The 144,179-nt window shown below is 38.4% G+C and overlaps 1 protein-coding gene across 3 annotated transcripts; it reads left to right on the top strand.

The window, feature by feature from the left end:
• The first annotated feature begins 42,422 nt into the window (after nt 1-42,422).
• Nucleotides 42,423-90,392, top strand: DNAJC10 (DnaJ heat shock protein family (Hsp40) member C10). 3 transcript variants are annotated; one of them, XM_055572009.1, is made up of 24 exons: nt 42,423-42,868; nt 43,548-43,603; nt 44,557-44,906; nt 46,494-46,656; nt 48,164-48,214; nt 54,032-54,114; nt 54,346-54,477; nt 55,028-55,121; nt 56,401-56,478; nt 61,590-61,633; nt 62,277-62,414; nt 66,581-66,670; nt 67,338-67,451; nt 68,904-69,018; nt 74,805-74,932; nt 75,244-75,360; nt 79,209-79,310; nt 80,531-80,686; nt 82,124-82,257; nt 83,242-83,295; nt 83,578-83,725; nt 87,116-87,235; nt 88,959-89,063; nt 90,169-90,392. In XM_055572009.1, the coding sequence occupies exons 3-24, from the start codon at nt 44,703-44,705 to the stop codon at nt 90,178-90,180; spliced, it is 2,382 nt and encodes a 793-aa protein (XP_055427984.1). In that variant the 5' UTR covers nt 42,423-42,868; nt 43,548-43,603; nt 44,557-44,702; the 3' UTR covers nt 90,181-90,392. The 3 variants fall into 3 exon arrangements, with proteins under 3 accessions (XP_055427984.1, XP_055427985.1, XP_055427983.1); XM_055572008.1 differs by having other exon boundaries at nt 42,446-42,976; XM_055572010.1 differs by lacking the exon at nt 56,401-56,478 and having other exon boundaries at nt 42,445-42,976.
• Nucleotides 90,393-144,179: the final 53,787 nt, after the last annotated feature.

Here is a 144,179-nt window from a genome sequence, read left to right as displayed (position 1 = left end):
TTGTGGGAATATACCTTGCTGCTGCTGCTAAGTCGCTTCAGTCGTGTCCGACTCTGTGCAACCCCAGAGACGGCAGCCCACCCGTCCCTAGGATTCTCCAGGCAAGAACACTGGAGTGGGTTGCCATTTCCTTCTCCAATGCATGAAAGTGAAAAGTGAAAGTGAAGTCGCTCAGTCGTGTCTGACTCTTAGCGACCCCATGGACTGCAGCCTACCAGGCTCCTCCGTCTATGGGATTTTCCAGGCAGGAGTACTGGAGTGGGGTGCCAGTAGACCCTAAATATACTTTTGAATTCTAAAATTCAACTCTTGAGATTCTAAGGGTACGAAATAGAAAATGGAAAAGGTTTCATCCAGAATGATACTTATATCAGCATTGTTTATATTAGCAAAGGGAAATTTGGAAGCAGCTTTAAAAACTGGAAATAACCATGGGGTGACTGTTTAAATAAATTATGCTAAATCCATTCAGTGAAATATTATAAACTACAGTATCATTAAATACATTTATAAAGATCATGTTGTAATATTGAAAATATTTGTTATGAATTTGAATAGAAAGAACAGAATAAATACTTTAACAGATCTGTAAAAACAGAACGAGACATAAAAAGTGCTAATAGTACAATAGTACTTTTATTTGAGTGGTGGAAGATGAGCATCATCTTCTTTTTCTACTTCTTTTCATGCCTATTCTTATTATAAATAAATAAATATATATATATATGTATGTATGTTTCTTTTTAAAGCCCAGAGACATTAGATACAGTGAGTACCTAACATATCCTATCACCAAGGCAAAGGGATAAAACAACATGGCTATGAATTCATTTCCTCTTTAAGGCTGTTCTTAATGTTCATTTCAATCTGATTTCATCTCTAAATATACTCATGTGGGAGAACCTGAGAACACAGTGTATTTGGCCCTGAGACATCTGGTTCCCAAGAAATGTCTACAGACAGTTGGCAGCATTTGTCAACTAACAGGTGGATCAGGCAATAATGTATTTCAGTTATTCTTGAGTTTTAAAGACTGCATGACTTCCCCTGACATAGCCCTTATCAGTAATAATGTTGATGTTTTGATTTGTGTTTGACTCAAATCTCGGTGATTATTCTCTTTTGATCGTAACTCAAGGAGAAGGGATAAGTGGTAATACTAAGGCCTCAGTCCACACCCCGAATCTTCACAAAGGAAATCAGGCTAGAAATTACACTCACCAACATAACTCATGCTTCTAGACAAAGCTCTGTATGAAATAGCTGACTATCCACTCTCAGGAGGCAATTTACTTAATTTATTCCCAGTAAAGAAATGAACATGACCTGCTGATTATTTCAGGTTCACAGGTGTTGCATTTGGGTTAATATACCAAATTTCAGGATCAAATTTTTCTTAATTTTCAGTTTCTAAAAACTGATATTATCACTTCACTGAGGAGATAATAAAGCACCATAATTTTGATATACATAATATATTTTACAAGAAACATTTAAAGTCAAGAATGCAGATATATGATTTTATACTGTAAGATAATTATCTCACTTAATTCATTTTCAAAAATATAGGAGGTTACTTAGAGTATATGGAATTTTAGATGACAGTTACAAGCTTTTAAGAAATATTTCCAGTAAGCTTAAACAGCCTGATGAAATACTATTTTCTGCTGTAAGGCTATTCCTGTAGAAAGAACAAGTTTGTTTGCTTTTTCCTTGTACATTACCATTTGTGAATGCTTATCACATACCAGGCTTTTTAAAGACATGGTCTATTATAATTCTCAAAACAATCTTGTGAGATCATCATTATGACTACTTTACAGAAAAGGATAAAAGAGGTTAACTGATTTGTCCAAGGCTGAAACAGCATAGCTGGGATTCAAACCCAGGTCTTTCTCATCATCCTGTGATCTTTGCTCTTGATCATAGTCCTGAGGCTGCTGTCAGTGCTACTAGTCATCAAGCCCTGTTTCTCTCCCAAAGAAAACTGACCAAGACCTTATTCCCCAGGGAAAGGTACACTAGGTTGTATGGGATGCTCATCATAAAGTATGTGCACTGAATTTTCAGATGGAGTCAGAGAAAATAGAGACTCATCATATTTTTCGTAATTATAAAAGCTATAAAAATCATTTCTGAATAAGGAAATTTATGTCATTAATATTAAATGAGAGCAATACTTTAAAAACTATTTTCTTAATTATTTAGGTTACTCTATTTATCAGAGGCCACATTAAATATTTTTGCTTTCCGTTAATCTAAACTTACTAGCAAAGTAACTGGTGGCGCACCCTCACCACGCTATGGACGTGACTAGTGTAAATTCTAGTCTTTTCCTGTTAGAAACAAAATGAGTAAATAGGTGGCAATCAATGGATTTTTGTGGACTTTTCGTTTAGTTCCTTGTGATCTTTCAGACAGGTAAATCACACAAAGTACTTTCTAAAAGTAGCCATTACTTTTTAAGATTTCAAGTCATAACAACAGTGATGAAAGTTAATGATATGAAAGTGTATTTTCAGTTGATTGTTAAAGAGGCACTGCTGCTGCTGCTGCTAAGTCACATCAGTCGTGTCTGATTCTGTGCGACCCCATAGACGGCAGACTCCCCCGTCCCTAGGATTCTCCAGGCAAGAACACTGGAGTGGGTTGCCATTTCCTTCTCCAATGCATGAAAGTGAAAACTGAAAGTAAAGTCGCTCAGTCGTGTCCAACTCTTTGCGACCCCATGGACTGCAGCCTACAGGCTCCTCTGTCCATGGGATTTTCCAGGCAAAAGTACAGGAGTGCTTGCCAGTGCCTTCTCCAGTTGATTGTTAAAGTGTCACAGAACCAACCAAATTGTTCAAAAGACTAATAAAAGCTAGATAAAATTTCTTTTCCGTAGGCAGTATGGGAAAGCATTTCAATATACATATATTTCATGTTATATAAAAAATCCTACCTGGGATTTGATTTTACTTCTAATAACCCTTCAGTCCCCAGTGGCAATTTATTTTTCAGTTTCTCTTAGACTAACTCTAATTTACATTCTGGAAGAAACAGGCCTATCTTCCACTCATTAATTTTCACAGCCCTTGAAAAGTTAGTGACTTCCCCTGCTAAAAGGTCTCTGGTTAAAATGCTTTTCTGAGCAGAGGAAACAGTTGGAAGTTCTGATTCTGACCAGGGGGCTGGAATGATCTGAAAGAAACCAGAAAGAATTTTAACAAGGTTAAGCAGGACTCATCTCTTCAGTTGGGTCAAATGTATGCCTCCATTCTGCAAAAATTGTTTTATTAAATATCTATATGGTCCAGACCTCCCACAATATAATACCTAAAGAAGAAGAAAGACTATACAATAAATTGAAAGACACCTCTCGCACACGTGGCCTGGGAGGCTAACCAGGCCAGGCTGGGAATTCCAACTCTACCAATTAACTGTGTTGTCTTGAACAAATCATTTCACTTTCCTGAATTAGGTCTCCTCATCCATGAAATGAGTCAATTATGAATACCTCTAAAGAAACCTGAGGACCAAAAATAATGAAAGACATTAAGTAGCTAGTAGAATGCCATATTACAAACTATTTATAAGTATCTAGCTCTGGTCCAGTACTCTTGCCCGGAAAATCCCATGGATGGAGGAGCCTGGAAAGTTGCAGTCCATGGGGTCGCTGAGGGTCGGACACGACTGAGCAACTTCACTTTCACTTTTCACTTTCATGCATTGGAGAAGGTAATGGCAACCCACTCCAGTGTTTTTGTCTGGAGAATCCCAGGGACGGGGGAGCCTGGGGGGTTGCCGTCTATGGGGTTGCACAGAGTCAGACACAATTGGAGTGACTTAGCAGCAGCAGCTGTGGTCAAGTTTCATTACCTTGGTTACATGAATGTAGGAATTATAGGAGAAATATTAGTACCACCACTCATAAAACTTCAGTTCTTTGATGCTCACCATTCCTACTCTTACATCTTCATACCTCTCCAATCAATTTTACCTTTCAGTCATCAAGTTGCTTCAAGTATTCAGACTTCTATAAAATTTAAGAATTTTACACTGGGGACTGAAGAGTTATTAGAAGTAAAATCAAATCCCAGGTAGGATTTTGTATATAACATGAAATATATATATATATATTGAACCACTTTCCCATACTGCCTCCTGAAAAGAAATTTCATCTTCCTTTTATTAGTCTTTTGAACAATTTGGTTAGTTCTGTGCCACTTTAACAATCAACTGAAAATACGCTTTCAAACTTTCATCACTCTTGTTATGACTTGAAATCTTACAAAGTAATGGCTACTTTTAGAAAGTACTTTGTGTGATTTACCTGTCTGAAAGATCACACGGTAATTGATCTAGCAGTAAATCTAGAGATGGAGCGAGAGGTGGGAGAACATAAGATACATGAACTAAAAACAGAGTTCAGGTCATTCAGATGAATAAGGTTGTTAGGTAAATATTTAAAGGTAAATATTCAAGTACACAATTCTCAACATAAAGTGGGAAAATTAGGAAGTCTTCTTGGCACTCAGGTTATCAGTGATTTGCAAACTCTTGCCTCAGGATCCTTTCACACGTTAAGAATTGAGAACTTCAAAGGGCTTTTGTTTGTCTGTTGTGTGTATTGATATTTACCATATTAGAAGTTAAACTGAGGAATTTAAAATCTTTTGTTAATTCAGTTTAAAAATAGCAAATCTTTACATATTAAAATACATGTTTATGAAAAATCCCCCCCAAATTAATGATGATGACAGTATGTTAAGTTTCTATAAATCTCTTTAATGTCTAGCTTTACAAAAGAGGACTAGATTTTCATGTATGTCTCAGTATTCAATCTACTGCAATATGACATATCATATAGACTGTAGAAAATTTCACTCTATACTTGTGACAGAATGAGAATGAGCAAAACACAGTTAATATCTCATTATTATGAAAATGACTTTGACCTCATGAATAGCTGGAAAGATGCTGGAGTCTGGAATCGCCAAGAGTCCCTAGATCATACTTCCTGTCCTAATGATTGATTGAAGCATTCAAAGATTTTTTTTTCCCCATATATGTCCAGGAGAATGTGGCAAACCATAGCCTGTGGCTTTCTTTCTTTTTTTTTTTTTTTTTTTTTGCAGCTGACAAATTGATCAAGTAGAGACAAAATCAAATAAAACTTTTAGTGTTTACCTTTAAGAATATAGAAAACCTCCAGGTATCCTGAAGGACCAGATATCATGTACAATAATTTCTCTAGCAAAAATTCTATATAAAGGGAAGTTTTGCTGAATAGAAAGACACTTTCTTCCCCAATATACTTTGGCAGTTCATCTTACCTAATTAATAGTGAGTGGCACTTGGCTGCCTTGGTGGTGTTTTTATGAATTGAACAAAAACAATAGTAATGGAGATAGGAGATAGCATATGACAATATGTTTGCTGCCATCAACTTGGTGACCATCTGCCCCTTAGTTTTGTAAAGTAAAAAATTATTCAGCTAATTAACATTGCTAATGAATAAAGGAAAAGCCACTGAAGAGCACATTTTTACAAGAAGTAGATTAGATCTTTGGGATATAAATTGACCTTGATAAAGACTAACTCTTCAAATGAAAAATTTATGACAACAGAATTAAACAATACTATTTAACTGCAGAATATTGTTCATTTCACTATAATGCTCTAAAATTTTCTTATAAATGGAATAACTGCATTAAAGTATCCACTGCTATTGAGAGGAAATTTAACAGATTTTCATGGTCAGCTTTGCTAAACAAGTTGTTCTAACACTAAAGTTCTGTTGAAAAGTGTGACTATTGTAGAAACTAAAACCTTTCCACGGGGAACAGGATAGAAGCCTGTTTCAATATGTGAGAGGCCGCTGTTATGTGATATTGCTGTTATGCACCATGTGAAAGGTAGAGTCCAAAAGGTGTCATCAACCAGGTCAGGCCCTTGTATCTAGACAGATAGGAACAGTGGTTCAGTGTTTAAAAATTTCAGAGCCTTTCACTGTCTACTCCCTTCCCTGAAATCCTATTCCCTCATTTAGAGATAGAGAATGCTTGTCCTTTTTATTTAGCAACTCCACTCAACAGCAAGGAGGAGTCTCTCTGTATTAGTATGCAACTGAAATGTTAACAGTTTTATTTAATCTCAGTTCTGAGTATATTAATTTGGGGGAAAGGCACACTCAGTTTTATCTGATGTTTTAAAATGTTAAGGAAGGGAACATGAATAACCCCTGGAAACAACATTCAGTAAAGAAATTCCTTTAGAAATAAATTTACCAAGAAGCAAAGAGTCATATAACTTGAAGCTGGTTACAATGAGTAATATATTCCAACACTGCCAAAGTAAACTTTTCTGATTGAAAAAGGCTATCAAAGAAGTAACAAGGTTTCTTTTTAAAACACCACACCCATATTCTTTTGTTTGTTTTCTTGCTCTGACCTCAAAATTTTAAAGGGCACATGGCTGCTAAAGCAAGCAGAAGTTGCACAAAACAAATAATGGTTTTCTCTTACCCGCAAAACATCTGGTTAATTAGAGATCAACTATATGTTAGCAATGTAAGAAAGACTGGGCCCTCAAAGCATTTTGATTTTGCACTGGTAGCAACAAATGAGTATCTAAAGGTCAGGTTGGTTTAATTCTCTTCCTCCTTTGTTGTCTCTGCAACAAAAGTTTGAAACATTGGACAACAGACAAGTTACAGCTCAGTTCAGCTCAAGCAGGTAGATCTACAGCAGACACTTTCAAGACATGGGAGCAGGCTGACCCTAAAGGAGTTGTCCTCCTCATCCCTCTTGGCTCTCCCCTTTTTAAACTTCCTGTCTCCTCCTTTTGGTTGTCCCCTGTGCAAAATAGGGCTTGTACCCACCACCAATCAATGAAAAGGAATGCAAATGTTCTCAAAGCCAATTGCAATTGCAAGTTATATAACAGAAGGCTCTGTTGTGTATGTCTTCCCATAATTCAATCTGTTATTATCAGATATATATGTGTATACAATATTTATGAACCCTTAATGGGCTTCTGGCTGCCTAAAGTTACTTGGAGAAGCCCCTGTGGTTAGTCTGTATCCACTGTGTGCCTAGGGTACATGTGCAACGTTGGAAAAGTGCCTGTGGTTATTTTTGTAGCATATCTGTGGGTTCTCCTCATATGTCTGGGATAGGGTTTAGAGATCAGCTTGCATCCTTTTCAGCTAGGCCACCCCTCATTGCTCATCCCTGACTTCCTACCTAACATAAATAATCCAAGGGCCAAATAAGAATTATAAGGGAAATTAAAAATATTTTTAACTGAAGAATAAAACACACATGCCCCTAAATTGGTACTTAGAATTTGATAGCAGAGGAGGGACCACAATGGGGACACAGGAGTCTCCTGAACTTCCCTCCTTCCACAGATGCACCGAATGATAGCTGGAATTCACAGACTCTTTCCTCGCTCCCAGAATGAATCAGCTCCCAAATACAGTCCTTCAACTGAGATAGATGCCTGCAACAGGACAACAGAAATACACTGTGATTTTTCCCCTTGGGCCTTCCCCAGGGGATTCAGAGCCCTTTTCCCAGACTGACACTGCCCTTGTGAAAGGGAAGTAGCCATATATTCTGAGAGTTTTCAGATACTAGTTCTGAGTTTTTGCTGATTCCTGGAAACTCAACATATCACCATGACCTGCGGAGCAACGTACAACGCATGGAGTTTTGAGCTGAGTCTAATAGTAAGCCCAAGAGAATGTGAACCCATTCTGTGGTTATTTTCCCAGTCCCTGAACGTATAGTATAAACTGATATGCTCAGTAACTGGCACAATCCCAAGAACTGGTTCCTTGAGGGGAGGTGGGGATTTTACAATAGAAAGGGCCAAATGGAAGCATCTGAGCTGTTGCACACAGGCACACAGTAAGCAAGCCAAAAGCAGGATCACATCTCTGGGTGAATTTCAAACATTAACATCACCATTAAAGGCCTGAGACAGGCCGGGTTAGTAGTTCCTAATATATCCTCGTTTAACTTGCCTTTTTAACTGGGTCAAAAGTCATTGACTCTTGGAGAATAAAATGGTGATGCCAAAGGAAGTTACATTTGCAAATATGTTTTCTTAGCTGAAAAAACCTAGCAGTCTTTGGCACATGGTGTGTAGCTGTTTAACTGCTTTTTTTTTTTCACTTGGATAAGAGAAAGCAGAAGCAATTTGCGTGTACCTGGCACCAGCAACAATATCAGTTCAGTTCAGGTCAATTCAGTCTCTCAGTCATGTTCGACTCTTTCCAATCCCATGAATTGCAGCACCCCAGGCCTCCCTGTCCATCACCAGCTCCCGGAGCTTGCTCAAACTCATGTCCATCAAGTTCTTGATGCCATCCAACCATCTCATCCTCTGTCATCCCCTTCTCCTCCTGCCTTCAATCTTTCCCAGCATCAAGATCTTTTCCAATGAGTCAGTTCTTCACATTAGGTGGCCAAAGTATTGGAGTTCCAGCTTCAGCATCAGTATAGTTTCAGTTTCAGCAACAATATAGTTTTACCTTATTTCAGAACTATGGCAAACCTCTTATTGTCATATTGTGGTTTGGAGGGTCCTTAATCATCCTGATATCCTAATGTCTATCATATTGACCCACTTTATTAATGTGAAACAGAGAAGTAGAATGTACCAAGCCTTACTAAGTCATAAATATGCCAGAGAATAGGAGATAGATTTCAGGCTCTGCTACACTTGTAAAATTTCTAGAGGTCCAGTGGGCTAGGACATGGTGAAATATTTCTTTTAAAGTAGTATAACAGTATGAATTGATATAAATTATAATGGCATAAGTGGTATAATGATGTGAGTTGCTGCACCTATTGTGAAAAAAGAAGTTAAATGTTTGGTGGCTTCTTGAATTTTGAAGGAAACGTTAATAACATTTGGATGTGTTACTCCAACTCATTTACCAATTAATTTATGAGACTGGACAATTTCAGACGGACCTGGATTAAGAAAGGATCTCAAATATTGGATTGGCCAAAAGCTTTGTTCAGGTTTTTCTATAGGATGTAATGAATATTTTGGCCAACCCGACAGATCTAAACTGTGATGCAAATGGTCCTGTCACTTAGAACTTATGACCAGCAGATTAACAAAATTGAAAGTACCTTTGGCAGACAGAGATACTATAAAGTTTTGATATGTCCCAATAGAAGACTCACAGCCTAGGCCTTTAGAGTTTTGTTATATGGCAATGATATCCTCTTGTAATAAATATTATCAATGTGAAGTTAGCTCTCAGTTTTCTCCTAGACCCTAGTACCAAATGCCTGACCCTAGCCTATCAAGTAAACTGAATCATAAACTGAGTGTTATCTGATCTGTCAAAACATAAATCAATTTCTCCGAGATCTAGAACTTCCCCTGTTGCCACCACACTCTCCCACCTTTTATACAGCTAAGAATGAGTGCATGTGTAACAAGAACGATAAGTGTAGCATCCTCACAGCAGTGTCTCTGCCCAGAAGTGCAGTGTTATAAGGGTCAATGTAAAGGATGATCATGGCGCTGGGTGAGTGGCTACAGCAGCGGGCCAGGAGAAGGCAGTGCCTCCAGGTTGGTGTTCATCCACCCACTGGCACAGGATGCAGTCTACGATTCCTAATTGATTGATCAAGTCAGGGAGGAGGGAAAGGAGAGATTGTGGGAAGTCATATCCAAGCTTGGGTCTTGCCTTGTATTTGTTCTACTCCAGAGGCTTCCATGCCCCCTTCTGGATCACTAGACGATAACTGAAAAACGCAAGTGTTGGTTGCTCAGTCATGTCCGACGCTTTACAACCCCATGGACTATAACACCCTCCAGGCTCCTCTGTCCACGGAATTCTCCAGGCGGGAATACTGGAGTGGGTAGCCATTCCCTTCTCCAGAGGATCTTCCCAACCCAGGGATTGAACCTGGGTCTCCTGCATTGCAGGCAGATTCTTTACCATCTGAGCCACCAGGGAAGCCCAGAAGATAGCTAAAAACAGATAAACTCTTGGAGAGATGAACCTAAAGGAGATACAGCATTAGGCATGTGACCCATCCAGTCTATCAGTGGGATTATGAACAGCAGACTGATGAAATTTGTCCTTTTCAGAGACCTGTTCCAGCATTTCACTTCCGCACAGTCTGCAGGTGATATATGCATGGAATAGCCTATGCTCGGATGCCCAACTTAATATTTTCTGGGCCATGAAGTATAATCTAGCATCTGATTGGAGGGTCTCTGGACAGCTCAAGAGTCGACAGCATCAATGTTCCAACCATGTGTATGAGCATCTGCAACTGGACAGCCAGTGCTTCTGTTTTACTCTGGGGTCATGATGGGTTAGCAACTACCTAGAGGATACATACCTTATCAGAAAAACTATTGTATTATTTAAATGTCATGTGAAGTGAAAGTTGCTTAATCACATCTGACTCTTTGCAACCCCATATACAGTCCATGGAATTCTCCAGGCCGGAATACTGGAGTGGGTAGCCGTTCCCTTCTCCAGAGGATCTTGCCAACCCATGGATCGAACCCAGGTCTCCCGCATTGCGCGCAGATTCTTTACCAGCTGAGCCATGAGAGAAGCCCAAATGTCATATGATGGGATATAATTTTTGGTTCCTCCTTGTTCTCATCTTCTGGATGGTATGGGCCCTCCCCTGATATTCCTTGTCTCACATACTAAGCATTCAGTCTGGTTTTAATAAGAGAGGGTCCCTAAACCCTAATTTCTCTCATAGAAATAGTTGGGGACACGTTCTGTGTTATTCTATTTGGACCCTTTATTTAGATGCCATAACTACCTAGCCCTCCAAGAGGCACCCTCAGAGTGGAGGTCCACCCAGCAGTTCTGCCAGTTCATGTGGTCAGGTTTAAAGTTATCTCTTCCATGGAAGCAGGCGGTGTGGATGGCCATAAGGGTCACACACTTTATACACCGCCCCCCTTTTCTAGCTCCACATACTGCCCTAACAGCATTCTCTGTCTCATACGACCTAATCTTAACAGAACACATGGCCCCTAATCTTGACTTGGTTTCATGACAACCTACATTGCTTTAATTACAGGAAGTGGATTAGGGAAATAATTCATTTATTTCTTCTTACATTATCTGAAATTCTTTGCCCGTTCCACCCATCGGAATATTCAGCTAGTGGTTTCACCTCCAGTCCCAGTCCACCCTTCCTCTTCTGTGTCACCTCCTGTATAACTCCTGCTCAGGCCTTAATAACAGCCATGGAATATGAAAATATCTGTTTCTGTATCTCCCCAGGTCTTGACATTCTTAGCAAATTTAATTGTTTAAGAAACTTGGGACTTCAAAGGACTATTTCCTGCAATGAGTTGGTAATTACACATCACAGCCCTTGAAGCAAGTCATGCTGCCCTGTTTGGGGTTTTCCCACTTCCAGAGTAAGGTCTTTGATCTGTGGTGCCTCAGTATGTTGGGCAGATGCCCTACTTTTGGGGCCAATTGTTAGTTACCAAACAACATCAAACACTCCAGGCCTGTATAAAATTCCTACGAAAGCAGCAGTAGGTGGGCAGCTCCTTCACTGCCTAGCTCATCCTGGGCTGGGACCCCAGGCATCTGGAAGGGCAGACTCTAGACTCAAGAGCATCCTGGCCTGGGTGCTGTGGGGATTTGACTGGGAAAACACTAGCCCCTCTCTGTCACAATCAGGGTTCTGGATTTAAACCTTGTAGTTACAGATGTTGGACCAGTTGCTTCATCTATCACCAGAGAATTCTACCAGCACTGAGATCCTTAAACATTCAGCTATGACTTATTCCTGTGGAAATCATGGAAAAGCAAAAAGTTAAATCTTTTCTGAGAAGACAGTCTGCAAGAAATAAGTCTCAAACAAATTTATTCTAACTTTTCATCCTGCTTTATTCTTTTGTGTATTTTCAACCTGCATAAAGCCTTTTTTGTAATGCTTAGATTTCCCATTTCCTCTGTGTAAGATCTTCTACCTTTTTTTAATCTAACTGGCTCTTTCATAGAAAAAAGTATCGGACTGCAACAAAATGTATAAGGTTACTTCTGTCACAGCAGGGTAAGTATATCATATTATGATGCAGAACAGTGTTGGTTCCTTTCATTTACCATATCACCACCTTTTATTTTAAATTATGATTTTTAGAAGAAGAAACAAACCCGCTTCTCATATGTCTCTTGTGGCTGATGTCTTTACTATACAAGCACCAGGTTTACAATTCTTGATCAGAGCTCATCTTTCTTGGAAGTTTTCTCCCTCGTTTGCCCCTTCTTCTAGTACTATTTCAAATCTGTATGTGCCCCAGAACCTGCTCTCCATTGGTAGATCAGTGTCTCCCAGGGCTCCTGTCCTATATGGGTGGTACAATTCTGAGTCCTACTCCAGAAATGTGGCATCTTTCCCTTCTCAGTCTTATCCACTTAGCTCTGCTGACATTGCCACCAGAAATTAGGAAGCTTATTAATCACTGTATATCCGAGGAAGGAATGCAAATCCATTTGTTCCTGAGCAGGTAATGCAGTCCCATCTCTTGGTTTTGTGATGAGAGGTTCAGCAACAGAAAATCTCAGTAATTGCTGGTGGAAATGCATATTGGTACAGCCACTTTGAAAAACTGTTTGCTAGTTTCTTTAAAAAATAAACATACATTTACCATACAACCCAGCAATCACATTCCTGGGAATTTATTCTAGAGAAATTAAATTTTATATTCATGCATACACACAAAAACTACACACAAATATTCATGGCAGCTAGAAACAACCAAAATGTTCTACAATAGATGGATGATTAAGCATATCATAGAATACCATTCAGAAATAAAATCAGTGGAACAAACTATTAACACAACAACTTGAATAAATGTCAAGGGTTTAAGGCTAAGAGTAAATCAAATCTCAAAATGTCACACGCTGGTTTCTGTCGCATTCTCAAAATGGCAAAATCATAAAGATGGAAATATGTTGTTAGGGGTTAGAGGTGATGGGATGTTGGGGGGGGCGTGCAGTGCTGGTAATCTTGTGGCTAAATGGGTAGCATAAAGGAGACCTCTGTGAGATGGAATAGTTCTATGTCTTGAGTGATAACAATGGTACAGAACTATGCAAATGTTATATCAATGTCAACTTACTTGTTTTGATATTGTACTAAAATTACATAAAATATAACCATTGAAGAAAATTGAAAGAAGGCTTCACAGGACATCTTTGTATTTTGTTTTTTAATTTCTTGTTAATCTATCATGAGTTTAAAATAAAAAGTTAAACAAAAAATAACTAAATAAACTTAAGAGCTCTATATCTATTTTTTAATTGAGTTAAAAGTTAAATACCTTTCCACAGATAAAATGGACTTCCCCAGTGGTTCAGATAATAGAGAATCTGCCTGTAATATGAGAGACCCAGGTTCAATCCCTGGGTTGGGAAGATCCCCTGGACAAGGGAATGGCAATCTACTCCAGTATTCTTGCCTGGAGAATTCCATGGACAGAGGAGGCTGGCAGGCTACAGTTCACGGGATCACAAAGAGTTGGTCACGACTGAGCTATGTTCACTCACTCAAATAAAGTCCTAGACTCAGATGGCTTCTTTGGTAAATTATACCAAATATTTAAGGAAGAAATACCAATTGTACACAAACTCTTCCAGAAAATTGAAAAGGAGTGAATACATATGTCCTAGTGCATTCTATCAGCCCAACATTATACTGATGCCAAAACCAAACTAAGACGTTACAAGAACAGAAAACTGCAAACTAATATTTCTCATAGAAAGAGAAGCAAAAATCCTAAGCAAATTTCAGAAAATCAAGCCCAATATTATATTAAGAGGAACTGTATTATGACCAAGTGTATTTATCCAAGGAATGCAAGGACAGTTTAGCATTCAAAAATCGGTCAGCTTAATTCACTATGCTAACAAACTGAAGAGAAAGAAAAAGTGATCCTCTTAATAAATATAAACAATTCATTTGAGAAAATACAACTTCCATTCCTAATAAAGGGTAAGTGAAAGTCGTTCAATCGTGTCCAACTCTTTGCAACCCGGTGGACTACAGAGTCCATGGAATTTTCCAGGCCAGAATACTGGAGTGGGTAGCCTTTCCCTTCTCCAGGGGCTCTTCCCAACCCAGGGATCGAACACAGGTCTCCCACATCTCACGCGGATTCTCTACCAGCTGAACCACCAGAGAAGCCCATTTCTAATAAAGCCTCTCATCAAATTAGGAAGAAAAAGTAATTTTCTCAACTTGGTAAAAGTCATCTACCAAAAAAACTACAGCTAACATCATGCCTAACTGTGAAACACTGAATGCTTTCCCCCTAAGGTTAAAAAAATCTGTTCAACACTTCTACTCAGCTTGTACTGAAGTTCTAGTCAGTACAATAAAGCAAAAAAATGCATAAAAAGCATTTGTTGGAAAGAATAAATAAAATTGTCTTAATGCATAAGCAACATATTTTTTAAAGAAAATTCAATAACCTACAAAAAAAAGCTACCAAATTTCATCAATTTAGTGATGGTGTAGAATTCAAGTAAAAATAATTGTGTTACTGTATACTCACAATGAACAAAATATACTGACAATGTAAATTATAAAATTTATAATAGCATCAAAAAATAAAGCTCAGCATCATTTTCCCTTAGAATTTTGAGAAAATGTCTTCTTGTATTTAGTTTGCCTTTAATCTGAAAATCATGTGTGCTTTTCTTCTTTGGAAGCATTTAACACTTTATTCCTTCCATTGAGGCTCTGGTTTTATCACAAAATATGTTTTTCATTCATCCTGTTCAGTTCAGTGTGTCCTATTAATCTGAAAAGTTGAGACTCCCACTGTAGGAAACATGTCTTTGAAACTTCTTAAACTGCATTTGTGCTCTCACCTCTTCTTGAAAGTGGAACTTGCTCAATCATGTCCAACTCTGAATTCTTCAGGCCAGAATATTGGAGTGGGTAGCTTTTCCCTTTTCCAGGGGATCTTCCCAACCCAGGGATTAAACCCAGGTCTCCCACATTGCAGGTGGATTCTTTACCAGCTGAGCCACAAGGGAAGCCCAAGAATACTGGAGTGGGTAGCCTATCCTTTCTCCAGTGGATCTTCCCTACCCAGGAATTGAACTGGAGTCTCCTGCATTGCAGGCAGATTCTTTACCAACTAAGCTATCAGGGAAGCCCTTCTTGGAATCTCTATTGAGTTCCCAGCTTCTCAAACCAATGGATCCATCTTTGTGTCCTACAGTCCTAGAGAATTCCCCATCTGATCTTCTAGCTTGCTGGTTTTGTGTGACCATCACTCTACTCAGTCCATTTTTGAGATTTTTATTTTAATAATTATACTTTTCATTTGTATTTGCAATGAATTCACTTCTTTTTATAACAACCTGTCCTGGTCTCCAGTTTTTTTCTTTTTTTTTAAGGGGCAGGGCAGACAAGGATGAGGGTTGTACTTTTATCAGTATGCTGCTGCTAAGTCGCTTCAGTCGTGTCCGACTCTGTGCAACCCCATAGACGGCAGCCCACCAGGCTCCCCCATCCCTGGGATTCTCCAGGCAAGAACACTGGAGTGGGTTGCCATTTTCTTCTCCATGTGCATGAAAGTGAAAAGTGAAAGTGAAGTCGCTTAGTCGTATCTGACTCTTAGCAACCCCATGGACTGCAGCCTACCAGGCTCCTTCATCCATGGGATTTTCCAGGCAAGAGTACTGGAGCGGGTTGCCATTGCCTTCTCTGAGTTTATCAGTATATTTCTTTATAAATGCTACAATATTGCTGCTCTTAGTTCACATATTAAATTTATCCATCTATCCCTTCAACAAATACTAAAATCTACTCTTTAACAGACACCTCTTAAATATATAGGGAATGCAGACAATATTCCTTGACTCTGCTTAGCTGACATTTTAGTAATATAAGTCAAGTTGAAATTTTTATAATTATTTTTTAAAAATAAAGAGTTAAAAAGTTTCCTCCCTACCCCCAAAAGATTACCTGTGTGTCTCCTAGGGTACATGTAGCTCTCTCTATGCACTATTAACTCTTGCTGGTTCTATTTTTATTTGTTTTGTTTTTTTGTTTCTTAGTTTCGTGCCCTTTTTTGTTGAGTTGATCCTCAACTTTTGGTGATTCCTAGGTATGCTATCTTTGTTTTTGCAACTCTTTTGGATATATATATATATATATATATATATATATATATATATATATGCTGTTCTTCTGCACAACAGGATCTCCTCTGTGTTCATAAAGAAAGAGAAAATGTGCTAAGATGAGCGTGCCATTTGTTCATTTTCTGAGTAGGTCATCTTTCCCCCTCCTAGCAAAGCCAGGACCTTTCCTTGACACCTTGAAAAATATCACATCCTCGCTGTACCTGTCTGACAGCAGATGCCTCCACAGTGTGCCGCGGGACTGGTTGGAGGAGAATAATTAGAGGACACTGTGCAAAAAATAGTTAACATAGCAAACCTGAAACCGCTATCCTTGGAAATTCTTGCTGGGAAGCTGGTCTTTGTCTGAGGTCTGGAAACTTGGCAGGTAAGCAATTTCCTGATACAAAACTTTCCTTAAATGACAGAATTACTCACTGTACCTAAACTGTAAAACAAAGTGGGTTGTGCTGAACATTTATTTTCCTTCTGAGTGCTAATTTGCTTCAGTCGTGTCTGACTGTTTGCGACCCTATGGACTGAAGTCTGCCAGGCTCCTCTGTCCACGTGATTCTCTAGGCAAGAATATTGGAGTGGGTTGCCATGCCTTTCTCCAAAGGATCTTCCCAAGCCAGGAATCAAACCCACGTCTCTTATGTCTCCTGCATTGACAGGCAAGTTCTTTACCACTAGCACCACCTGGGAAGCCCAGTGCCACCTGGTTGTGCACCAGCCCGCTGCCATTCCCTTCTGCAGGGGATCTTCCTGACCCAGGGACTGAACCCCGGTCTCCTGTATTCTAGGCAGATTCTTTACCATCTGAGCCACCAGGGAAGCCCAATTTTCCTTCTGCTGCTGCTGCTATTGCTGCTGCTGCTGCTGCTGCGTCGCTTCAGTCCTATCTGACTCTGTGCGACCCCATAGACGGCAGTCCACCAGGCTCCCCCGTCCCTGGGATTCTCCAGGCAAGAACACTGGAGTGGGTTGCCATTTCCTTCTCCAATGCATGAAAGTGAAAAGTGAAAGTGAAGTAGCTCAGTCAAGTCCTACTCTTAGCGACCCCATGGACTGCAGCCCACCAGGCTCCTCTGTCCATGGGATTTTCCAGGCAAGAGTACTGGAGTGGGGTGCCATTGCCTTCTCCGCATTTTCCTTCTAGGGGTGTACAATTGTGGCACCTACTAAGCAGAGGATGGCTACATGCCTGGTTGCCAATAAAAACCTTAGCCAGTCTCTAATGAACTTCCTGGAAAAGGTCAGTTTTCATTCCAATCCCACAGAGAGGCAATGCCAAAGAACGCTCAAACCACTGCACAATTGCACTCATCTCACACGCTAGTAGAGTAATGCTCAAAATTCTTCAAGCCAGGCTTCAGCACTACATGAACCATGAACTTCCAGATGTTCAACCTGGTTTTAGAAAAGGCAGAGGAACCAGAGATCAAATTGCCAACATCTGCTGGATCATCGAAAAAGCAAGAGAGTTCCAAAAAAACATCTATTTCTGCTTTATTGACTATGCCAAAGCCTTTGACTGTGTGGATCACAACAAACTGTGGAAAATTCTTCAAGAGATGGGAATACCAGACCACCTGACCTGACTCTTGAGAAACCTATATGCAGGTCAGGAAGCAACAGTTAGAACTGGACATGGAACAACAGACTGGTTCCAAATAGGAAAAGGAGTACATCAAGGCTGTATATTGTCACCCTGCTTATTTAACTTACATGCAGAGTACATCATGAGAAACGCTGGGCTGGAAGAAGCACAAGCTGGAATCAAGATTGCCAGGAGAAATATCAATAACCTCAGATATGCAGATGACCCCACCCTTATGGCAGAAAGTGAAGAGGAACTCAAAAGCCTCTTGATGAAAGTGAAAGTGGAGAGTGAAAAAGTAGGCTTAAAGCTCAACATTCAGAAAACTACAATCATGAAATCTGGTCCCATCACTTCATGGCAAATAGATGGGGAAACAGTGGAAACAGTGTCAGACTTTATTTTTTTGGGCTCCAAAATCACTGCAGATGGTGACTGCAGCCATGAAATTAAAAGACGCTTACTCCTTGGAAGGAAAGTTATGACCAACCTAGATAGCATATTAAAAAGCAGAGACATTACTTTGCCAGCAAAGGTCCATCTAGTCAAGGCTATGATTTTTTTCAGTGGTCATGTATGGATGTGAGAGTTGGACTGTGTAGAAAGCTGAGTACAGAAGAATTGATGCTTTTGAACTGTGGTGTTGGAGAAGACTCTTGAGAGTCCCTTGGACTGCAAGGAGATCCAACCAGTCCATTCTAAAGGAGATCAGTCCTGGGTGTTCATTGGAAGGACTGATGCTGAAGCTGAAACTCCAATACTCTGGCCACCTCATGCGAAGAGTTGACTCATTGGAAAAGACTCTGATGCTGGGAGGAATTGGGGGCAGGAGGAGAAGGGGACGAAAGAGGATGAGATGGCTGGATGGCATCACTGACTCGATGGACGTAAGTCTAGGTGAACTCCGGGAGTTGGTGATGGACAGGGAAGCCTGGCGTGCTGCGATTCATGGGATCTCAAAGAGTCGGACACGACTGAACAACTGAACTGCACGCACACAGCCCTTTGCACATGTTATCACAACTCATTGCTGAAGCTGTGCAGACTGTGTGACTACTGGGAGAGAATTCTTGGAAGCTTCCACTGGTTTCCTCCAAACTCTACTCATGCATTTTTCCCCTTCACTATTTCTGCTTTGTAATTTTTCCCTGTAGTAAATCTTGGCCATGAGTGCAATTATATTCTTAGTCAGATGGGTCATTCTAATGAATCATCAAACTTGGGGATTGTCTTGAAGATGCCCAATACAGGGGCCCGCCTACACAGCCACCCTAAATTCAATGCCTCAACCAACTAATATCTCCAAATTCCTTCATTCTAACATGGTTCTCTTCTTAATAACATCCAGAGCCATTCTCAGATTTTGTAACATTCTTCTCCTTTGTGCTTTGCTCAGTGATTTCTTCTGTCAATTCAGCACCTCAAAATTTCTGGTCCAGAGAACAAGATGGCAGAGGAGTAGGTGGGCGTGGAGTGCATCTCTCTCCATGGATACATCAGGAATACACCTTCAGACACAGGGGTGCAGGCAGAGCACCAGCTGAGAGCAGACAGGAGTACCTGACCAGCAAAAAAGAAGACATAGAACCACTCAAAACTCAGTAGGACAAAGGAACTAGGGGAAAACAGGAGTGTTACTAGGACTGAATCTGCCCTTGGCAGGTGGGGGAAGCAGGGGTCCAATCCCCACGTCCGGGCAACTGCCTGAGTCAGAGGAGAAACATTTAAGGCTGAGAGTGAAACAGCTGATTTATGGCAGCCTAAATGGAATGAGCATCAGATAGTCCTTGCTGCAGCCATACATACCCCCAGACAGGGAGGCAGGTCCCCTAGAAGGTGCAGTGGGTGGGAACTGGAGCTTAGGAATCATGGAGCAATCCCAGGGTAAGGGCTTCTATTGACTGTGAAGAGACAGACCAAGGGGATGTGAGGGAGGAGATTGTGGTGGGATATTCCTGTGGAGGAAAGCCAGGCAGCTACAGAAGCAAGGTGATACTAGCGAGTCACAGCTGGTGGGTGGAGCCATCACCATACCTCTCTCCCCACACAACAGCAGCAGCAGCTGAATAATACAGAGGCTGGTCCATCAAGTGACTGACTCACCGAACTACAGAGCAGGACCCCAGGGTGCTCCTTTAAGTGACTGCTACACCGATCTACAGAGCAGGACCCCAGGCAGGAGGGCCCCTCTAGGTGCCTGACACACCGAACAACAGAGGACCCCAGGCAAGGGAGCACCCTAAGTGCCCAAATGGCAGAGCTATAGAGAAAGACCAGCCAAAGAGACTTCCGATCGCCAGCTACCAGAGGCTTGAAAAAAGGCTCTTATAGGGCCATAACTCCTGCGGCCGAGGCACTCTTGGTACTGCCAGGGTCCCCTCAACCCAAGCAACTGTGCCACCTTCAAGCTCAACCCTCACTGGGGCAGAGCTGCCACAGGCGAAAAAAAAAGTCTTGCATCTATGCACATGGAGTAGCCTCAGTTGTGTCCAACTCTTTGCAACCCTGTGGACTGTGGCCTGCCAGGCTTCTCTGTCAGAGGGGTTCTCCATGCAAGAATACTGGAATGTATTGGCCAATACTGGTTGTCATACCCTTCTGGAGCACAATATTTCCTGCTGCCCTGGCCACCAACTCCCCTGAGTACCTGGTGCTGCTAAAACGCCTTCAGCCCAAGCAGCTGCACCACCTCCACACCTGCCCTCACTGGGGCAGACCCAAGTCCTCCAGAGCAGCCCCAGCAGCAAACCCCAGTGGACGACCCACACGCAGAGGTGGAAATAAAACCACAATTGAAACCCAGGGGCAGTGTTGCCAAGGAAGAAGACCCAAAACCTTCCCACCAGCTATACAAGCTGCAGATTAAATCCACACAATCAACTAAGCAGGCTCTGTGTCTACAAAATATATAAAAGACATTGACAGCTCCCACAAATGAAAACGCACTAGTTCTGATAGCTGTGGACATTGGAGGCAAGAACACACAAGAGTAGGAGCAGATTAGAATCTGAGCTGCCCCCACAGCAGATCCAGAGACAAACACAGTGTTAGAGGGCATCCTAGGGAGGTGAGGTGGACTGTGACTCCCAGCGAGGGAAAGGACCCAGACCACAGTGACTCAAGAAAAATATTTATTATTCTTATGTTTTGACTTGTTTTGTAGTTTCTTTTGGATTTTTTTCTTTCTTTTTTTCTTTTTTTCATTGTTCCCCCCTCTGTTGTAGTTGTTGATTTTATTGGCACTATGAAATCTAATTAAGCTTTGGAGTTTTTTTTAATCACACTTTTTATTGTTGTTATAAACCTCTGATTCTGTGGAGTTCTCCTTTTTTTCTTTCTTTTTCTCTACACTCTTCCTTTTATTTTTTTCTCTTTTCTCTTCTTTTTAATTTTTTAAAACCTATTATTATTTTTTCTATGTTTATTCCTTTGTTTGCTTTCCTTACTGTTCTTTTCCCCTTGCAGTTAATCTTTAATGTATATAAAACTTCTTTATCTACCCCTATTTGACTTTGCATATCTATTCTTTCTTTTCACTCTTTTTTTCCCTCTCAACATATGTGTTAGTTTAGTTTTCATTGCTTTATTCCCCACTTGGCAGCTTGCTGGAGTTTTGTTTTCCAGTTTGTGCTTTAGTTAGTTTTGTTCTTAACTGGTAGATAAAATTTTTGGTTTCCTTTGTTCACCGGATCAATATACTGTATATTATTTTTGTTGGACTGTTTTGATTTTGATTATGGATGTATATGTATATATGCCATTATTTTAATTATTATTTGCCTGATTTTTTGACTGCCATTTGTCTGGTGTTCACCTTTGGTTTCTCGATTTTGGATATGTGTTTTAATCTCACTTAACACCAAAACAAACCACCTGTGGAGCCTTTGTTCTTAACAAGAGATCAAGCCCTGAGCCTTTGGAGTGGGCGCACTGACTCCAAGACCCTAGACTACCAGAGAGTTAACCCTAAGGAGTATCAAACAGTGAGAACTCCCATGAAGGAAATCACTTGAATACAAGACCAGGCATCACCCAACCACCAGTAGCACCATTTGCAGGACACCTCATCCAAACAACAAACAACAAAAATACAAACCCAGTCATCAACAGACAGGACTACCACCTCACTCAGCCTTGCCCATCAGAGGAAAAACAAACAAAAAAAACTCAGCATAAATCTCACAAACCACTGCACCAGCCTTGGGGGACAGAAATGAAAAGAAAGAAAGAATTCAGCCTTGGAGTCTTGGAAAAGGAGACCTCAAACACAATAAGTTTAAAAACAAATAATGAAAAGGCAGAGAAACACTGCATAAATGAAGGAACAAACTAGAAACACAGAAGTCCAAATAAATGAAGAGGAAATAAGTAAACTACCTGTAAAAGAATTCAGAATAATGATAGTAAAGATGATCAAAAATCTTGGGGAAAAAATGGAGAAAATGCAAGATTCAATTAACAAAGACCTAGAAGAATTAAAGAATAAACATACAGAGACAAACAACACAATTACTGAAATTAAAAATACTCTAGAAGGACTCAATAGTAGAATCTCTGAAGAAGAAGAATGAATCAGTGAGCTGGAAGATAAAATGGTGGAAATAAATTCAGAAGAGCAGAATAAGGTAAAAAGAAAGAAAATAACTAAGGATAGTCTCAGAGACCTCTGGGAAAATATCAAATGCACCAACATTTGAATTATAGGAGTCCCTAGATTCATGGGGTCGCAAAGAGTCAGACACGACTGAGCAACTGATCTGATCTGATCTCTGATAATTCAAAGAAGAAGAGAAAAAGAAAGGGTATGAGAAAATTTTTGAATAGATTATAGTTGAAAATTTCCCCAACATGGAAAAGGAAATAAGTCAATCAAGTCCAAGAGGCAGAAAGAGTCCCACACCAGATAAACCCAAAGAGAAACACACCAAGACACATACTAATCAAACTAACAAAGATTAAATACAAAGAAAGAATATACAAAGCAGCAAGGGAAAAGCAATAAGTGACATACCAGGGAAAGCCCATATGTTTAACAACTAATCTTTCAGCAGAAACTCTGCAGGCCAGAAGGGAGTAGCAGCATATAAAGATCTGAAAGGGAAAAATCTACAACCAATATCGCTCTACCCAGCAAGGGTTTCATTCAGAATTGATGGAGAAATCAAAAGCTTTTCAAGACAAGCAAAAGTTAAGAGAATTCAGTACCACCAAACCAGCTTTACACAAAAGTTAAAGGGAATTACATAGGCAAGAAATACAAGAGAAGAAAAAGATCTACAAAGTCAACCCCAAACAATTAAGAAAATGGCAATAGAAACATAAATATCAATAATTACTCTAAATGTAAGTGCATTAAATGCTCCAACCAAAAGACACAGATTGGTTTAATGGATACAAAAAACAAGACCCATATATAAGCTGTCTACAAGAAACTCACTTCAGACCTAAAGACACATATAGACTGAAGGCAAGAAAATGGAAAAATATATTCCATGCAAATGGAAAGCAAAAGGAAGCTGGAGTAGCAATCCTCATATCAGACAAAATAGACCTAAAAGAATGTTACAAGAGATAAGGAAGGACACTACATAGTGATCAAGGGATCAAAACAAGAGGAAGACATAACAATAACAATCTTTGCATCCAACATAGGAGCACCTCAATACATAAGATAAACACTAACAAACATAAAAGGAGAAATTGACAGTAACACAATAATAGTAGGGGACTTTAACACCTCACTCACACCAATGGACAGATCATCACAACAGAAAATTAATAAGGAAACACAAGTGTTAAATGATACATTAGATGAAGTGGATCTCATTGATATCTTCAGGACATTCCATCCAAATGCAGAAGAATACACCTTGTCAAGTGCACATGGAACATTCTCCAGGATAGACCCCATCTGGGATCACAAATCAAACCACAGTAAAGTTAAGAAAATTTAAATAATATCAAGTATCTTTCCTGACCATAATGCTATGAGACTAGATATCAATTACAAGAAAAAAACCTGTAAAAAACACAAACACATGGAGATTAAACAGTACATTTCTAAATAACAAACAGGTGACTGAAGAAATCAAAAGGGAAATATAAAAATTTCTAGAAACAAATGATAATGAAAAAAATAACAACTCAAAACCTATGGGATAAAGCAAAAGCAGTTCTAAGAAGGAAGTTTATAGCAATACAATCCTACCTCTAGAAATAAGAAAAATATCAAATGGACAACCTAACTTTACACCTAAAACAACTGGAAAAAAAAAGAACAAAAAAAATAGCAGAATAAAAGAAATCATAAAGATCTGAGCAGAAATAAATGAAAAAGAAATGAAAGAAACAATAGTGAAGATTAGTAAAACTAAAATCTGGTTCTTTGAGAAGATAAACAAAATTGACAAGCCTTTAGCCAGACTCATCAAGAAAAAAAGAGAAAAGAATCAAATCAAAAAAATTAGAAATGAAAAAGGAGAGGTACAACAGACAATGCAGAAATACAAAGGATTATAAGAGACTATTATGAACAACTACATGGCAATAAAATGGATAGTCTGGAAGAAATGGACAGATTCTTAGAAAAGTTCAATCTTCCAAGACTGAACCAGGAAGAATTAGAAATTATGAACAACACAATTACAAATATTGAAATTGAAGCTGTGATCAAAAATCGCCAAAAAACAAAAGCCCAGGACCAGATGCTTCACAGAAGAATCCTATCAAACATTTAGAGAAGAGCTAATCCTTATCTTCTAAAACTCCTTCAAAAAATTGCAGAGGAAGGGACACTTCAAAACTCATTCTATGAGGCCGCCATCACCCTGATACCAAAACTGGACAAAGACAACACAAAAAAAGAAAACTACAGGCCAATATCACTGATAAACATAAATGCAAAAATCTTCAACAAAATTTTAGCAAACAAAATTGAACAACACATTAAAAAGCTCATACACCATCATCAAGTTGGGTTTATTCCAGGGATACAAGGATTCTTTAATATATGCAAATAAATCAATGTGATACATCATATTAACAAATTGAAAGATAAAAACCATGTGATAATCTCAATAAATGCAGAAAAAGTCTGTGACAAAATTCAGCAGCCATTTATGATTAAAACTCTTCAAAAAATGGGCATAGAAGGAACCTATCTCAACATAGTAAAGGCCATATATGATAAGCCTACAGCAAACATTATTCTTGATGGTGAAAAACTGAAAGTTTTCCCTCTAAGATCAGGAACAAGACAAAGGTGCCCACTTTCACTATTATTCAACATAGTTCTGGAAGTCCTAGCTACAGCAGTTGCAGTAGGAAAAGAAATAAAAGGAATCCAGATTGGAAAAGAAGTAAAGCTCTCACTGTTTGCAGATGACATGATCCTGTACATAGAAATCCCTAAAGATACTATCAGAAAATTACTAGAGCTAATCCATGAATTTAGCAAAGTTACAGGATCCAAAATCAATAAACAGAAATCATTTACATTTCTATATACAATGAATGCCTTTCTATAACAATGAAAAATCAGAAAGAGAAATTAAAGAAGTAATTGCTTTCAACATTCCAACAAAAAGAATAAAATATCTATGAATAAACTTTCCAAAGGAGAAAAAAGAACTGTACAGAGAAAATTATAAGACACTGATGAAAGAAATCAAAGATGACATAAACAGATGGAGAGATATTCCATGTTCCTAGGTAGGAAGAGTCAATATTGTGAAAATGACTATACTACCAAATGCAATCTACAGATTCAATGCGATCCCTATCAAATTACCAATGGCATATTTCACAGAGCTAGAACAAAAAATTTCACAATTCATATGGAAACACAAAAGACCTCAAATAGCCAAAACAGTCTTGAGAAAGAAGATGGAGCTTGAGGAATCAAGCTCCTGACCTCAGATTATACTACAAAGTTACATTCATCAAGACAGTATGGTACAGGCACAAAAACAGAAATATAGACCAAAGGAACAAGACAGAAAACCCAGAAATAAACCCATGTACTTATGGGTACCTTATTTTTGACAAAGGAGGCAAGAATATACAATAGGGCAAAGACAGCCTCTTCAGTAAATGGTGCTGGGAAAACTGACAGCTATGTGTAAAAGAATGAAATTAGAACCCTTTATAACACCATACACAAAGATAAACTCAAAATGGATTAAAGATCTAAATATAAGACCAGAAACTATAAAACTCTTAGAAGAAAACATAGGCAGAACACTCAATGACATAAATCAAAGCAAGATCCTCTATGACCCATCTCCTAGAGTAACGGAAATAAAAACAAAAGTAAACAAGTGGGACCTGATTAAACTTAAAAGCTTTTGCACAGCAAAGGAAACTATAAGCTAGGTGAAAAGACAATCCTCAGAATGGGAGAAAATAATAGCAAATGAAACAACTGACAAAGGATTAATTCCAAAATATACAAGCAGCTCATACAGCTCAATACCAGAAAAACAAACAACCCAATCAAAAAGTGGGGGAAAGACCTAAACAGACATTTCCCCAAAGAAGACATACAGATGGCTAACAAGCACATGAAAAGATGCTCAACATCACTCATTATCAGAGAAATGCAAATCAAAACTACAATGAGATATCACCTCACGCTGGTCAGAATGGCCATCATCAAGAAGTCTACAAACAATAAATGCTGGAGAGGATGTGGAGAAAAGGGAACGCTCTTGCACTGTTGGTGGGAATGTAAATTGATACAGCCACTATGGAAGATGGTATGGAGATTCCTTAAAAATCTAGGAATATAATCACCATATGACCCAGCAATCCCACTCCTAGTCGTGTACCCCAAGGAAACCAAAATTGAAAAAGACACATGTATCCCATTGTTCAAAACAGCACTATTTACAACAGCTAGAACATGGAAGCAACCTAGATGTCCATCAACAGATGAATGGATAAAGAAGTTGTGGTATATATACACCATGGAATATTACTCAGCCATAAAAAGGAATGCATTCAAGTCAGTTCTGATGAGGTGGATGAACCTAGAGCCTATTATACAGAGTGAAGTAAGTCAAAAAGAGAAAGATAAGTATCGAATTCTAATGCATATATACAGAATCTAGAAAAATGGTACAGAAGAATTTATTTACAGGGCATCAGCGGAGAAACAGACATAGAGAACAGACTTATGGACATGGGGAGAGGGGAGGAGAGGGGTGAGATGTATGGAGAGAGTAACATAGAAACTTACATTGCCATATGTAAAATTGATAGCCAACTGGCATTTGCTGCATGGCTCAGGAAACTCAAACACAGGCTCCATATTAATCTAGAGTGTGGGATGGGGCAGGAGATGGGAGGGAGTTTCAAAAGTGGGGGATATATGTATACCTATGGCTGATTCATGCTGAGGTTTGACAGAAAACAACAAAATTCTCTAAAGCAAGTATCCTTCAATTAAAAAATAAATAAATTTTAAAATAAAGACAGAAAAAAATCAATTATCAAAAAAAAGTTAAGAAAAATAAAAAATTTCTAAGTGTAAAACAGAAAAAAAAAAGGAAAAACCTTCTGGTCCAAAGAGAGCACTTGTTGTTTTGCAACAATGATTTGGATTTAAAAAAAAAAAATTCTCTATCATCTCTAAATATTTGGGATGTGCTTCAATTCATCTTAGCAATTATGTATATAGGAATTAGTGCCAAGAAATATTAATACAAAAAATATATATACAGTAATTGTATATACACACATGTATATTTATGTATTATACATTTTATGTATGTTTTATTGTGACTTTTTTATTTCATTACCACATAACTTTTTAAACACTAGTGTTAGTCACTCAGTCATGTTTGACTCTTTCTGACCCATGGCCCATGGACTGTAACCCACCAGGCTTCGCTGTCAATAGAATTCTCCAGAAGAGAATACTGGAGTGAGTAACTACTCCTTTCTCCAGGGGATCTTCCAAAACCAGGGATCAAACCTGCATCTCCTGCATTACAGGTAGAATCTTTACCACTAAAAACTGTAAAAAAAAAAAAAATGGGATATAGGAAAATAAGTATTAAAAAAAGATCAGTTATAGCTAAAAGTACACCTGTTTATTGGAGATTAAATGTGAAATTATAATTACTATAGAAATATAAGCAGCTGCAAATTCAAATGAATTCAACACATATAATGAACTGCCTCTTGAGAAGCCTGTATGCAGGTAAGGAAGCAACAGTTGGAACTGGACATGGAACAACAGACTGGTTCCAAATAGGAAAAGGAGTACGTCAAGGCTGTGTATTGTCACCCTGCTTATTTAACTTATAGGCAGAGTACATCATGAGAAACGCTGGACTGGAGGAAGCACAAGCTGGAATCAAGATTGCCAGGAGAAATATCAATAACCTCAGATATGCAAATGACACCACCCTTATGGCAGAAAGTGAAGAAGAACTAAAGAGCATCTTGATGAAAGTGAAAAAGGAGAGTGAAAAAGTTGGCTTAAAGCTCAACATTCAGAAAACTAAGATCATGGCATCCAGTCCCATCACTTCATGGCAAATAGATATGGAAACAGTGACTGACTTTATTTTTTGAAGCTCCAAAATCACGGCAGATGGTGATTGCAGCAATGAAATTAAAAGACGCTTACTTCTTGGAAGGAAAGTTATGACCAACCTAGACAGCATATTAAAAAGCAGAGATATTACTTTGCCAACAAAGGTCCATCTAGTCAAGGCTATGGTTTTTCCTGTGGTCATGTATGGATGCAAGAGTTGGCTATAAAGAAAGCTGAGCGCCAAAGAATTGATGCTTTTGAACTGTGGTGTTGGAGAAGACTCTCGAGAGTCCCTTGGACTGCAAGGAGATCCAACCAGTCCATCCTAAAGGAGATCAGTCCTGGATGTTCATTGGAGGGACTGATGTTGAAGCTGAAACTCCAATACTTTGGCCACCTGATGCGAAGAACTGACTCATTTGAAAAGGCCCTGATGCTGGGAAAGATTGAGGGCAGGAGGTGAAGAGGATGACAGAGGATGAGATGGTTGGATGGCATCACCAACTCGATGGACATGGGTTTGGGTGAACTCCGGGAGTTGGTGATGGACAGGGAGGCCTGGCGTGCTGTGGTTCATGGGCTCACAATGAGTCGGACACAACTGAGTGACTGAAATGAACTGAACTGAACTGAATGAATGTCAATTCTATCAGTAGGTTCTATAAGTGATTTTAAGATGTCAACCAATTGGCCTTTACAAATTAAATCTGATCTAATAGAGTATTACAATACCCCAAAAGTCAACCACTTATGATAGGTTATTATGGAAAGAAATGAGAGAAAATAACACCTTATTAAATAAATGCTATCAAAAATATTTCAATTAATTAACTGATTATGGACTCCAAATCAAGTCTGCCCAAGTTGGAATCCAACATCTATCACTCACTGGACAACACTGGGCAGGGTTTCAGCACTCTGTGCAACACTGGGCAAGCAGCTTAACCTCTTTTAGCCTCAGTGTGCTTATCTATAAAACTGACATAATGATTGCATTTACCTCTGAGAGTTATTAGGACAATTAAATGTGTTACTGTAAGTAAAGTGCTTGATATAGTGCCTGGGACATAAGATGCATATTAAGTTTCAGTTATTATGATTATCATTTCATACTGGCTAGGAAATCAGGAAACACAGATTATAGTCCTATTTCATTCATTCATGCTTGAATAATGGGTCTTTTGACTCATTTGAGTTTTTATACAAGTCACTCATCAACTTTCCTGGGCCTCTGTTTCCTCCCCTATGAATTTGAGGAATAAACTTCACAACTTCAAAGATTCTACCTGGTTCTAAAATTCCAAATTTATTAAAGAATTTTTCTTTTTAATTTGGAAACACCCATACTGTCCCCTCATTCTACTCTGTACATGTATGTGTGTTCTAAGTCACTTCAGTCGTGTTGGATTCTTTGTGACCCTGCAGACTGTATCCCTCCAGGCTCCTCTGTCCATGGGGTTCTCCAGGTAAGAATACTGGAGTGGGTTGCCATGTCCTCCTCCAGGGGATCTTCCCGACTGAGGGATTGAACTTGAGTCTTTTATGTCCCCTGCATTGGCAGGCAGGTTCTTTACCACTAGCGCCACCTGGGAAGCCTGGGAATGTCCTCTTATTCTACTCTGTTCACTTCAGCCCCAGCCTGAGTTCCTATGGAATACATTGTTTATATCAGTCGTCCAACCTTTACTATATTTCTACAAGTGAGTGTTTGTTCTTCATACTGTCCTCCCAGGACAGACAATAATGACTAGAGACAAAGGGCCATTCTTTCCTCTTTGCACATGATAAATATTGATTCTTCATTCCATCGTAATGCATGTATTGAGTAAGTGCCAAGAACTGTTTCAGCTAGACATTGAGGAAAAAAGTAAATATTATCTGATTCTTGATCTCAAAGAATTCATTATGGTAGACCAACCAATGAAATGTAACTACAATATGGTGTAATAAATGGAATAGAGGATGGAGTGATCAAATATGCTCAAATGGCTCACAGAAAATTAATGTCTAAAAGACACATGAACTGTATCTTAAAAGATGAATAGCAGTTCCTTAGATGGAACTTAAAATTAAATAAAACAGTCCCTTCATTATAATATATCTCATGCATATATGATAGAGCTATTGTATCAAATTTTGATGTAGTATTATACTGAAGCTGACAAAGCTTTGGTTTCCCTGAAGCAAGTGGGCATCAATTATCTGAAGTAGAGATCTGTCTTCAGATATCTTTTTCTTTCCCATCATGACCAATTCATCAGAAGCATGTATCATGATTAGCACTAAGATCTTGCTATCTGATTACCACTCTCCTAAAGAATCAGGACTTTGTAGAAATGACTGGTATCAGGGCTGAGGCAGGAAAAGTACTGGATAAGTCTAGAATGTCTTACTGTGCACTAAAATAAGCAAACTCAAAAATAATGGGGATTAATAAAGAAACATGAAAGTCAGCTTGAAAGAATTCCAAATAGTCAAATCCAGAACAACTTAAGCATCTAAATAATTTATCAGGCATTAAAATCCATAGTAATATATTTTAACCCTTTAAACAAAATATGAATCCATAACATAAATTAATGAATAAACTGAAAGTTTGATGAGGAATAGGGGCATTGAACCATAAAGAAAGCTGAACGCCAAAGAATTGATGCTTTCAAATTTTGGTGCTGGAGAAGACTCTTGAGAGCCCCTTGGACTGCAGGGAGATCAAACCAGTCAATCCTAAAGGAAATCAACCCTGAATATTCACTGGAAGGACTGATGCTGAAGCTGAAGCTCCAGTACTTTGGCCACCTGATGTGAAGAGCCAACTCATGGGAGAAGACCCTGATGCTGGGAAAGATTGAGAGCAGGAGGAGATGGATGAGATGGTGGGTGGCATCGCCAACTCAATGGGCATGAGTTTGAGCAAACTCTAGGAGATAGTGAAGGACAGGAAAGCCTGGCATGCTGCAGTCCATGGGGGTCACAGAGTCAGACATGACTTAGTGACTGAAAAAAAAAAAAAGGGTATTCAGAGAGTGGCACAACTTAATTACAAAAAGGAAAAATGTAACTTTACAGTGGAAAGGAAAGTCTTCACAGACACCTCTTTTATCAAATGGTCCAGTTTAACCTACAAGCAATGGAACAAATTAAGTTTGGGGACCAAATGATAGCATGCAATGAAAACACCATAATGTTACTTCTATTGTATTCCCAACAAAGATGTATAACCTAAAGCTAGTCATGAGGAAACATCAGAGAAGCCAAAAAAGGGAACATCTATAAAATAACTGGCTTGTATTCTTCACATGTATCAAAGTATTGAAAGTCAAGGAAAAAACTGAAGAACTATTCCCAACCGAAGGAGTCTAAAGAATTATGACAACTCAGTTAAACAAGCGGTTCTGTGCTGGATCCTGCAAAGTCACTATTGGAACAACTGGCAAAGCCTACAAGGCTATGAGGATTAGGCAGCAGATTAGATGGGGATAACCAGTGCCAATGTTAGTTCTCCAACTTTGATGACTGTATTGTGGGTAATATAGGACATTGCCCTTGTGTGTAAAAAATACATACCACAGTTTTGGGAAATAACGGGAAAACATCAGCAACTTACTCTCAAATGGTTGAAGAAAACAAAACTATTTGCTTTATATTTTTACTTCCCTGGTGGCTCAGATCGTAAAGCGTCTGCTTACAATGCAGGAGACCGGGGTTCAATCCCTGGGTTGGGAAGATCTCCTGGAGAAGGAAATGGCAACCTGCTCCAGTATTCTTGCCTGGAAAATCCCATAGACGGAGGAGACTGGTAGGCTGCAGTCCATGCGGTCGCAAAGAGTTGGACACGACTGAGCGACTTCACTTTCACTTTGAATTGTTTTGGAAATTTGAGCTTGTTCAAAAATTTAAACAATTCCATTCACCATTGCAATGGAAAGAATAAAATACTTAGGAATATATCTACCTAAAGAAACTAAAGACCTATATATAGAAAACTATAAAACACTGGTGAAAGAAATCAAAGAGGACACTAACAGATGGAGAAATATACCATGTTCATGGATTGGAAGAATCAATATAGTGAAAATGAGTTTACTACCCAAAGCAATTTATAGATTCAATGCAATCCCTATCAAACTACCAACGGTATTCTTCACAGAGCTAGAACAAATAATTTCACAATTTGTATGGAAATACAAAAAACCTCGAATAGCCAAAGCTATCTTGAGAAAGAAGAATGGAACTGGAGGAATCAACCGACCTGACTTCAGGCTCTACTACAAAGCCACAGTCATCAAGACAGTATGGTACTGGCACAAAGACAGAAATATAGATCAATGGGACAAAATAGAAAGCCCAGAGATAAATCCACGCACATATGGACACCTTATCTTTGGCAAAGGAGGCAAGAATATACAATGGATTAAAGACAATCTCTTTAACAAGTGGTGCTGGGAAAACTGGTCAACCATTTGTAAAAGAATGAAACTAGAGCACTTTCTAACACCATACACAAAAATAAACTCAAAATGGATTAAAGATCTAAACGTAAGACCAGAAACTATAAAACTCCTACAGGAGAACATAGGCAAAACACTCTTCGACATACATCACAGCAGGATCCTCTATGACCCACCTCCCAGAATATTGGAAATAAAAGCAAAAATAAACAAATGGGACCTAATTAACCTTAAAAGCTTCTGCACAACAAAAGAAACTATAAGCAAGGTGAAAAGACAGCCTTCAGAATGGGAGAAAATAATAGCAAATGAAGCAACTGACAAACAACTAATATCAAAAATATACAACCAACTCCTACAGCTCAATTCCAGAAAAATAAATGACCCAATCAAAAAATGGGCCAAAGAACTAAACAGACATTTCTCCAAAGAAGACATACAGATGGCTAACAAACACATGAAAAGATGCTCAACATCACTCATTATCAGAGAAATGCAAATCAAAACCACTATGAGGTACCATTTCACACCAGTCAGAATGGCTGCTATCCAAAAGTCTACAAGCAATAAATGCTGGAGAGGGTGTGGAGAAAAGGGAACCCTCTTACACTGTTGGTGGGAATGCAAACTAGTACAGCCACTATGGAGAACAGTGTGGAAATACCTGAAAAAACTGGAAATAGAACTGCCTTATGATCCAGCAATCCCACTGCTGGGCATACACACTGAGGAAACCAGAAGGGAAAGAGACACGTGTACCCCAGTGTTCATTGCAGCACTATTTATAATAGCCAGGACATGGAAGCAACCTAGATGTCCATCAGCAGACGAATGGATAAGAAAGCTGGGGTACATAGACACAATGGAGTATTACTCAGCCATTAAAAAGAATCCATTTGAATCAGTTCTCATGAGGTGGATGAAACTGGAGCCTATTATACAGAGTGAAGTAAGCCAGAAAGGAAAACACCAATACAGTACACTAATGCATATATATGTGTTGGGGGCCGGCATGAGGCACTCCGCCCATGGCAAAGGTCATGAGGAAGGAGGCTTGACATACGCAAAGGCGGGATCGAGCCTCAGGAGTCCCCCTGGAAATCCTCGAGCATCTACCCCCATAACCAGAGCCTGCCTACTTTACTACTTTGTGCTCTCACCTACACCTCTGGCTTTATGGGGGGCTGTCCCCCACCACCTCTTTCAGAGAAGGAGTTAACTTAGAGCTCCAGTTAATAATAATTCCTGGGCATGATAGGAGTGTTTTAACCTACAAACTCCTCTGAAGGTTCTCTAGCCTGCCTGACAGGCTTGTCCGGCCACATGTGATTGCTCACAGCCTCCCAACTGTGAGAGGCACGAGATGCTTTAAACCTTCTAAAAACAGGTTCTTTAGAAAAGTTAGAAAATTATTAGTATAAGTATAATGGGCTGATTAGAAATTGTATTGGTGAAGGGTTTTTTCATTTGTTGAGCCAATGTTTGTTGCTAAGTCTCCATATCCCCTGCCCTTACACACATTAATGAATATATAGAAGAAATAAGTATTAACCTTTGATATAAATCACGTTAGACCTTAGGCTAAGTAAATTCTTTCCTTAACTAAAACCCACTACACCCTCACCCTATAGGAATGTAACTTTATTTGGGTGGCGTCTGTTTTAAGAATAATCACCCCTGGAGAAATAAGTGTCCTGGTTGACTGACCGCTGTCACAAGGAGAGGGTCGTAAATTGTCAGCAGGCCCCCTGGCCAGAAGATGATGTAACACCCCTAAGACCTCTGTATACATTTGTATGAAGCACCTGACTTTGATAAAAGTCAGGACTGCTGACCCCGCGTGACTTTTGCATAACACCTCAGTGTATAAAAGTAGACCATGGAAAATAAAGAATTGGGATCAGTTTCTCAAAATACTGGTCTCCCCATGTCTCTCTCTCTCTCTCACTCTGGTTGAGTCTCCATCTGGAGTGCGGAACCCACCAAGCTTACTAATTTTGCCTGGGCTTCTAAGATCCGACCGGGGAGGCCTCAGTGTCTCCTCTCCTCCGGGAGAACGGAAGGACGCCTGCGGCCTACGTAAGTGGTGCAAGCTTCTTGTCTTGAAGTTTTATTGGTCCCCCGCGTAAACCAAGCTACTCAGCCTCTTTTCTCCACTGAATTTTCCTACTGAGCTATCCTCATCTTATTATTCTTTATATCCTTAATTAACATTTAATTAAGCAGTTGTTCCCTGACCCTCGCCTACGCCGTCTCTCCTTCGAATACCCTGGATCAGCTGGGGCTGGACCCCGGCATATATGGAATTTAGAAAGATGGTAACAATAACCCTGTATACGAGACAGCAAAAGAGACACTGATGTATAGAACAGTCTTTTGGACTCTGTGGGAGAGGGAGAGGGTGAGATGATTTGGGAGAATGGCATTGAAATACGTATAATATCATATATGAAATGAGTCGCCAGTCCAGGTTCGATGCATGATGCTGGTTGCTTGGGGCTGGTGCACTGGGACGACCCAGAGGGATGGAATGGGGAGGGAGGAGGGAGGAGGGTTCAGGATGGGGAACACATGTATACCTGTGGCAGATTCATTTCAATATTTGGCAAAATCAATACAATATTGTAAAGTTTAAAAATAAAATAAAATTTAAAAAAAAAAGCAAAACAATAACAATGATGATGATTCTGGTATTCTACAGTCTAAAACTTATCTGACTTTTTATTGCTTATCTGACTTTTAGGAAAAAAGATAAGAATCCTTAAAGTGAACGATAAGACTTTGCATGATCATCCTGTCGCCTGTTGACTCTTCATTAGGCTCACTGCATTATCTTCTTCCTGTTCCTCAAACAAACCATAGACTTTTGAGGTACAAGTTCATGCTCTTGTCTTCCCTCTGCCTAAAACATTCTCTAATTCATTGCCCATATACATTAAATTTCTTTTTTATCGTCTTTATTTTGGTAATACCCTTACAAAACTTTTGCCTCTCCAAGGTCAGTTTTCCATTATTTATTCTCACACAGTGCTGTGTATTTTCCCTTCATAATTACAGATTTCCTTGAATAAAAGATTAATGTGTCCTCCATTATCCTACCTCTCTGGGGTAGAGTTATACCTTTGCTCATCATGTTATCCCAAGGACCTAGCCCAGAGGACAATAAACAATACTAGTGAATAAATGAACTGTTTAAGATCGATCTATTCATTTGGGCCCTTGAATCTCTCCTATGTCTCCTTCTCTTTTCTCTCTTTTCTGGCTTCCTCTCTTTTTTGGCTCCTAACCAGATTTAAACATGTTCAAGTCTTTTCAAACCTACAGCATTTTCTCTCTTGAATCCACATCCTCCTTGAATTGCAGTAAGTCTACCTGTTTCTCTCATCACTCAAACTTTCAGAAGATTTCTGTAGATTTACAATTTCCATTTCTTCAGCTCCCATCCAATCTCCAGCCCACTGCAACCTGAATTCCACCCTATCACCCACTAAAATTGTGCTTTCTGTAGTGGCTATACGGAGAAGGGGATGGCACCCCACTCCAGTACTCTTGCCTGGAAAATCCCATGGATGGAGGAGCTTGGTGGGCTGCAGTCCATGGGATCGCGAAGAGTCAGACACAACTGAGCGACTTCACTTTCACTTTTCACTTTCATGCATTGGAGAAGGAAATGGCAACCCACTCCAGTGTTCTTGCCTGGAGAATCCCAGGGACGGGGGAGCCTGGTGGGCTGCCATCTTTGGGGTCGCACAGAGTCAGACACGACTGAAGTGACTTAGCAGCAGCAGCAGCAGCAGCAGCGGTGGCTATAACCTCCAAACTACTAGACCCAATTAACAAGTTTTAGTCACTATCTTACCTTAATTTTTCTCACTAACTTCCTTGATGTTTAGTTCATTTTGAATACCTCTATCTCATTTTTGACTCTTTAATGAGCTCTTCTTTTTCAGATTACTCCACAAATTAATTTGTTTATTCAAAAATATATTTATTTAGTACCTACCATAGGCCAGGAACAACTGGAGATACAATAGTAATTAAACAAAAATCCCTTTCTTTGTGGAACTACATTCTTCTATTTTTTTAATTAAGGTAAAATTCACTTGCAGTATTATATTAGTTTCAGGTGTACAACATAGGGACTTCCCAGATGTCACAGTGGTAAAAAAAAAAAACCCACCTGCTCATGCAGGAGACACAGGAGATGTGGGTTCGTTCCCTGGGTCAAGGATATCTCCTGGAGGAGAAAATGGCAACCCGCTCCAGTATTCTTGCAGAAAAATCCCATGGACAGAGGAGCCTGGCGGGCTACAGACCATGGGGTTACAAAGCATCAGGAGCAGCTGAGCACACACACCTGGGCAACATAACATTTGATATTTGTAAATACTGTGAAATTATCACCATAATAAGAATTTCATAAAATTTGACCCTTGTGATAAGAGCTTTAGCAACTTTCAAATATGCAAAACAGTGTTACTCACTATAGCCACCCTGCTGTACTTCACATCCCTAGAACTTATTTCATAACTGGAGGTTTGTAACCTTTTGCCCCTTTCCCCCATTTCACCCTCCTCCCCTCAGCCTCAGCCAACCACAAATTTATTCTCTTTATCTATGAGCTTGGTCTTTTGTTTTGCGGTTTTTTTAGAATGCACATATAAGTGAAATCACACTCTGCAAGCTCATTACTCTTAACATAATACCCTCAAAGATCATTCATTTGTCTCAAGTGGCAATATCTCATTCTTTTTATGGCTGAATAATACTCCACTGCATATATATATATATATTCTTATCTATTCACCCTTCAGGGAACATTTAGGCTGTCTCCACATCTTTGCTATGGTAAATAATGTTCCAGTGAACATATTGATGCATATTTTATTTATAATTAGTGTTTTCATCTTCTTCTGATAAATACCCAGAGGTAGACTTGCTAGATTTGTGATAGTTCTATTTTTAGCTTTTTGAGGCACCTCCATACTGATTTCCACAGTGGCTACACCAATCTAGATTCTCACCAACAGTGCACAAGGGCTCCCTTTTCTCCACGTCCACTCCAGCATTTATCTCTATAACAAAAGCCATTCTAACAGGTGTGAAGTGGTATTTCATTGTGGTTTTGATTTGCATTTCCCTGATGATTATGACCTAAATCAAATCCCTTATGATTATACAGTGGAAGTGAGAAATAGATTTAAGGGCCTAGATCTGATAGATAGAGTGCCTGATGAACTATGGAATAAGCTTCGAGACATTGTACAGGAGACAGGGATCAAGACCATCCCCGTGGAAAAGAAATGCAAAAACGCAAAATGGCTGTCTGAGGAGGCCTTACAAATAGCTGTGAAAAGAAGAGAAATGAAAAGCAAAGGAGAAAAGGAAAGATAAAAGCATCTGAATGCAGAGTTTCAAAGAATAGCAAGAAGAGATAAGAAAGCGTTCTTCAGCGATCAATGCCAAGAAATAGAGGAAAACAACAGAATGGGAAAGACTAGAGATCTCTTCAAGAAAATTGGAGATACCAAGGGAACATTTCATGCAAAGATGGGCTCAATAAAGGACGGAAATGGTATGGACCTAACAGAAGCAGAAGATATTAAGAAGAGATGGCAAGAATACACAGAAGAACTGTACAAAAAAGATCTTCACGACCCAGATAATCATGATGGTGTTATCACTCACCTAGAGCCAGACATCCTGGAATGTGAAGTCAAGTGTGCCTTAGGAAGCATCATATGAACAAAGCTAGTGGAGGTGATGGAATTCCAATTGAGCTATTCCAAATCCTGAAAGATGATGCTGTGAAAGTGCTGCACTCAATATGCCAGCAAATTTGGAAAACTCAGCAGTGGCCACAGGACTGGAAAAGGTCGGTTTTCATTCCAATCCCAAAGAAAGGCAATGCCAAAGAATGCTCAAACTACCACACAATTGCACTCATCTCACATGCTAGTAAAGTAATGCTCAAAATTCTCCAAGCCAGGCTTCAGCAATATGTGAACCATGAACTTCCTGATGTTCAAGCTGGTTTTAGAAAAGGCAGAGGAACCAGAGATCAAATTGCCAACATCCACTGGATCATGGAAAAAGCAAGAGAGTTTCATAAAAACATCTATTTCTGTTTTATTGACTATGCCAAAGCCTTTGACTATGTGGATCACAATAAACTGTGGAAAATTCTGAAAGAGATGGGAATACCAGACCACCTGATCTGCCTATTGAGAAATTTGTATGCAGGTCAGGAAGCAACAGTTAGAACTGGACATGGAACAACAGACTGGTTCCAAATAGGAAAAGGAGTATATCAAGGCTGTGTATTGTCACCCTGCTTATTTAACTTACATGCAGAGTACATCATGAGAAACACTGGACTGGAAGAAACACAAGCTGGAATCAAGATTGCCGGGAGAAATATCAATAACCTCAGATATGCAGATGACACTACCCTTATGGCAGAAAGTGAAGAGGAACTAAAAAGCCTCTTGATGAAAGTGAAAGTGGAGAGTGAAAAAATTGGCTTAAAGCTCAACATTCAGAAAACGAAGATCATGGCATCCGGTCCCATCACTTCATGGGAAATAGATGGGGAAACAGTGGAAACAGTGTCAGACTTTATTTTGAGGGCTCCAAAATCACTGCAGATGGTGACTGCAGCCATGAAATTAAAAGACGCTTACTCCTTGGAAGGAAAGTTATGATCAACCTAGATAGCTTATTCAAAAGCAGAGACATTACTTTGCCAACAAAGGTTCGTCTAGTCAAGGCTATGGTTTTTCCTGTGGTCATGTATGGATGTGAGAGTTGGACTGTGATGAAGGCTGAGCGCCGAAGAATTGATGCTTTTGAACTGTGGTGTTGGAGAAGACTCTTGCGAGTCCCTTGGACTGCAAGGAGATCCAGCCGGTCCATTCTGAAGGAGATCAGCCCTGGGATTTCTTTGGAAGGAATGATGTTAAAGCTGAAACTCCAGTACTTAAGCCATCTCATGGGAAGAGTTGACTCATTGGAAAAGACTCTGATGCTGGGAGGAATTGGGGGCAGGAGGAGAAGGGGACGACAGAGGATGAGATGGCTGGATGGCATCACTGACTCGATGGACGTGAGTCTGAGTGAACTCCAGGAGTTGGTGATGGACAGGGAGGCCTGGTGTGCTGTGATTCATAGGGTTGCAAAGCGTCGGACACGACTGAGCGACTGAACTGAACTGAACTGATGATTATGTAATAGGGAAGAAACTTTGTATTCTATTACAAGTTAATCACTAAAGGGATGGTGCCTATAAACTTAAATTATTCATAATATCCATCTCTGGGAACCCTGCCTCCCAAGTAATGAGCATTAAGCTACAATTCCTTTGTATAGCTCACAGGAAACATCCTGACCAGGCCCACCTGTGAATGTCTACAGGCAGGACAAGATTAACACAACCCCTCTGGAGGTTGACCTGAACCAGGAAACATTTGACTTTACTCCTTCCGCTTTTAGTATAAAAGAAGTTAAATTCTAACTCAGGTAAAATGGATTTTTAGGACACAAATCTGCCACCTTCTCAGTCTGATGGTTTTCTGAATAAAGTTGCTAAAAAGCTGGTCTCTAAATTTATTGGCATGCTGTGCAGGAAGCAGTAAGTATGACCCTGGACTCAATGACAATTAATGAGTCTGAGCATCTTTTCATGTACCTATTGGACATCTGTACTTAGGAAAAAATGTCTATTCAGATCCTCTGCCCATCTTTTAATTGGATATTTTTAAAATTTGTTTTGTGAGTTTTTTTTTATTATTCAGTTGTATAAGTGTTTCATATATTTTTGAATATAAATGTTTTATCAAATACATGATTTTCAAACATTTTCTCTCATTCCATGGATTGCCTTATAATTTTGTTGATGTTTCATTGACTGTAAGACATTCTTGATGTTAGAGTTTCCCAAGATTTTATCCTTGGTCCACAACTTTGTTTATTCTGCATACTTTTTCTGAGTAATCTTATTCATGCTCATGGGTCCAACTACCACAGATTAGTTGATAATCTCCTGTTTTCTTCTCTAGTCTAGACACTTTACATGAATTTTATACTCTGTGTCTTTATTTGGACATGATCTAGGAAACGTGAAATAGATATATCCAAATCAGAAACCTTTATCTTTTCCCTAAATAGATCTTCATTCAGTGAGTGGTACTCATCCACCTAAAGCAGAAGTTAACCTTAGATCCTTTTTTTATCTCCCACATCCAACTATTACCATTCTTGCCAAATTTACTTTTCTGTTTTCCATTTCTCCAGTCATGGCCCCTTTGTATTCACTCTCCAGTAGCTACCAGAACGATCTAAAATACAGTTCCTTACTTAAAAGCTTTAAGTAGCTTTTTTATTACCTGAAAGGTAGTCTATGTCTTCATCATAGCATAAAACCCACTGTAATGTAGTCCCTGCTTGATTCTCCAGGTTTCCTTTTTGCTTTTCAATTTACTCTAAAGATTTTGGTGGCTCACAGTGTGGCATAATGATTAACATTACCGTCTCTGGAGCAAGGCTGCTCAGGTATGAACCCCTGCTCTATCAGATATTTACCTTGTTTTCCTCAACTGTGAACTGGATATAATAATAGTCCCTATCATATCAGAGAACTTGGAGGACTGAATTCCATGTGTTCTTAGACCAGTTCACGGCACTCATTAGCTACTATTGCATGAGGCTACTTCTAATATTTCTGCCTTTGCTCTGGCTACTTTCTCTTCTTTCCGGTCAGGTATTAGTTTAGCTATGGATCCTACATGCTCATCATTTTTTAGCAAGCTGACATTTGATTTACTACACATGAAATTATTACCACTCATATTAAGGTTGCTGTCATAAGTAGGCATTCTTTTCATTAGGATGTTTTTTCTTTTGATGGTTGCAAATGCATCTACTTCAACTGTTCTTGTTATATTGTGTGTGCGCTCAGTGTTCTCAGTTCAGTTCAGTTCAGTTCAGTCGCTCAGTCGTGTCCGACTCTTTGCGACCCCATGAATCGCAGCACGCCCGGCCTCCCTGTCCATCACCAACTCCGGGAGTTCACCCAGACTCACGTCCGTCCATCGAGTCAGTGATGCCATCCAGCCATACTTCAACTGTTCTAGTTATATTGTGTGTGCTCTCAGTGTTCTCAGTCATGTCCAATTCTTTGTGACCCCATGGACTGTAGCTCGCCAGGCTCCCCCGTCCATGGTATTCACCACTCAAGAATACTGGAGTGGGCCGCCATTTTTACTCCATGGGATCTTCCCCATCCAGGGATTGAACGTGTGTCTGTTACCTCTTCTGCACTAGCAGGCTGATTTACCACTCCGGGAAGCCTAGTTATAATGCTGTAGATCAAAATGCAGTTTATACACCATATCATTTAGATGTAAATGTGGGAGAGAGGAGTATGCACAACTCCCCAGTTTCCAGCTTGAAGGACCAGGAAGTCGGACAAAACAGTAGAACACTCACGTTTGTCGCCTACACACACACTCATAACTATTTTTATTGCTTCCAAATTTCCTACTGCCTTTTCACTCTAGACTGACACTGCTATCAATGTCACTTCAGTTTAGTTTCCCTTTTCCTTCAAAATTTCCCCTTTCTGGCCCACTCACCCACCAAACAGAAAAGTACTGTAATGGGTCTGCCTTTCCCTTTAAGAACAGGGTCAGCAAGAAACCGCACGCGTAAACCAGCCCTCCGAATAGTTGCCGTAACCACAGCAACGGGAGCAGGAAGGGGCGGGCTACGTCGTCCTGCGTCCGGCCCGCGGCGCGCGCCCGCTGCAATGGTGCGGGTGCGCGGGCTTCGTGGTTACAGCGTGTTCTTCAGCTCCGGGTTGAAGCCGGAGCCGGAGCCGGATTCCGCGCCGAGAGCCACGTCAACCTAAACCTACACCGCCCTCCCCACCCTGTTCGGCCCGCAGGTCCTTAGGCGAATCCTCCCAAGCAGCGGCCTCCACGCCTTTCCCACAATGCACCGCGCCAGTCCCCGCCCCGCCTCGCCTAGGAGACCGCCGCGCGACGAGCAGACCGGAGCCGGCCGCGCTGGTAGCTGCCGGTGTGGCTGGTCCAACCCCATCACAGGCGCGGCGGCCCAGCGGTCAGAGAGTACGTGCTTCCCTCCGGAACGCATAGGTTGTGTTTGGCGGTGTGGGGTCCAACCCCGGGGATTGAGGATGGGGAAGTAGCTGCAGGAGACGACCCCGCAACACCGAGGTGGGCTTGGATCCGGGGCCGGGGCTTTGCTGGAGCTGGTGGCGGCCTGGGCTCTCCGGGAGAGGCGAAATGGCCTGTACGCTGGAATTATGCCCGCCCCCCCCCCGCTCTTCGCTCTTGTGCCTGGATTTTTGTGTTCTCTCTCCCAGTCGTCTTTCCCCCTGCTAGCTACACCATCCTTTCTTCAGCGGTTCCTGCTCAGCGGTTGCCGGCTTTTTGCTCCAGTTTCTCCCTTTAGCCTCAGTTATCCAGGTTTCTGTCTCACTAACCCTGTCTGAGGTCTCACACACCAGCAACCCTTGACTCCCAATGACTCCCATCTTTTCCCACTCGCCGCAACCCATTCTGGAGTGGTGGCAGCAAGGAGTCCGTGTTGAATTTACCTGCAGCTTCCACCTGTCCGCGCACCTCGCGCGTAGCAAGTCAGGCACGCCCACGCCTACTTTGAGCACCACCGCTGGGCAGGGAACAAATAGCGCTTGTCAAGTGGTGTTTGCTAATATGATCTCTTTTATTCTAAATGCTTTCTAGTCTGGATGTTTATTAATCTACATCGCTCTATTTTACAAAGGTTTTTTTGGTGACGTGAGAAGGAAGGATTAGAAATGAATCGAAAACCGTTCACAGGTGAGAAAAAAGTTAAAATAGGCATTTAGGATTAAATGACGAAAAGGAGGAACTGAGAATGCTTAGAAAAGTTAGGTTTTTCGAAACATTATGAGATCTTTGGAACTAAAGTATATACAAATTTGCATGTGATTTGATTTTATTTTTATCCTGCCCAGGTTAGCGTGTCTGAATGACTGATTGCTTCTCTTCTTTTTTTTCTATTTTTATTTATGCCAAATGTAAACTTTGTAGTGAAATTACACATAACTTGCAGTTATTATTCTGATGGCTATATAAAATAGTAACTGCTTAGATAGAAGAAAAGCACCTTCTGAGAAAATTCAGAAGAAAAAACGGGCGACTTTCTACGTTGTCTGTTACAGTAATAGAAATTCACTGCCGTTTTTGCTTCGGTTTTATGAAAAATAACAGACTCTTTGGAAGGATCTGGTGCTTCTTTCTTGTACCCCCAAAGGATATTTCCTACAAGTGAAATTTGATTGAAATGAAAACTGGATAGGCTGATTGAAATGAAAACTGGATAGGCGTAAATGGGTGGAGAAATAACCAAAAAGGAAGCAGATCAAAAGGGCCAGTCTTAAACTGGGTAGAAGAAGGAAGGAAGTAGCTCCTCACCTCCTGTTCACCACCCCCCTCCCCTGTTGTGATGCTGAGAATTGCTGCATTTGTTTGTAAAACGTTCTAGACAGCTGCAGCCACACTAGCTCCCTTTTTTTTTTTTAACCTTTACCTAGTGCTGTCTTGACACGAATGATCGCATAAATCTGGCTACCTAGATAATGGAAGGAAGGAAGCGGGCCCCCAAAGAACAGAGCCTGAGGCACTCACCCTGATTTGCCATTTACTGGAGATTATATTACTGGTCATGTTATTTAGTAAATAGTGCTGTTGATGGGTTGGGGGGTTTTTTGTTTGTTTTTAATGTAATTTACCTGATTTTTTCTCTTTAGATTAAAATTTGGGGAGACAATTTATGATGCCTGTTTCACTTTTGGAGTAATGTGGACAGAAGTTCTCAAATTCGCATATTACATCAACTGGAACCAGTGGCATTATCTTAATGTTTATTTAAATCAGAACTTGTACAAGAAAAACAATGGGAGTCTGGTTAAATAAAGATGACTATGTCAGAGACTTGAAAAGGGTCATGCTGTTTTTTCTAATAATGTATATGGCCATTTTAGTGGGTACAGATCAGGATTTTTACAGTTTACTTGGAGTATCCAAAACTGCAAGCAGTAGAGAAATAAGACAAGCTTTCAAGAAATTGGCATTGAAGCTACATCCTGATAAAAACCCGGTAGGTAAAAATTTCTTTTTAACCATCTGATTAATGTGTTTTAAATTAGTGCTCAGAATTCTTAAGAGCAACCACTACTAGTCAAAAATCATAATTCAAATCTGTACTAAAAACAGAGGAAGCTAAATATTCTAAGTTTAGAGGAGTTAAAGGAATGTCAGTATCAAAATGCAGTTCTCTCGATTTGAAAACTAATTTCCAGCAGTTCTATTACAGATGTTAATCATAAAGCAGAAGTAGTTTTCTTTGTAAAGCAGGTTAAAATCAAGTATTTTAGAACAGTAAGAAAAAGTATTTACTTAGAGCATATAGATGGTATGTCTTGCTAAAAACAGCAGCAATAGCTATTAATAGCATGCTTCCACTTTTTTCTCCTATGTACTTTAAATCTAACACCAGAGTCAGAAAGTATTACAAAGTAAAACTTGGCAGCCAAGTCCAGTTAATGCCAATCATAAATATTTGGTTATGTATTCCATAATGTAATCTTTCAAAACTTTTAATTCTTAAGATATTTTTATAATTTATCTCATTTTGTTTTTTTTCTTAATGAGATTTGATAATCATCAAGAAGAAAGATTTAATTATAATTTTCTAGATAAAGTTTTTATTGTTAACTTCAGTAACTATTTTTAAAATTATTTTTACTTATTTTTGGCCACACCACTCTGCTTGCAGGATCTTCCCTGACCAGGGATTGAACCCAGGCCACCACAATGAAAGGAATCCTAACCGCTAGGCCACCGGGGAAGTCCCTAGATAGAATTTAAGTAGGATTATTTTATTTCCATCACATAAAGCCAAGCAATAGAATTGGTATTGCTCTAAAACTTTTGTTATTTCCTGAGATCAACATTCTGTTGTGTATAGGATTTTCATTTTTTCAAATTTTTCTTTAGATTTTCAAATGTCATTACCTGGAAATTTAAAGTGGAGCTGGTGTAATAATAATAGAAGTAAATACACAATAAATGCAATGTGCATAAGTCATAGCGAAACCGCACCCCATGCCCCACCCCTTCTGTGGAAAAATTATCTTCCTTGGGAAGGGTCCCTGGTGCCAGAATGGTTGGGGCTTGCTGATTTAAATGAAAGCATTCTTCGAAAAGCAGTTCTATGAGAAACACTGACAAATGAAACATATCGGTCCAGTTTTGAGTTATTACTCTGGTATTAGTTCTTATGTCATTATATGATAGATTGGGTTACATACTTTTTTTAGATTTTGCCTCAAACAGGTAACCTAAAATTTTCTTTGTGATTGTTTTAGAGGTCACACATGATATTTACAATATTGTTTCCAAGGATTCATTAGTCTGTTTTTTCTGTTGCATCTTTTAGAGGTCATAATTCTATGACCACCTCTGTCAACCTCTTAAGGCATTAATTCTCATTTCTCGGTTACTTTTCTTAATTTTTAAGATTGTAGTTTTTTAAAAATACTTTTTTTACTTTTTTATTTCAATGTGTGATGCCCATTTCATATTAAACTACTCCTCATCTTGGTATCTACTCTCAAAGAATTCTCAGAATTAAATCAGTTGATTGTGTATCTGAAACAAATATTATATCTAATATTTTTAATAGAATAACCCAAATGCACATAGTGATTTTTTGAAAATAAATAGAGCATATGAAGTACTCAAAGATGAAGATCTGCGGAAAAAATACGACAAATATGGAGAAAAGGGACTTGCAGATAATCAAGGAGGCCAGTATGAAAGCTGGAATTACTACCGTTATGATTTTGGTAAGATAATAGATATTCCTTATGAAGTTATTGTTTATTCAAGTAAATTAGAAATTAATTTTGTTTCACCAGTTAGCTTATTTATGTAATTAATGTGCATCCCCTAGACCCTCTTTTTAATGGAACATGGGAGTGGAATTCAAGAGGAAAGTCAAGTAGTATGTAGATACCTGAGTAAATATGGAGGTGTTTTGGTCATAATATTTTTAAATACTTAGTGATTGTATTTAATTTTTTAAAATATTTGTATTAGAAGTTAACTATTGAAGCCACCTTCTAGTATTTTTAGAGCATAATATTTTCCAGAAAAGATTGAAGTTTCCTTTAATAGTGGTCACGTCAGTAGAAATACCATCCTTCTTGGTGATGAATCCTAATTGGTGATGAATAATGGCTTGAGATGTGACAGGAATGAGAGGGCAAGAGCAGGGAGAGTGAACAAGTAAAAGGGATGGAGGGCGGGGAAAGTAAACACAGGTGTCAAGCGAAGAGGGAGCCTTCTGATACCTGGTGGTCATTTACTGGCCTCAAATGCAGGCTGAGAACTGAAGTATGCTTTTATCTTAGACTCAATAAAATATTTCAGTTTACATCTGGAGTATTTATTTCTCGAGACTGACTTTTTAATATAGTATTTTCAGGTATATTCACTATCGTTTGATAGTTTATAACAAGTGTCAGTAGTCCATATTTCACAGGCTAAGTCTGGCCTGCCACCTGGTTTTGTAAAGTTTTATTGGAATGCAGTTTTGCTCATCTGTGTACATATTATTTTTCAGGGCAGAGTTGCAGAGTTGTGACAAATCATATGTCTCAGAAAATCAAATACTAACCTCTGTATATATCCATCACTTAATATTTATTCATTGATATGTTATATAGTAATGAGAAACTTACATTGGTGTTATTATAATAAATAAATTTTATATTTAAGTTTGCTTCTACCTCTGCAAATACTCTAATTATATAAGACAGTGATACAAAACATTTTTAAATAGTAGCACATTAAAAAGAAAAACATGCAGTCTGTAAGTGAATGAGATCTGAAAGTAATGTACTATTGCCAATTTCCTGGTTTGGATATTGTACTAAAATTACATGGTATGTCACCATTAGGGGAAGCTGGGTAAATGGGAGTCTGAACTATTTTTACAACTTAATAAAAGTCTATAATTATTTTCAAATAAAAGCTTTTTCAAAAAAACATAATAAAAATTTTCTGTGGAGATGAACTTGTGTGACTATTAGGAGCCACACCCCCAGCACAGGCACCTGTGACAGTACATATCAGGAAATGTCTTTTGCTCACTCTTTAATAAATGTATCACCGCTGTTACTATTTATTCTTTGCTTTACTCCTAGAAAAATAGATTCTTAGTGTTGCATATTCTTCAACTTGAGATTTAGAATAATCTTGATTTTTGATGATTAAAAGAAAATGACTTTTAATGTGCTTATTTTTATGATGAAGTTTTAATTTTATCATTTTATTTACTTCTAAAATTAGGTATTTATGATGATGATCCTGAAATCATAACATTGGATAGAAGAGAATTTGGTAAGTTTGTGCATTTATGATTTTCCCAAACTAGTTTAAGACCAGTCTCTTTAACTAAAATTCCCTCAAAGACAAATGTATTTAGAATTTAGAAGTTTTTCTAATTTTAGCAAGGTAAATGGTATATGCTGCTGCTAAGTCGCGTCAGTCGTGTCCGACTCTGTGTGACCCCATAGACGGCAGCCCACCAGGCTCCCCCGTCCCTGGGATTCTCCAGGCAAGAACACTGGAGTGGGTTGCCATTTCCTTCTCCAGTGCATGAAAGTGAAAAGTGAAAGTGAAGTCGCTCAGTCGTGTCAGATTCTTCACGACCCCCATGGACTGTAGCCTACCAGGCTCCTCCATCCATGGGATTTTCCAGGCAAGAGTACTGGAGTGGGTTGCCATTGCCTTCTCCAAAATGGTATATATTGTATTTTAAATAATGTTTTATATTCATCATCGAGATTTTAACATAGTTTCTTTTATTGTAGATTTTAGCATATCATCAACTTTCCTTCTATTGTGTTAATGAATGTTTCTAACATTCCTGTGTATTAGCTACTATTATTCCTCTTATTTGGCAGTTGAAACCATAGAAATGCTAGCAACATCCTCAACATTCTATACTTGTGTTTGTGTATAATTGACGTATTTGAGATAATGAACCAGTATCTATTCTATTTTTCTATATTTTTTCACATTATTAAAAAAAACTTGCAGAAATACTTCTGGTTTTGTGTTTCAGAGTTTTAAATAAGTATGTGGCCAATTTTTGCAAGTAGATTTACTTTGATCTGTGATTTGTATGAAAATGGATATAAAAATATACTTCTGTACTTTGCAGTGTACTTTAGAAAATGTTCAGTATTCTTAATACTTTCAAACTAGTACACTTTTAATAAAATATTCTACTTTAAAACTATATTTTACCTTAAATCATATTTCAGTTTTATTTTGCTTTGTTACAGTTTCATTTAATTAACTAAAATGACTTACTAGGTGCAAAATGTATATATAATTTCTCTTTTTAATAATGTGTTAAAACCAGTGAGTTTTGTACAGTTCCTTCTAAGCAAAAGTTGCATCATATTCGTATTTTCTACAACATAGTGAGTTCAGGTCTACGAGGTAGCTATTCAGTACATTATTTTGTTTAAAGTCTTGTAGTGAATACCTGAATAAGTTCTAAGGAACATTAATTAATATCTTCTCTATAAAAAAAAAGGAAGAAAATTTTATTTGTTTGTATTATTGGTAGACAGAATTGATACTCATATCACAGGCTGGCAGAATCATAACTTACTGGCAGGTAGTTGTATGAACCTATTGCTTTTTATGTCGTTATTGTCTCATCTGCTAGTCTATCAGTAAGTATTTTGTGGTCCTATGGGACAGAAAATTTGGAATTAGAGATAGAGGAACTGAACAAAACCTGCAAGCTGATTAACCCATGAATTTACCCAGAATGAAAGACTTTCCTGATGGCTGTATCGTACATGGGTTCAGACTTTTTCAGATTATTCATTACAGAGAAAAGGTTAAGAACTGCTAGTAGTTCATGTAGAACTCCAAATAGTAGTTAAAAATAGATTACAGTCACAAAATCTTAGAGACAGTTATTCAGAAATAATTAAATGACTTCGACAGGTTCGGTGCAAAGTGGCCAATATTCCGTTTGAACTCTAATACTACCCTGTGTGTGTCTAGACTAAGACAGGGTGATCCCAGAGTTTCAGTTGAAGAAGCCAAGGGAGGAGGAAAAGGATGGGTAGTCCTTATCAGTTTGTGCTTATGTAAATATCACATTAGCCTACTTGGTGTGGGTCTCTTCCTATTACCAGTAGTTTCTATTGGTTTGGGTTACTTAATTTGTCTTTTGTGTAACTAATAATTATGAGGTTATTTTTAAGGTATTTTGTGTTCTTTTGCTCTAGAGAGAAATTATGTTTTCTTTTGACTAGAGTCACTAACAAACTTAGATCAGTTTTTTCCAGGGATTGAAATGATTGGAAAGCTGAGCTTTGGACTTATACAAGACCAGTCTCTTTTCAGTTCACCTTTATATATATAGAACCGTTTCTACGTGTGCCCTGAACTTCATTTTTCTGTCTCTTGTCTCATGAATCTATTGAAAGCTCTGCGTAGTTTCTTGCCTATCAAGAGGTGGCAAACATTAACCCCCTGATTTCTACCTCCTCCTGTTCCTAGGGGTCCCGTAATTCTTCAACTGCATTGGTAACTCTGATGCTTTCAACAGAAGTCTTCTGTATTTTGTCCAATTCTGCAATTGTGGTGGGAGAGTTAATCCAAATTACATCGGTTCAGTTCAGTTGCTCAGTCGTGTCTGACTCTTTGCGACCCCATGGACTGCAGCACACCAGGCCTCCCTGTCCATCACCAACTCCTGGAGTTTATTCAAATTCATGTCCATTGAGTTGGTAATGCCATCCAACCATCTCATCCTCTGTTGTCCCCTTCTCCCGCCTTCCATCTTTCCCAGCCTCAGGGTCTTCAAATGAGTCAGTTCTTCACATCAGGTGGCCAAAGTATTGGAGTTTCAAGCTTCAGTCCTTTCAATGAATATCAGGACTGATTTCCTTTAGAATGGACTGGTTTGATCTCCTTGCAGTCCAAGGGACTCGCAAGAGTCTTCTCCAAGACCACAGTTCAAAAGCATCAATTCTTCAAATTACATAGTTCACTTTTATCAGGAGTAGAATTCAACTATAATACAGAAAAGAAAATGTGATTAATACACTTCACTTTGAAGTTCTTATCCTTCCCATTAAACATGATTTGTATTATCTTTTTATAAGTCACAGAAAAGTATTACATTGTTACTAAAAACAAGTTCTAGATAGTATCTGCAAAAACAGAGAACATCCTGCACTTAACACCAGTCATTTGGAGTAGTTACCCACACAATACATGCATTCTTTTGAAGACAAACTCAAGAAATGAAAGAGGAACTCAAAGCACTTTCAGCTTTTTTTTTAAACATTTTTCTGGGGCTAACAGAAGCTGTTAGCTATAATTGTATAAATGTTAACAAACATTAGCTGTATAGTTTAGAAATTGAAAATCACATTTTGAAATATACTTCTTCTTTTCTGGGTCACTGAGTTGTACAAAAACATCTCATTGAGCTTTGATAATAGAATTTTACAAATATTGTCAACAATAGTGGGAACTGGGCAAATTAGAAGTACTCTATGAAAACAAAGTACCAAGGTGGAAAACAATTTTCTTGTAATGAGAACTCTCAGGATTTCTTTTAACAACTTTTATATATAATATACAGCATTGTTGATTATATTGTACATTACATCCCTAGTAGTTATTTGTCTTATAACTCAAAGTTTGTTTCTTTTGACCACCTTCATCCAGTTACCCCTTTCCCCCACCTCTGCCTCTGCTAACCACAAATCTGATCTCTTTTTCTGTGAGGTTGTTTTTGAAGTGTAATGACCTACAACACTATATTAGCTCTTGTTACACAGCGTAGAGATTTGTCATTTCTATGCATTTCAAAATGATTGCTACAGTAAGTCTAATTACAATATGTCACCATACACAGAAACTGTAGAGTTACTGTGGATACTCTCACACTACATAGCAGTCTGTATATGTGTGTATGATTATTTTAATTTTCTGATCTCATAGGCTCAAACTCATTATAACAACCCTGCATTTTACTCCTCCCACCATCACATTCACAGATTTTAACATCATATTTTACATATTTTTGTATGTTTCTTAATTACTTATTTTGGATATAGATGATTTTTCTATTTTGTCTTTTAACCTTCCTACTAGCTTTATACATAACAGATTTACTACCTTTATTGTATATTTGGCTTTAACAGTGAGATTCTTTCCTTCCATAATTTTCATGTCTGTAGTTGTAGCCTTTTCTTTTTTCACTTAGATAAATCCCCTGTGGCTAACTCATGTTAGTATATGGCAGAGGCCAACACCATATTGTAAAGCAATTATCCTCCAATAAAAGAAAAGTTTAAAAAAATAATAAAATTTTTAAAAAAGAAGTCCCTATTTAAAAAAAAGAACTCCCATATTTCTTGGAAATATGGTTTCATGGTGATGAACTCTTAGCTTTTGCTTCTCTGTAAAACTTTCAATCTGTCCTTCAAATCTTAATGACAGCCTTGCTGGGTATTCTTAGCTGTAGGTTTTCCTTCTCATCACTTTAAAGATGTTCAAAGAACTTAGGAGAAGATTGAATGAACAGAGTGAGAAGTTAGAAGTTTTTGAATAAAGAGTTAGAAAACATAAAGAGCAACTAAACAGCGGTGAAGAATGCAATAACTTAACTACAAAATACACTGGAAGAAGTCAACAAGTAGATTATATGATACAGAGGAAGACAGTGGAAATCACTGAAACTGAACAGGAAAATGAACACAGAATAGAAATGAGGACCGTGTAAGAAACCTCTGGGATGTCATCGTCCATACTAACACTTGCATTATAGAGATCCCAGAAGAATGGGGCTGAGAACATGTACGATTTTACCTCCGTTCCTACCAGTTGGTGGTCCAAGGCAGCATGGCAGTTATTTTGACAACCTAGATAGAGTGGTCTATTCATCAGACTTTCTAAACTTTGCCAAAGAACAGCCAATAAAATCCTAATGTACACACTTTGCCTGTAATTTTTCCCACAGATCCATGTGTCTTGGCATTGAAATGTAGGTGAACATTACTGCACACACTACTAATTAAACTGAATCAGTTATATATATTTCGAATAGTGTGCGTGTTTTGATGTCTTAGTATAATTTATTATGACTTTTGGAATTTTTCTTTTAAAATTGCTGATTTTAGTGCGGAGTTATATAGAAACTCTTTAGCCAAAAGCAAATTGTCTTAAACTTTTTGTCTTGAATGCTAGAGCACATCCTTACAATCATAAAATTTTTAAATGAATGGATTTTGTTTGTATCAGGTCCTTTATAGGTTAGATTATAACGTGTAATGTAATTGTGGAGTAGATATTATGTAGTGTTTGGTCTATTATTTTAGCAAATATGTATTCATGTTTTAAATTGTTAAAAGCCTTGATCTAATACTTCAGATAACGCAGTTTTCCAAGGAAAATGTCTTATTAAGAGCAAAAAGTGAAAGTGAAGGTCGCTGAGTCATGTCTGACTCTTTGCAACCCCATGGACTATACAGTCCGTGGAATTCTCCAGGCCAGAATACTGGAGTGGGTAGCCTTTCACTTTTCCAGGGGATATTCCCAACCCAGGGATGGAACCCAGCTCTCCTGCATTGCAGGCGGATTCTTTATCAGCTGAGTCACAAGGGAAGCCCCTATTAAGAGCAAAGGTTAGATTTAATCTCCGCAGTCCTTACTGTCACGTAGGGCCCTTACCACATTCTTGTGTAATTGGAGTAGCTGTCAGAATTTGACTGTATGCTTAACCGGTGCTGCAGATACAAGAGCCTTAAACCCTTCTCTGTGGTCCTTTCTCCATTTCTGTCATCCACACCTCTCATGTGCGGTTTGACTGTTGCTTCCTTATGTTGCTTCCTTTATTTTTACAGCTTCTTGGTAACATAGATCATGCAGTTCAAGACTGCATCTTATTGAAGTAGAGCTTGGAAAAGGTTTTTTGTTGTTTTTTTGTTTAAAAGTGTTGTTTGACAGTTGAAATAGTATGTTTTCTTCTTTAAAAAATGTATAGAAAATGATAAAGGCAATTTGAGAGATATGACTTATTTTTTTCATTTTGATCTCAAGGAAAATTTTGAACTAAAACATGTACAAACCTTTAGTAAATAATTATAAGTTGTTCGGTTTATGTATTTTTAGATGCCGCTGTTAATTCTGGAGAACTGTGGTTTGTGAACTTTTACTCCCCAGGGTGTTCACACTGCCATGATTTAGCTCCCACAGTAAGTATTTTTTACATCCTAATTATTAAAATTTTACTATTTACAGTGTATCTATTATTTGAGTGTTTTTAAAAATGTTAGGATTTAACAATCAGAAATAGCTATCATATTTTTTCACATGTTTATGGTTTTATTTCATGAATATATTCTCCTTTAAGGAAGTATAGTTTGAAGAATGTTCACGGAAACGTAAATTATTTTATCAGAGAACTACTTTTTTTTCCCTCATAGTGGAGAGACTTTGCAAAAGAAGTAGATGGATTGCTTCGAATTGGAGCAGTTAACTGTGGCGATGATAGAATGCTTTGCCGAATGAAAGGAGTCAACAGTTATCCCAGCCTTTTCATTTTTAGGTCTGGAATGGTAAGATATAAAATTGGCTTTTTTTTTTTATTTGATGGAACATTATAACAAGAGGAATACTAGAGAAAACACAGTATGTGAATTTGTAGACTCTTTTGGTTTTTCTTATTTTAGGTGCTAACTATGCTCTAGTCATAATAAACATTTTTGATTATACTGTAAATACTTTGAGGTGCCATTACTTTAACGAAATGAATTGTTTGCCAATTTCAGGTTCCATCTTAAGAAATATAATGATAACCAATATGCATGTTGTACTTTATAATTTACAAAGTATTTTACAGGTGTTTTCTCTCATTGAATATAAAGTTCTAATTTCCCTTTCTTTCCCCAGTGTTAAGTGATAAATCTGAAACTAAAACAATTATAAATAATATTATTCACATATCTGATACGGAATCTGTGCAATCAAGATTCTTAGCATGTCATTTAGAAAAACACTTTACCATTGAAAGACATATCTTACTTATTCAGAATAATGGAGAATCAAGGTATTTGTTTAAGTCTTAAAAAGTAAAAGATGTTTCTCTTTTTATAAATGAAAATATAGGCTGCAGTGAAATACCATGGTGACAGATCAAAGCAAAGTTTAATGAATTTCGCCATGCAGCATGTTAGAAGCACAGTGACAGAATTATGGACAGGTAATTTTGTCTTCATAATTTGCTTCATTTTCAAGGATACTTTGAATTGGTATTTCAGATTTTTCAGTAGTAATATCAGTGTTCTGATCATATTATCTTTTCCATGCTTCTTAGAAAGGAATTATGTCATTTGTTCTGAACTCTGCTAAATAATAGGCCTTTCATAAATTTAACTTATACAGAAATGAAAACAAGTTTGATGTAGGATATGGATTATGAGATGGGGCTAGGTGAAAAGGCAACTTTGAAAGTGCAACTGAATATTTAGTAAAACAAGTGTTTTATTGATTTCGTACATGTACTATATCAGGTGTGAATTTATGCCTATTCAATTTAATTTTGAAGTTTAAGAACTCTTCTAATCTCAGGCATTTAATTCATCAAGTGGCTTTAGAGGAATTATGTAATTACTCTGTACTACCCATGAAATGATAGTATTCACTTCTAAAGTGAAAGTGAAGTTGCTCAGTTGTGTCCGACTCTTTGCGACCCCATGGACTGCAGCCTACCAGGCTCCTCCGTCCATGGGATTTTCCAGGCAAGAATACTGGAGTGGGTTGCCATTTCCTCTCCAGGGATCTTCCCAACCCAGGGATCGAACCCGGGTCTCCCACATTATAGGCAGACGCTTTACCATCTGAGCCACCAGGGAAGCCCTAAAGGGATGCTCATATCATTCAATGAACCCAGTTATGTCTCCAAAGCTGTTAAGTACTAGGGCTGTAGCCATAAACTGTATTATCTTTGCCTTCTGGGACCCCATTATTAAACCATTAAAATACAGAGTAGTGACTACTATGATAGAGGTAAGCTTAGGGAAGCATGAAGGATATGAAAGAATTCAGGTGGGGAAAGGAGGAAGGGTTAGGAAATTCTTCCTGAATGAAATCAGATCCAATCTGTCTTGAAAATGAAGAGGAATCCTTAAAAGGTCACTGTATTTGGAAGCTGGCAGTATTTCATGAATCTGACAAAAGATGGGTAAGGAGTAGAGTGGTTTGGGGAAGGAATGACCAACTGAATGGGTAGACAAAGCTCAGATCACAAGGGGCCTAACTTGCCAATTTGAGTTTCTTTCTCAATAATGAATTTAGATTTTATATGATTGGGAAAAAAAAGTCAGGGTAGGAATTTGACATGCTCAAGAGGATTTTTAGGAATCCTGAAAACTACTCTAGTAGATTGGAAATGGGTGAGATTAGATGGGAAATCCCATTTAGAAAATGGTTTCCATTGTGGAGTAGTAAGTGATCAGAAATTTTCTTTATTTTCTCTTAAGGAAATTTTGTTAACTCCATACAAACTGCATTTGCTGCTGGTATTGGCTGGCTGATCACTTTTTGTTCCGAAGGAAGCGGTAATATTATTTGTTGTTTTGTTATGATGAAGAGACCATGACATTTGGTTTTTAGGTGACAGTCTCTTTTTCCATGGCTTTATTGAGAGATAATTGACATAGAACATTGTGTGACTTTAAGGTGTACGATTTGTTGGTCTGAAACACTTACATGTTAGAAGATGATGGCCACCATAACACTAGCTAACACCTCTATCTTGTCACATAATTACCACTTCCTTCTTCTCATGAGAACATTTACGATCTGCTCTTTGAACACGTTTCAGGGATTTAATACAGTATTATTAGATATAATCACTATATGCTGTATATTAGGTCCTCAGAAGCTACTAGTCTTATAACTGGAAGTATGTACTCTTAGACTAGGGAAAATCTTAAGTATGCTACTATAATTGATTATTGTCTATTTTCAAAGTACAATTTATACTTTTTAATTTAATGTTACAATTTTTATTTAATGAATATCTTTTTATTACTTGACACATAAGGCTATACAGCTATTAATTGCTTTTTTTAAGTTGAAGTATGTATTTACAATGTTGTGTTGGTTTCAGGTGTACAGCATTCAGTTTGATTTTTTGTGGGATACCTTCCATTATAGGTTATTACAAGATATTGGGTAAAATTCCCTGTAGTTATACAGTAAATCCTTCATATCAATTTTATGTATAGTAGTTTGTATCTGTTCATCCCACATCCCAAATTTGTCCCTTCCCTCGTCTCTCTCCCTTCTGGTGACCGTTAGTTTGTTTTCTGTGTCCAAGTTTGGTTCTGTTTTGTATATAGATTGATTTGTATTATTTTTTAGATTTCACATATAAATATCGTATATTTGTCTGACTTCACAAAGTATAATATTCTCTAGGTCCATTCATGTTTCTGCAGATGGTACCATTTCATTCTTGTTTTTTTTTTTTTTTTTTAAACTTTACATAATTGTATTAGTTTTCATTTCATTCTTTTTATGGCCAAATACTACTCCTTGTATCCATACCACATCTTCTTAAGCTAGTTGTCTGTTGATGGACGCTTGGTTTATTTCCGTGTCTTGGCTATTGTAAATAGTTCTGCTTGAACACACAGGTGCATATATCTTTTCAAATTAAGAGTTTTTGTCATTTCTGGATATACTCGAGTGGAATTGCTGGATTATACAGTAGATCTATTTTTAGTTTTTTTGAGGAACTGCCATACTATTTTCCATTGTGGCTGTACCAATTTATATTCCAACCAACAGTTTGATGGGGTTCCTTTTCTCCACACTTTCCAGCATTTATTTGTAAACTTTTTGATAATAGTCATACTTACTGGTGTCAGATGAACCTCATTGTGGTTTTGATTTGCATTTCTGTAATAAGTAGCCATGTTGAGCATCTTTTCATGTGCTGGCTATCTGTGTATATGTCTTCTTTGGAGAAATGTTTGTTTAGGTCTTATGCCTTTTTTCTTTTTTTTTGGCTGCACGACACAGCATGTGGGATCTTAGTTCCCCAGCCAGGGATCGAACTCGTGACCCCTGCATTGTAAGTGTGGATTCTTAACCACTAGACAGTCAGGGAAGTCCCTGCCAATTCTTTGATTGGGTCGTTTGTTTTTTCGTTATTTCTGTCATGTGAGCTATTTACTATTTTAGTTATTAACCCCTTTCGGTCACATCATTTGCAAATATTTTCTCCTGTTTCTTAAGTTGTCTTTTCATTTTATTGATGACTTCTTTGCTGTGCATACTTAGAAAACCAAGCTTGTAAGTTTGGTTAGGTTCCCAGTTCTTTACTTCTGCTTGTTTATTGTGTTTGCCCTGGGAGACTGATCTAAGAAAATATTGCTACAATTTATGTCTGAGAATGTTTTGCCTGTGTTTTCTTCTAAGAGTTTTATAATGTCATGTCTTATATTTAGGTCTTTAAAGCTTTTTTTTTTTTAATTTAAGTATAGTTGTTTTACAGTGTTGTGTTAACTACTGCCGTAATTAAGTGATTGAGTTATCCATGTGTATGCATCCTTTTTCTCTTTTCCTTTCTATTATGGTTTATCATAGGATACTGAATACAGTGCTCTGTGCTGTACAGTAGCACCTTGCTGTTCATTCATTCTGTATATCCCCAACCTCCTACTCTGTCCCTCTTCCCAAACTCTCTCCTCCTTGGCAACCACCAGTATGCTCTCTATATCCGTAACCCTGTTGCATAGATAGATTCATTTGTGTCATATTTTAGGTTTCACATAAAAGCCATATCGTATGCTGTCTTCCTCTTTCCTTTGACTTCACTTGGTATGATGATCTCTGTTTGCATCCATGTTACTGCACATGGCATTATGTCGTTCTTTTTTATGGCTGAATGGTATTCCATTGTGTATACGTACCACATCTTTATCCATTCATCTGCTAATGGACGTTTCGGTTGATTCCATATCTTGGCTGTTGTGAATATGAACATAGGGCTGCATGCATCTTTTGGAATTGAAGTTTTGTCTGGATATATGCCTAGGGATGGGATTACTGGTCATATGGTAATACTAGTTTTCGTTTTTTGAGGAAGCTCCATAATGTTCTCTATAATGGCAGTGCCACCTGACATTCCACCAGTAATGGCAGAGGTCCCCTTTAATCCACACCCTTTCCAGCATTTGCTGTTTGTAGACTTTTTAATGATGGTCATTCTGACTGGAAGTGGTACCTTACTGCAGTTATCATTTCCATTTCTCTAATAGTTAACAATATTGAGCATCTTTTCATGTGTCTATTGGCCATCGGTATTTCTTCTTTGAAGAAATGTCTATTTTATGTCTTCTGGTCGTTTCTTGATTGGATTGACTTTTTGCTGTTGGGTTTTATGAACTATTTGTACATTTTGGAAATTAAGCCCTGGTTGGCTGCGCTGTTTGCGGATATTTTCTCCCATTCTGTAGGTTGTCTTTTTGTTTGTGGTTTCTTTTGCTATGCAAAAGCTTTTAAGTTTCATTAGGTCCCATTTGTTTACTTTTGGTTTTTTTTCTTATTGTCTCGGGAGACTGACCTAAGAAAACATCGGTATGATTTATGTCAGAGAATGTTTTGCCTGTGATTTCTTCTAGGAGTTTTATGGTGTTACATCTTCTATTTAAGTCTTGAAGCTATTTTGAGTTTATTTCCATATATGGTGACAGGGTGTGTTCCAGCTTCATTGATTTACCTGTGGCTCTCCAGCATTTCCAACACCACTTGCTGAAGAGATCATCTTTTCCCCATTGTATATTCTTGCCTCCTTTGTTGAAAGTTAATTGACTGTAGGTGTGTGAGTTTATTTCTGGGCTCTCTATTCTGTCCCATTGATCCATATATCTGTTTTTGTGCCAATACCACACTCTTGATTACTGTAGCTTTGTAGCATTGTCTGAAGTTTGGTAGGATGATGCCTCCTGCTTTATTTTTCTTTAGGATTGGTCTGAACAGTTCCTTGTCTGATTGCTGTGGCTAGGACCTCCAATACTTGAATAGAAGTGATGAGTTCTATTGTGTTATGTATTTATATTAATAATCCGCATCTTGTTCCCAAATTTAGAGGGAAGGCTTTCAGTTTTTCACTGTTGAGTATTATGTTTTTGCCTGTGGCTTTGTTGTAAATGACCTTTATTTTGTTGTAATACGTTCCCTGTACATACACTTTTATGAAAGTTTTTATCATGAATGGCTGTTAAATTTTGTGAAATGATTTTTCTGCATCTATTGAGATGATCATGTGATCATATGGCTTTTGTCTTTTTTGTTAATATCACATTGATTGCTTTGCATATGTGAAAACATTCTTGTGACCCCGAAATGAATCCAACTTGATCATGGTATATGATGCTTTTTCAGTGTTGTTGGATTCAGTTTGCTAATCTTTTGTTGAGGATTTTTGCGCCTATATTCAGCAAAGATTAGTTCAGTTTAGTTCAGTTACTCAGTCGTGTCCAACATCTTTGCAACCCCATGAACCACAGCACGCCAGGCCTCCCTGTCCATCACCAGCTCCCGGAGTTTACCCAAACTCACGTCCATTGAGTCGGTGATGCCATCCAACCATCTCATCTTCTGTCATCCCCTTCTCCTCCTGCCCTCAATCTTTCCCAGCATCAGGGTCTTTTCAAAAAAGTCAGCTCTTCGCATTGTAGCCAAAGTGTTGGAGTTTCAGCTTCAACATCAGTCCTTCCAAAGAAAACCCAGGACTGATCTCCTTTGGGATGGACTGGTTGGATCTCTTTGCAGTCCAAGGGACTCTCAAGAGTCTTCTCCAACACCACAGTTCAGAAGCATCAGTTCTTTGGCACTCAGCTTTCTTTATAGCCCAACTCTCACATCCATTAATGACTACTGGAAAAACCATAGTTTTGACTAGACAGACCTTTGTTGGCAAAGTAATGTCTCTGCTTTTTAATATACTATCTAGGTTGGTCATAGCTTTTCTTCCAAGGAGCAAGCATCTTTTAATTTTGTGCCTGCAGTCACCATCTGCAGTGATTTTGGAGCACTGTTACAATTGTTTCCCCATCTGTTTGCCATGAAGTGATGAGGCTGGATGCCATGATCTTAGTTTTCTCAATGTTGAGTTTTAAGCCAGCTTTTTCACTCTCCTCTTTCACTTTTATCAAGAAGGCTCTTCAGTTCCTCTTTGCTTTCTGCCATAAGGGTGAAGAGAGAGTGAAGAAGCTATTTAAGATTGTACTGTATTTTAAGAATTTGCCATATATGTTAATCAGATCGGTCCATTACATTTTATTACCCCAAATTATGAGATTCTTTGGCTCAAAGGGGCTGTTGATAGGAGGAGCTATTTTAGAATAAGATCTTAAAGAGGTGCTTAAGAAGGAATGCCTTCTTTTTTCCTTGCCTAGAAATCCTGAGACACTAAGGGGAGAGAAGAGTAGAGGTAGGAAAGGGAGGGGAAGGGAAGGGAGGGAGAAGAGGTCAGGAGGAGGGAGAAGAATGAGACATTGACCTCTGTGTCTACCTAGTTAATAAAAGTCTCAGTATTTACCAGCACAGCCCAGTTAATTGCCTTAGAATCAACATCATGGTTTGCAGCAAATGAAAGTATAGATTTAATACTTAATAGCTGAAATTTCCTCATAAGTTTCTTTTCCCCCCCCAGATTGTTTGACCTCACAGACACGTCTCAGGTTAAGTGGTATGTTGGTAAGCATCAATTATTTTGCAAAACTGTATCACCATGTTAAGCAACACATTTAAAAACTGATTCCAGGTATTTTCTTTGCTGATTTCTTGAACATTTAACTCCCTTGTTTGCAATCTTCCTTGTTTTCTGATCAATATATTCATAGTTATAAGCGTCTTTCTGATTGGCTGTGTTCAGTATATTTTAACATGTAGTGCTTTCATTCACTCCTAAATATTCCATAATTATGAGTTCCTCTTTGACCAGAGAGTTAGTGTTTTTGTCATTTCCAAACCTTAATTTTTTGTTGTTTTGTTATTTTACTTACTTAGCTCTCATTATGGTCAGGGAGTACAGTCTTGTGTTGATACTTTAACACTATTAAAACTGTCCTTGTGGGTTGGGAGTTTGCCAAGATTTTGTTTGTTTGTTTTACAAAGATTGTTAGTGTTCTATGTATGCTTTAAAATGTTTCCTATGTGAGGTGTAATTTTTATATCTATTAGATCAAATTTATTAATCACGTTATTCAAATCTGCATCATTTTTTGTGCTCTTTTTAAAAGTTTAATTTTTATGGTAGTGCAGTTGTATTTTTGCAAACTATAAATCATTTTTAACTTTTTTTTTCAACTTACAATATTATTTTTTCTTTTCATTTTAGGATGGTCTTGTTAATGTGGGATGGGTGGACTGTGCCACCCAGGACAACCTTTGTAAAAGTTTGGATATTACAACAAGTACGACTGCCTATTTTCCTCCTGGAGCCACTTTAAATAACAAAGAGAAAAGCGGTATTTTGGTATGAATCCCTTTAATTTCCTTACATATAAATACATAACACATGTATTCAAATATATCATTTTGTAAACAATGAGCAAAAAAAAAAATGAACCAGTTTATATCATCCGATTATGGAACGCTTAATTTATTTAGAACAAATACTTAATATTTGGGATTCTGTTTAATACTTCAGTTTAAAAAGTTAAACTGTAAGGATTATTTTTAAACTGCACTTTTAACAATCCCAAAGGTAAGGAATACATTCTTGGGTTAAATGAATATTTATTGGTTTCCATTTATTTCTATATTTTCTAATGTTAAAACATAGATTATTGGTAGGTTTAGCTGGAATCGGGTATCTGGTTTTTTTTAAAGCCTCCTGTTTGACTCTAATATTATGACTCTGATATAAACTTAGTTTGATGATTTACTGGTCTGGTTCACCTTCCTAATTTTATGAATGAAGAAGCTGAGGTTCAAGATAGCTGTCAAGGAGCTGAAACAAATACTGGGATATCAGATAGGTCTCTAGATTACCCACCCACAAAAAAAGATTCTAATATAAGACAAACTACCTGTAGTTTTCTGTTTTTATTTTTCTTTTTTTTGATATTGATATAGATTACATGTATTCATTATAGAAATTCATATTTGATATATAAATGTGTAAAGAAAGATTTGAAATTCATTAAAACTAAATCACCCATAGGCAAGCACCATCAAGTCTTGGTACATACCCTTCCAGCTCTCTGCTTATATGTGTATGAAATTATGACTTCATGTAGGCAACTCACCAGTTTTGCCTTTGGCCCAGGCCTCTGCCCTCTACTATAGACGTGGTTATTCTCCAGCCTGTTCAGTGTCTCCCCTGGGATATTAATTAATGTTTCAAACTTAGATGTCTGTAACTATATTTCTGATATTTCCCCATACATCTGTTCTCCCTAGTTTTTTCTCCATCTCAGTTAATGAAAGCTTCATCTTTTATGATTAAGGCCAAATACCTTAGAGTCATTCTTGACCCCTCTTTTTCTCATACCTTATAACCTATACCCTATTCATCAGGAAAATAGTTGGATCTGTTTAAAATCTTTAACAATCCACCTCGTTGTACTTATCACCTTATGTATTTATTCTTTCATTCTTTTTCTCTTGCAGTACATTTTAAGTTTGAATTTTTCACTGACATATCCTAAGGGCCTAGAAGAGTATCTGGCACATAAGTACTACATATAGTGCCAGAATCCTGGAGTGGGTAGCCTTTCCATTCTCCCGGGGATCTTCCCAATCCAGGGATCGAACCCAGGTCTCCCACATTGCAGGCGGATTCTTTACCAGCTGAGCCACAAGGGAAGCCCATTTAGTGCCTGCTTAAGTGCTTTATACTGTGTGTGTGTGTGTGTGTGTGTGTCCCTGAATAGTAGTATATATGATAATTCCTGTGAATGTGTACATCAACAATTCCTAGAAACTAATTCATTGACTAAATGTAACATAATGAGTTTAACCAGTCCTCTCTGGATAGATACTTAAATTTCTACTTTTTCATGATTACAGGCAGTGTTATAATGTACTGTCTTGCTCACCTTTGTGCAATTCTTCCATTATCTGTTTAGAATGAGATGGCTGTAGCAATTACAAAGTCAATTCATGTTGCCAGATTTCCCAGAAAACCTGGGTTTATTTTACACTGTGCCATTAGCTCATGAGGATTACGTGTACTCTGGTTAACACTAAACATAGGCTCTTGCCTTCAGTACAACAATCTTATTTTTCATTGAGATCTTGGGACTTTTAGGTTAAAACAGCAAGCTCAGATATGATCTCAGGAAACATAAGTAAGTGATATTAGAAGTGTGATAACACAGGGTGATGAATTACAGTCCTTGTCCCTCCTGAAAGCATTCAAGTTTTTAAAAAATGTAAAACACTATGCTAGCTAAAAACGTTTGGCAGGTGGAATTTAGAGGCTGCACAATACCCTTGTAAATAAAACTACCAAATTTTACTCTAAAACAGGTTTATAATGAAGTTCTAGTGAATTTATAAATTACATAAAATTTTTGATGAATGTGAGTAAAGTGAATGAGCTTTGTAGTACTGAAACATGAAAGTTTTCTGTTTTGACCTTTTAAGCCCTTTGGTAACAAATTATTTCATATATTTTTGAGAGTATGTTACAGATTTTTTTTTTTAAGCAGAAAAACCGAGTTTTCTATTCTTACAGACACTGTTTCTATACATTTGACTGTGTTCTTATGTTGAACATAATGAAATGGAATACAGTAATAGTTTCTACAGGTTTTTAATAGAGTTTTATATCTTTGAGGTAATATTTGAATTGTCAAGAAAATAGTTTAAAGATAGACAGTAAACCGATCAACCCCTGTATACATTTTCTTGGTGTAACTATTGCCGCACTTATGGTAATAGCAGCTGCTTCCATGGAATTAGACTGGCAGAGAGAGTTCCATGAAAAAATATGCTGAGGATAAAATATGGACGGAAATAGACAGTTGTTAGAATTGAGATGTGTCTATTTCAGTTGTTTGTGTTTTAAATAAGAGACCTAGATCTAAAGTGTATTTAATTTTAAAATACATATTTTACATATATACATTTTACCCTGCAAAACTCCTCGGTGGTTTGATTCAGGGACTTTATTTCTAAAAACCTCTATAATAAACAAGGTCCATTCCAGTTTTCCTGTAAGTTTTTCTTAAGTCCTTCAATTCAGTTCAGTTCAGTTGTTGCCAGTCGTGTCCGAATCTTTGCGACCCCATGAACCGCAGCACACCAGGCCTCCCTGTCCATCACCAGCTCCTGGAGTCCACCCAAACTCATGTCCATTAAGTTGATGATGCCATCCAGCCATCTCGTCCTCTGTTGTCCCCTTCTCCTGCCCTCAATCTTTTCCAACATAAGGGTCTTTTCTAATGAGTCAGCTCTTCACATCATGTGGCCAAAGTATTGGAGTTTCAGCTTCAACATCAGTCCTTCCAGTGAACACCCAGCACTGATCTCCTTTAGGATGGACTGGTTGGATCTCCTTGCAGTCCAAGGGACTTTCAAGAGTCTTCTCCAACACCACAGTTCAAAAGCATGAATTCTTCTATGCTCAGCTTTCTTTATAGTCCAACTCTCACATCCATACATGACTACTGGAAAAACCATAGCCTTGACTAGATGGACCTTTGTTGGCAAAGTAATGTCTCTGCTTTTTAATATGCTGTCTAGGTTGGTCATAACTTTCTTTCCAATGAGTAAACGTCTTTTAATTTCATGGCTACAGTCACCATCTGCAGTGATTTCAGAGCCCTCCCAAAAAAGTGAGCCACTGTTTCCCCATCTATTTGCCATGAAGTGATGGAACTGGATGCCATGATCTGAATGTTGAGCTTTAAGCCAGCTTTTTCACTCTCCTCTTTCACTTTTATCAAGGGGCTCTTAGTTCTTCTGCACTTTCTGCCATTATTAATTGGGATACGAAGCATCTTGCTGTTACTGCTGCTGCTTATTTGCTTCAGTCATGTCCAACTCTGTGCAACCCTATAGACTGTAGCCTGCCAGGCTCCTCTGTCCATGGAATTCTCCAGGCAAGAGTACTAGAGTGGGTTGCTTTGCCCTCCTCCAGGGGATCTTCCCAACCCAGGGATCGAACCCTGGTCTCCTGCATTGCAGGCAGATTCTTTACCACTGAGCCACCAGGGAAGCCCATAAAGCATCTTATTAGATCGTCAAATATTCTATTATTTTTAACAATTTTTAGAAAATTTGTAAAGCACTGGCATTCTGTAAAACATGGTTAGCATTAAAATTAGATTGAATATGATACAGCTTTTCCTGCCAGTGAGCCAGAGGTCACTTGAGGTTATTTTGAGGATCATCATAGAATACCCAGCACAGTCAACAGAAAATTCCAGATAATAAAACACCTAATAATGAAATTTATTTTGCATCACTATTTTTAAATAACAACCTAGTTATATAACTCTTTAATAATTGCCAAAATATGATATACTGTCTTTTTGAAAAGGAAAATATTTAGGATAAATAGCTTGAAAACTATATTACTTCTATGGTTTTTTTTTCTTAAAAGTTCTTTCTCTGAAAACTGAAAAACTAAGACACTGAAATACTCAAATGTTGATTTAAAAAAATAACAATATGATTCTCTTATTTTAGTTTCTTAATTCATTGGATGCTAAAGAAATTTATTTGGAAATAATGCATAATCTTCCAGATTTTGAACTCCTTTCTGCAAATTCACTACAGGTAATTTTTTTTTTAATAATAAATAGTAACAAATATTGATAAATTTTATCAGTTGATTCCAGGTTTGCTGGGATTGCAGCTTGAGAGTGGAGCTGTAGCTTTGAAAAACTAGTCCTGAAGGCGAGTTCAGGAGGAGCACCAGAAAAGACAAGATACTGCTCACAAAGCAGCTTTGAATCTGTACGGGGGCTCTGTGTTCCTCTCTACAGAACAGTTTGTGTTCACTGAGAATTACAGAGCAGCTTTAGAAACATTCAGTTTGTAGTAGAATCAATTAGTTTCTTCTACTTATTGATCCCAGAGTTTTCTAAGTCTGTATTCCTTTGAAACTTGCTGTTAAACCTGAAAGCAATCTGGCTTCCCCACCTTTCAGCTTTTGAGCTCTGTGTCGTTAAAACTGTGTTTTTCTTAGCACAGTCATCTACCTTAAGATTTTATGATTTAGTGGCTCTTTTCTTTCTATAATACTGTATAACTGGTTTATATAGCATTATTCCAAATAAACCACAAAATAAGAATGTGACTGGGTCTGAATTTTAGACAGTATTTTAAAGTAATGGGTAGGATAGTTAAAATTAAATCAAAGAAATAAAGATTGGAACTCTTAGGATTTTTCATCTCTGATGTTTCTTTCCCTTTATCACTTTCTTTTTTAATCACTTTTAAGGATCGTTTAGCTCATCATCGGTGGCTCTTATTTTTTCAATTTGGACAAAATGAAAATTCAAATGATCCTGAGTTGAAGAAACTAAAAACTCTACTTAAAAATGAACATATTCAGGTAAGAAAAATTTATTCTGCCTACCCTTCTCCTTTTCTGCTGTCTTCTTAATTTAGTACATAAAGTTATGTTTTAAATAACATTAAAGATGTTTACTTGAATTCTAAATTTAGAAACCCCTAAATGCTTTTGTTCTTCTATTTTGTTTTTTTCTACTGAAAATTAAAATGATATCTGAAAAAGTTTAACCTTCCTTACTCTTGAGCAGTTGGTATGTGATAAATCTCTATGATATAGTTTTTCTGGAATGCAGAAAATTATAGCTTTTTTTAAGTACTTGTTTCTTTATATAAGTAATTCATGTTCATTATTTTACATTATGATATTATAAATAATTACAAAAATGAGTTAGAGATTTCTAAAAATTATATGTATTTTCACCACTGTTAAGAATTTACTGTTAAAACTGTTGAGGCTTTTTAAACGTGGGTATGTGTTAGCACATATGTATACATGTGCACCTCTGTGCATATTGTACTGGCCATGGTAATAGACATACACATGTGAATTTATATGTATGCTTTTATTCTCTTCTGTAAAATTTTCCATTTAGTGATTAAAAACTTTTCTACATACCAGTGTAATATATATTGATATGTATATTTTTGTGTATGTATATGTATCAGCATCCAAAGACTAAGCAGCCTCTCACTGTATGGCTACACTATGGTTGTTTAACCTATTCTCTCTTACTGGTGACTTGAAGTTGTTTCCATTTTTATATCAAAAAAGATACACTGGAAAATGCACTATGAGGAATTTTTTGAACCAAGGTTATATTTTCTTAAAAGTTTTTTATCCTCATTATCAGAGCCTTCCTTCTTACTGACAGCATGGGAGTGACCCATTTCTTCTCTACACCAGGGCCAGCCCCGGTATTACCATTCTTTATAATCAGCACTGTTTGGATAGGCCAAAAGTGATATGTTAATAATACTCATTTATTTGCTTTCTATTTTATTTTCTGTGTATGTCTCTGCCCGTTTTCTTTCTCCTGATGGGATGTTTATCTTTTATTTCTTAATAGAAACCCTCTATTTTAAATGCTGAAGATATTTTTTCTTGGTTTATCATCTGCCTACTAGGTTTGTTCCCACACTGTATGAAATCTCTCTGCTTCTGCAGCCTTAAGACGTTGTTTCTCTCCCCCTTGTCAAGATAATATAAATATCCTCTAAGTTTTTAGAAGGTTGGGCTTCATAAACAACTTAATATTTTCCTGGTGATTTCCTCTCAGGTTTTTGAGATCTCCAAGAGGCATTATTTGTACTAAATGTAGTTTCAGTGTTAAATGTAAATTAATGATAACTGTTTCTTATTTTCGTGGTCCATTAACTTGTTTAGAAGCTGTGTTGTTTTTATAGAAATGTCATTTTTGGATTATCCTTATGAATATTTAATTGAATGGATAAGATTCTATTTTCAGCATATTGAACTTTCTCTTTCCTTTAGATTGGCAAGTTTGACTGTTCCTCTGCACCAGACGTTTGTAGTAACTTCTATGTTTTTCAGCCATGTCTAGCAGTATTTAAAGGACAGGGAACCAAAGAATTTGAAATTCATCATGGTAAGAAGGGGGGGAAATGATTTAAAAATTTCTTCGTTTTTTAATTTTACTTTTTACCTTGTTTTATATGGACATGATTATTATAAAATAACTTTGCTTTCATTTATTAGTAAATGTTTCTTAAAGGAAAAGATATTTTGAATTATATATAGTTATTTTATCTTCTTTATTCTTTTTAAGATAAATCCCTTTCTTCTACCTAATATTTTGATCAGTGTTTCAGTAAGAACTCTAGTGACTTGTCAGGCTAGTAAAGAATTTAAGGGTCTTGCTGGTTGACAAAAATAAGCAACACCTATTGTTTCCATTTCAGTGTACCTAATGTAGCATCTCAACCATTATGGGCAATTTCTAGATAGTCTATTAGATGTTTTTCCAACACTTGATGACCAAACATCTCCATTAACTCCTTTGTTAGCTTTCTTGAATTTTGAATTTGTATTTCTGCATTTCAGCTTGTTCAGGACATTAGCCCTGCATCATGTAGATGCAGTTCCAATTCCTGAAGTTTGGTATACATCATTGTCTCTGTCCTGAAAAAGGTCAAGTGTAGCAAAAGATAGACACAAAGTACCAACATTAACAGTTAGTAAATAACAGATACTGATACTATGCCTGTAGGGTGACAAGCATTCTTATAGGTGTTAGGAATGCAAAATTGTAAGATATGGGCTCTGCTCTCAGGAAGTTTAAAATATCATCTAGTGCGGGGGCTGCTGAGAAAAGGGAGATTTTTAGGGAAATATGAAGGACATTGTAATAGTCATTATAAATTATGAGATCAAATAAAGAGACTTTGCATCAGGAGGTGATATTTGAATTAAGGTGACATTTGAACACTCAGTTTCCCCAGGCAAATACAAGAAAACAAGTGAGGTCCCCTAGACTGAAGGAACTATGTGAGCAAGACGACAAGATAAATTTAACAGTAACTACTGTTTATTCAGTGTTTTTTATAAATATGGTTTCCTAAAGGTATTTGCATACTGTGCATATCCATGTATATCTTCACAGCAAGGCAGAAAACTTAGGCTCAGAAAGATAAAATAAACTGGTGCAGGTAGATGTTGTATCCAAATATGTCTTGACTCCAAAGCCTAGACTTACAGCTGCACTAAACTTTGCCATCTCGTAAAAGTGCTGGAAATGACCTAAGGTTTCATAGTGTTCTGTTCTTTTCTGCCTCTGAAATATTTCTGATTCCTTCTCTAGTCTATGCTTGCTGCCTTATTTCAGGTCCATCATCTCCATCTTGTCTAATATCCTCCAGTATAATTATCTGCCTCATAGCATGTTTTGTTTACAATTAATTCTTTGTTTTCTTTGCAGATTTATTACCATAGAATACCTGGAACCTTCATATGCCACTTTTCTGCCTTGAGTCTTCTGATCTCGTTAGGAATAAACTTCAGATTCCCTAGCATAGGAGCAATGACTTTGTCTTGGTCACCACTGTATTTCCAGCACCTAGAATGGCGGTGCATAACAGGAATTCAGTAAATAGTTGTTAAGTTAAAAGTTAACCTGCCTCTGCCTGGTTTTCCAGCCTCATCTCCCACCTCTGCCCCTGCAAATAATTCCAGCTCTAGCTACTTGTGAATCATTGAAAATACCATGTTCTTTCACTCCTGTGCCTTACACAGATTTTTCTTCCTCCTGCAATGTAATCATTACTTCTTGGCCCTCAAAATATTTAGCAAACTCCAAGTCACCCTTCAAAACTTCACTTAACGCATTTTCTCCCTTGGAATACACCATGAATACCCAAGTACTTCCTTTTGTGTGTTGTCACTAACTTTACAGCATAACTTGTATTATTTCTTTGGATTTAAATAGATATTTATGTGCCAGGTGCAATATTAGAGAGTAGGCAAAGAATAGGTACTATCCTTATCTGTATCTTAAAGGACATTATGAAGTAGAGAAAACAGACAAGTAGATGGGCAACTTTTTAAATGTCTGACATGAGGAGTATTAATCTATTTCCGAGTAGTAAATTACCCCTAAAACTTAGCAGTTGATTTATTTTTTTGTTCATACTAGAACATGCAAAACATTTTTTCTTTTTTTTTAATTTATTAATTTTAATTGGAGGCTAAATTACTTTACAATATCCTAGTGGTTTTTGCCATACATCAACATGAATCAGCCACAGGCTCACATGTGTTCCCATCCAGAACCCACCTCCCACCTCCCTCCCCATCCCATCGCCCAGGGTCATCCCTGTGCACCAGCCCTGAGCACCTTGTCTCATGCCTCAAACCTGGACCAGCGATCCACTTCATGTATGATAATATACACATTTCAGCGCTACCCTCTCAAATCATCCCACCCTCACCTTCTGCCACAGAGTCCAAAAGACTGTTCTTTACATCTGTGTCTCTTTTTCTGTCTCACATATAGGGTCATTGTTAACCATCTTTCTAAATTCCATATATATGTGTTAGTATACTGTATTGATGTTTTTCTTTCTGACTTACTTCACTCTGTATAATAGGCTCCAGTTTCATCCACCTCATGAGAACAGATTCAAATGCATTCTTTTTAATGGCTGAGTAATATTGCATTGTGTATATGTACCACAGCTTTCTTATCCATTCATCTGCTGATGGACATCTAGGTTGCTTCCATGTCCTGGCTATTGTAAACAGTGCTGCGATGAACATTGGGGTACACGTGTCTCTTTCAATTCTTGTTTCCTCGGTGTGTATGCCCAGCAGTGGGATTGCTGGGTCGTATGGCAGTTCTATTTCCAGTTTTTTAAGGAATCTCCACACTGTTCTCCGTAGTGGCTGTACTAGTTTGAATTCCCACCAACAGTGTAAGAGGGTTCCCTTTTCTCCACACCCTCTCCAGCATTTATTGCTTGTAGACTTTTGGATAGCAGCCATTCTTACTGGCGTGAGATGGTACCTCATTGTGGTTTTGATTTGCATTTCTCTGATAATGAGTGATGTTGAGCATCTTTTCATGTGTTTGTTAGCCATCTGTATGTCTTCTTTGGAGAAATGTCTGTTTAGTTCTTTGGCCCATTTTTTGATTGGGTCATTTATTTTTCTGGAATTGAGCTGCAGGAGCTGCTTTTGTATATTTTTGAGATTAATTCTTTGTCAGTTGCTTCGTTTGCTATTATCTTCTCCCATTCTGAAGGCTGTCTTTTCACCTTGCTTATAGTTTCCTTTGTTGTGCATAAGCTTTTAAGTTTAAGTAGGTCCCATTTATTTATTTTTGCTTTTATTTCCATTACTCTGGGAGGTGGGCCATAGAGGATCCTGCTGTGATTTATGTCAGAAAGTATTGTGCCTATGTTTTCCTCTAGGAGTTTTATAGTTTCTGGTCTTACGTTTAGATCTTTAATCCATTTTGAGTTTATTTTTGTATATGGTGTTAGAAAGTGTTCTAGTTTCATTATTTTACAAGTGAAAAGTTTTCCCAACACCACTTGTTAAAGAGATTGTCTTTTCTCCATTGTATAAACTAAGCAGTTTAAAACAATGAACATTTATTAACTCAACACAGTTTCTAGTGTTCAGGAAGCTGAGAACAGCTTAGCTGAGTGGTTCTGGCTTGGGTTTTCTCATGAGGTTGCAGTCCCAGTGGGTAAGGACTATAGTCATCTGAAGATTGGACTGTGGCTGGCAGATTTGGCTCCAGACTGACTCATGGCATAACCAGGAGGCCTCAGTTCCTCACCAGGTGACCTTTCTGTGGGGCTGCTTACTTATCCCAGAATGAATGATCAGAGAGAGAGACATACACAGAAGCAATGATATCTTTTATAATCTGATCTCAGACAGTATAAACCAGCACACTCACCATATTCTATTGATGTATACACCAACCCTGGTACAACAGTCGTATGGGTCATTGAAGGCGATCTTGGAGATATCTACCCTAATATGAGTATGGGTTTCACTTAGGAAGAATACATAGATGGAGTAATTTTCTGAGGTTAGAGAAAGCAGTCTCTTCGTTGAGATCTAAGTAGAAATAATGGTTATACAAATAAAGAGGTCTTAAATATGTTCCAAGCACAGGAACCGTTAAGTGTATTCTGGAACTCTGAAATAAGAGAGAGCCTTATTCATTCTTAGAAGGCAAGAATTTTAGGATAATTGGAATGTGGAGTGTGGAAAGGAATGAGACTTAAGGCTGGAAATGGCACTGGGGTCCCAATAGTGTGTTTCATCTGTCAGGTAATAAAGTAGTTTGGACTCTATCCTGGCGACAGAGCAAAGGCTTTCATGGATTTAAGCAGAGATGTGACTTAACTAGTTCTACATTTTAGAAAGTTAACTGGCTGCCTAGAATTGGAGGGAGGGAAAGCAAGTAGAAGTCTGATGTAGTCATTTATGTAAGACAAGATTGGTGATGTAGATGAGAAGTAGACAGTTTTTAAATGAATGCAAAAATCAGTATAACTTGATTGTGTTTAAATGTAGGGAGATAAGAAAAGGAAACTCAAGTTTCTGACTTGGCAACTGAGTGACTGACTGCACCATTCTGTAAGAAAGAGAGCACTGGGGGAGGAGGTGACATGAAGTACACACCCCTGGTTCACAGTTGAATATAGGCCTGGTCTCAGAAGAGTTTGGGCTAAAACTCTTTCATTGGTAATTGAAGCCTTAGGTGAGGATGACCTTGTCCAAAAGTGAATACAGAGACAAGATTGGGGTCCTGTGAATCATTTTTAAGACTGTCAAAGATAGAAGAATTTATGAAGCAATTCTAGCAGCAGTAGCTAAAGAGGAAAAAGCAGGACAATGTGGTATCATTTATCACTGTTTAAATATTTATGAAATGTTTCTTTTCTATTGGCCTATGAACTCCTTAAAGAGAAAGTGTGTATCTTTTATTTTGCATGTGCTATGGCATTTAAAACAGGACCTGACACACAATAGGTGCTTTACTTAATATTAAGTATTGAGGGAATAAATCAGAGGGCACATGGGAAAATGGATTACGTTGTGGTCCTAAGAAAGCTAGTATTTTCGAAGCCAAGGAGTATATTCTTTAAGCAGTGGCCTTTAAGCAAGGGGACCACATGATCGGATTAATGTTTTTGTAACTTGCCTCTGGTAGCAGTGTAGAAAATGAATTAGTTAAGGAAGGCAGAATAGAAAGACCAGCTTGGTTATTTCAGTAGGCTAGACTACATTTAGGCAGTAGCCTAAATCGGGGTTGGAGATGGTAAGAGATAGAATGGTTGGAGCTGTGATATACAGGCAGAGAGAGAAAGCAAGAATCACTCTAGGAAATCTTATTTAGCACCTAGTGGATGATTACACTATTGTCAAGGTAGGAAAGGTGAGAAAAGGAGCAAGTTTAGGGAAGAATAACTCAACTTTGATTTGTGTATATTTTGTTTGAAATGTCCATATGACATCCAGGTAAATATTTCCACTGGGTAACTCAGGTCTTGAATTCATACGAGAAGTCTAGGTTGAAGAAACCGACATCAGAGTTAGGCCGTAACAGTAGTTCAGGCAAGCAAAAAGAACTCCAAGAACGTTGGGAGGAAATAATTCTCCTACTGAGGATGAAGGAAATTTTCAAAGAGGTCTTGACGTTTTATCTGATCCTGCAAGAAGCAGAGTGTAAAGCAAAGGTTTCTCTGGCAGAGCAAACTTAACGTAGTATACAGAATACTAAAACCTCCACCAAATCAATTTGTTCATAAGTTTATCTTCTCTCCAATATTTCAAGTATAAAAGCTTTGAAATGTTTCTATGGATAAAAAGACAAAATGTAGATTTTAATTTTTCTCTTTTTTCTCTGTTTCAAAGGAAAGAAGATTCTGTATGACATACTTGCCTTTGCCAAGGAAAGTGTCAATTCTCATGTTACCACACTTGGACCTCAAAATTTTCCTGCCAATGAAAAAGAACCATGGCTAGTTGATTTTTTTGCCCCTGTAAGTTATATTTATCTGTCATATTTAAACATTTTCAGGTTTTCTCCTGTTATGACAAAAAAAAAAAAAAAAACATTTTCTAGGTAACCTTGAACAATGAATATTAGAATCATGTTACTCAATTTGGCTGCTGTTACATACTGTTTTTAAGAAAGGCTGACATACTTGCCCTTCCAAGGACTGAGTATATAAATGCTTAACATTTGTAACTGTAATAAATATTGTTTATCTTAGCATATTGCTTGTTGCAAAAAAATGTGGTTTTTTGGTTTCATTTGGCTTGGTGCTTATGAATATTTTTTCTTCAATAGTGGTGTCCACCATGTCGAGCTTTATTGCCAGAGCTGCGAAAAGCATCAAAGCATCTTTATGGTCAGCTTAAGTTTGGTACATTAGACTGTACAGTTCATGAAGGACTCTGTAACATGGTAAGGCAAAGTATAAATATTTATTCTAATGTTTTTGTGAAATGTTTCAGCAACCTCACACTAAAGCGATAAAATAACTTTCAAAAGTACATCTAACATTTAGAGTAGTAACATATTACTTAAATAATTTCATCAAAATGATATAAAATTATGATTGGATTAAACATAAATATTTAAGGTTTTTTTTTAATTTAACATTACCTTTTTCAATCTATGGGCATGTCTGGTCACTCAGATGGTAAAGAATCTGCCTGCAATGCAGGAGACCCGGGTTTGAACCCTGTGTCAGGAAGATGCCCTAGAGAAGGGAGTGGCTACCCACTCCAGTATTCTTGTCTGTGGACGGAGGAGCCTGGCGGACTACAGTCCATGGGGTTGCAAAGAGTCGGATAGGACTGAGCAACTAACACTTTGACTATGCTTTCTTTTTGGCAACCTATAGTTTTTATTCTTTGTCTTCTAAATGTAGTTAATAGAAATTAAGCAGGCTTTTTTAAACCTTTATTTACATAACATACTTTCTTAGGTTAATAAATATTTACTCTTCAGTTTAGGAAGAAATAGAAATTATAAAATATTCTTGGGGGGGAATCCTAAATCAGATCAAGCCTACAGATATTAGTGTATAGGAAATCCAGTTACAGGACATAGTAAGTGATATGCGGGTATGCATACAATCTTCAAATCCCAGCATGTAGAGAACTTTTTAGGACAAATAGCAGTTTACTGGACATACACATTGAAAGAAGGAAAAAAGATATTAAAAGGACTGATAAGACTGTCATTCAAATACAGTGTTCAGGCCTTGTATTCAAACAAACCAACTCAAAAAAAGATAATTGGAGAAACTTTAACACTGAATTTCTGATGATTTTCAGTAATTATTATTATGAAGGTATACAGATAGCCAATAGGCCTATGGAAAGTTGTTCAACTCTGGTTATTAGAGAAATATAAATTACGACAGTATCACCTCACATTAGTTAGAATGGCTGTCACCCAAACGTCTACAAACAGTAAACCCTGAAGACGGTATAGAGAAAAATGAGCCCTCCTACACTGTTGATGGGAATATAAATTAGTACAGCCACTATAGAGAATATGAAGGTTCCTTAAAAAACTAAAAATAGAGCTACCATATGATCCAGCAATCCTAACCCTGGGTATATGTCTAAAAAAAACAAACTCTAATTTGAAGAGATACAGTTCATAGAAGCACTATTTACAATAGCCATGATATGGAAACAACCCAAGTGGCTATCAGCAGACAGTTGGCTTAAGATGTGTATGTGGGGGGGGAGGGGGGTGGTTGTTGTGTGTACACAAAGGATATTACTTGGCCAGAGAATGTTATACTTAGTGAAGTAAGTCAGACAGAGAAAGCCAAATATTATACCATATCACTTATATGTGGAATCTTAAAAATTACACAAATCAGCCTGTATACAAAACAGAGACATGCTCACAAACATTGTTAGCAAAGCCTGAGGTGATGAGTTACAAGTATGAGATTAACAGACACACACTACTACACAAAATAAGCAACAAAGACAGTGTACAGCACAGGGAATTATATTCAATATGTGGTAATAACCTATAGTGGAAAATAATCTGAAATATATGTGTATATATATATATATATATATATAACTAAATCATTTTGCTGTAGAACTGAAGCCTACCCAATGTTGTAAATCAACTATATTTCAATTTTTTTAGGAAGTAATGTGTTTTAAAACCATAATAGAAGTAAATGTAGGGTGAAATCTTTATGCATCTATGTGAGGAATAATTTCATTCCACAGAGATGCTCATGCCTGCCAGTGCACACATCCACTGAGGATAAAAGTTATGAATGATTTTAGCTTCATTGAATGTTAAAACTATTGCCAAAGAAAGAGACATTATAAAGTCGAAACAAACAACAGACTGAGGAAATATTTGCAGCACATACAACTGACAAAGCCTTACTGTCCAGAATGTTTCAAGACTACAGATCAGTTTTTTAAAATAGCAAAAGAATGAGGAGGTTTAGACATTTTATAAAGGCAGAAATTCGATAAATGTGAAAAACGTCCTCAAGAAAGTACAAATTATTACGGTGGTCATATACCCTCCCTCAGTCAAATTAAAAAAATTTAGCTGACCAGTGGAGTAGCAAGTACATGAATGAATAAATTATCCAGTTGTACAGTAGAATAATCATAGAGGATTTAAAACTAGATCTGTCTTTACCAGCATGTTTGGTAAATCTCAAGACTATAATGAAAAAAAGCAGATTATAGAATAGTATACAGAGTGTGATAAAATTATAGGAAGTTTATAAGTGCTCGGACATTACAGTATACTGTTTAGGAATACACGTGCATGTAGCAAAAGTGTAAAACATCAGTGGATTGGATACGTGCTTATTTCAGGATATTGGTTACTCCTAGCATCAGGAAGGGAAGGAAATGGGATCAAAAAGGAGAGCCTCCAAAAATCTGCCAGAACGGCAGAAAAGTTAATCGTCCTTAAATGTAGCGGTAGAGATATGTATTTGTTAGATGAGTCTCTCTTTATATCATGTTTGAAATTTCATTAAAATAAGTTTAAAAAATGAAATAAGTAGGGCCTTTGGTTTTAAATGTCTTGTATGGGACTTTGAAAAGTTGCTAAGCAAAAATGAAGAATTGTGTTCAACAGTAATTTGAATTCCTGTAGTTTTTCTACTTTTCATCTCAGTTTTTAATTTTCTATAGATAATTAAGCAGAGTGTAGATATTTAAACCTGGAAATATCAGATATCAAGGTATCAAATTCACCTGGAATAGAGGCCAGGATTCCTTACTCACTAATTGGTTAACCTTCACCAAGTCCATGAGCCTCTCAGTACCTCAGTTTCCTCATCTATAAAGTTGATTCAGTAATTTTAGCTTCCAAATAGAATTGTTGTGAGGAACAGATGAGAAACTACATTTCAGTGCTAAAAAGGTGCTCAATACATAGTAAGGACTTGTCAAATGTTAGATAAATGTTTTTTCCATCTAATGGGTTATTTGTGCTCATTTACAAAAGTTTGATAAATATTTCCGTTGCTTTTTCTAAAATTATTTTTGAAGTTCAGTTTGCTAATGAGTGTTTGTCAGCATTGAGGATGCATAGTTCAGCTACAGCAAATTTAGAGATAGGGATCTGTTTATAACCTTTAAAAAAATAAAAAGCTTGAGAAGTGCTTCCTGAATTAGTGCTCATGTTAATTCTGAGGAAGGAAATTATAGTGGTTTATGTATGTGTGTGTATATATATATACACACACACATGCCATAAAAGCTGTTTTGAGCAAAGAATAAAAAGTGACCTCATTTTTAGCACATGATTCATAATTCTCTAATCTAAAAATGGCTGTGTGCACGTGGGTTATTAATTTATTTCCTTATTCTTGCTATTTTTATGTCCTTGATTTTCTTCTACTTCTGAACAAATTGGAGTGTTTATTATGGTTTAAAAAAATAATAATAAAACACTCAAACTAGACCCCAGTCTGCTCTTATCCCCATCCACCCTGGTTCAGGCGAGTAGGAGAGGACTGCACTCATAAATGCCCATGCTCACTTCTCAGTGTTTCGGTGCCTGTGGATTTTATGGCAAATGGAGTAACTATACATAAGAATCAGCTGCTGAGGATACAGCAGTAAATCTATTTCCTTTGTTAAATTTGGCTAGGCTAAAATTTTTCAGTCATCAGCTAAGCATTGAGTCTTTTAAAATCTTGTTGCTGTTACTTAAGGCAAGCTGGTTATAAATTTGAAGCAAATAGGTAAAATATGTAGAATCTTATGTTTAATTTGTATTTTCATTCCTAACAGTATAACATTCAGGCTTATCCAACAACAGTGGTATTCAACCAGTCCAACATTCATGAATATGAAGGACATCACTCTGCTGAACAGATCTTGGAGTTCGTAGAGGTATTTTAAGTTATAGCCTATATAGCTATAAATCCTTCCATGTATGTATATACTTCATATGAGTATTTAGTTATGTTTAATAATAGGATTTGTTATTTTTATGCCAAAAACAATCTTCTGACAAAATTATTTTTTAACTTTTCTACTCTTTTATTAATAGACTTACTCTCAGAGTTCATAGCTAGTGTGTATTTTGTTTGTTACCTAGTATGGAGCCTTGTACTTGGTGGACACAATTAAATACGTGAAATTAAAACTTCTACATAAAGCCGTCACCCCTCTCCCTGCCCCTGTTTTCTCTAATCTACCACAGATTATTTCTTTTTGGTCCCATATAGATTAGATAGCAGTGAATCCCATTCTTGGATAGTTCCAAGAAATATGTGGCTAAGGACAGTCTTACCTCAGCCACCAATGGAAGGATTCTGCATGCCTCAACAGCTTATGCCAAGCCTGCTGTGTTATTAGCCCAGAAGTGCTCTACTAGAGCATCTACCCCCCTTTTTTTTTAATCACTACAAATCTTAATTGACTAAAATAGTGAACAGGGGACTCCTAAAAAAATGAACAATCGTAGCTTATTATCTGTGCAGTTGCCCTCCCAGCCTCTGTCCTACTCTTCTCTTCCTCCTCCTGAAAAATAATAGCTTTTTGTTTTATGTTGTTTGTCTCCCCAGGGAAGCTAACATAATTAGTATTACCCAGTCATGATAGACTGAAGCTCGTTATTAACAAAACAGCATTTGAAACAAGTGATCTGAGGTTGTGCAGTATCTCAAGTGGGAATGTCAGAAAAATAGGATAGTAGGCTTTCCATTAATAATTAAAGGGTCCTTTCCAAACCAATTATTGGTTCCAAAAAGAACTATGTGGCCTATGTAGACATCTGGGCAGCTCTTGAAACTCTTGCCTCATCTACCCATAGCCTAAAAGTTGCCACTTTTCTCTGCCTAAGATGGTTTTAGTAATACATGGAGATAAGAAAATATTCCTTGATTTAATAAGACTGATGAGCAGAATCCAAACTTAAAAAGTAAATTAAGGATCATTTCTTCCTTTTTTAAAATAATCCACTATAGATTCTCTTTAAATATCCTAATGTATCCTTTGATCATTCAAAAGCAGAAACTTTTCCAAGTGACATATACCAACAATTTGCCCAAGACTATGTGAACTACTCTTTTTTATATCTGTTACAATGAATGATATATTCTCTTTAGGATCTTATGAATCCTTCAGTGATCTCTTTAACACCTACTACTTTCAACGAACTGGTTAAACAAAGAAAGCATGATGAAGTCTGGATGGTTGATTTCTATTCTCCATGGTGTCATCCATGTCAAGTCTTAATGCCAGAATGGAAAAGAATGGCCCGGGTATAGTAAAAGAATTTATTGTCCAAGTCTTAACATTTACTAAGAATGTTTATTTAACAATTACTTTGAAACTGAGATGAATGAACCTACCTCCAGATTGTCACTTAATAAGAGTTTTGATCATTTTTTATATAACGATTAGATTTCAACTCTACTTCTGTCTGGTACTGAATAGTATACAATAATGACCCTTTTTTCTGTGTCACTTGGTTTGACCAAATTTCTGCCAACATCAACACAAAGATCCTCTTTGTTTCATATTAATATTTTTTCTACTTCTTCATTGTTAGAGCTTAGAAATAGTTTCTCCACAGTATTATAAGATAATAAAGAAAAAAATGGCCTTGATCAATGAAATAGTTAGATTTTTAAATTTCCTACAGAGCATTATAAATCTTGAAAGATTGGAAACAAATTATTTAAATACCAGAATGGAAAACGCAATTACTGTTTTATTTATAAGGTAAAAAATGAATAAACCTAAGAGTTTCATCCACCTCATTAGAACTGATTCAAATGTATTCTTTTTAATCCAGAAAGAAAAACATGAATACAGTATATTAACGCATATATATGGAATTTAGAAAGATGGTAACAATAACCCTGTGTACGAGACAGCAAAAGAGACACTGATGTATAGAACAGTCTTATGGACTCTGTGAGAGAGGGAGAGGGTGGGAAGATTTGGGAGAATGGCATTGAAACATGTAAAATATCATGCATGAAACGAGTTGCCAGTCCAGGTTCGATGCACGATACTGGATGCTTGGGGCTGGTGCACTGGGACGACCCAGAGGGATGGAATGGGGAGGGAGGAGGGTTCAGGATGGGGAACACATGTATACCTGTGGTGGATTCATTTTGATATTTGGCAAAACTAATACAATTATGTAAAGTTTAAAAATAAAATAAAATTAAAATAAATAAAACCTCTTTTAAAAATTCAAAAAAAAAATAAATAAACCTAAGAGTTAACATTCTTTCTAGTATTTAAATTCATAATAATATAATTTTCCATTCTTTTCAATAAAATTTTTAAATTCGGGCATGACTCAGTATGCTATCTGCAATCCACATTTCCATTTTAAAAAGTAATTTTAAAGTACTATTGCAAAGAAATTCATTAGTTCTTGGTTTTTGACATCAAATTTTAGATATATGTAATTTTCCCCATGTAATAGATGAATAAAATCAGTTATTTAGTTTACAGTAATTTTAGTAAGTTTTTGACTACAAAATTAGATTTCCAATTCATTACTGTAAATGTTCTATCATGTTTTAAGCCCTTAACCATTTGTATTTGGCAAAAATCACTGGTAGATAATATAATAACCATCTAATGGTAACTACTTCTCTATTGTAAACATAAAAAATTTTTATGGAGGTAATTTAATTCTAATTACTTTGATCTATTCATGTTTTTTTTTTCTTTTATAGACATTAATTGGACTGATCAATGTGGGCAGTATAGACTGCCAACAGTATCATTCTTTTTGTGCCCAAGAAAATGTTCGGAGATACCCTGAGATAAGATTTTTTCCCCAAAAATCAAATAAAGCTTATGAATATCAGTAAGTATTCTGTAAAATTTGAAGGCATTTATATAATCATTTATTTTTATACAGTTAAAATTTTAAAGTTATGCTAACTAAATAAAAGTTAAACCACCCAGTATTTTGGGAGAACCCACACCTTATTGAAAATAGTGTGGGAATAAGGAATTTACAAAGCGAAAAGTGAACTGCATGGGCACACCGATTGTGAAGCTGACAGTCTAGTAGAGAAGGAAATGAGAGGAGGAACATTTATTAAGCCCCTCTTTGGTTTCAGGTACTGTACTAGAGACTTTTTGCTCACATTATTTCCACTTGTCTTCACACATACTCTTGAGAAGTAAGAATTATTACCCTTCCTACTATTATAGATAAATAAACTTTCACAGACCTTGGATAACTTTCCCAAGTCGCACATCTGCGAAGGTTTGAGGTTGGGCTTTGAGCTCAGATCGGTGTCACCCGTGCTGTTTCAACAACACTATATGGCATTTCAAGTAGGAAACTCAAATACAAGACAGAATATGGTAAATATTATTAAAAACTAAAAATGAACCATGGATTTCAGAGAAAAGGATCACAACCATGAGAGGAAATCATGAGGCAGCGTTTATGCTGTCCCTTTTGACATGTGTCTTAAAAAGTGGATAGGAATTTGACGGACTGTAATAACCAGGGTAAAGGTTTCAGAACCAAAGCCTTGGATATTTTGAGTTTTGCCATTACCATAGGTCTGTGGGAGATGTCCAGCAGACATCTAAACATTTAGGTCTGTTTTGAGCATACGCACACACACAAAAACGTCAAGACTAGAGAAAAATATGTTTGGAAAGCCATGTAAGCCTTGTAAGCTTAGTATTTGTGGCTAAGGTATATCTGAGAAAAGAGGTGCCAGATAAAGTCAGTCAACTAAACTTTTAAATTGCTACAAAGGAATTGTTTTCTGAACATACCCAATAATAGAAATAACTGTTTACAACTTACATATTTTTCTTCTTTCAGTAGTTACAATGGTTGGAATAGAGATGCTTATTCCCTAAGAATCTGGGGTCTAGGGTGAGTAATTAAATTATGTATAATTGTATAAATTATATTCAATGCTCTTTACCTTCCTCTTATGTCTGTGGCTAAATTTACTCAGTTAAGGTTCTAGCACTTTAAAGTAACACTTAGGAAAGTTCTAGCACTTAGGAAAGACTATAATTTACCAAGATAAGGTTATGCTTTATTATATTGTCATTCTTTGAAGTCTACTTTTAACTTATAAAGATTTGCGATAGTCTATTCTAGATGTTTGCTTTGACTTGTATAATAAATAATTTTGATCCCTTGTCACAGATTTTTACCTCAAGCATCTATAGATCTAACACCTCAGACTTTCAATGAAAAGGTTTTACAAGGGAAAAACCACTGGGTGGTTGATTTCTATGCTCCTTGGTGTGGACCTTGCCAGAACTTTGCTCCAGAGTTTGAGCTCTTGGCTAGGGTAAGTCTTATCTATCTACTTAAATAAGTTGTAGTCACACTCATGTTTTAATAATTAGATAAGATTTTGTAAATAATAATTTTTTCCTTAAAAGTTGCCTCTGAATTTAAAAACTCTGTTCCATTTCTGTGATTTTGATCTTTGCCGTAGGTTCTTGCTTCTTCACTAAAGCTTGTAACTACCTACCTATCTTGATTGAAAACATCTACTTAACCAAAATAGCCAGAAACCTCGCTTCTTCCCTTGTTCTTTATTTTCTTCCTGCTGCCCTGCAGGCAGTCACTAGGTCCTGTCACTAGATCTGTCAGTTCAGTCTCCTAAACTTCTTTGAAATCTGTCATCCCTCTGCTAGCCTTTTGGTCACGCCTTCATCGTCTAGACTTAGTTATATGTGCCTCTTAACTAGTCTCATACTGCCAGTCTTCCTTCTTCAGTTCCACCCTAATGATCTTTCTGAAATATTGCCTTCTCTAGCTTTCTGTTAACCACATTTCTTGACATGCGTTCTTGATTACAACTGTCTAATCTGACCCTCCTGACCTCTTTAGCTTTTTCCTTCTCCCTGACAGTATACTCCAGGCACGACAACATACTCCAGGTTCTCTGAACAAGTGCTCTTACGTACATGCTGTTCCCTCTCTAAAATGCGTTTTCCTTACTTTGGCCATCTGGATTGTTTTTTTTGCCCCTGATCTACAAAACCTAGCTCCATTGGAATTTCTGTATTCTCTCCCCTTCCCAGTACCCCTTCAGGATACTTACACGTTGTATATTAACTATATCTGTCTCCTCCAGAAACTGTGAGCTTCTTGAAAGCAGTATATGTCTTACCTATCTGTATATCTCCGGTGTCTTAACTCGATGAACACTTACAAAATGAAAGTAAACGCAGTTTATTTTGGTGTTTCTGTCATAAGTCCTAAATTGTTAGCTTCCCCACCTCTGTACTCAAGGAATTTTGCCTTTGGCTACAGAACGTTCATTAGAATGAGAAAGCCAGCTCTAGTTCCACCAGCCTGAAACAAAAGCTGAGCATCCAGAGAGATTTCAAACTCCTGTGGAGCCATAAGAGATCGTTTTAGTTATTGACTGGTTTTTGAAATAAAAGGTTATTCTTTTTTTTTTCCTACATATCTTTTTTCCTCTTATGCCTTTTTTTCTCCAGTAATCCTAAGAAAAATGTTTTATTCCCTTAAGTACTGAAAAACTTAATTTAGCTATTTTGTAACGCAGCTGTATCTTGAATATAGCAGAAAATTATTTAAAAGGTCATTCAGCAAATCCTGAGCACCAAACACTAAAAAACACTATGCCAAACATTAGGGCTGAAAAAATGGAAAGATGAATATTGCATGTTTTTTAAATGAGATTTTAATCTATTGGGAAGGTAAAATGCAAATATATATAAATCAGTAGGATCTTTACTATAGTGAAATTAGAGCAAAACAAGAGTATGGGGAGCAGATCAGAGTCATACCAGGAGACAAAAGGCTCCACGGAAAAGGTAGTATTTGAGATGAGAATTGCAATATGGCTAGGACGGTGGCACTTGGAAGGGTTGACTCAGGGGTACTCTAAACGGAGAAGACAGAATTTGCAGAGATGCAGGACGCACGGACAGCGGAGCAAGTTCAGGCTTTTCCTCTGGTGCCAGTGTCACCAGAGGATAAAGCTAAAAGGGGCATGGCCAAAACTGAGGCTCTTAGCCAGGCAAGGACGAGATGGTTTGGTCAGCTTGCCTGCACTCACACTGTACACTTTTCCTCGCTGCTCATACTGCTCAGAATGTATTCTATAGAAGCATGGGAGGAGAGCTGTTGGATATGTCAGGATCCACTTTATATTGTAGAAGGATCACACTGAACGGACTGAACCTGGCCTCAAGACGAGAGAAAGATCAGAGCACCAAAACCAGTATAGTGTCCTTCTGTAACTGAGAGTACAAGCCAGCTAGATTTCTCTGACCTTCACTATGAGAGCGAGAGAGAGAGAGAGAGAATGTGTGTATGTGTGTGTGTGTGTGTGTGTGTGTGTACGCGCACACGTGCTTCTGCATGCAGCCTTGCTGATGCCCTAGCACAAGTTAGTCTGCCTTTAGTACCCCAACCTTGGGGGCAAAATTACAGGTAGTCGGGATATTTTAATTGTCCTGAAGTGAGAGGTGATAACCTGAACCAGGATTATGGCAGTGGTCATACAAAGAATGAAACAAATATGAGAGATAAGAATGACTAGGATTTAGTTAGTGTTTATTTGTGATAAGTGTAGGAGAAAAAGGAGTCTAGCGTGGCTCTAGTTTCTGGCCTGAATTAAGTGAACAGTAAGACAGAAGGGCTGGTAGGTTAAGGGGGAAAGGAGTCATTTTAGAAATGGTATCTTTAAGGTGCTTTAGCTGAGACAGGCCAGTACATAGTTGACTGCAATCAAGGAAATGTTGGGGTTTAGCAGCATATAGGTGTATAAAATCTCCCTGGGAGATTGTTCACAGTGGGAAAAAATGCTGATGAAATACGGAACTGTGGTTGGACATTTCGAGGGGCAGGTGTAGGAGGAGTGCCCCTTGCTGGAAATGAAGAACAGTAACGAGAGGAATCGGGTAGCCAAGAGACTAGTGGTAAGTACCAGGAAAGAAGAGAGGAGAGAAAGGAGTGATCAATCATGTCAGACACTCACTAAGAAGACTGAAAAGTGTTCATTGAGTTTGGTCAAATAGAAGTCATTGGTGAACTTACAGCAGTTTCAGCAGAGGGAGCAGTGAGAACAGAAGCTAGCTAAAATGTGTTGATAGTAAGTAGATGATGGGGAAGTGGTCAAGGAATAAATTCGAAAAAAAAGCAGGGTGGCAGTTAGAGGAATCAGTGCCATTAAGGAAGGGATTCTTTTTTGGTCATATGTATATATGCTAAACAACAGCAACAGTATATGCTCACGAGTGAATAAGAGCTCTGATGGGGAGGGACCAGAGAATGTTGAGATAGTCAGCCTTCCATGGGAGGAGGTTGCTCACCTCAGCAGATGAGACTGGAGATAGGAGGAACAGAAAGACAGAATCTCAGACATTTGTGGGTGACAGATGCATTGTGGGTGACAGGAAGAAGGTGAGGTCCTTCAGGGTAAAGCTTCTCAATTTTCTTGATAAGGCAAAGGAGGGTTTATTTGCTATTGGAGGGGCCGTGCTAGGTAAATAAGAGTTCAGAGCTAGTAAGAATTTGGAAGCAGTCTTGCTTAAATGGAAAAGATTAAAACTATGTTGTTTTGGTTTGGGGGTTTTTAAGTAACAAATCCTTGCATTTATAAATATTTAAAATTTTTAGTATCATATTGCTCTGTGGTTGCCAGAGTAGTAGATAGCAAAGAGAATAACAACAAAGCATATGATTCTTTTTTCAGACACTTAAAGGAAAAGTAAAAGCTGGAAAAGTAGACTGTCAGGCTTATGCTCAAACCTGCCAGAAGGCAGGTATCAGAGCCTATCCGACTGTGAGATTGTATCCTTACGAGAGGGCAAAGGTATGTACACGCCTTCCTCTGTGTCCCTTTTCTTTAGCAGGTAAAGCTTTTCTAGTTTCTTGCCTTTTGTCGTTTCTCACTGTGTTGCATGCCACTGAAACAGCTGCTTTTCACATACACATGAAGTGATTTTAAAATTTTGTTCTGCCTCACAGTTGATATGATGGTCTCCAGTGCCTTAAAATTTCTGAACTCATGAATAGGGAACTACTAAATACACATACCAAAACACTAACAGTGGTTTTGTGTGGGTGGTAGAATTCAAGGTAATTCTGTGACGTTTTGTGTTTCCTATTTTTACAGAATTAACATATATTACCTTTATGATTAGTTCTTCCAGGAAAGAAAGAGAATGCTGTCATAACTGAAATAGCCTTAGTATCTGAAAATTTATCTTGAGGAATATGCATTAATGGTTTAGACTATTAAAGTTAGGGTGTTGTGATTCATTCATAATTTCTTTGTTTGGGCCACTGACACTGCGGTTTTTTTTAACTTTCTTTTTAAAAAGACAGTTTAACCCATTAGACCTGGGTCTTGATGGTCACTCATACAAAAGTATATACCTTTCAGCCAGTATAACTGCTAACCGAAAGGATTCATGACCTTTGCCATCTTCCTAAGTAAAAGACTAAGACATTTTTGACAATAAAGCTGTGATAGACAAGTACTTGTTATGCATACATTTTCTGGTAAAACATTGAGATAAATAATTTCAAATGTTTTGCTACATACCTTTTGAGAAAGTATATCAGATTAAGATCTTGTGCAATTTATTTGCGATTATAATGCATTTTGAAATAGAGCTAAAGAAACTAGATGATGAATTTCAGAATTCTAGATTTGTCAGACACCTACATTTTTCAGTGAAAGATTCTTATTTGTGATGAAGGTATCTCTCTCTCAACAACAGTCTGGGGTAAGCAGAACTCAGAGTAAAGGAACTTTATACCAAAGCCTGAATCTTCATTCCTCTGGCTTCCAAGTTCTCAGAACACCTTGAGAATTAGATATATAAATAGGTGTCTTATTCAGGTAGAATGATGTTAGGGAAATATCAGTGTAATGAGCAGTCACAGAATTAATCAGGCCATACAGGGAACTGTTTGAAAACATGATGTCACCATATGTCCGAATGGAAAGGCAGGGGTAGAATCCAGAAGTCCAGCAGACAAGGCCACAGCAGAATAAAGATCGAAGTGAGAAGTACCAACCAGGTGAACAGCTATTCACAGAAACAGAATCCTAGCATAGTTTGAAGTTCCACCAGGAAGAAGGAAACTGGTGGCTCCAGATCCAAAATAAACAGACCTGGATGTATTGACCTGACCTTCCCCCTGCTTTTCAGCCACCTTCCTGCCATAGGCAGATGAGAACCAGGAAGTACATTGCTTTGCATTGTTGTAATTGGTCAAAGTTTTGTCTGTGCCAACCAGTGACTTTAGAATGTTTTGAGTCCTCTGGGGACATCTTTTCTTATACAGTTTAGATGTTTTGAGACATTTGGAGTTAGCAATGCATTTTAACCAATTAATTAATTTACATGTTTCCATAACAGTATTGTTAGTATTTATTTCTGGTAAGTTATTGGTTGATTGCTTTTGCCAGCAGCATTTCCTTGAAGAAGTTTTAAGTTTTAAACATTTAATCAAGTTTCTTAGGTGGAAATATCAGTTTTGTTTAGATACTTAAAAGGTTATAAGAAGAGTATTTTCAATTTTAGAGAAATACTTGGGGAGAGCAAATAGACTCCAGAGATGCAAAAGAGATTGCTACCTTAATATATGAAAAATTGGAAAAGCTCCAAAATCATGAAAAAAGAGATAAGGTAAGGACTAAATCTAGAACTGACTTTGACAGACATTATTTAAATGTGTTCTTAATGTACAGTATATGTATCAAACAGTAAAGCAAAGCTTCAAAAAACAGTAAGGTGGTTGGAAACTTTTTCTTTGGAAACTATGAAAATCAGAATGTAGCTTCTGAAATGCTTAGAAATTTGGACAAGCCATTTAACAGAAAAATAGTAACTATGGTCATAAATTTTGGTCAAATGTAAAAGCATTGATTTGAGCCTTAAAACACCTTTTGGAGAGCAAGTTTTCTTTTGTTCTTGGTATCGTCAGGATATATTAGAAGCCGTATTCATCTTGACCTGCCCCACCCCCTTGAATTACTAATCTGTCAAGAAGCGGTACAACCTCTTTCTTGCTCTTCTAAAGAGGGCTATCCATGTTTTCCTTTTTTAAAATCAGTATCATTGTAAGACACTTAGAAACCGACCAGCAAGTTTACAAATGGTAGAATCCTTTCTGAATGGAATTTAATACATTCACGTATAAGGTTTCTTGGATTCTTTCCCCTGTAAGGTGAAAGGACAAAGAAGAATACAGCTGCTAGAGGGCCAGAGAATCTGGCTTTATAGAGCCATGTTAGAATGATACCCTCACCTATGAAGCTTTACAGCCTACTTCAAGAATTCTATTTTATCCAAATCTAAAAGATAGAAATGAAAGTGTTTTTTTTTGTGTGTTTTTTTTTTTCATTTTTTGTGAACAGTTTTTTCTGACATTTTGGATATGTTAGTTTTCTCTCAATGTTTTATCTTTAGAATTCTGACTTTTGGCTTATTAGACATTTGAAATCAAGCATTATTAGTCAAAAGTAGAATAACTGAAATTAGGTTAAAGAGCATGCCAAAGGATGACTTTGAAAGTGTGATAAGTTACAATTGTATTACATGCCATGGGCAAGTGAGATTTGTGAGATATCCTTTTCCCACTGTTAGACAAGGTATACTTCCATGTGATCTATAAAATAAGAATATTAAGTATTTTTGAAAAAGTAAAACTTAGGTCAGTTAATTATTTTTACCTTTTAACATTAGATGTTTAAGAGAAAAGAATTCAATCACTTTTACATTATTATTGTAGGATGAACTTTAATGACGTTGAAAATGAAGAAAAAATTGAAAAGAAATCAACAGATGACATCAGAAGATACCTTTTCAGAAAGTTACTTATATTCCTGATGGGAATAAATGAACCTTATCTTGGACTTAAAATTGCACTGCCTGAATCTGTACAACATTGATATAAATGAAAGGTCTGCAGACTTTTCTATAAACGGCCAGATCATAAATATTTTAGGCTCTGTAGACCGTGTATGGTTTTTTGTTACATATTCTCTGGTTTGGTTTTGGTTACAACCCCTTAAAAAATGTAAAAACCATTCTCGACTCAGGGCTGTGTACAAATAGGCCACAAGCCACATTCAGCCTGTGGGCCACCGATTGCTGACTCCCAGAAAGGTGTTTAGGCTGGCTGGCCTAAGAGATAAAAGTGTATTTTATCACTTAGCGTTTTGGAGCTGGCCTGTAAGGAGAACTTGGTTTTCAGTCACCTGTTCTAAAAAATCTCTGAGATTGATGCTCTGACCATGTATTATTTCATTTAAAAAAACATTCAAAATGTGGGAAAACCATCTTTCTAAGGGTTGAAGAATTGGTTGTAATTTTTCACATATGAGAAAAAAATTTTCTAACAGTAAACAAATCCTATTGACTTATACAGTATTCATAAATATCTGAGTGGGTGGAATATATATAGTAATTAACTGGGCATTGTAAACTATCTCAAGTATTTCTATGTTTTAAAGATAAGTGTTCATTTATTTTTTGAGCTGCTTTCATAATAGTTTTTCTCTGTGATGGTAATTGATTTTTTGAAGCATCTTTCTAATAATTCATTTTTAGCTCCTGGGCTTTGATGCGTGTCCTCCATTTACATTTGCCTTTTTTCCTTCATAGTTGTGGTTTTTCATTCTTCAAAACTTTATTGGTCAAGAAGGAAAAATTTTGTTTGTTTCACTATAGCTCCTTATGATTCTGTGGTTATTTCAATTATTTACTGTTGGAGGCTGCCATTTTCAGGTAAATATTGGCATAATAACTGAAGTTATTTCTGTAAGAAAATCAAATATAAAAATCTAAGAATGGGATCTTTTCATTTCTTAGTTGTTCAGAGTCAAAGAATCTGATTACTTTTTCCTTACACGTTAACAAAACATTGTAACGTAGTTATTTAGTTATATTGCAGAGTATATGGAATGGTAAAAATCCCAGTTAATCAAGAGGTCAACAGATTATTTAAAAAACTTAAAATTTCCCCAAAACCTATTTGAATTATGCTTTATTATATTGGGAGTTTTGGGTGTTTTTTTTTTTTAATACCACTTTACCCCATTGCCCAAAATGTCCTCATAAAGGTTTAATTTACAAGTGCAACTTATCCAAAAAGTGATCAGGGTTTTTTTTTTCCATCGTCAAGTCTAACCTTATTCTTCATATTTTCTCCCATATAATTTCTCGTGTATCTTTTAACTTCTCTTGAATTCCACTTTATACATGTAAGCACATACAGGACAGACACCACTTCTAACCTTACTCTTACATCGGCTTTTTTTTTTTTAACTTATGATTAGTAATGGCAAGTGTATTTCATTTATTAAATTTACAAACACTAGAAGATTTTCCAAAATTGACTTGTTTCTACAAGAATTCCAAAATGGAATACCTAGAGAAGTTTTGTTAATATTTACTGAACTTGTACAAGTACCATGCTGGACACTGAGGAGTGTGCAAAAGTAAACTAAACACAAGACTTAGCCCTGTCTCCTTAGTGTCTGTCCATTCACAGTTCTGACACAGAATCCATAAACAAGCTTATAGGTACCTGTAGTATTATCTATATAAAGAATTCCAGACTCACTTGTTGAGAAACATCTTTTAGGCAGTAAATGAAATAGTAAATATTATCTATCCCATAATTAGGCCTAAGTGCATGCCTGTGGAATTAGCTGAAAAGCCAGGGCTACCTGGGAGACATATTAAGTAATATGTATCATAAAAGTAGCATACATCAGAATTTTCTGCAATCATATCAGTATCATTTGGTATTTAAAGACAGCTGGCAGAATTAAAGGTTTTAATGGCAAGTACACAATGATGACATTCAAATTCATGAAGTGTTCCATATTTTGGGGCTTCCCAGGTGGCACTAGTGGTAAAGAACCCACCTGCCAGTGCAGGAGATGTAAGAGACACAGGTTCGATCCCTGGGTTGGGAAGGTCCCCTGGAGAAGGAAATGATAACCCACTCCAGTATTCTTGCTTGGAGAATCCCATGGAAGAGGAACCTGGCGGGCTGTTATAGTCTGTAGGGTCACACAGAGTCAAGCACCACTGAAGTGACTTAGCACAAAGTAGTATAGGTCAGCCACCATGCGGAGTATAAATTATTGATCATATGTAAAAATGTTAGTGATTTACTGACTTGAGTCTTTTATATATATATATTTAACATTGGATTTGCATTTAGGTTGCGAAGAGTCAGACACGACTGGGTGACTCAACAACTGACCTTTCAATAACACAGGTTCAGTCACATGCAGATCTTTTTTAATAAATAGGTTCTACAGTACATAATCCATGGTTGGCTAAATCCACAAATGCAGAATTTCAGATACATAGTGCCGTCTCTGAAGTTTTATACATGGGTTTTTGACTCTGCTGGAGGTTGGCACCCCTCACCGCCACATCATTCAAGGATGATAGTAGGTAGCTCTACTATCATCCAGTCTCCTTGATGGGTATATCTTGTGAGCAGTAACTCACCAGAATAATGGATGGAAGCTGATGTCAAACAGGGCCATATCAATAATAAATCCCAAAATGTGGTGTCTTGATCATTTGGTTGCATTATCTTGTCACTGGGGTGGATGATTTAGCAGCCTGCTCTGAAAATTTGTAATCATATTTAAAACAGTCTGTTCTGCTCTAAATTAATTTGTTTACCTAAGATTCAAAAGTGGATGAGTAAAATAGCTCAGTAGAAAAAATAAGTCCAACAGAAGGATCCTGGTATGTCAAGAAACGTGTTCCATCAAGGGCTCCTGAGACAACTGCACGTTTAACAGTACCTAAGGACTAGTGGGCTGCCGTCTCAGGGGTCGCACAGAGTCGGACACGACTGAAGCGACTTAGCAGCAGCAGCAGCAAGGACTAGTCATCATGACCAGACACAGTAGGAAAGAGGAAAACCCAGAAACGTGCTCTTCATCAATCCACCCTTGGGCCAACAAGTCTGTTAAGTCTGTGCTAACATTCACCAAAAATATTATTATATGTTATTTAACTACTGATGAACAATTCATTAAAGAACTGCTATTCCAAACATTTTGAGGAGGGAAAGGATTTTTTTTTTTTTTTAATCAACAGGTCCCAGTACAAGATGACTCCCAAATTCACCTCCTCCCATGGACAAATTAAATAACAGTTACATACAGAACAGTTCTCTCTGAAAGAAATCCAGAGTCTAGTTGAGTAACTTTTTACACATCAGGTGGATGAGCAAAAAGCCCACATTGGAATGGGTAGGAGAGGCTGAAGACACGGTCAGACCCAACCAGGGGGATCTCAGGATTACAAGTTTCTCCTAAGGATCAAAAGGTTTGGACCCCACAGCTGGTGCTGCAGCTTTTAAGACTTGGAGAGATGGGCCCCTAAAACATGTAGCTTTGAAAGCCAGCAAGGGTTTCTCTCAGACCCGCGAGCTAGTGCAATCTGAGAAGCAGTTCCTCACAGGCTTGTATGGACTCACTGAGGCTAATCCCCCAAGGCTTAGCCCAAAGGAAATATCCTGAAGCTGCCCAGTCTTAATGTAAAACAGGCCTGTTTGCTTATCTTAAATGCTTTAGCCTGAAGAACAGGCTTCTTAGGGCTCACTTGGTTACTCTCCAGAGACCGTGGAGGGTGCAGGCATGTGCTGTCCCTCTACCTCGCACCAGATCACCAGAACTTCCCAGGAAGGAGCTTGTGCAAACACCTGGCGCCCCAGCTATTGTGGCTGCCACCCATGGGACTGATGACCTGGCTCTGGGGGCAGCAGTGCTTGTGGATCCTGTAGGGCTAGCAAACAGTGCATAATGCGCTGTCCCTTCAAGCCTCAGCCAAGAGCAAAGACCGTCTCCCAGTCTTCCCATAAAAGTGTCTGTGTACTCTACAATCCGCTGCCTGAGAATACAGTTTCCAATCAGCCTGCATCCAAGTGCTGAATAAGACCCTCCCCTTTGGGACACTGACAGGTCTTGGTACACCTCCACGAGCACTGAGAAAAAAAATCTGCTTCAATGATCACAAAGGTATTAGAGCCAAGGGCTACGGCATGGTTAAACGATAATTGTTATCTACATGAAAGTACTCCTTTAAAACTAGGAGAGGTTGTTTTACCTAATGCAGAGAAACCAACACAGAGTCAAGGAAAATGAGGAAACGAAGGATCATGTTCCAAACAAAAGGACACAGGAAAACTTCAGAAAGAGATCTTAATGAAGTAAATGCTATTATCATAAAGCTACTCCCTGACACATGAACAAAGGGAGAATGTCAGCACAGAAATAGAAAATGTAGCAAATAAAAACTACATAATTGAGGAATAAAATAACTGAAAAATTCAACAGAGGAATCAACAGTAGACTAAGAAAAATCGTTATGTGAAGTCAAAGACCAGATGGTGGAATTCAATCAGAGCAGCAAAAAGTAAAAGAATTAAGAGTGAAGATAGCTTATAGGACACCGTCAAGCAACCCAGAGGTTGCACTACAGGGGTCCCAAAAAGGAAAGGGAGAAGGGGACAGAAATTTTGAAGAAATAATGGTTGTAAGCTCTACTAACCTGGGAAAAGAAAGACACCCAGATCCAGGAAGCTCCAGGTTCTAAATACGATCTAAAGAGACCCATACTAAGACAAGTTATTAAATTGCAAAAGACAGAATCTTAAAAACAGCAAGAGGAAAAAAAAAAAATTGTTCCATACAAAGGAACCCCACTAAAACTATAAATGGATTTTTCAGTAGAAACTTTGCAGGCCAGGTGGGAGTGACATGGTGTATTCAACATGCTGAAAGGAAAAAAAACTGGCAAAAGTTGTGCTTCAGAATTGAAGAGTTTTCTTGAAAAGCAAAAGCTAAGGACATCATCACCACTAGATACGCCTCATAACAAATGTTAAAGGAGCTCTTTAGGCCGAACTGAAATGGCAGTAGAGCTTCCTAGGTGGCACAGTGGAAAGAATCTGCCTGATAATGCAAGAGACGCAGGATTGATACCTGGGTCAGGAAGATCCCCTGGAAAAGGAAATGGCAACCCTAGTATTCTCACCTGGAAAATCCTATGAACAGAGGAGCCTGGTGGGCTATAATCCATGGGGTCACAAAGAGTCAGACATGACTGAATATGCACAAAATGGCATTGATTAATAAGAGGAAAACATGAAAATATAAATCTCACTGGTAAAGGTAAATATATAGTTAATTTGGAATACTCTAACACTGGTGAATTTATCATTTACAAATCTAGTTGTGAAGGTTAAAAGTAACCATGATGAACTAGAATAATTTCCTAATGGATATACAAGATAAAAAGATGTAAATTGTAACAAGACCCAACTATATGCTACTGATGAGACTCATTTCAGCCTTAAGGACACAGGTAGTCTCAAACTTCAGTCGCTGAGTTGTGTCCGACTCTTTGCGACCCCATGAATCGCAGCACGCCAGGCCTCCCTGTCCATCACCAACTCCCGGAGTTCACCCAAACTCATGTCCATCAAGTCAGTGATGTCATCCAGCCGTCTCATCCTCTGTCGTTCCCTTCTCCTCCTGCCCCCAATCCCTCCCAGCATCAGGGTCTTTTCCAATGAGTCAACTCTTTGCATGAGGTGGCCAAAGTATTGGAGTTTCAGCCTCGGCATCAGTCCTTCCAATGAACACCCAGGACTGGTCTCCTTTAGGATGGACTGATTCTGGTTGGATCTCCTTGCAGTCCAAGGGATTCTCAAGAGTCTTTTCCAACACCACAGTTCAAAAGCATCAATTCTTTGGCGCTCACCTTTCTTCACAGTCCAACTCTCACATCCATACATGACCACTGGAAAAACCACAGCCTTGATTAGACAGACCTTTGTTGGCAAAGTAATGTCTCTGCTTTTTAATATGTTGTCTAGGTTGGTCATAACTTTCCTTCCAAGGAGTCTTTTAATTTCATGGCTGCAATCACCATCTGCAGAGATTTTGGAGCCCCAAAAAATAAAAAAAGTCTGACACTGTTTCCCCATCTATTTCCCATGAAGTGATGGGACCAGATGCCATGATCTTCTTTTTCTGAATGTTGAGCTTTAAGCCAACTTTTTCACTCTCCTCTTTCACTTTCATCAAGAGGCTTTTGAGTTCCTCTTCATTTTCTGCCATAAAGTGGTATCATCTGCATATCTGAGGTTATTGATATTTCTCCCAGCAATCTTGATTCCAGCTTGTGCTTCTTCCAGCCCAGTGTTTCTCATGAGGTACTCTGCATAGAAGTTAAATAAGCAGGGTGACAATATACAGCCTTGACGTACTCCTCCTATTTGGAACCAGTCTTGTTCCATGTTCAGTTCTAACTTGCTTCCTGACCTGCATACAGGTTCCTCAAGAGGTGGGTCAGGTGGTCTGGGATTCCCATCTCTTTCAGAATTTTCCAGAGTTTATTGTGATCCACACAATCAAAGGCTTTGGCATAGTTAATAAAGCAGAAATAGATGTTTTTCTGGAACTCTCTTGCTTTTTTGATGATCCAGCAGATGTTGGCAATTTGATCTCTGGTTCCTCTGCTTTTTCTAAAACCAGCTTGAACATCTGGAAGTTCACAGTTCATGTATTGCTGAAGCCTGGCTTGGAGGATTTTGAGCATTACTTTACAAACCTAAGGGATAGGAAAACATTTCATGTGATCATTGGGCTTTTAAACAACACATTAGGGTAGATGGAGTTAACGTTTCATCCAAAAGCAGAAAAATACATTCTTTTTAAATGCACATAGAACATTATCCAGGGTAGATCATATGTTAGGCCATGAAAACAAGGTTTTGTAAATTTAAGAAGTTTGAAATCATATCAAGCATTTTCTCTGACCAAAATGGTAGGAAACTATAGCCCAAGTATAAAAGGAAGACTGGAAAATTCTCAAATGTGTGGAGATTAAACAACATTTTCCTGAACAGCAAATGGGTCAAAGAAGAAATCAAAAGGAAAATTAAAACTTGAGACAAATGAAAATGGAAATGCAAAATACCGAAAGTCATGGGATGCTGCAAAAGCAGTTCTAAGAAGCAAACAGTGATAAAAAGCCTCCAGGAAAAGAAAACAGGAAACAAAATTCTCAAACACCCTAATTTACATATAAAGGAACTAGAAAAACAAGAACAAAGTCCAAGAGTAGTAGGAAGAAAATAATAAATATCAGAGCAGAAATAAATGAAATGGAGACTAAAAAGACAACAAACTGAGATGGTTTGTTGGAAAGACAAAATTAATAAAACTTTGAATAAATGAGAAAAAAGGATAATTCCTAGAACATACAATTAAGTAAGATACAGGAAATCTGAACAGACCCATTACACGTTAGGAGGTTGAATCAGTAATCTGAAACTTTTCAGCAAACAAAAGTCCAAGACCAGATGACAACCTTTCTCAAACTCCTCCAAAAAATAGAAGAGGGAAACTTCCAAACTCAGTTTAGGAGTTTAGTGTTACCCCAATACAAAAACCAGTCAAGGAAAGGAAGGTTACAAGCCAATATAAGAAAAGAAAATTACAGGCCAATATCCCTAATGAAGAGAAATGCAAAAATCCTCAAAAGATTATCAAACCTAATTCAAAAATACAGTAAAATGAGCAAATACCATGATCAAGTGGGATATATTCCAGAGATGCAAGGATGGCTCAACATCTGCAAATCATCTACAAATCACATTTTAAAGCATGAAATATAAAAATGATCATCTGAATAGATGCAGAAAAGGCATTTGATCAAATTCAATACCTATTCTTAAAAAAAACTCAAGAAAGTAGGTATCAAAGGAATAGTACCTCAACATGACAAAGGCTATGTATGACAAGCTAACAGCATACTCAATGGTGAAAAGTTTAAAGCTTTTTCTCTAAGATCAAGATCATGATAAATATGCTCACCCTTGCCATTTTTATTTAGCACAGCACTGGAAGCTCTAGACAAAGCCATTAGGCAAGAATGTTATATATAGAAAACCCTGAAGACTCTACCAAAAAAAAACTGTTAGAACTAATAAATTAGTAAAACTGAAGGATACAAAATTAATACACAAAAGTCAGTTCCATTTCTACACAGTAATAAACTGTCAGAGAAGTTAAGAAAACAATCCCATTTACAACTGCATCAAAAAAGGGTATCTAGGAATAAATTTAACCAAGAAGGTGAAAGACCTGTACACTAACAACTATATTGAAGAAAATTGAAAAGTCTCAGATAAATGGGAAGACATTTCATGCTCATGGATGGTAGAATATTGTTAAGATGTCCATACTATGCAGAGCAATCTGTAGACTCTGCAATATCAAAATTCCAATGACATTTTCCAGAGCAATACAACCAGTCTTAAAATTTGTTCACTTCAGTTTAGTCACTCAGTTGTGTCTGACTCTTTGCCACCGCATGGACTGAAGCATGCCAGGCCTCCCTGTCCATCACCAACTCCCGGAGTTCACCCAAACTCATGTCGATTGAGTTGGTGATGCCATCCAACCATCTCATCCTCTGTCATCCCCTTCTCCTGCCCTCAATCTTTCCCAGCATCAGGGTCTTTTCAGATGAGTCAGCTCTTTGCATCAGAAGGCCAAAGTATTGGAGTTTCAGCTTCAACATCAGTCCTTCCAATGAACACCCAGGACTGATCTCCTTTAGGATGGACTGGTTGGATCTCCTTGCAGTCCAAGGGACTCTCAAGAGTCTTCTCCAACACCACAGTTCAAATGCATCAATTCTTCAGTGCTCAGCTTTCTTTACACTCCAACTCTCACATTCATACATGACCACTGGAAAAACCACAGCCTTGATTAGATAGACCTGTGTTGGCAAAGTAATGTCTCTACTTTTTAATATGCTGTCTAGGTTGGTCATAATTTTCCTTCCAAGGAGCAACTGTCTTTTAATTTCATGGCTGCAGTCACCATCTGCAGTGATTTTGGAGCCCCCAAAAAATAAAGTCAGCCACTGTTTACACTGTTTCTCCATCTAGTTGCCATGAAGTGATGGGACCAGATGCCATGATCTTAGTTTTCTGAATGTTGAGCTTTAAGCCAACCTTTTCACTCTCACCTTCATCAAGAGGCTTTTGAGTTCCTCTTCACTTTCTGCCATAAGGGTGGTGTCATCTGCATATCTGAGGTTATTGATATTTCTCCTGGCAATCTTGATTCCAGCTTGTGCTTCCATCAGCCCAGTGTTTCTCACAATGTACTTTGCATATAAGTTAAATAACCAGGATGACAACATACAGCCTTGACGTACTCCTTTTCCTATTTGGAACCAGTCTGTTGTTCCATGTCCAGTTCTAACTGTTGCTTCCTGACATGCATACAGATTTCTCAAGAGGCAGGTCAGGTGGTCTGGTATTCCCATCTCTTTCAGAATTTTCCAGAGTTTATTGTGATCCACACAATCAAAGGCTTTGGAATAGTCAGTAAAGCAGAAATAGATGTTTTTCTGGAACTCTCTTGCTTTTTTGATGATCCAGCAGATGTTGGCAATTTGATCTCTGGTTCCTCTGCCTTTGCTAAAACCAGCTTGAACATCTGGAGGTTCACGGTTCACTTATTCCTGAAGCCTGGCTTGGAGGATTTTGAGCATTACTTTACTAGCATGTGAGATGAGTGCAACTGTGCAGTAGTTTGAGCATTCTTTGGCATTGCCTTTCTTTGGGATTGGAATGAAAACTGACCTTTTCCAGTCCTGTGGCTACTGCTGAGTATTCCAAATTTGCTGGCATATTGAGTGTAGCACTTTCACGGCATCATCTTTCAGGATTTGAAATAGTTCAACTGGAATTCCATCACCTCCACTAGCTTTGTTCATAGTGATGCTTTCTAAGGCCCACTTGACTTCACATTCCAGGGTGTGTGGCTCTAGGTGAGTGACCATGCTATCGTGATTATCTGGGTTGTGAAGATCTATTTTGTATAGTTCTTCTGTGTATTCATGCTACCTCTTCTTAATATCTTCTGATTCCGTTAGGTCCATACCATTTCTGTCCTTTATTGAGCCCATCTTTGTATGAAATGTTCCCTTGGTATCTCTAATTTTCTTGAAGAGATCTCTAGTCTTTCCCATTCTATTGTTTTCTTCTATTTCTTTGCATTGATTGCTGAGGAAGTCTTTCTTACCTCTCCTTGCTATTCTTTGGAACTCTGCATTCAAATGGGTATATCTTTTCTTTTCTCCTTTGCTTTTTGCTTCTCTTTTCAGAGCTATTTGTAAGGCCTCCTCAGACAGCTATTTTGCTTTTTTGCATTTCTTTTTCTTGGGGATGGTCTTGATTCCTGTCTCCTGTACAATGTCACGAACCTCCATCCACAGTTCATCAGGCACTCTATCAGATCTAGTCCCTTAAATCTTATTTCTCACTTCCACTGTATAATCATAAGGGATTTGATTTAGGTCATACCTGAATGGTCTAGTGGTTTTCCCCACTTTCTTCAATTTAAGTCTGAATTTGGCAGTAAGGAGTTCATGATCTGAGCCACAGTCAGCTCCTGGTCTTGTTTTTGCTGACTGTATAGAGCTTCTCCATCTTTGGCTGCTAAGAATATAATCAGTCTTGATTTCAGTGTTGACCATCTGGTGATGTCCATGTGTAGAGTCTTCGTATGTTGTTGGAAGAGGATGTTTGCTATGACCAGTGCATTCTCTTGGCAAAATTCTATTAGCCTTTGCCCTGCTTCATTCTGTCCTCCAAGGCCAAATATGCCTGTTACTCCAGGTGTTTCTTGACTTCCTACTTTTGCATTCCAGTCTCCTATAATGAAAAGGACATCTTTTTCGGGTGTGTGTTCTAAAAGGTCATGTAGGTCTTCATAGAACCGTTCAGCTTCTTCAGCGTTACTGGTCGGGGCACAGACTTGGATTACTGTGATATTGAATGGTTTACCTTGGAAACGAACAGAGATCATTCTGTCATTTTTGAGATTGCATCCAAGTACTGCATTTTGGACTCTCTTGTTGACTGTGATGGCTTCTCCATGTCTTCTAAGGGATTCCTGCCCGCAGTAGTAGATATAATGGTCATCTGAGTTAAATTCACCCATTCCAGTCCATTTGAGTTCACTGATTCCTAGAATGTCGACGTTCACTCTTGGCATCTCCTGTTTGACCACTTCCAATTTGCCTTGATTCATGGACCTAACATTCCAGGTTCCTATGCAATATTGCTCTTTACAGCCTCGGACCTTGCTTCTATCACCAGTCACGTCCACAACTGGGTGTTGTTTTTGCTTTGGCTCCATCCCTTCATTATGGAGTTACTTCTCCACTGATCTCCAGTAGCATATTGGGTACCTACTGACCTGGGGAGTTCATCTTTCAGTGTCCTATCTTTTTGCCTTTTCATACTGTTCATGGGGTTCTCAAGGCAGGAATACTGAAGTGGTTTGCCATTCCCTTCTCCAGTGGACCACATTTTGTCAGAACTCTCCACCATGACCTGTCCGTCTTGGGTGGCCCTACATGGCGTGGTGTAGTTTCATTGAGTTAGACAAGGCTGTGGTCCATGTAATCAGATTGGTTAGTTTTCTGTGATTGTGGTTTCAGTCTGTCTGCCCTCTGATGCCCTCTCTCAGCACCTACTGTCTTACTTGGGTTTCTCTTACCTTGGACGTGGGGTCTCTCTTCACGGCTGCTCCTTACCTTGGACGTGGGGTATTTCCTCCCTTTTGCCACTCCTGATTTTGGACATGGGGTTGCTCCTCTTGGCCGCTCCCTGCTCCAGCATCTATGGAATGCTATAAAATGTCAAGCAATCATATTATCTGATAAGGGGTTAATATTCAAAATATAGCAATAACTCATAAAATTCAAGAGCCAAAAAAAAAAATTTTTTTTTAAATGAGCAAAGAATCTGAATAGACATAGTTCCAAAGAAAATATAAAACTGACTTAACAAGTACATAAAAAGGTGCTCAGCATCACTAACATGAGGGAAATACAAATCAAAACCGCAGTGAGATAATAGCCATTCTAATAGGTGTGAGGTGATATCAAAGACAAAAAAATAACAAGTGCTGATGAGGGGGTAGTAAAAAGGGAAGTCTCATCCACTGATGGTAGAAATGAACACTGGCACAGGCACTATGGAAAATGGTATGGAGATTCCTAAAACTTAAAAACAGAATTACTCTACGATTCAGAATCCTACCTCTGTGTATTTATCTGAAGGAAATAAAAACACTTAGCTCAAAAAGATATCTGCACCTCCATATTCATTGCAGCATGCATTATTTATATTAGATATAAAATGGAAGTATCATTCTATATTGTTAAATTTGCTAAAATTCCTTTACCAGTAATTCAACTGTGGTAAGAATTGTTGGCTAGAAGTTGTATTCATTTTATACCTCAAAAGTATTAGCAGATGATAAATTTATTTAGCAACTTTTATTTATTATTTTTCCTTTTTTTAAATTTTATTTAATTTTTAAACTTCAAACACTGTATTAGTTTTGCCAAACATCAAAACGAATCCGCCACAGGTATACATGTGCTCCCCATCCTGAACCCTCCTCCCTCCTCCCTCCCCACACCATCCCTCTGGTTCGTCCCAGTGCACCAGCCCCAAGCATCCAGTATCGTGCATCGAACCTGGACTGGCAACTCGTTTCATACATGATATTACACGTTTCAATGCCATTCTCCCAAATCTTCCCACCCTCTCCCTCTCCAACAGAGTCCATAAGACTGTTCTATACATCAGTGTCTCTTTTGCTGTCTTGTACACAGGGTTATTGTTACCATCTTTCTAAATTCCATATATATGCGTTAGTATACTGTATTGGTGTTTTTTTTTCTGGCTTACTTCACTCTGTATAATAGGCTCCAGTTTCATCCACCTCATTAGAACTGATTCAAATGTGTTCTTTTTAATGGCTGAGTAATACTCCATTGTGTATATGTACCACTGCTTTCTTATCCATTCATCTGCTGATGGACATCTAGGTTGCTTCCATGTCCTGGCTATTATAAACAGTGCTGTGATGAACATTGGGGTACACGTGTCTCTTTCCCTTCTGGTTTCCTCAGTGTGTATGCCCAGCAGTGGGGTTGCTGGATCATAAGGCAGTTCTATTTCCAGTTTTTTAAGGAATCTCCACACTGTTCTCCATAGTGGCTGTACTAGTTTGCGTTCCCACCAACAATGTAAGAGGGTTCCTTTTTCTCCACACCCTCTCCAGCATTTATTGCTTGTAGACTTTTGGATCACAGCCATTCTGACTGGTGTGAAATGGTACCTCATAGTGGTTTTGATTTGCATTTCTCTGATAATGAGTGATGTTGAGCATCTTTTCATGTGTTTGTTAGCCATCTGTATGTCTTCTTTGGAGAAATGTCTATTTAGTTCTTTGGCCCATTTTTTGATTGGGTCATTTATTTTTCTGGAGTAGAGCTGTAGGAGTTGCTTGTATATTTTTGAGATTAGTTGTTTGTCAGTTGCTTCATTTGCTATTTTCTCCTCCCATTCTGAAGGCTGCCTTTTCACCTTGCTAATAGTTTCCTTTGATGTGCAGAAGCTTTTAAATTTAATTAGGTCCCATTTGTTTATTTTTGCTTTTATTTCCAATATTCTGGGAGGTGGGTCATAGAGCATCCTGCTGTGATGTATGTCGGAGAGTGTTTTGCCTATGTTCTCTAGGAGTTTTATAATGCTTAGAGGGTGTCATAGATATTATGGAAATTTTTAGAAGGTAGTCATTTTTATTTTACACGTAAGATAGCTTTACTTATCAAGAAAACACCTTTTCATTTGAAAGGTGCCTTCTCAAAGAATTTTTAGGACTTCATAATCAAATCCCTTATGATTATATAGTAGAGGTAATAAATAGATTCAAGGGACTAGATCTGGTAGACAGAGTGCCTGAAGAACTATGGACGGAGGTTCGTAACATTGTACTGGAAGTAGTGACCAAAACCATCCCCAAGAGGAAGAAATGCAAGAAGGCAAAGTGGTTGTCTGAGCTGGCCTTACAAATAGCTGAGAAGAGAAGAGAAAGGCAGAGGAGAAAGGGAAAGATATACCAAACTGAATGAAGAGTTCCAGAGAATAGCAAGGAGAAGTAAGAAGGCCTTCTTAAATGAACAATGCAAAGAAATAGAGGGCAACAATAGAATGGGAAAGACTAGAGATCTCTTTAAGAAAACTGAAGTTATCAAGGAAACATTTCATGCAAAGATGAGCACAATAAATAAAGGACAAAAATAGCAAGGACCTCACAGAAGCAGAAGAGATTAAGAAGAGGTGGCAAGAATACTCAGAACTGTACAAAAAAGTTCTTAATGACCCAGATAACTATTGATGGTGTGATCACTCACCTGGAGCCTAAAATCCTGGAGTGTGAATTCAAGTGGGCCTTAGGAAGCATTACTATGAACAAAGCTAGTGGAGGTGATAGAATTCTACCTGAGCAATTTTAAATCCTAAAAGGTGATGCTGTTAAAGTGCCGCACACAATATGCCAGCAAATTTGGAAAACAGCAGTGGCCACAGGTCTGGAAAAGCCAGTTTTCATTCCAATCCCAAAGAAAGGCAGTGCCAAAGAATGTTCAAATTACCATACAACTGTACTCATTTTACATGCTAGCGGGCTTCCCTGGTAACTCAGCTGGTGAAGAATCCGCCTGCAATGCAAGAGACCCAGGTTTGATTCCTGGGTCAGGAAGATCCCATGGAGAAGGGATAGGCTACGCACTCCAGTATTCTTGGGCTTCCCTGGTGGTTCAGTCAGTAGAGAATCCATCTGCAATGGGGGAGACCTGGGTTTGATCCCTGGGTTGGAAGATCCCCTGGAGGAGGGCATCACAAACCACTCCAGTATTCTTGCCTGGAGGAGTCGGGTGGGCTATAGTCCATGATGTCACAAAGAGTCAGACATGACTGAGTGACTAAGCACAGCATAGCACTTGCTAGAAAGAATATGCTCAAAATCCTTCAAGCTAGGCTTCAGCAGTACGTGAACCGAGAACTTTCAGATGTACAAACTGGAGTTAGAAAAGGCAGAGGAACCAGAGATCAAATTGCCAACATCCATTGGATCATATAAAAAGCAAGGGAATTAAAAAAAAAAAAATCTACTTCTGCTTCATTGATTATGCTAAAGACTTTGTGTGGATCACAACAAACTGGGAAATTCTTAAAGAGATGGGAATACCAGACCACCTTACCTGCCTCCTGAGAAACCTATGTACAGGACAAGAAGCAACAGAACTGGACTTGGGACAACGGATTGGTGCAAAACTGGGAAAGGAGTACATCAAAGCTGTATATTGTCACTATGTTTATTTTACTTATATACAGAGTACATCATACGAAATGCTGGGTTGGATGATTCACAAGCTGAAGTCTAGATTGCCAGGAGAAATATCAACAACCTCAAATATGCAGATGACACCACTTTAATGACAGAAAGTGAAGAGGAACTAAAGAGCCTCTCAATGAAAGTGAAAGAGGAGAGTGAAAAGCTGGCTTAAAACTCAGCATTCAAAAAATGAAGAGCATGGCATCAGATCCCATCATTTCATGGCACATAGATGGGGAAAAAGTAGACAGTGTCAGATTTCATTTTGGGGGGCTGCAAAATCACTGTAGACAGTGACTGCAGCCACAAAATTAAAAGACACTTGCTCCTTGGAAGAGAAGCTATGACAAACTTAGTGTATTAAAAAGCAGAGACATCACTTTACCAACAAAGATCCATTTGGTCAAAGCTATAGTTTTTCCAGTGGTCATGTATGGATGTGAGAGTTGGACCATAAAGAAAGCTGAGTGCTGAAAAAGTGATGCTTTCAAACTATGGTACTGAAAAACACTCTTGAGAGTCCCTTGGACAGCAGGGAGATCAAACCAGTCAACCCTAAAGGAGTCAACCCTAAATATTCATTGGAAGTACTGGTGCTGAAGCTGAAGTTCTGATACTTTGGCCACCTGACACAAAGAACTGACTCACTGGAAAAGATCCTGAAAGGGTTCAGAAAGGCTGGGAAAGGTTGAGAGCAAGAGGAGAAGGGGGTGGCAGAGAATGAGATGGTTGGATAGCATCACTGACTCAATGGACATAAGTTTGAGCAAACTCCAGGAGATATTGAAGGACAGGGAAGCCAGGAGTGCTGAAGTTCATGGGGTCGCAAAGAGTCTGACACAACTTAGCGACCGAACAACAACTTCTTTTTCTCCATTACATCCCTATGATAGACTTCCCTGAAAGAGCTTAATCAGAAATAACATCAGGCACCAGTAGATGGCAGTGAGAAATAAGCAGAGACATTCTGAATAGTTCATTACTCAGAAAATTCTGTTCTACTCCAGTATTGAAGGAGAATTCACACAGTCTATTTTATGTTTGTTTTACACCAAAAATCCTGAATATAAGTCACATACATTTGACTGAGAAATTGCAAAGAAACTTACACTACTTTGCATCTAGAAGTTTATAATCTAGTATAGAAAAATACTCAAACATGTGTATGATATGAAAGCATAAGTTTTAAGATGGTCATACAGGCACATATACTATAGACAAGTAAACATATATACATATATTGAGGCTCAGTGATTCTCATTCATGAAATACGGTGCCTAAATAACAGTGTACATGGATTACTTTTAAGAAATCACAAAACATTAAAATTAGACTAATACCTTAATTTTTAAAATATTAATTAGTTTTCTGGCCACACCTTGCAGCATGTAGGATCTCAGTTCCCCAACCGAGGGTCGAACCTGCTCCCCTTGTCTTGGAAATGCAGAGTCTTACCCACTGGACCACCAGGGAGGTCCAATACCTTACTTTTTTTTAATTCAAAGCCTCTTCAGGATTTTTGGTGTTTTAATACTGCTTTAATTCATGAAATAAGAGGCTCAATGTTTGGATAAAAACAGCTGCTCTCTGGTCTAAGAAATGTGTTTCCTGGATTCTACTTTTGGTTTAACTACTTACTACAAGTTTGGACAAACTGCTTTCTCTCTCTGCACCCTGATCAACTCCTTTGCTAAATGGTAAAACTATCTCTTCTATCTACCTCATCAGGTAGTTGTGTAGACAAAATGAGATAACATGTTTTTTTAAAAAACTATGCAGGCAACAGAAATTAAGAATGTGAGAAATTTTGTAGAACAAATGACATGGTTTCTTTTAAAAGGATAGCAAGAAATATACAGAAGGAAGAGTAATCTGTAGATTAAAAGAGATGTTAAAGAGAGGGGCTTTTGAGTCATTAGCCAAAGGCAATGTGTGGACTTTATTTAGATTCTGACTTGAAAAAAGAGGCTGCAAAATAATTTATGAAACAGTGGGGGATATCTAGAACATTGAGTGGATATTTGATATTAACTAAGTATTCTTCCATGAGAGAGAATTATTGTTTTCAGGTATGCTAATGGTATCTACAAACTGATAAGTCCAGGATTTTCTTGAAAATAATTCAGTGACTAGGATGTGGGGGAAAACAAAACTAAAGGCAAGGGGATTAATAATCCAGAGGCTGAAAGTGGTTTTCAAATAAAACAAGATTGGGATATAGTATTAAGTATTGGAGCGGAATAATATATAAATAGAAATTGAATTAAACAATATTTAATTAAAAATTAAATTTGTAAAGTTCTATAATAAAGTTTTTAAATAACTAAGTTTAATTTTGCAAAAAAGCAAAATACTGTCTTTATAACTAAGATATTATTGAAATCTTATGCAGAACCCCAAGTGACAAATTTATAATCATTTGTTTGCCAGATATAAATCAGTTTGCTGTATTAGGGAAAGTAGGAAAATTACTATAGGATAAAGATGGAGTTGGTTGGCACCAAGTAGGACTATTTTGAAAGAGAGTATGTGCATTTCATTTTCCTTTCATTATTCCCTCCCAGCTTAGAACCTACAAGCCATTTCACTATTTAGAGCCTATGTCATGGGCCCAAGCTGTCAGAGTGCCTGAAAATTATGGTGCTGTTTCCTTGCCCAGGTCATAAGACTGAATTCTCAAACAGAAAGAATTGACTAGAGATTGTCTAGTCAAACCAGACTAATGATACACAGAAGTCTCACCATCTTCTGCAAGGGTGACCTGAAGGGGCAGGGTACATCATTTCCCTAAACAAGCCATCTCTGCTGTTCCCAAGGGTCATTTCCATGGCTGGCAGCACCTAGCCTTTGCCCTTGATGGATACCACAGCTTTGAATTGCCAACCATTAGTGGCTCATCCTCTCAGGGGTGATCTTTCCTGAACTGAATCTCTCTTTCCTGCCCTGGATCAATTGATCTTTTTCTCTCTCTGCAGCCCACCAGTTCCCTGCTATTCTGTCAGTACTGCTTCTATGCAAAAACTTGTGTTTATGAGAAACTAGACTTTTTCCTTGTAAGAGAGTTTTGTGTGTTGTGCAGCATCTACTCAAATGGTTCTCATACCTTTGAATATTATTCATCTAAGAAACATGGTATATCAAAGGCAATAAGCAATAAACTACTGTATAATTAACATGTGAAATGGACTCACATGGATTCTCTTCTGGAATATACAAGCGGTAATTGGATAATGATCACCTGTCTCCTCTTGCAATACAAAACTTTAAACTGGAGTGGTACTTAATAGGTGGTACGAACATGATCAATTTCAAACAAAATTATCTCAAAAAACTCATCATTGAAAAAAACACTGGCCGGGACAAGCTAAGGAGCAGATTCACCTTAAGCGTAGCCTTAGTGTTTCCTACACCCGCAGTCCTACATACAAATCTGCGGCAGCCCCACCAGCTATGTGGACACCGTGGGGGATGATCCATAGTCACAGTGTTACCGCTTTTGTATTCAGTCCAGCTCCAGCCAGGGACACATCACCCACTGGTTTGGGGGGTGGGGGGCTCTGCTTCTTAAGGCTCTAGAAATTGGGGAAGGAAATATCTACTTTATCTACTGTTTGACCTGGTGTTTTGATTTCCAAATAGTTTTCGAGTTCTGCTGTTCAAGAAGTTCAGACAAACCCATGGTGTACTACCAAACAGTCCATGAGTTAGAACAAAAATTTCCCTGTGAATGCAACAGACTCTAGATTTAGGCCTTCTCCCTGGTGGCTCAGGGGTAGAGAATCTACCTGCAATGTAGAAGACCCAGGTTCAATCCCTGGGTTGGGACGATCCCCTGGAGAAGGAAATGGCAACCCTCTCCAGTATTCTTGCCTGGGAAATCCCATGGACAGAGGAGCCTGGTGGGCTACAGTCCATGGGGCTGCAAAGAGTCGCACATGACTGAGCAACTAACACTTTCACTTTTCATTTTCATGCAAGACCACTACTGAAGGCTTACATGCTTGGTCTCGCCAATTGAAAAGTCAAAGAGATCTAATGTAGTCCAAATGGGTATAGGAATGATGGTAGTCATATAAGATTTAATAGTCAAAGAGTGCCTAGGAGTTAGATGCCTCTATGTTGAAGTTAGATTAATAGAAAAATAAGACACAATCTTTCACTATAATCTCAGATCTAAGTATTTTAAATATTTTCAAGGGCCATTATTTGGGGAAAATGAAAGAAAACTAGATAAAATTAAGAAAAGATAAATAAGAAGTGTTTAAAGTTGCAATATCTAGAAAGGATGGAGAGTTAAAATATTATCTCAGAAGGAAAAATGTTAACAATGGATAGTATAAGTCCTTCTGCAAGTAATGGTTTGGGGCTTCCCAGGCAATGTTAGTGGTAAAGAACCTGACTGCCAATGCAGGAGATGTAAGAGATGTGGGTTACATCCCTGGGTGAGGAAGATCCCCTGAAAGAGGGCATGGCAACCCACTCCAGTATTCTTGCCTGGAGAATCCCATGGACAGAGGAGCCTGGCGGGCTACAGTCCATAGGGTCGTGAAGTGTCAGACACGACTGAGAACCACAGCACATACACATGCAAGTTATGGTTAGGAATAGAGTCAGTCCTGTGTTCTTTAGTCCTAAAGGAGAAGGAAAAGAAAGAAAGTGAAATCACTCAGTCGTGTCCAACTCTTTGCGACCCCATGGACTGTACACTACCAAGCTCCTCTGTCCATGGAATTTTCCAGGCAAGAGTACTGGAGTGGGGTGCCATTTCCTTCTCCAAGGAGAAGGAAGGTAAGCCATTAATAGTTCCTGCAGCACAAGGGACTTTGATTTATCTTAGGAGAAAACTAGATAACTTTCTTCTTGGGAAAATGCAAGAATAGAATATTTAGAAGTCCTCTAAAATGCCCTTGCATTCTGGGACTTTGTGATCACTTACATTTAGTGACTATTTTTCACTAGAACACAGAGATGAGAAGTACTGTCAACTATTTTTTATTTAAAGAGGTACCTACTAACTATGGCAAGAATATCAAGTATGTCTAGGTTTTATCTGTGGAGAGAAAGAGGTTTCAAATTACTAAAAGTCATTTTGTGTCATCCTTACAACTCTTGATTCCTTTAGATTTTTAAATGGTTAAATACATGTAACATGAAATTTACCACTCAATCATTTTAAGTGTACAGTTCAACAGTATTAAGTACATTCATATGGTTGACAACATGTGAAATTTGAGAAGTCTGCAAAATGTTCGTATATATTTTGGCCTTATAGAATTGAACAATACTTAGATGTGTTTAAATATACTATGCAAAATATTGAATGTATAAACAAGGTCCTATTATATAACACAGGGAACTATATTCAGTATCCTGTAATAAACCATAATGGAAAAGAATATGAAAAAGAATAAACACACGTATATATATTTGAACCACTTTGCTGTATACCAGAAACACATCTTTGTATTATCAACTATACATCAGTAAAAAAATAAAGTGTCAATTATAAAAGTATTATCTAATAAAGCATGTTTTCTCTTTTCTTAAATTACAACAGTAACAATTATGCCCTCCAGCACTAAAATCAAATAAGTTTACTTGCTCAATACATCAATTACAAAATAACTTCAGTTGCTTAATATCTCAATTACATTGCCAGCTAAGCTGACTTGCTTTTTGACATTGTCTTTGCTTTATTCTCTATCTTACTTCTTCCAAGTTAACTGTATCCCTCCTCCCCTTCTGTCTAACTATCTTTAATCTTTGTCCCTTGTTCACTATTTAACTTTTATGACTCATTTTCAAGTAAGTATTTTTACTGTTCCTCATTTGGGATAAAATGTACAGTCTAAATGTAGTGGATAAGTACCCACACACAGATCTATCCTACAAGAAATGTGTTCCCTCAGAAGTAGGCCAATGCATCCATTACAGAATCAAGCCATAAAAACTGAATCCAAGCAGTAGTTCTCCAATTTAAATTAAAAAAAAAAACAAACTCTAGGGCCTAGTTTTTAGTCCTCCTGAATAACTAGTTGGCAACAAAATTTGGCATTTCTTGGTGTGAATAAGGCTTAACATAAGAACTCCTCACCAAGTCTCAAGAGTTAGAGTTTGAGAGAGAAATGTATTCAGGTGGCCATGTATACACAGTATTTTTAAAAACCATTTTGGCCAAATTAGTATCAAGTGAGTTGCTGCCAAGTGAAATTTTAAAAGCACATAAACTCTTCAACTGTAAAAGTTCAGCCTGGCTAAAAGTCATTGTGTATTGTGACATCATGCAGGGGGAAATAGACTTGAGCATGATGATCAAATAGCTGTTAACAGAATATTGGCCCAAACTGCTCCAATTCCATGTCTCATCCTGAAGATTCTCTTCAAACTGGCCTCTTCCATGAGATTTCTCTTGAGCATGGGACCTGGCTCCATCTATGACTACTATAATCTCCTCTCTCCTCTTTTCTGCTTAATAAATCCAGCATCCAGGCATACATATTATACACAGAGTTTTGAGACACTCAAGTATAATTTGGATAAGACCCTTCAAAAACAGGAATATAATCATTATAAGATGCAGTAAGGCTTCTAGTTAGAGTTCATAGAGTCATGTTTTAATTAATTGCAACATGGGTATAAAGTAAATGTTCAACAGTCAGAAGTGCCTCTCATATTTCAACAGTGGATACTTGAAGTTTTTGTAAATTGTATTTTGTATTTGACTAATTTGAAATTCACATCATCAATACTTAAACTCTAAACAGTATTCTGGAGAATCAGAAAACTGGACTCTAACACTCGCTGTGTAAATTTAAGTCTCATAGCTTGTCTGTTTCCTGGCCTTAGGCTGCATGAACCCTGAAGCTAGGACTGTACCTTGTTTACTTTTGATCCCATGGATTCAGCGTTCAACACATTTTTGGAGAATAAATGAAGGAAAGAAAAAATAGGTACACAAGTCCACTTTTAAGCAATTCTCACAAATGTATATAAACCACCAATGAACAATTGTTCTTTAAATGCTATGCTGTGATCTTTCAGTTTTCATTAGAATTAAATGCATCATCTGAAGTATATGCTTTTGAAGGAGGTTATCTATGGGTAGAGCACATCAGAAGTGAGAAGAGCTAAAGCAGAGGCTCTAACACATGCTAGAAAAGTTCAAGCAACAACAGGGAGTCTACTGTGGCTGCAGTGGAGTGAGGTACTGGAGAGCAGTTAGGTTTGGGGACGAACTGAGAATGGGGAGCCAGACCATAGAGGGCCTTTCATACTTCGTGCTCAGTCATGTCCGACTCTGCAACACTTTGGACTGTAGCCCACCAGGCTCCCATGAGGGAGAGAGAGATGGGCTGGCTCTTATAGTAGCATCTGAACTGATAAATGTAGGAGTGCTTAAATCATAAAAATCAACACCTTGCAACAATACTAGTTAAGATTGGTTCAGGAAGTCATCAAGTGATACTAAAAATCAGAGGGAAATTTCATGAGGAACAGGAGTATTTCCATGGTCTCAAAGTCTCTCTCCACAAATTATTAGTTGCAAGTATGGGGTAGGAAGACCAGGCCACACACTGACCTGGTGATTATATTAACAACACAGAGCGGAGAGAGAAAGTGCCAGCAGGTAAGATGCTCTAAGAAGGAAATATTACGTTTATGTTATTCCAGCTGGGTATGCACAGTCTGAGTAATGGGGGAAACATTAGCGAAACCCAACCTGAGAAACACTCACAAGTCTCAATATCAGACTTACCTGGTGGTCTAGTGGTTAATAATCCACCTACCAATGCAGGGGACACGTGTTCGAGTCCCAGTTCAGGAGGGTCCCACATGCTGCAGGGCAACTAAGCCCACACGCCACATCTACTGCAGCCTGCCAGCCCTTGAGTCTGAGCTCCGGAACAGGAGAAAACACCGCGGTGTGAAGCCCACTTACGGCAAGTAAAGAGTAGCCCTCTCCGCTGCAACTAGAGAAGACGCACGTGCAGCAGTGAAGACCCAGCACAGTTCAAAGTAAATAATTAAACAGTATTTCTAAGTCTCAATATCAAGCGAAATTTTTGAAAACACACTTCACCAAAGAAGATATACATGTAACAAATGCACCAAACATGCTCAGCATCGTTAGTCATTAGGGAAATGCCTAAAACAACAATGAGATACTTCTACACACTTAATGAGAATCACTAAAATTAAAAAGACTGACCATTCTAAGTGTTCACTAGAAATTGTAGAATCTGATCCACTGCTGTAGGAAGAGAAAATGGTACAATCACTGGAAAATTGAGCACTTTCTTAAGAAATCAAACAAGCACCTACTGTATAATTCACATATTTCCTTATAGGTCTTTATCTTTATGTCCCTATGTCCATATGGACATAAAAATATGTCCATAGAAGACCTGTACATGAATGTTCATAGTTTCATATATGTAATTTCCAAAAACTGGAAACAATCCAAATGTCCACCAACAGGTAAATGGATAAACAATCTGCAGCATATCCATGCAAAGGAACACTTCAACAATAAAAAGAATGGAATATTGATGTACACACCAACATGGATGAATCTCACAAAGTTATGCTGAAAGAAATAGTACACACTTTATACTTCCACTTACATGACTCTAAAATATAAACTAATCTGGTTCAGTTCAGTTCAGTCACTCAGTCGTGTCCGACTCTCTGTGACCCCATGAATTGCAGCACGCCAGGCCTCCCTGTCTATCCCCAACTCCCGGAGTAGAAAGCAAATCAGTGGTTGTGTGGGGAATGGAGGAGATGGATGGCTGGAGAGAGAAATTCCAATGGGACATGTGGAAATTCATATATGTATTTCAAAACCTATCAAATTGTACAACTTATGTACAGTTTACTGACTGGCAATTTTCTCGCTAATAAAATTTTTTAAAATGTAAAAATGTGTTTACGTTGTAAAAGAGAAAGGCTGAGGAATCATTTCAGAATGGAGGAGATTAAGAGGAGTAATAAGTCAGTACTTGATCTTGAACTGAATCTTGCACTTAAAGAGAACAAATGCTCTAAATCAGGGGTCCCCAACCTCTGGGATCTAATGCCCGATGGTCTGTGGTGGAGCTGCTGTGATAATAACAGATATAAAGTGCACGGTAGGTGTAATGTCCTTGAATCATCCTGAAACCAGCCCCCCTCCCTGTCCATGGAAAATTTGTCTCCCACAAAACCCATTCCTGGTCCCAAAAAGTTTGGGGACTGCTGCTCTAAGGAACATTATTGGGACAATTGATGAAGTTGTAATATGAACTATAGATAAGATAAAATATTGAGCAGATGTTAAATTCCCTGAATTTGCGAGTTATACTGTGGTTTTGTAAAAGAATATTCAGCTTGTATTTAGGAAATACACACAAGTTTCTAAGGGTAAAGTGCCATGATGTATTGAAAGTACTCTCAAATGGTCAAAAAAGTTAATCATATGTCTATATCTATATCTATCTGTGTATATAAAGTGAGCTGATGATAAAGCAAATGTGGCAGAATATTTTTTTAAATTATAAATCTGAGTAAAGGTAAAAACAACAGAAAATTTAAGTGGTAACTTTTGGTGAGTGAAACAGGAGAGGAGAGGGCTGCTATAAATGATGATTGGTTTTCTGGTTAAGTTTCTTTATACTATTTTATTTCTAAAATTACATTTATATTTTTATTTCTTCAGTTTTAAGTTTAAATTTTTTAGGAGTCCTTTACTGAGATTTTTTTTAAATCACTAAGGTATGCATTTGGTTATACCTGCTGTAAGAGATCCATATTGAGATTCCCTGTGGCGACCAAAAAGTTCCCCACAGAGTGTCTTGGCTCCATGTATTTTGGGGGTGAGCAAGGCCCCAGATTCTATCTCATTGAATACGGTGCTATACAGACTGAAAGAAAAAAAAGAGAAGTCGCTCAGTCATTTCCAACTCTTCTGTGATCCCATGGACTGTAGCCTACCAGGCTCCTCCATCCATGGAATTTTCCAGGCAGGAGTACTGGAGTGGGTTGCCATTTCCTTCTCCAGGGGATCTTCCCAACCCAGGGCTGGAACCTGGGTCTCCTGCATTGAGGGCAGATGCTTTACCATCTGAGCCACCAGGGATAAGCTATATATACAGACTGGGTGGCCTATATTCAAAGAGTCGCCTTGCATTCCCTCAGCTTTTACAAGCAAAGCTATCCTTTGCCCAGCTCAGTTGGCCACTAAAGTTAAAGCTCTGTACTTAACCAACAGCACAGAAAAGCTGCACTCCAGGTACCGGTCAGGAAATAACCTCAAACTTGCTACCACTCAAAGTTTTACAAAAGCTCAATTGAAAGGAATAATAATTATGGACAGTGGTCTGCAGAATCTACAGTCCATTCTTCCCTCTAAATAGCCTAAAATATTTTCCTAAATTAAGCCAGACCAGCAGAGATCCACAAACCTGGCCACATCTTCAGAAATCCCCCACCCTTGCAGAATTACCTTTTACTTAACTTGGCTTTGGGGTTGATTATACATTATGACATAGTGAAGGATGTTGTAAAAAACAGACCTATGAAAACCTGACGGCCTAACTGGAGAATAGTGTCCACTTCATCACATAGTGACTTCTTTGTGAGCGTTTACAAGAGAATTTTCTTCCTGGTCTCCCAACCAGAAATAATTATGCTACTCTTTGAGTAACTAGCTTGTTTTTTATCTCCTAAACACTGTGAATCATGTACTGATCGTTTTTTCTTCTCGATTTTGTCTGCCAAAAATCTTAGAGGTAAATTTGTGGTCAGCCTCTAGCAGGATGGTGGGACCTTACAATTTCTACTTTGTGCATTAATCTTATTTCCAGCTTTATTGTTGAATCAGTAAGGCATGATGGAACCAGAGTACCCAGCTTTAAGCCCCAGAGTTCTACCCCTTACTATTTGTATGGTGTCAATCACTTCTCCATGCCTCAGTTACCTCATTGGTAAAATACTGAGAATAACAGCACTGATCTTGTGAGGATGTAGTCAGGATGAAGTGGGCCCATATATGCAAAGTGCTTAAAACAGTGCCTACCTTCCCCCCAGAAAATGGTATACGTTTGTGCATATGTGTGTGTGTGTGTGTTAGTCACTCAGTCACGTCTGACTCTTTACGCGTTTAGACATTATTATTTTTATATCATCTGACCTGTTCTCACTTTTCCATTGTATTGATTTCCTCTCCCACCAATTTTTAATGTAATCTTTTTTCTTAGTGTAGATGTATGTATGTGTGTGTGTCGGAGAAGGCAATGGCACCCCACTCCAGTACTCTTGCCTGGAAAATCCCATGGACGGAGGAGCCTGGTAGGCTGCAGTCCATGGGATCACAGAAGAGTCGGACATGACTGAATGACTTCACTTTCACTTTTCACTTCCATGCATTGGAGAAGGAAATGGCAACCCACTCCAGTGTTCTTGCCTGGAGAATCCCAGGGACGGGGGAGCCTGGTGGGCTGCCGTCTATGGGGTCACACAAAGTCGGACACGACTAAAGTGACTTAGCAGCAGCAGCAGCATGTATGTGTGTGTGTGTGTGTGTATGCAAACCACTTTAAATGTTTCCTGGACCAAGACTGGGTGTAAAAAAATACAAATGCATAAAACAATTGAGAATAAATTAGAAATAACCAATTTGAAAATATTGATTTTTATAAAAATAAACTCACACAATAGCTACAATATGGATTATCATCTAGATAGACTTTAACCTGACCCTCAAACCTTTTGGAAGCCACCAGAAATCTGATTACACTCTGATTTGCTCCTAATTACAGTTTGTCCTGATGATGGGTTTCTATGAGAAAAGGCTCACCTTTCATACCACATAACTGTTCAAAGTTTGTCACTGGGAAGCTACACGAACTCAATCAATGGACAAACCTGTAGGAAAGGGATTTCTCTGCCTTATCCTTGATTTGATAAGGGTTTGGGACTCTAAAGAAGCATCTCTCCGATGCTCTGCTAACAAGGCAAGGCCTCTTTTCCCATGTGTGTGTGGAGATCATTTATTCAGATAAAATGAAAGCCAGATACCTGACATAGATGGGGAACACATGTACACCCGTGGCAGATTCATGTCAATGTGTGCCAAAACCAATACAGTATTGTAAAGCAATTAGCCTCCAATTAAAATAAATTTATATTAAAAAAAAAAAGATACCTGACATAAAGAAAGATGTGGGACAGAAAAGGATGTTTAAAAGCCCTGAAAGGTTTTACTTCTGCACTTGAATATACTTCAGTTAAAATAAAATGCTGTTTTATTTCTCCACAATTTAAATTGCACAACTGATGTACATTATACAAAATCTGTTTCTCATCCACTTTTCTCACTCTCCGTCTCTGATGACAGTTGTTGGGAAAACTGGGCTTGGGCATAGGTCAGGGACCATCAAAAAGGATCCCTTGCTGGGCAAAAATACTTTCTACAAACTTTTAGTTGCAATGACTTACAGCTTTGTTCCTTTGGCTAAATCACAGTAAGGTTTCTCCTTTTGTAATGAAAGTAACCCCTAGGGGATATATTAAGCTGTCTGGACCACCTTGAGATAACACTATTGAATTTTTAACTAAAAGCAAGTTTTAATAAAGGAAGGGACTTAGTCAACAAATATTTACTCAGCACCCACTTTGGGCTCAACAGGCATGGGAGGCACACTTCTGCAGTATCCCCTCATGGAACATGGTAATGAAGGGAGGCCAGGAATGACCAATATGCCAGGTAATAAGGTCAAGAAGAAACCATATTGCTAGAGAAGGACACTGTTTGATGGGGGTTGGGAGAAGCGACACTACTCAGACAGGGTGGTCCAGGAAGGCCTCACTGATGAGAGAAGAGAGAACACACAAGTTCTGTGGTCAGCAGATGCGTGCTTGTTCATGTGCTTAGTCACTCAGTCGTGTCTGATTTTTTGCAGCCCCATGGATTGTGCCTGCCAGGCTCCTCTGTCCATGGGGATTCTCCAGGCAAGAATACTGGAGTGGGTTGCCATGCCCTCCTCCAGGGGATCTTCCCAATCCAGGGATTGAACCCAGTTGTTCCACATTGTAGGTGGATTCTTTGCCATCTGAGCCATCAGGGAAACATATGGTCAGCAGATGGATTACAACTCAGGTGAGAAAGAAAAACCACTCAGAAAAAGGAACGGGGAGTCCTGGAGTCACTTTGCTGGTTGTTGAACAGCAGTCAGGTTCTGAGTCCTTATCTTAGCTCTGTGGACCCTGCCCTGCCTAATCTCATCTTTCAGAAGAGGGTAATAATGTTTGCCCTGTCTGTACCTTGGAGCTACTGGTGTTTGAGTTAATATTTAGAGGCTATTTTGAGCCCTACAGGCAAGAAACATTAGGAAAACACAAGGTACAATTATGTTGTTTTCCTTGTATTTTTCTCCTATTTCTTTCAGTTCTGATTGGTTTTTTGGCTGGTTTTTGTTGTTGTTGTTGTTTGGCCTATTCCTCCCTCTCTGTGAGCCAACATCATAGAACATCATACATTCTTCATCTTTCAAGAGCAGTCCTGAGATCATCCTCTATATTCTAGAGTCAAGGTAAACAAGAAACCAGAAAAGAACCTGTTCTTCCCTTTAAGACAAACAAACTCGCTCAGCCAATCATTGCTAGACATAGTTATAGGGGTTAATGCTTACAGGAAAGCTCTCTTGAAGAATTTATTTATAGAGAAAAGCAAAAAAGCAAAGGATGCCCCCAAGTCCTTGAGGTAGGAAGAGAGCTGTGCAAATAAAATCCCTGGCAGCAGCTTGCTTGTTTAATGTGTCAACTGTTCTGGAGAAGTGAACAGAACCCTGTAAGACATTATTTACTTTTTCTGGGTCTGTAAAATTCAACTGAACTCTTTTCGAAGCCCTCAGATTGAATTCTAACTTTCTTCCATTTTCTCTTACCCAAAACAGTAGAATGAGGTAAACCTGGAAGAAACAGAATGATAGAGGAAGGGGGAAATTAGGAAAATTTTGAGTCGAGTACTGAAATTGGGGACAGCGAACATCCATAAAAAATATTTGGAGTTTAAGTCTTTAAATATTTAGAATGGGACTTTAGAAACAAGTTTTTATTACAGAAAAGCCAAGCGTGTATGAAAATAGAGAAAGCCATCTAATGAGCAGCTAATTGCAACTTCACCAATTTTTAGCTCATCACTGTGTTCCATCTAGGCCCCAACTCAACTCCCTGTGCCTCCGTGAATTATTTGTAAGCAAACCCCAGATTGTTGCCTCACTTCATTAGTAAATTCTGTCAAATCTCATTTTTCTGGTTGGTTATTTTCTATAAATTCATCACAAACACTGAATTAGCAAATACTAATCCACTACTCATGGGCGAGAGAAAGGGTTAGTTTCCTACGAGCCGCTGGTCACATTGTGAGCAACTAGTCAATACACAGCTTTTCTTATGTGTGTCAGTGTAAAGACACTTGAAGTATAACACTGACTTATTAACACCGAACTCAAGGTCAACAACATCATAACTCATAACTGTAAGTGGTCTACCTGATGCGTGTTTTTTTTTCTCTGTAACATATTGCATCACAGTCTTCTTATATTGATAGCTAGAAACGTTACACAGCACTTCAGCTCTACACTCAGAGGCCAAAATAACCAGCAGGAAGCACAAAAATGTGAAAAACACGGCACTAAGTACACGGTGAGGTCACTTGTTTACAAGTGAGAACCGAAACCAGGAGGCTGAAGGCCACTTTGTTCAGCCTCATCTGCAACGTGTGCGTTGGGCAACCCCAGTTGCGTGCTGCTCTACACGTGTCTGCAAATGGCCGCAGAAGCATCATGACTACTGACTCAGGGGTTGCAAATACATTTTCATGTATCCACAAAAAATGAGAATCAATTATATTTTGACATGTATCTGAGGTACAGGTTTGTTTTTATTAACATAACCACAGTAGCATTTTTTACTTCACATGAGCAATATAAATAAGTATTTTAAAATGATATTTCTCATTCATTAGTGACATTCAATAATGCCACTCATTCAATCATGACAGTTAAATAATATCACTCATTCAAATATTTATTAAGTGTCTACTGCATGTTTTATAATTGGATGAGATGAAGATAAAATTAGAGCAATAATTATAAAATGTCCCATCTCAAATATGATAGTAATTTCAAATATTTCATATCATTTTTTAAATTTTCTAATGTGTTTTTGAGGGCAAGATTTCCTGTCATCATGTGATTCCATCCAGTATCATAATATAATATTACTAGGGAAACATACTTTAATTCCTCACATCCTTAGCAAACCAGCCACTATGCTTTTCACTTGTATATTTCTGTCTTTTGTATTGCTATATAAAAACTACACTAATGAGATGTTTTAGTTTTTTAATGTCTCATCAGTAAATGTCCGCTTTTACTGAGATCCTGACTTACAAAAGCAATTATAGTTTTCAAAGGTGGCAAATAAAAGACTTGCAGCAATATGATTCATCCAGGATAATTACGTAAGATATGCCAGTAAAGCACTTCAATATGACAAAACAGGGGTGGGGCTGAATGGACTGGGAATTTGAGGTTAGCGGATGCAAATCATTACATATAAACAGGGTAAGAAAAAGATCCTACTGTATAGCACAGGGAGCTATATTTAATATCCTGGGATAAACCATAATGGAAAAGAACCTAAAAAATAATGTGTACATGTGTATAACTGAGTCACCTTGCTGTACAGCAGAAATTAACATAACACTGTGAATAAACTATACTTCAGTTTTAAAATAAATTAAAAATAAAATATGAGGAGAGAAAGGTTTCTGTTGATGATCTTTATGGCACTCCTCATAAAGCACCCTGGATCCAGTTTTAAGGTTATCAGTGTATGAGTGGCTAGATCTGTACAAAGACACTGGGAAACATGGTAAGTGGTACATATACCAAGACTGTTTCTTTTTTCCATTTTCAAATTTCCCTTAAGTCTAGTGCCAGAAACACTTCAGTGTCATGAAACAGTCACCCTTTTTTGATGTTTCAAGTATTGGAAACAAAAACGATATTCTTTTTTAAACAGTGAAAATTACAGTCCTCAATCTAAACTCTCAATTTCAAACAACAATGACTATTGTGATGAAAACTATATAATTTCAAGTAAGCTCATTTAGCCTATTGTTCCTATTTAGTCACAGGAAAACTACACTATGGGACTGCCATTTGGGGGCATGTTAGTGGTTTTGTGTTCTAGATTCAAAAGAACTACAGATTTGAAAATTAAGCAAGCCAGGAAATTAAAGTTCAGATGTGAATAATTCTAAGCTAAAACAATAGTTATGAGGTTGATAACAGAAGTTTAATAATATTTCCCCAGTATCAGCAGATTTTTCTTTGTGTTGTTAGCTGCAATACATATTTCAGAAGAATCATTTCAACTGGCTTAAGATACAATAAAACCTTGATTAAGCTCCAAATTGACTCAAAGTTCTTATTAAATAGAAAGTTCTTGCTCTTAACCTTTATTTTAAAAAATTAAATAAGGTTAAGAGTTTTCCAGTCTGATATATAAAAAGTTTAGAAGTTACTACCCTAACAACAAAGAAAAAACTGAGCAAACTGAAAAATCTGGGTGGAGCACAGAGGATTTTTATGCAGCAAAAATACTCAGTATGATATTGTAATAATAGATACATGACATTATATATTTGTTCAAAGTCAAAAATATACAACACCAAGAGTAAACCCTCATGTAAATTACGGTCTTTGGAGAGTTATGATGTGTCAATGCAGGTCACCATTTGTAACAAATGTTTCACTTTGATGGGGAACGTTGACAATGGGGAGAGTCTATGCACCTGCAGGGGTAGAGTATACAGGAATCTCTATAACCTCCTCTCAATTTTGCTATGAACCTCAAACTGCTCTTTAAAAAAATCAACTCTTCTTAGATCCATAAGGAAGTGTTGATCACAGGGACAATCACTGTCCCCCAAATTCAAGAGACCAACAAGTGAGTACAGGGAATCAACAACTTACCAGGCCAGAAACCTACAAACAAAGCCCCCATGAGGACCCATGCAGGGGCAGCAGAACCTGAACTATAACTGATGAACTGCTAGATGCTGCTGCTGCTGCTGCTAAGTCGCTTCAGTCGTGTCCAACTCTTAACGACCCCATAGACAGCAGCCCACCAGGCCCCGCCGTCCCTGGGATTCTCCAGGCAAGAACACTGGAGTGGGTTGCCATTTCCTCCCCAATGCATGAAAGTGAAAAGTGAAAGAGAAGTCGCTCGGTCGTGTCCGACTCTTAGCGACCCCATGGACTGCAGCCTACCAGGCTCCTCCCTCCATGGGATTTTCCAGGCAAGAGTCAAAGAGAAAATCTCCACTCCAAGGGGATCCCATCTTTAAAGGGCCTCACACTTTTGTGTTTTATGTCCTGAAACTCTACTAAGTTCTCACAGTGAGTATCAGAGAAAAATCTTTTCATGCTTCCAGCAGGGGGAGGAAAAAGCAATCATTTTGAAATACAGTAGAACATCCTGTTCTTAACAAGACCCGCCCTCAGGAGAAACAATTTAAACGGAGCCTAACCTGCTAAAGTTTTGTCAGAATTTAACTGACTTGGGGGAAGGGAAACAGCCAACTCCAGCCACAAAAGGCAGAAAAAGAACAGAAGACAAATATATATACATATAATATTATACATATACATATGTTATATCATATATGTATATACACATACACATATATATAGTGAAACGATTACAATGTCCTGGAGACACTGAGCGCTTTCCAGGTAGTAAAGAATTCAGTGGTAAAGAATCCACCTGCCAATGTAGAAGACATGAATTCAATCCCTAGGTCAGGAAGACCCCCCCTGTAGGAGGAAATGGCAAATCACTCCAGTATTCTCGCCTGGGAAAACTCCATGCACAGAGGAGCCTGGTGGGCTACAGTTCATGGGGTCGCAAAGAGTTGGACACTACTGAGCGATTAAGGACACATGCACAGAGACCTTGAAAGGATAATAAAAGAGTACTGTGAACAACTGTATGCCCACAAATTTGATAACCTATATGAGGGGAACCATTCCTTGAAAGATACAATCAAGTAGGAAGCGCCAGGTCTGGGTAGGTTCACTGGTGAATTCTATCAAACATTTAACAAAGAAATTATACCAATTCTCTACAGTCTCTCTCAGAAGACAGAAGCAGAGAAAATACTAACTCATTCTATGCAGCCAGCATTACCATAATACCAAAACCAGACAAAAATGTTATATGAAAACTACAAACCAACATTTCTCATGAACATAAATATAAAAATCCTCAATAAAATATTAGAAAATCAAATTCAACAATTTAGAAAAAGAATCACATAACCAAGTGTGATTTATTCCAGGTAGGTTCATTTAACATTCAAAATCAAATAAGTAAAGTTAAAGAGTATAAGAGTGAGGAGTAAAAGGGAAAACTAAAAAGTGAAAGTACAATGTAGGCACAAGAGGTGAAAGTAAAAGATGAAAGTGAAGAGAATAAAAATTAAAAGTAAAAGTTTAAAGTAAAAGTAGAAATAAAAAGAAAAAGTGAAGTAGAAGCAAGGTGAAAAGGAAAACTAAGCATGATAGGTTAAAAATAAAAGTGAAAAGCAGGAGTGAAAGTAAAATGTGAAAGTGGTTGTTTAAAAGGAAAGTAGAAAGTGCGAGTGAAAAAGTGAAAGCAAAAAGTGAAAGCTCCTTAAAAGTAAAAAGCTACCTAGAAGTTAAAAGTTAGAAAAAATGCAATCCATCACATCAATTTGTTGTTAAGCTAAAGAAAAATTACATGATCATATCAATGTAAAAATTTAGCCAACACCCATAATAATGAAAATTCTCAGTAAGCTAGGAATCGTGGTGAACTTCCTCAGTCTGATAGTATACATACACACACACCCCTACACAAAAAGCCCTATGGCTAACATTACATGTAACGATGAGAAACTTGATGCTTTCCTATTAAGGTCAGGACCAAGAAAAGGATGCTCCCTCTCAAGACTGCTTTTAGTGGAAATCCCAGCTAATGGAATATGAAAAGGGTATTGGGAAGGGAGAAATAAAACTTTGTAGGTAACATTCTTCAGAATAATCCCAAAGAGTCAACAGCATCAGAAAACCTTTGTCAGGAAACTCTTATAAGCAATTATCATAAAGTTACAGGATACGAAGTTAATATACAAAAGTCCATCACTTTCCTATACAGATTATACTTCGTTTTATTGCATTTTGCAGAAATCACATTTTTAATTGAAAGTTTGCGGTTTTTAAAAATACTCTATTACTAAAGAAATGTCAGTTTCTGGAGAATATTATATAAATTTGGTTGATAAAACAGCAACAGGGTTTGAGAGGACTGATTTCAATTTCAAAAGTTCTGCTGTTTGTAGGTAAACAGCTAATCAAAAGCAGTGAAGGCTGCAGAGAAACCATTTGTGAAAAGAAAAGCTTCATCAATCGATACAGCAGACTTTACTGTTCTTTTAAGAAATTTTCACAGCCACTCCAGCCTTTAGCAATCACGACCCTAGTCAGTCAGCATCCATCAACTTGGAGCCAAGACCTTCCATCAGCAAAAAGCTTACAACTCACTACAGAGCTCAGCATTTTTAAACTAAGGTATGTACATTTTTTTAGATATAATGCTATGTTACACAGTTAATAGACTACAGTACAGTATGCACATAGCCTTTATAAGCACTTGGAAACCAAAAACTTACGTAACTCTATTGCATATTCAGTTGATTGCAGTGGTTTGGAATTGAACCTGCAGTGTCTCTGAGATATGTCTGTATGTCAGCAATGAACAAGTGGAATTTGAATTAAAAAATGCAACACCATTTATATTAGCACCCCTCCAAATGAAATACTTAGGTAGAAATCTAACAAAATACATACAAGATCTCTAAGAAGAAAATGACAAAACTCTGAAAAACTACCAAACTGTAAAATTCCACTCTTTTGTGTCCTGTCTACCTGTCCAACTTAACCTTCACTCTGTTTGATCCTTTCCACCTTCATTCTCACCCACATACTATACATTCTGGCCTGTGCAACTAATGCCCCGCCCTGAAAGCGTGTATCATGTTTTATGTGTCTAAGCCTTTGCACACACTATTCTAATAAGCTCTCACCAATAATGACTATTACGACCTAAGTATGCTAGTTGCTCAGTCGTGTCCAACTCTTTGTGACACCATGGACTGGAGCCTACCAGGCTCTTTTGTCTGTGGAATTCTCCAGCAAGAATAGTGGAGTGGATTGCCATTCTCTTCTCCAGGGGATCTTCCTGACCCAGGAATCAAACCTGGATCTTCTGCATTGCAGGCAGATTCTTTACTGTCTGAGCCACCAGGGAAGCCCGTCATAAAGGACTGTAGAAATATTAATACATCCACTTAATGAAGAATAAAAATATAGAAGCTTAATGAAAAATAATACAAGAAATAAAGTATATCAGGTCAGTGTGAAGTGGTCACTCTCAAAGGCAGGGTACCCTGCATTGCGAAACTGCTCTCGTCAGAGTCATCGACAGACTCCATCCTAACATGCTTTTCTGCCCTCCATTTGCTTGATCTCTCAGTAACACTGATCACCGTCCAGTAAAGCAAACTCCTCTCTTAGCTTCAACGACACTACATTCTCCTGGTCCCCTTCCTCACTCATCTGCTCAACTAATCCGCTTGTTTCTCTTCTGCTTGACCTCTGAACGCTAGTGTATTAGTGTAACCCAGGACTCCATCCTCAGTCCCCCTGCCCTCTGCTTTTCTTCACCCACATTCACTTGTTGGACAATCTTATGTGTTCCCATGGCATTAGAGACCATCTATCTGTCAGAGACTCCCACATTTAGGTCACCAGCTCTGACTTCTCTTCTAGACTCCAGTTTCCTTTATTCACCTTGACATTTTCTTTTCAGATTTTAAAGGCATCTCAAACTACATAATCAAAACAAAGCTTTCTATTGACCTTCCCCCCAAATTTCTGTCCCTTCCCTATCTTTTCATCTCAGTGAAATGGCTCCACAGTTGCTCATACCAAAAATCTAGAAATAGTCTTTAATGCCTTTGTTTGCCTTCCCTTTTATACCCAATTCATCAGGAAGTCTACTGATGCTACTTCCAAAATACATCCTGACTTTTCCTCCTCTACCTCCCCTGGAACTGCTTTATTTCTAGGTTTTAGCATCTCCTGCCTAGATAGCCTAACAGCCTCCTAGCTGGACGCTGTGTCTGTATTCTTGCTCTTCCAAAATTTATTTATAGAGTAGTAGAACCCACTCCAGTGTTCTTGCCTGGAGAATCCCAGGGACGAGGGAGCCTGGTGGGCTGCTGTCTATGGGGTCGCACAGAGTCGGACACGACTGAAGTGACTTAGCAGCAGAAGTGATCTTTACAAAGTATAAATTAAAAGTCACTCTCTGGCTGCAGAATCCCTCAATGGCACCCCATTTTACTTAGAATAAAATGAAACCTTTCCCATGATCTACATCAGTGTTGGTGATGACACTCCTGCTAATTTCTCAAGCTCGTCTGGCACTGCCCCCCTCTTGTCTCATACCCTCCAGCCACACTGGTTTTTGTTCGGTTCTATGAACTCCTCAATCATTTTCCACATTTGCACGTTCTGTTTCCTCTGCCTAGAATACTCTGTCCTCCAGACTCCTCAATCATTTTCCACATTTGCACGTTCTGTTTCCTCTGCCTAGAACACTCTGTCCTCCAGACTCCTCAATCATTTTCCACATTTGCACGTTCTGTTTCCTCTGCCTAGAACGCTCTGTCCTCCAGATATCTGTGTGATTGGCTCCCTAAAGTCATTTAGATCTCAATTTGAATATTGTCTAAAAAAGCCAGTCTTGAAAATCTTGCTGCTCTTATTTACAAGAGTAAGTCTTGTTTAGGTGATTGTGTGTATGGTGATTCTCTAAAATAGGGAACACACAAGGAGGATACAGTTTTGAGAAAAAAAAAAAAAAAGTTCAATTCAGAACCTTTTGAGTTTGAGATGGGATGCCACCTGACATTCGACTGGATAGGAAAGAGATACGATTGAACATGTGGTTACCAGTGCATAGGGGGCAACAGAAGGCATGAGAGTAGGAGGGTTTGTCTCAGGAAATTAGAAATGTCATAAAGGGACTGGTTGGAGAACATTATGAAATGACACCCATTTATAGGAAAGGGTACCAAAGGGCCTAGGGGATAAGAAGGAACAAGAAAACCAGTGAAAAAGGAGAATAGAAGGCGAAGGAGAAAGATGTTTCCAGAAGAATTAAGTGATAAACTCCTATAAGAAATGGAAAGTGTAAATAAAAGGAAAAGGAGTCTATTGTCTGGAACTGATTGGTGATTGAAGGCCTGGGCTGGAGCTTCAAGCTGAATTGCAATAGTTGGAGATGAAGAGGACAGGTGATGAAACTCGCCTGCTGCTTTACCAAATGTCTGTCTCCTTCACCAGATTTAAAGCTCTAACCCTACCCTCAAAAGCACTTCCCCAGTGGGTGAATGAAAGGGAGAGGCTGGAGAAGGAGGACAGGGAAAGACAGTTCAGTTCAGTCACTCAGTCACGTCCGACTCTCTGTGACCCCATAGACTGTAGTTCGCCAGGCTTTCCTGTCCATCGCCAACTCCTGGAGCTTGTTCAAACTCATGTCCATTTAGGCGGTGATGCCATTCAACCATCTCATCCTCTGTCGCCCTCTTCTCCTCCTGCCCCCAATCCCTCCCAGCATCAGGGTCTTTTCCAATGAGTCAGTTCTTCACATCAGGTGGCCAAGGTATTGGAGTTTCAGCTTCAGCATTAGTTCTTCCAGTGAATATTCAGGATTGATTTCCTTTACGATGCACTAGTTGGGTCTCCTTGCAGTCCAAGGGCCTCTCAAGAGTCTTCAACACACAGTTCAAAAGCATCAATTCTTCAGTGCTCAGCTTTCTTTAGAGTCCAACTCTGACATGTCATGTATGGACATGACTACTGGAAAAACCATACCTTAGACTAGATGAACCTTTGTTGGCAAAGTAATGTCTCTGCTTTTTAATAAGCTGTCTAGGTAGATCATAGCTTTTCTTCCAAGGAGCAAGCATTTCTTAATTTCATGACTGCAGTCACCATCTGCAGTGATTTTGGGGCCCAAGAAAATAAAGTCTGTCACTGTTTCCCCATCTATTTGCCATGGAGTGATGGGACCATATGCCATGATCTTCGTTTTCTGAATGTTGTTTTAAGCCAACTTTTTCACTCTCCTCTTTCACTTTCATCAAGAGGCTCTTTAGTTCTTCGCTTTCTGCCATAACGGTGGTGTCCTCTGCATATCTGAGGTTATTGATATTTCTCCTGGCAATCTTGATTCCAGCTTGTGCTTCATCCAGCCCAGCATTTCTCATGATGTACTCTCAGTTCAGTTCAGTCGCTCAGTCATGTCCGACTCTTTGCGTCACCATGAATCATAGCACACCAGGCCTCCCTGTCCATCACCAACTCCTGGAGTTCACTCAAACTCACGTCCATAAAGTTGGTGATGCCATCCAGCCATCTCATCCTCCGTCATCCCCTTTTCCTCCTGCCCCCAATCCTTCCCCATATCAGAGTCTTTTCCAATAAGTCAACTCTTTGCATGATTGGCCAAAGTACTGGAGTTTCAGCTTTAGTATCATTTCTTCCAAAGAACACCCAGGGCTGATCTCCTTTAGAATGGACTGGTTGGATCTCCTTGCAGTCCAAGGGACTCTCAAGAGTCTTCTTCAACACCACAGTTCTCTGCATATAAGTTAAATAAGCAAGGTGACAATATACAGCCTTGACGTACTCCTTTTCCTATTTGGAACCAGCCCGTTTTTCCGTGTCTAGGTCTAACTGTTGCTTCTTGACCTGCATACAGATTTCTCAGGAGGCAGGTCAGGTGGTCTGGTATTCCCATCTCTTTCAGAATTTTCCACAGTTTGTTGTGATCCACACAGTCAAAGGCTTTGGCATAGTCAATAAAGCAGAAGTAGGTGTTTTTCTGGAATTCTCTTGCTTTTTCTATGATCCAACGGATGTTGGCAATTTGATCTCTGGTTGCTCCGCCTTCTCTAAAGCCAGCTTGAACATCTGGAAGTTCACGGTTCACGTACTGTTGAAGCCTGGCTTGGAGAATTTTGAACATTACTTTACTAGCGTGTGAGATGAGTGCAATTGTGCGGTAGTTTGAACATTCTTTGGCATTGCCCTTCTTTGAGATTGGAATGAAAACTGACTTATTCCAGTTCTGTGGCTACTGCTGTGTTTTCCAGATTAGCTGGCATATTGAATGCAGTACTTTCACAGCATCATCTTTTAGGCTTTGAAATAGTTCAACTGGAATGCCATCACCTCCACTAGCTTTGTTCATAGTGATGCTTCCTAAGGCCCACTTGACTTCACATTCCAGGATGTCTGGCTCTAGGTGAGTGATCAAACCATTGTGGTTATCTGGGTCTTAAAGACTTTTTTTTTTAATAGCTCTTTTGTGTATTCTTGACACCTCTTCTTAATATCTTCTGCTTCTGTTAGGTCCATACCATTTCTGTCCTTTATTGTGCCCATCTTTGCATGAAATGCTCCCTTGATATCTCTAAATTTTCTTGAAGAGATCTCTAGTCTTTTCCATTCTATTTCTTTGCATTGATCACTGAGGAAGGCTTTTTTCTCTCTCCTTGCTATTCTGTGGAACTCTGCATTCAGGCAGGTATATCTTTCCTTTTCTCCTTTGCCTTTAGTTTCTTTTCTTTTCTCAGCTATTTGTAAGGTCTCCTTAGACAACCATTTGCCTGTTTGCATTTCTTTTTCTTGGAGATATTCTAGGTCACTGCCTCCTGTACAATACCACGAACCTCTGTCCGTAGTTCTTCGGGCACTCTATCAGATCAAATTGCTTGAATCTATTTGTCACTTCCACTGTATAATCATAAGGGATTTGATTTAGGTCATACCTAAATGGTCTAGTGGTTTTCCCCACTTTCTTCAAAAAGGAGATAAATGGATAGATAAGGAGAAAAATAGAAAGTAGAGAAAGGAAGGGACAGAAGAGAAAGCTAAACAAGGAAAGATGCAGCAGTGGGTTCAGTTCAGTCGCTGAGTCATGTCCAACTCCTTGCGACCACATGAATCGCAGCACGCCAGGCCTCCTTGTCCATCACCAACTCCCAGAGTTTACTCAAACTCATGTCCATCCAACCATCTCATCCTCTGTTGTCCCCTTCTCTTCCTGTCTTCAATCTTTTCCAGCATCAGTCTTCTCAAATGAGTCAGCTCTTCGAATCAGGTGGCCAAAGTATCGGAGCCTCAACTTCAGCATCAGTTCTTCCAATGAATATTCAGGACTGATTTCTTTTAGTATGGACTGATTGGATCTCCTTGCAGTCCAAGGGACTCTCAAGAGTCTTCTCCAACACCACAGTTCAAAAGCATTAATTCTTCAGCCCTCAGCTTTTTTATAGTCCAACTCTCATATCCGTACATGACTACTGGAAAAACCATAGCCTTGACTAGATGGTGGGTAGATGGGATCTAATTGGTTAAGATTAGAACTTACTGAGCACATTTATATGTGGAGGCAAAAATAATCCAATTGGGAGAGCTTTGGGACACTGGAAGGAGAAACCACAGTGAGAGGGTAGAAGGGCTCAGAAACTAGCGAAAGGATGAATCTTATATCGATAATACAATGAAAATTAAGTGTTTGTAAGACTGGCAGAATATCATTGATAAGCCACAGATAATCTGTAAAGGGTGATTTTTAATTATTTTATAATACTAGTTTCTTACTGATTTAATCACACAGTTATGAGAAATAGCTAATATTTATCAATATACCTGATTTTAAATTCCTGATGAAATTCTTAATAACTCAGTTGTCACTTGTACTTATTCCATCAGAATTTTAATTTTTAGAAAAACTTTCTACTTTATAAAATATATTACCTTTGAAAGTGAGACAAATAAAACCAGGAATAAAGAAGAAATATGCTTAATTTTCACATAAAATAAATGTCTGAATATTAAACCCTCTTAAAAGAAATCGTTCTGCTGTGCAGTTTCAAAACTAACAGAGGGCAACAGAAGAAACTAGGAAATTAGGTTCATTGTTTGTTACAAAAAAAACTTCCAGTCTAAGTCTTCCTCTATTTTAGTGCATGTCCTCTGAGGAATGTAAACTTCTCCCCACCTCCAGAAAAAAAAGAAAAAGAAACAGTTACTAAACTCTACTCCAGCATTGTGCTAATGTAGCCAAATTTCTTGTTTACTGAAACTGAACTGTCCTAACATTTGTCCTGTATGTTCCTACCTACAGGACAAGGCTGTACTGATATCTTTGTGCTTTATAAAATCTTATTTTGGCCTCACCCGTAACCCAAGGAAAAGAAATCTGAATTTTACCTAATTTCAATCTTAGTTAGGACTGGCAAAAAATACAAATTTGTTTTACACTTCAAGAACTAGGTGCCTAACTAAGCCCTAACATAGAATTCTTCATCTCTTTCATAGGGTATTTTCTCAGGGCCTCAGAGATCTCCGATTTGTAAGAAAACAGTGAGACTCACGAAGTCAGTGACTTGACCTCCTGCCACTAGTTATCAACGAAGTTAGAGCTAGATCTCAGGTGTTCTGAGTCTAAGCACACTTTCTTTCCCACTGCTTGTGGGTGCCCTTTTAAAGTACTTGTAAATATATGTGGCTAAAACATTGTGTTTCCAAGGGACAGTGTATCCCAGCTGATTCTTCTAAAATAAATTCTGAATTTCACTTTTTCTTCATTTCAATCTTAGCTACTTTCACTAATCCAGAAGATGGCATCCTGTTTGTTGATAACCAGAGCCCACGCTCCCATTTTGCTTTAGGGTCTTTTTATTGCTCCTTAATGTCTCCTGCAGTGAGCATGGACTCTATGAATGAAGGGGAGTCTGCCTTGGTCTGCTAAATTTACAGAGCTAGTAAATCTAAAAGAAAACTTTTAGAAACAAATGGCTTATTAGTATTTGCGGCTGGTTTTTGTTTTGTGTGTAGATTACCGTCACATGAGCAATTAAGAGTTCTGTGTGGGCATCATCACCCACTCCACCAGCATCCAAAGCACACACCTCTTCCACCACCCTCAGGATTTCTCAGGCCTAATACATCTTGTCCCAGAGCTGTGTCCACCCTCACAGCTCCCCAGGGGCAGCCTGCCTCTGCTTTGGACACTTGCCTCCACCAAAGCACCCTGCCAATAGGGGCCCTCCTGGGTACCTTGTCAATCCCACTCCCGCCCCACCCCCAGAAACACACACAGCTGAAGTGCAGAGGCTTTCACACTCTAGAATCTCTCTTTCCCGGTGGGAGCCATGTACACTTTTCCACCTTCTGCTCCACATCCATTTTATAGCCCTGAACATAGTCTCTCCTGGACTCAGGCAAATGCCTTTTTCCTTAAGCCCCCAAAACACAGTTTTTTGGGTCTTTAAGCCCCAATTGCTTCTAATTCTTGTTTCTTTACAGAGTTGAAGTTAGGTTGCTATGGTTCTCCTAAAGAGGAGAATGAAGGGGAAAAAATAGGGGATGTAATGCTTACAGGCTTCCCAGGCAGCACTAGTAGTAAAGAACCCGCCTGCCAATGAGGAGACCGAGGAAATGTGGGCTTGATCCCTGGGTTCAGAAGATCCCCTGGAGGAGGGCATGGTAACCCACTCCAGTGTTCTTGCCTGGAGAATCCCATGGACAGAGGAGCCTGGAGGGCTACAGTCCACAGGGTCGAAAAGAGCTGGACACAACTGAAGTGACTTAGCACACATGCACGCACACAATGCTTATAAAAGCCTGACACACACGGTTCATCGCAGAGATGCGGCACTGGCGAGATGTGACACAACCAAAAACCGTCCTTTGCTTACATTTCTCATCATACGGAGGGAAAAATAGAGACTTTGACAACGCTTCTTTAAAATTTCCTTTCAATCTTCTTAAATGCATTAAGGCTTCCCTAGTCTGCTCTCCTCAAACTTCTTGGGCAAAACTTCTCTGCCTAGCCCAGACTTTAAAAATTCAAACCTTCCCATCTTCAGTTTTGGTAACACTCATCTTAACCTTTTTCTTAAAGTCCCTTCCCTCCACTTCCTGCCCTTTGGCACCAACTCTGCGCTCCTCCTCCAAATCTTCCCCCTCAACAACAGAAACACTGCCGAAAGCTTTCCAGGAGTGAAAGTACCTTAGGATATGCAGGATCTCCTTGAGGGCTGTAGTTCTCAAAGTGTTGTCCTTGGGGCGGCATCAACGAGCACCGGAACTTGAGGGAGCCAGAAACGCTCAGATCCCACCGAGACCTACTTAAAAACTCTGGGGGTTAAGGCCCAGTGAGTGGGTTTCACGAGCCCTCCAGGTGTTTCTAATGTGAGCTAAGCGTTCAGGGTCTAATAGCAACCATAGTCAGGTGGCTCATTCAACACAGTGCGTGTAGATCAGAACTCCAGGGGAGCGTTCAAGTCCAACCCCCAGAGACCAGTTTCAATTGGACTACGATGTGGTTCAGAGTTTCTAGGCGATTTTACTGTTTGGCCAGGATGCTGTAACATTGCAGCATCCTCAAATAAGAACCAACTAAGGAAAGAATTTTTTTTTTTAATACTTTGGAGAGTTTCCGGGGTAGGGGAGAAAAGGGTTGGTGGTGGTTTCCTGGTTTAAGTTCAAAATACTTAACTGTCTTTATAACCTCAACTCTAAAGTAGTTGCTGAGTATGGAGCAAGACTGCATGTCCAATTTTTTAAATTTTACTTCAATAAAAAAAAACATAAACGATCGTTAGCGTTTCTGAGCCCATGTGGTAGAACTGCTTAAAATAAGCAGAACTATTCTGAGCATCATGGGCACCTAGGCTGGCAACAGAGCACTTGTGTTTCCTTGATGGCTGGCTGGGTGCCCTCCCCCTTAACAAATTTAGCAATCCTTCAGGTCGGTGCCCTGGGCAGCTGGCCTTCTCCCTCCCTCTTCTCAGCCCCCCGATCCTTTGGAACACAACTACAATTCTGCTAATGTCTTCAGACAAAGGCATCATTTTATTCAGCTTTTATTAATAGCAGCAAGTGTTAGAGACTTTGTAGACTGAACCCCGTGGGGGAAAAAGTTAGAGACTGGGTGTGGATTTAAGCATTATGCCACCTCATCAGGCCATTTTTCCACTTTCTTTTCATAAGGACCAAAATAGACAATGGAAAAAAATGCCAATTGCGATTTTCAAATGGGAATGAGACATTGCTTTGGGAGTTCACTAGTGAAGTTTATGTTTCGATAAAATAACACAATCACACAAATCCTACCTTTTCTGGTTTCATCTGCCTCTATTGCTGTCAACTGATTTGACGTGGGGTCTTTTTTCTTTCAATTTAAGTAATCACCTGGCATTGTAGTTAGTAGTAGTATAACCTTTTTGTTGCAAGGAACATAAAAGTTGACCAACATATTCAAGTTTTAGTATTTTCATTTTGGTTGCATGAATTACCCTGATTAGAATATCAATTACAACACATCCCAAAATCCTGTGTGTTATCTGGTTACCCCACAAAAAATGATCGAGCTGCAGTTCAGGGAGAATCACTAAAAGCACATGTTATTTACAGGGAACTTGACTGCCAGCCTCGCTCTGTGCCCGATGACAATAAAACATGTACAATATCTATTCTGTGCGTGCAGCAGAGGCTCAATGAGCATAAAGGAAACTCATAAGAGGAGCACTGTGGTTATCCTCCGAGGAAAAGCACATCTGTTCTTTTGCTCACAATATTCTAAACAGTGCTGGGAATGGATACTCACTGCAAAAACTACCTGCTGAGAATTCCATAAAGTCTTGGACCTTGTCTTTGAAATCATTTGCAAAACTCCGGGAAAACAAAAGTTGGAAGAAACACTGTAGGGAGATAGAACTTGAACTCCGAGCTCACCCTCCTGACGAGACAGATTATACTGCCCTATCGTTACGACCTCCTCCAAAGATAACCAGTGTATTAAGATCCCCAAGGATGTTTATCACCAAAACACATGTAGTACGAGAATGAATTTCTTGGCACAAGTTGTAAAAGTGAAAGGTGAAAGGTGCTGGGCTTTCAGATCCCCCTTTTTTTCACTATTTTCTGGGTACTTTACAATTTTTGATGCTTTAAATGTATCTTTTTTTCCCTCTGCATCTTTCTCAAATCATATGCAGACTGCCAACTATACTTTCTAAATTAGTTGTTGTCATTCAGTTGCTAAGTCGTATCAGACTCTTAAAGACCCCAGGGACCGCAGCATGCCAGGCCTCCCTGTCCTTCCCTACCTCCTGGAGTTTACTCAAACTCATGTTTTCAATCAATACATTTGGCTTAATACAAATGGAAACAGAAAAAAGATATTTTGATGTTCTAGCATTTCTTTAACCTCAGATTTTTTTTTTAAGCAATTATAATCATCTATGGTAACTTTGAGTCCTGCTTTACTCATTTAAATTATATCATAAGAATTTACTGCATTATTAAACACTCTTGCAAAAATGTTTGAATAATTGGTAGTATTCTCTCAGGCAAGCAAATCTTTTAACCAATCCTCTGTCATGTGACAGACATAAAGCTAAATTAAAGTTACCATAACTCTTACCTTAGCTCTAGACATCTAGAAGCTAATCAGCAGGTACTGGTCTCAGAGTTGGTACCTAAAAGGGTATTGCAATCAGTAAATTATATAGCCTGTCACACTTGATCAATTTTTACCATATTAACAGTGATTACACGTTTCTCGTCTTTCACTGGGAAATCAAATAATTGACCACAGCTGGCAGTATTTTATTTTACATGGAACACCGCAGCTGGAGGAATGCCAGCCTGGCCTTGAACAGGGCTTTAATTGATGCAAACCTTTATGGGCAGTGTCTTGTGTTGGCTGAATTTTTTTTCTTTGCTAACCTTCTACATTGGTTTCTGAATATTTTCAAAAGTACACACTGGAGTTACACAGCCTTCACCGAGGCCTAAAGAGAACCCAGGAGCCCAACAAGCTTTACCCCCAAAATGCAAAACAGCCCTCTGACCATGCCAGATATGTCATGCTGCTGCTGCTAAGTCGCTTCAGTCGTGTCCAACTCTGTGCAGCCCCATAGAAGGCAGCCCACCAGGCTCTGCTGTCCCTGAAATTTTCCAGGCAAGAACATTGGAGTGGGTTGCCATTTCCTTCTCCAATGCATGAAAGTGAAAAGTGAAAGTGAAGTCGCTCAGTCATGTCCGACTCTAGCGACCCCATGGACTGCAGCCTACCAGGCTCCTCTGTCCATGGGATTTTCTAGGCAAAAGTACTGGAGTGGGGTGCCATTGCCTTCTCCAAGATATGTCTTAGGTACTTCTAAACAGCAGTGTTTGGAAACTCATGGGATTCCCTCAGGTTTTACAGCTGCTTCATGTCGGTAAGTAAGAATAGTAACTTCAGAGGATATATTCTGGATACCAGTAATTCTTGCCACAGGATTTTTATAAGCAAGAATGAAATAAAAACTTTTCCTACCATTTAGGTTTATAAACTCTTCCTAATATGCACCACGTTTTACCTGAAACAATTCATTAAACAAAGAAAGGTTCTATGAGTGAGATGGTGAGAGAGATGCAGGTTATCAGTATCATATTTATTCATTCATCAGAATATTATATGTAGTTGCAGTCATTTTGTTATTAGAAAGAAATACCAAATTTATTCTGCCCACATAATCCACAGAATTTGGATCAACATGTTATATAATTTAGACTTTAATTTTCCTAAAGTTGATTTGAAGGAGGAAACAGACAGAACAGGCTCCATCTTGAAAGCAGGACTCCATCTTGGGCAGGACTTGGGTGGACTTTGAGCTAGATGCCCAGTATCTATGGAAACGACATACCAACTGGAAAACCAGGCCCCCTGGATGGAAGAGCCCCAGGGCTCATACCTAGACTCTCTGTTGCCTAAAAGAATACTCTAATTATCTGTGTAACCAAATAGAATCATAAATTCTATTATGCTTATTGGGGGTATGACCACAGGCCTATTGATAATTGTCCCCTGTTAACTACCTAGGCTTAAAGCATGTGAATCACAGGTTAACTTTGATTGTATCTTTCTTTTCCTTTGTTCAGACTAGTTTCAGGGAATTTGGGGAGGTGGGTTTGGGCACGTACACTTAGGGTATATAAGTTTTCAGAAAAACTGATCAGGGTCCTTGGCTAAGAAGAGACTCTGCCTTGGGCCCGCGGATGCAATAAACTGCACTCCACTCTCTGCGTTGTCCTTCTGAGTGAGTTTGTTTCCCAGAAGGCGTGGCTACAACAGATTCACTGGACACCATAAGAAAAAAACAGATCATAGGAAACATTCTCTAGGACATATCCTTGATTTACTAAAAATAGAGACAGAAGCAAAGAACCCAATCTTTTTACAGCTGTTTTTTACTACACAGAACAAAGAATGCTGGTGTCTACAGTAAAGGCACAGTTGAGGAAACAAAAATAACCCTTAAAAAATTAAATTACTATAATATATCATCCTCGAATCTTTAAAACATAATTAAGGATAAGTTTGAATGAGCCGATGAAACTATTTTTACTTCTAGTAAATAGCTATACACACACATTTACACTCCCACAGACTCTAGCCTTGTATGTTAATTTTAAAACTTTGATAAGTCAGCATTTTAAAGCTTGTATATATTTTCATTGTGTATACATTAACATTAGAATGATTGTAAAATATTTACTTTTACTTTTTTTTTTTTTTACTTTTAATTTTAAATGTAGGGTTAAAATGTTTTTTCATGGGGTAACAATTTTGCAGCTTGTCTACTTTTAGCAGCTTTCAAGTTTTTACTTCAGTATTTTCAAAATCTTACATTGAAGAAAATTGTTGACTGGTATCTTGAAATATTTCTCCAGGTCCTGTGGGCCAGTTTTCACGGCCTCTCCTGGGTTAACAAGGTTGCGTGGTTATCTCTCGCTGTAACGCACACTCTACCACCAGGGAACAGCTTGAGAGGCCAAATATAAGTCTTATAGGTGTTCTAGTCCAGGGATTATATCGATAACACCTCAAACCAAGATACCTTAGGAGTTTAGAACAGTTTATAAATAACTTTCAGTAATAACACACATGTCAAAATTGTAACCGGTTAGTAACAAGAGAATGACTTCACAAGATTTTAGAAACTAGTAACTTAAATTTGGAGAAGGAAATGGTAACCCACTCCAATGTTCTTGCCTGGAGAATCCCAGGGACGGGGGAGCCTGTTGGGCTGCCGTCTCTGGGGTCGCACAGAGTCGGACACGACTGAAGCGACTTAGCAGCAGCAGCAGCAGCTTAAATTTACATAACCATGGCACATCTACTTGCCAACAAATGTAAAGTTTATTTTATTTTATTTTTATCTCAGCCTAGGAGTCTGCAGTCCCTGCTTCCACTGGTGTCAAATGGAGCTGTTGTGTTCATAAAGTGTCTTTTGTATCATCACGTGTGGGAACTTAGTAACCTTTTCACCACCACAATTAGAAATAACAAAGAAGCACGCATGCATTCAGTATAAATTCTGAGCATTAACAGTTGGCCCAGGACTGGGAGAGTTATTAGACTGGTTCATATCTGGTTCACTGTGTCTCCATCTTGGTAAAATAAGCATTCAGCGAGGGTTCCCATGCTTGAGGCTAGACACCAGTTTATGGGGCAAAAGGCAACGGGACAATTTAACTTTTAGTTCAGTGTTTTCCCATTAATTGGGCCACACATTCTTACAAGCACCATTGCACACAGTTTGGTTCTGAGAAGATTTGCAGGCGTTTTCTGTGTCTTTTGTTAGTTCCCATATACAGTTTATCCTTGATTTAGCAGACTACAGTTACACAAGAGTTTTCTTAATTGCTTTTCATGCACAGTTGGGAGAAACAGCAGGCAGCCTCTAAGCGAAAGTTTCGTGGCCCTGAAATGGCAGCTTGAAGTGCCTCTTTTCCTGTGTTTATTATTGACAATTCAATTAGCATGCCAAAGCAGCTGCAGCCTGCAGAAGGCAGGGTCAACTGAACTGCACAACGACTAATTTTATTAATACACAAAACAGAGGGGCAAACCTGGCTGCCGTGTATTTTTGTCATGTACTTACTGAAGAACACAACAGACAGGGGCAAGTCTAGCTAGTTTTCCCAAATTTTAATCTTATGGAAAGTCACATATTTAAGCTTATTTTTCCCCATTAGTGGCTGATTAAAGTCATCCATTTTCTTACTCTTCAAGCTTTAACAAAAACCATACCATACCTGGCAACAATGAGATAAAGACCTCATATTCACTCAGGGTTTTCTTTTAATAAAAAGTTATTTTTTTTTTTTTTTTTTTTTTTAACCAAAGGCAAACAGAGTAAGTATCATATAAGGGCTTCCCAGGTGGCTCAGAGGTAAAGAATCTGCCTGCAATGCAGGAGAAGTGGGAGACATGGGTTCAATTCCTGGGTAGGGAAGATCTTCTGGAGAAGGAAATGGCAACCCACTCCAGTTTTCTTCCCTGCAAAATCCCATGGACAGAGGAGCCTGGGGGACTACAGTCCTTGGGGTCGCAAAAGAGTCGGACATGACTTAGCGACAAAACTAGGGTATTTTATGAACAACACATCCAGCGATGATATTTTGGGGTATCCAGTGAAAATGAAAGTCGCTCAGTTGTGTTCTACTCTTTTCGACCCCATGGACTGTAGCCTGCCAGACTCCTCTGTCCATGGAATTCTCCAGGCCAGAATACTGGAGTGGGTAGCCATCCCCTTCTCCAAGGGATCTTCCCAAACCAGGGACTGAACCCAGGTCTCCCGCATTGCAGGTGGATTCTTTATCATCTGAGCCACCAGGGAAGCCCAAGAATACAGGAGTGGGTGGCCTATCCCTTCTCCAGCAGATCTTCCCAACCCAGGGGTAGCCAGAAGCACACTGAATTGTTTGCTTGTAGTAGAAGTCCAGTGTAACTGGTGAGACAACCCAAACAGTGCCAACAGCTATGTGTAGGCAGGTCAGCTGAGAGGACTCCAGGGGCAGAGTGGGGATGCTCCTGGGTGGAATCTGGCTCTGGGAGTGGATCTAAGACAGTTTCCAGATGCTTCATGTTCTACTGGTGCAGCCACTCTCCAGAAGCCATGTAACACTGGTTCCCCGGGATGCCTGGCAGGGCTCGGAGGTGATGGCTGCATCTCCAGGAGTCGATGCTGAGATTGGCTCCAGCAGCAGGAATGACCCTCAGGTCCTTGACATGTCACAGCCAGAAGGTGGGAAGGGTTACTTTTCAGAGTTCACACATGGTGGCATCGGCTCTCCACATACTAACACTCATGTTTTTTAAGCTAACACTTCAGTTATCTTATTTTTTGACTGTGGTGCACAGCTTGTAGTATCTTTGTTCCCCAACCAGGGATTGAACCTGTGCCCCCTACAATAGAAGTTTGGAGTCCTCCCCACGGGACTGCCAGGGAATTCCTGCTAACACTTAATTCTGATGCCTTAGTTTGACTTTGGACATAACTCTTGGCTGATGGCTAACAGAGAGTCTGAGCTGGAGGCAGAGACCTCACAAGGAAACAGCATAGGCTGTTCTACTTGCTGTTTACATACCAAAAATTCTGCAATGGGCAGAATTTCAGCCTACATTACTTTTCTTTCCAGCACCATCAGCAAGGTCTCCTGAATCATTCCATTCTAATTCTTGCATCGTTTTGCCTCTTTTCCTACCTTTATCGGAAATGTTTTTATCATACCTACTTTGAACTTCTTCAGGGTTTAACACTCCAATGTAAGCAATCCCGAGAGTATTAATTTCACCCCTACTGGTCTTACGTTGGCTTTCCTGTCAGGCTCATTTGTCTTCTGCTACCTTCTCATGCCTTCCTTTTTCCCCCCCGTAGATTAGACTTCTTATCAAATTAGGCTTCTCTGAAGCCTAGACACTAGGCTTCAAAATAAGTATTTCAGAAATTGTGTGTGTGAGGATAGTGAAGGGCAGAAGTCCCATAATGACAAGATATAAAAACTCCTAGATCACCAACTCTCATCAAAAAACAGAGAAGAATCTAAAGAAAGGGGCTCTGAAATAAGATAGAAACTTATTTATACAGAATCCATCTTGGAAGATTTCATATAGAGTTGAATGCTACGTTGACTGCCATTCTTCACATTACGTAGTTAGAGATGTCAGTCCTTAAGAAACTTATTTTGCAGCCTAATGATCTCCTTCCTGAATTCCAAGGTTATTTCAATACCTCTATTTTCTGAAAGCCTAATTAATGAATATAAGAATACTTATAATTTAAGAATTATATGACTATTTAAGAATAATATGACTTTCATTGCATTTGCAACTACCCAGTTATGTTTATTGCTTTATATTCCCTAAGGAAAGGGTAAGAATTTTCTTAAGGCTAGCACAGCAATTACTCTCTCCTTACAGTGTTTTCTTTTCCCAGCTCTTTGGAATTGTCTCTCATGCTGTATATACCACACAGAAATATGGATTTTTGAGGATCTTAAACCCTCAGATTGTGTTAATTACAGTTAACCTTGGAACTTTCAGTTATACTTGGAAGAAATTAGAGAACCAGATTAGCCAATACTTCTCTTCACTGCTTTTTTTTTTTTTTTTTGCAAAAATGTGTTTCTAACTCTAGGAAAACATCTCCTAATGAAACCTCCTAAAGTCAAGGTCTTAAGCCACAGGCAAACACCATGTTGGCCACATTTCATGTGAGCTCTCAAAGGCTGGTCTGTTCGTTGATTGGAATGATTCAGTAGCGGTCATGTAATTGTTTCCCACAGGCCACTAAGAAATGTAAACAAACTCCGATAACAAAGTTAAAGTCTGATTTATGAAGATGGTATACATGTTTCACATACCTAATTCATTCCTGGGCACTCGAGTGGAATTAAGGAACGCAGAATCATGTCTAACTCCGTAATCCTGCTCTTACATCACCTTCAAAGAGATGTCAGCGTTGCCATATTCACATATATAAAGCCCTAGCCATTGTATTAATAGGTGCCTTCCTAGATATTCCTAACACAGCTTGGGATTATTGCAGCCTTCTGGCAATATTTCTGCCCCACCTCCAATATCTATTAGGTCATCTCTTCTCTTTTATCTTCCCAGCTCCCTACAATCCAACCCATCAGCTATGATTTCAAAATTTGATATGTATCCTAAATCTTTCCACTTCCCTCCATAACCACTACAATCACCAGTCTAATCTAAGCCACCGTCTCACCTGGAATACTGCCACAGTCTCCTTTCTTTAATCATGCTCCCAACCTTATATCAATTCTGAGAAATCTTTTACAAATATAAATCTGATTGTGTCATTTGCCTGCCCAGAACACTCCAGTGGTTTTCCGTATCACTTTGACATAAACCAGACTCCCTCCTGTGACCCCTGTGACCCCCCCAGGGTTTGCCCCGGTTACCTTCTCCACATTTGCCTCCTCCCTCTCTCTCCATTCTCCATTCTGCTCCCTCCACACTTCCTCCAAGTGGTTGGGCAATATCCAGCTTCAGGATTTTCAAATGGCCCTTCAACCCAACAGAACCGCTACCCTCACATCAAGCACAGCAGACTCTTATCCTAATGGAATCAACCAAAATGTCTGTTTTTCAGAGAAACCTTCCCCAACCACCAGGCATGAATTCAGATGTTGCAAGCTCTGAAGCTTATGTAATTTGGGAGAAATTTTTTTAAGGAAAAATTGTGAATCTTATTAAAAAACACATGATCATAGGGCTCCATGGCTGGAACAAGTGAAGGACTCTAAAACTTAAGATCATTACCTTCACCATGATTCTTACTCCATGACTACCCTGTTAAGTAGGTCCTCTCCACCCTACCCTCACCTCCAGCCCATGGCCTGTATTAGCGAATCCTCTATACCCTTCTTACCACTTCTCACAATTTGTCAGATGTCTTGTCTGCCCCCAGCATCAGACTGTGCATTCCAGCAGGGCGGGTACCTAGCAAAAACTCCTACAGCAAACGTTGCATCAACGTGCCATTGAATGAGTGGGTGATAAAATGTCCTTTAACAATTAACAATTCTAGCTAAATGTAGGAGAAGGCAATGGAAACCCACTCCAGTACTCTTGCCTGGAAAATCCCATGGACGGAGGACCCTGGTGGGCTGCCATCTATGGGGTCGCTAGAGTCGGACACGACTGAGCGACTTCACTTTCACTTTTCACTTTCATGCATTGGAGAAGGCAATGGCAACCCACTCCAGTGTTCTTGCCTGGAGAATCCCAGGGATGAGGAAACCTGATGCGCTGCCGTTTATGGGGTCGCACAGAGTTGGACACGACTGAAGCAACTTAGCAGCAGCAGCAGCAGCAGCTAAATGTAAAGAACTAATTTAAATCTGCACCTGATCAAAGCAGGCTTGTTTTCTGTCCCTCTCTCCCATGACAA

This window comes from Bubalus kerabau, chromosome 3, assembly GCF_029407905.1.
Source record: "Bubalus kerabau isolate K-KA32 ecotype Philippines breed swamp buffalo chromosome 3, PCC_UOA_SB_1v2, whole genome shotgun sequence".
NCBI lineage: Eukaryota > Metazoa > Chordata > Mammalia > Artiodactyla > Bovidae > Bubalus > Bubalus kerabau.
This window is presented reverse-complemented; position numbering and strand designations above follow the sequence as displayed.

What these genes read in the sequence shown, in the direction of transcription:
- DNAJC10 (XM_055572009.1), top strand. Translation starts at nt 44,703, where the DNA reads ATGGGAGTCTGGTTAAATAAAGATGACTATGTCAGAGACTTGAAAAGG. An exon ending in TTAAAAATGAACATATTCAG is followed by an intron (nt 67,452 to 68,903) that starts GTAAGAAAAATT and finishes TCTTTCCTTTAG; the next exon opens with ATTGGCAAGTTTGACTGTTC. An exon ending in AGAATTTGAAATTCATCATG is followed by an intron (nt 69,019 to 74,804) that starts GTAAGAAGGGGG and finishes TCTGTTTCAAAG; the next exon opens with GAAAGAAGATTCTGTATGAC.